This window comes from Prionailurus viverrinus, chromosome B4 (genome assembly GCF_022837055.1).
Source record: "Prionailurus viverrinus isolate Anna chromosome B4, UM_Priviv_1.0, whole genome shotgun sequence".
In the NCBI taxonomy this organism is placed as follows: Eukaryota; Metazoa; Chordata; class Mammalia; order Carnivora; family Felidae; genus Prionailurus; species Prionailurus viverrinus.
The window spans coordinates 35833824-35978002 of record NC_062567.1 but is presented as its reverse complement, the minus strand read 5'-3'; the positions used below and the strand labels follow the sequence as shown (position 1 = coordinate 35978002).

Here is a 144179-nt window from a genome sequence, read left to right as displayed (position 1 = left end):
AGCAGCATAACTCTGTCCATTCAGTAAAATATTTTGCTTATCTATGCTGATATTTTGTTGATTTCAGGGTCTATTCTGATATGAAGTAGGCTTAGACTATTTTTTTTAATTGGGAAAAAAAATGCATTCCCAAACCTGACAGTTTTTGTTTGTTTGTTTTTTAATTTACTGCTTTCATCTATACTGTTGCTTTGGATTCTTAATGAGGTCTGGGAGCCAACCATGGTTATTTCTACAGGAGAAAGATGCTGAAGCAGGGAAGCATTATCCATGGCAAGAGACTTTTCTGGATACTTTTCCCTTAGTTGTGATCTAAAAGCTGACTCTGCCATCCGATCCCCACCCCCAACAGACACGCACGCATGCTTGCACACGTGTGTGCCACGGCCACCACCACCACAAAGAGGCCGAGTCAAACTACATACAGGAGAAGGGAGATAATACTCAGGACTAAGTCCCAGCTCCTCTTGGTAGCCAAGCCATGTGATCTCTAGCAAGTCACTGCTATTCCAAGCCCCAAGCTCCTCAGCTGGCCTGAATGCGTTCCAGCAAGAAAACATCTATGAAATGGACTGCTCCATTACTTCACTTATTCAGCATACATTTATTGATCATCTGATGTGCAGGCACTCTGTCCAACACTGGAACTACAGTAAAGAGCAAAACTAGCTGTGGTCTCTGTCCTCAGAGAGCTTAAGGACAGGTCCAATGGCACAAAGACAGATACAATCATCAATTGGTCCAATTAAACAGTTACTGATCAAACAATCACGCACATAATTACCAACTGAACTGGGTACTAAAGCATGGTCACATCAGCGTGCAAAAATCCTGTGGCAGGAAGCTCCCGCACAAATGTTCAAGGAAGCAGAGATAGCCAGCATGGACGCAGGAGAGAGGAGAAAGGGCAGGAGGGCCAAGATGCTGCGGGGGTTTCAGCCGTGATCTGAGAGCTATGGGTAGCCACTGGAGGACTTTAGGATGAGGATTATATGTTTCAGTTTTTATTTAAAAAGTATTACACGGTGAGGCAAGGGGAGAGGAAGAGACAGAGCGGAAGTAAGGGACAGGCTAGGAAGTGAGAGACGATGGGGACTTGGGTTAAGGTGAAGACAGTCGAGAAGAGAGAGGCTGACAAACTGAAGAGAATTCATCAACATTCATCTGTCTTTAAAGCCCAGTTTCTCATTTTTCCCCCCTAGTTTCTCCCAGAAAAGCCCACACGCCAGATTGTAAAATCCAGCCCTTTCTGTACCTAACACTGGCAGCAGACTTGGTCTCTATTTGCTTGTACTCTTTGTCATTCATGCCGGCCTAGGGGCAGCCACATGGGTCTGGGAGGGGGTGGGGGGGTGGGGGGGGGGGTAAGTCGTGTAGGGTCTGCCCATTTGGTCTGTCACTCTCCCATCCTATCAATCATAAGTCATCATAAGTCCTCTTCTCTGGGTGCCATCTTTGGGAGGGTGTCTTAGCTTTTCCCTTAACCTGGCTGGCAGGACACGGACTGGTCACCCTTGTGGCTGACACAATGGAAGTTTGGAGCCTGCAGTGTGGACTCCTGGAAGGCAGAGTTGGTGGGGAAGGGTGTGGTGAACAGGGCATTTTCCATTTCACACTAGGCCCCTTTGGACACAGACCCATTTCACAGAAATCCTGCCAGTCACAGCCCGGGGGCCCCCAGCCAACCTTGCCCCCTCCTGCTGGTTGTTCCTGGGAGCCTCAGGCTGTGGTGTTTCCACTGAAGAAGGAATGCCTGATTTGCTCCTTGTGGTTAACCCCATTCGATATAAGCAATGTCTACAGGAGAGAATGTGTTCTTGAATATCTTGCAAGCTGTCCTCCTTTATGAGATCCAGCATTTTCTTTCTTTCTTTCTTTCTTTCTTTCTTTCTTTCTTTCTTTCTTTTTAAAAGTTTATTTATTTATTTTGAGAGAGAACGTGCATGTGCACACAAGCGGGGGTGGGGCTGAGAGACAGGGAGAGAAAGAATCCCAAGCAGGCTCCATGCGTCAGCCCACAGCCCGACCCTGGGCTCCATCCCAGGAACTGTGAGATCATGATCCAAGCCGAAATCAAAAGTTGGACGCCCAACTGACTAAGCCATCCAGGAGCCCCGCTATCCAGCATTTTCATTGAACCCTTCCACTGACCTCTGAAGGAAGATGTCTCCACCTGAAAAGGCAGATCTTTAGGGAGCCAGCTCTGAGTCACAGAGCTTTTGGCTGCCTCTCCACGGTAGAAATCCCAGTGATTCCTTAGTGGACTGCCCTGGGGACCAGTTAGCTTCACACCAGAGAAATTCCCAGTTTCCCCCAGCTTCCACCATCCCTGGCCCCTGGCCCTTGGCAGTCCTCAGCCCCAGGACGATCTAGGTGAGAGGATATAAACAGCTCTGGGTATCCAGTCATCTCTCTTGGAAGCTCTCTGCGTGGAGTGTGTATGGTATGGCAGAGTGGTGCGGCCCCTTATCTGTAAAGACAGTACTTGCTCAGAGCTTTGAGCTGGGTACTGCAGCCACTTACCAGAGCTCAATGTGGCCAAGTCCACTGGCATGGCTCGGGTCTGATGCCCAAGAGAAAGCAGGGTATCTCAGAGGTCTATCCCTGGGCTCTCTACCAGTTCATAAAGCAATTAGCAGAGTGGCCAGTTTCCATTCATTCTTCCTTTCTTTTATTCATTCACCAGACTAAGACAAGTGACCCAAGGGCGGGGATCATACACTCATTCGCGTATTCCCACTGCTTAGCACAGAGCCTGGCACTAGGGACACTCTTCAGTGAATGAACCCATTCAATGACCGCCCAGAGTGCTGTGCAAGCCCCTGGAGGCTATGAAAAAGAATGGGGCACAAATCCTTGCCTTCCAGGAACTTATAGTCTGGATGGGGAGACAGTTGTCCCACAGTGTTTTATTCAGCTTTAACTGTGGGCCAGGATTCGAGTAGGCACTGTTGGGAAATGAGTGAACAGGCCCCCAAACAAAAACAAGTGTCCCAGCCCTCCTAGTATTGATTTTTTTTTTCTACCACCATCATTCAAGGCCCCCAGGGTTCTTCCTTTGCATGGGCTGTTAGCTTTGACAGCTCTTTCGACTCTCTGGGATCCCAGGGCCCCCCCTTAGGATTCTGTTTTCATGCCACCACCAGGACAGGCAGGTAGTACAGCCTCCGTGACTGACTCAGGACTGACAGATCCAAGTCAGAATCCCGTTCCTACCTCTCCCCTGTTGTCTGGGGTTTGCACACACATTAGTAAACCCTCCTGAGCCTCAGTTCTTAATCTACAATGAGGGCAGCAAAAACCTGCAAGCATTTACCCTGTGCCAGTCTCTGCTTTAACTTTTCTCCAGTCTTCCAGCTCCAGCCAGCGCCACTTTATAGATATCAAAGTGAGGCAGAGAGGAAGGGCTCTCAGAGGCAACCCACGGAAGCAGCTTTTGCAAGCCTGGCTTTGTCCCCGTCACCCCGCTCGCAGCCCCTTTTCAAGCGCCCGCATGGAGTGCTTCCCATGCCAGTTGAACCCAAGCAGAGCACGTCTCCTGGCCTCACTGCCTTTACAGAAACACGGATCCCTCTGTCTGCTTCTCCAGGCCTTGACCTCAAGTCCAAGCCTCGGGACTCCAGGCTTGTCCTGACTCTCCAACCCCGCTGGGCTGCCGCTCAGAGAAATTTCCCTGAACTCACCCTCCTCTTTCCTGGGCACGCAGCCTCAGGTCAGCGGTCAGCGGCAGGTCCTCTGACCCGTCCTCTGTAGCACTCCCCTATTCCAGGCTTGCCCCCGCGGTCATTCAGCCTCAATTGACTCCTGCTGTTTTCTCATCTCCAGGCTCTCTCACACGGCTTCCTTTACCCCTTTCATCCCTGCCCCCCACTCGGCTCCCACATCCTGCCCTGGGGCCCTCTCCCTGGCCCCGAGAAGTCTGTCTCGGTATTGTTCTCCACTTCCAGCATTAGCATTCTCAAGGCCCACATTTGCATTTTGATGGCTCCTGTCCCAGCTAGACAGGGGTACACTTTGATGCATATATATTTTGGAGAGGACAGCTTTCTCCTGCACAGCGTCTAATTTTCCACTTTGATTCAAGTGCATTCTTTGGTTTGGGCCTGATTTACTCTGGGCCAAGACAGACTTGAGCCAGCACCTTGAGGCTATGCTCAGGCCTATAAGATAACGGAAGGGTTTTGCCTTGTGGGAGCTCCAGGGAACAGAAGTCTCACTTCCCACGCCTCCCGATTCTGCTCGGAACATCAAAGCTTCTCGCAAGCTAGCATCTGCAACCAGTCTTCTTCCCTCCCAGGCTCAGGGGCCTTGGCCTGGAGCATTCCCTAGCACAACCCGCAAAGGCCAGAGATTGGGGTTCACTGTGGTCACCCCTAGCTGAGATACGGGCAGTCTCCGGCCTTGATTTCAGGAAAAGCCACCAGAAGCAGGCGAGGAGGATGGGATAACGAAGCCACCCAGAGAGTCTAGTCACCCTCTCTTTCTCTATTTATCACCTAAAGACCCACAGGGTTTTAATGCAGGGACAAAGTGACACGGGGCCCAGAAGGCATTCTCATCTAGGACATGGGTGGTGAGGCTTTTTGTTTTTACATGCCTGTGGGCTGCTGGGGTTCAGCCAGAATTAAAACAGCCAAGTGCCAAGCAACAGAGAGAAAGGAATGTCTTCCCAGGTCTCCAGGGGTTTCAAGGCCACTTTGTACAGAGGTTTAGGGAATTGTGGTTTGCATGGCACGGCTTCCTAGGGTTTCATCCCAACTTTGGAGTGATTTATGATTCCTGTTCCATTGAGAAGCTCTCAACATTCATTTCCACCTACAGCTGAGTTCTTACAAATGGCATCTTATGTGTACGGCATGTGGGTGGATAACGAGGCACTTTGGGGTGGGGAAATGGAGGCAGAGGTTGGGAAGGGCTGGGTTTGTGGTCTCGGAGGATTCTGACTCCAGGGTGGCAGGGCTCAGACAGACCGGGCAGCAGTAAAGGAGACAGAGAAAGTCTTGATTTCTCCCGTTCAGTCAGCATTCAGCTAACATTGCTTCAGAGAGCTCTATATTCCTGGCTCTGTGCTGATGACCAAGGTTGATATAAAAACAAATAGAAGTTGGTCAGCTGAATCTTGAGGGATTTATGTTCTAGTGGGAAAGAAATAAACACATCATGCTAACAAGTACTGCCTCTTGTTTGACCACTTGCTCATGTGGGGTGTTTTCATGTGTGTTATTTCTAACTTTCACAGCACGGTTATATTCTGTTGCCCATTTTACAGATGGGAGAAAGAAGAGTTCCTAATAAAGGGTCCAACGTCATACAGCTAGGAAGTTGCTGAGCCAGAATTCACACTCATTTGAGTTTCACAGCCCAAACTCCTTCCCCAGCACCAAAATGCAAGGCAAAGCAAAGCCCCCAAACCCAAGGACATGAAATAACCAAGTGCGATGGGAATTCAGGGAGAGAGGGCCCGCATCCAGCTGTGGGCACCAGGATGAGCTGCATAAAAGACACCTGCTCTAGCTGTAGCCTGAAGGTAGGTAAGAGTCCAGAGGAAGTGATGGCCAGGAGGGCACAGGGAGCAGAAGCACTGAGATGCACTGGGGGGATGGTGAGGCATCCTGGGGTGCAGGATCTGAGAAGAGGAAGGTAGAGAAGAGGGTAGCATCAGAACACAGAGTGCCCCGTGGGCATCTAGAAATATTCTTTAAGTGTTAGGGGGCCACGGAAGATTTTTGAATGAAGATAGTGATGTGACTGACAAAAGAAATATAGAGGAAGAGGACTCAAGAAGACTTAGGTATAGAAGAGAATAGAATGTCACGGTGGATTCTGGCCATTAAAATCCAAGCACGGGGCAAAGAGATCCTGAACACAGTAGCCCGAGAATGGCAAGGTGGCATTAAGTATCTGAAATGACCTGGGGATTGGAGGGGGATTGGAGCATGAAGTGAAGGCTGAGCTAGAGATACAGGTTTGGAAATTCCAAGCCAATAGGTGGTGACTGAAACCCTAGGAACAAATTTAAGCTGTGGGGGCAACAGAAGACAAGAGAGGTAGGGATCAGATCCAGATTCCAAGGTCAGAGTAAGGGACGGTGAGAAGCAAAAAGGATGGCAAAGAAGTGTGGTGGGCCGAAAGGAGAAGCAAACTAGGACACCAGGTGTGGTGAAAGGGAAGTTGCCAGGTGCTCAAAGGTGTCAAGTGCATGTTCTCCTTCCTACCCAAGTCATGCCTGCCAGTTTCGGGGGTGGCTCCCAGCCCTGCCACCTGACACTCATTGAGCAGCAGCATCTTCTTTTGTCAAGGTGGGCGACAGTGCTACCCTACATGATTGCGGTGAGAAGCAGAGCATTCGGCAGGTGCTCAGTAAATGGCAGCTCTCGTCGTTATAATTATTGTTTACATACGTTATTCTTTCCCAAGTGTAGGAACTCCTGGAGATCAGGGGCCAGGTCTTTGTATTTACCCCAATCTCCCACCAGAGCCTGGCACACGAGAGTCACTGTTTCCTGACGGCTGAGAAATTGGAATGGATGAAATCTCTTGCTTCTTTTCTTTCTTGTTGCCCTGACCATTTATCCCTCGCTGGTGTTTCGCTGCCATTAGCTAATATTCAAGAAGGCACTTGAGAGTCCAGAACAAGGACTTTTGGAAGTTCTGAATGCTAACGCTTTCCTACCATGCTTCAGTGTCTCCATGTAGGATTTTTCCAATTTCCTTTTATGGGGCAGTGGACAAAGACGAGCAGAGTGACATGGTTGGTTCCAGGGCTGGGCTGGGAGTGGGGTAGTGGAGAATTATGGTGGCCAACTGCATTATTTCAGGGAATGTTTCTAGACTTGTATGATCTCCATTGGTGAGGGATGAGTGGGAGAAGCTTGGAGAAGTAGGGTAGTCATGGTCACATGAGCACCTACTCACAGCCCCTTAGTGAGAGGAGGGTTAGGGAGGCAGAGGCCAGGTAGGACTAAGGCCTCCAAATGGCTTGGGTACACTTGAACCTGAATCCAAGGTGCTTTTTTTCTCAGACTTGAGGTAAGGATAGAGCCGTCCCTTCCATGGGTCTGGTCAAAGGACTTTCAGGAGGAGTCTTTCCCTTTTATCAACACATCTTGGCATGTCCTTGCCAAAGCTGGCTCAAGGAGTCTTTGCCCTGAGAGCCAATTGTTAAAGTCCCCTATCCCCTAATTGCGGATTTTGTGGCTTGTGTTTGTTTGGGTGAGGGGGACAGAGGGAGGGGGGACATGAAAGGTGCAGAAGTATTTGAAAGCCGAGCCTCCCCTCCGTCTTGGCTGTCCCAGGCTTTGCTAATGCCAGTGACTGAGACGGCTACCGAACTATCAGGCCACCCCTCCCAGAGCTGGCGGCCGGGCTTTCATCTCTGTTTGTGGCCAAGGACAGGGACGTGGGGGCCAACACCAGGCTGGCTAATGAGTAATTGGGAGCCTTGTCTGTGCGCGGTCCTGGGACATGCACTGCGGTGACCTTGAGATTGCCAGGGCAGGCCCAATCCTTTGGGCTATTTCCTCTTTGTCACTGCTGCTACTGTCCCCAGTGGAGTACAGGGTTCTGTCTCCCCCTGCACCCACTATCTTCAACTGAATGCCCTATTCCAAAGGCTTTCATCCTCCATTCTGCTTTGGTTACAAAGCAGAGAACTATGGTGCCACTCTGGCCTCCATTTCAACCTCCAATTGTGCTCCCTCTAGTTACTAGCACCCCTGCAGACCCTAAGGGCCGTACAAGCCCCCCCAGGATGATGAGAGATCAGGAGCACACCTGTGAGAATGGCTCCATCATCGCCATCCTCCTTCGTCTGGTAGGAGAACTTCCTTCCTTTCTCGACAGGAGCTTTGACTGGCTTTCCAGTAGGAGTTTAACAGATTTTCCAGCCACCCAGCACCTTTGCTTCCTCCTCTTCCTCTGTTCACATACCTGCTTTGTGTGGGAATCTCTTTGGGTATGTCTGTCGCTGGCTTGCAGCTATGGGGTCCTGGGGCACTTACCTAAATTCTCAGAGCCTCTTTTTTTTTTTTTCTCCTCTCTACAAAGGGGCCCCCAGCACTCCCTCATCGGGTTGCAGGGGAACTGTAACAAGATGGCAGATGTCAAGTGCTAGACAACAAAAAGATATTAATTCTCTGTTTCGGAGCCACATGTCTGTCCTCCTCCCGTTAGTAACTCTGCTCTCCCCACCAGAGTGAACTCAGTAGCATGAAATACTTGAAAAATGTTTTCCAAATGAATGAATGAATAAATGAATAAATGCATTGCTAATAGCAGCAAATATATGTGGACATCTGTTCTCTGAGAATAAATCAGTTCAATGATTATGGAATGTCACAGTGTTGGAAGGAGTGGTACCCGGCACATGAAAACCAGGCTGTAAAACAATTAAACTGGGCCTAGAAAGAACCAAGACTTTCTTATTTTACCTTGGGTTAGTGTTTAAGGAGATTAGTGTTTGTGAAAGAGCTCTGACAAAACTTAATTTTATTGCAGCATCTGGATTATGTTAGGTGTCCGATAAATTTCTATGGAATGAAGCAATGGCTGAATGGTTGAGAAAAGTCAGCAATGGGAACAATGCTCATATTTGCTGCTGGGGCTTGGGTACTTTTCAGGGGTCCGGGTACCAGCTTGCTGTGTGGTCTTTGCTCTGCCTCTTACCTTGTCTGCCTCCATCCTCCGGATCTGAGCCACAAGGCCACCTAATTCCCAATCCCTGTGCCTTTTTACAGGAGTGCTAGAAGGCAAACAGAGACCTAAGCCTTCCAGCAACCTCCCTGGCAATCTCATGCGAATATAATCACATATCTTTCTGGGGCCTTTAGAGCAAGCAGAGTTGAGGGAGGGGACAAGGAGGCGAGGAGGGGGAAAAATTAACTGGCCAAGTCACCCCAGGGCAGTGAGGCCCAAGAAAGCTCCTTTATTTCCATTCCTGCTATGCTTCATTGACTTCATTATTGTCCTGTCTCCAGGACAGGGTCCATTCTCCTTTACTGCACAGCTAGGCTGTCTCCGAGGGGCTGGGCCTGGCAACGCAGAGAAGAGGCAGGCAAAATATCAGTGGATTAACTTGCAAAGCTATCCACCGCCCCCAGCTCTGCTTTAAAGCAGCTGTTCCTTCAGGAAATTCTGACAGGCCCCTCAGGACCATCACTGGGGACTATGGCTGGCAGGGCTCTGGGCTGGCTCAACCCAAGGGTGTTGCTTCTCAGCTGGAAGCTGGAATTTTGAGATGGATCCTATAAGGAGTTGCAGGGGGGCTCAGTGACTGGCACTAGAGCTTGGAGCAGCTGCTTGGTGATGGCAGAGGCTCAAATCCGCCCTCCCCCTTCTTCCAGGAAGCCTTCTGGGATTACCTCAACCAGATGTTCCCTTCCCAAGTCCTATAAAGCTTTCTTGTTCCTCTTGGAACACTTGATACTCTTTTATCTTCCCATTATTGAGTAGCTGTTTTACTTTCTGTTAGCTGCTAATGGGAAGGATCTTCATCTCATTTACTTTGGTCAGGTGAGTGCCTAGCCATTCCAGTCGTACGGGAGGCACTTATAAAATATTTCTTGACTCAGTGAAGGGAAACATGGCCATGTCACATGTGCTGGCCTTCTCACCTCTCCAAGGTATTTCTTTGTACCTACCATGGTTAGAAGGAATGGAGAATGGAGGTAAAGGTTAAGGCCCTCTATACCTATTTTGGCCAAGTGTGTGTGAGATCTCAGGTAGGGTGAGGGTGTGGTGCCCTAGGGGAAGGAAGTCCAGGAAATAAAACAGGGTACTATTCAGCTGAGTGGAATTCATGAGGGTGCCAAACCTTGGGCCCCAACTTTCTGATTTCTTGGCCTGTCTTGTTTGGAAGGTCACATTTGCCTCACTCTGTGAAATACTAGCTTGCATGAACCTACTTTTTACAGCTCCATTTTGGATTTCAAAGAGTGAGCCCCTTATTAACTTTAGAGAGGCAGTCTAGGAAGGTGGATAGAATCACAGATTCTGGAACCAGACTCCTAGATCCAGTCCAGTCATCACTAAATTGCTGTGGACATTTAAACAAGTTACTTAACCTCTCTGTGCATTGGCAATAGAGGAAAATAATAGAAACTAACTCACAGAATAGTGAGGATTGGAGAACTTACAACATGTGTGAGGTTCTTGGAGTAGTAGTACCTGACACTATTAGCTGGTTTTTGATGAAAGCATCAAAATCCTCGAGTTAGGAATCAAAATCTTAGGATCCTACATAACAGAGGTGCTCAGGTTCCCCACACCCATGCTGCTAAGCCTGTTAAGAGAGTAACTTTTTCTGAGTCTTCAACGAATACAAAATGCCCTGGAAATCCAGCCCCTACTGCCATCGGCAACCTCTGACCTTTATTTCTAGTGATCCCTGACCCTGGCTGGGTCAAAACGTGTGTGCTCAGCCTGGGGAAAAGACTGGTTGTATTTAGCCTAGGTATGCCTGACCCTGGGTCAACCTAGACAAACACCTGCCTTCCGGTGAGCAAAGGTAATAACATTCCTGAGGCTTGAGTGGGCTATACCGCGTGTTGGCGGTGATCTATTCTGCTTGCTGCCTAAAACCATCCGTCAGGTGGCCAGAGTCATCCCAGCACACCTCCGATGCTCCTTACCTTGGTTAAAAGAGCCTCAGGGGCTTTGTGCACAAATTCTCAAGCCTGTTGTTAAACCACCTACCTGGCTGTTTTGAGTGCCAGGTCGGGTTATAATATCTCCCTGCTAGAGAAAGGGTGGAGAAGGAAAAAGAGCTCAAAGCCTGGGGCGGGGCAAGCCAGTGGTCATGGCTGTATCAAAACTCTTCTTAAAAGTCACGCAGTTTAAGGGCAGATGCACAGGACTATTTCAGGAGGAAATCCCATGGAACTGTTAATGAAGGCCTGCGAGGGAAATAAGACATTGAACGCCAGACAGCAAGAATGCCAAGTTCTCGTAGGATTTAGACGTTTATTTCATTTGAGTCATGTGTTCAGCACTGTGTAACCTCCACTATGACCCGATGGGGTGCATTTGAGGAAACTGAGGCTCAGATAGGTGGGACGATGTGACTAATACCGCCCCACAACTTGTAAGTGGAAGAGTTTTGAACCCAAGTCTTCTGACTTCTGGCCCAGTGCTTAGTCTACTATTTATATCTCTTCTTTCTGGAAGGGACTCCAGAGCTGATCCTGCCCAGCCTCTGGCCAAGTGAGTTTTCCAGAACATTAGCCTCATGGGGTGCCTTCCAAATAAGGGTTCTGGACAAGTCATCCCCCTAGTGCAGGTTCATGATGCTTGTTAAAGTCTCTGAGACATCTTGCAGTAGAAATCCATTTAACCTAGTGCTTCTGAGACATTTAACAACAGAGTGACTTTTTTTAAAGTTTATTTACTTATTTTGAGAGAGAGAGAGAACACGCACCAGCCAGGGATGGGCAGAGAGAGGGAGAGAGAGAATCCCAAGCAGGCTCCATGCTGTCAGCACAGAGCCCATGTGGGGCTTGATCTCATGAGTCATGAGATCATGACCTGAACCAAAATCAAGAGTCAGACACTTAACCAACTGAGCTACCCTTTTTTCTTACAACATTCACCTCCTGAGGAACTGGCCTTTAGAATATGTCTTGGGAAATATTAATCTAGTCTGATGTATTCACTTTTTGGGTGGGAGATTGAAGCACAACGTGAGGAAGTGACTTGCCTGAGGACAGCCAGCAAGCTAGTGGCAGAACTGGAATGAGAACCTAGTCTTCCTGACTCTCAGCCAGAGTATTTTCTTCTACAGCTGATGGACAATGTCCATTAACTTGGTATAGACCCAGTGGGACCCAGAGTGAGGAGAAGACATAGATTTTACTGTAAGAAGCCTGGGCACAAGTCAGGAAAAGGTCTTAAGAACATTTATAGCCAAGGGGCACTTGGGTGGCTCAGTCGGTTAAGCGTCTGACTTCAGCTCAGGTCATGATTTCATGGTTTGTGAGTTCGAGCCCCACATCGAACTGTTAGCACAGACCCCACTTTGGATCCTCGGTCTCCTTCTCTCACTCTGCCCCTGCCTTACTCGTGCTCTCTTTCTCTCTCTCAAAAATAAATAGACATTAGAAAAAAGAACATTTATAGCCAACAAATCAGCAAAAAAGCACATCTTCAAGGGCAACAGGATATACAGCTGCTGAAGAGGGATGAGATCAAAGAGGTCAGGTGGGATAATTCTAGGAAGGGTCTTTGAAAGCTGTAAGCATGAAGACAGATTTTGGTAGGCCAGGTCACTTTTAAAGGAAAAATAATTAAAAATAAGTATTAAAATAAATAAATGTGAGAATCTTCATTCATTTAGGAAGACCATTTTGGTCTGCCTCCTGATGCCATTATGAGGGATATTAAACAGAAAGATGTGGCTCCCACACACTTGGTGAAGACAGCTGACCCTTCAAAGTAACTTTTCCACTTGCCTCCAGATGTACTTACTGAATATTGTATATGGACCTCCATGAACCACCATGATCCTTCATGACCCCCTTGGCCCCAATGTCAGGCCTCAGGATTTAGAGGCAATAGCAGTGCACTGAATGAGAAAAATTCATGTTTGAGTCCTGGCTTTATGGTTTGGGTTCCTTCCATTTGTCTTTCTAGTTCTTCATTTTCTCAGTTAAAAAAGAGAGGATTAGATCCAAACATGGGTCCATAGACAGGCAACATCAGAATCACCTAGGTCAATTACAAGCACAGATACTTAGGCTGTGCCCCAAAACTACAGAAGCAGAGTTTCTGGGGATCTGCGATTTTAGCAAGGGCACTAAGTGTTTCTGATGTGGAATCAGGCTTAGGAAATACTAGACTAGATTATTTCTGAGCCTCTTCCAGTTCTCAAATGAGTGGCATAAGCTTACTGAATGTCAATATTCTTGTCCTAAAACGAACATATTAGTATTCACTAATATTATGATTCTAACATTCAGTATTATATTGTATCAACATATTGAAGACTTTGTAAACTCCAAAACTTTCTGCAAGTGCTTGATATCAATATTCTGATAAGGAAGCAATTTTGATGTATAAAAACTCACTTCATAGGGAAAATATAGGAAGCTTGAACCCTAGTCTTGGATTTTTCTACATAGTATCGCATAAAACCTCAAAATGAGCTGGTCCCAAGCAGATGAAGTTTTTACTTGGTAACGTTTTTTAACCTTCTTGAACTTTTTCAGCTCCCTTAATCTTCCCTTACCTTTCCAGCTACCTAGAGAGAAAGCTGCTGAAATGGTTTACACAAATCAGCATTTCCCAAAATGTGTCCTTTGGAACACTAACAGGTGTTAAGAGAAGAAAGAAAAAAAAAAGTGGATCAACTATATTTGTGAAACTTTGTGCCAATCAGGTTTTATTAAGAATTGAGATCCTTTCCAAAAAAATGAGGTGCCTGAATGACTCCATACAGCATGAGACTCCTGATCTCAGGGTCGTGGATCTGAGCCCCATGTTGCATGTAGAGGAGGCTTTTCTGTGCTGCTGTGAACTTTGAATCTGCAAGAAGGCAAAAAGTGTGATTAAGCATGAGTGTGATTAAGCTGAGTGTATATGCTCAGGGTATTGAGGGCCATCTCTCAGATCTAGGAAAATTTTGCATTAGGTTTCCAGCCATTCTGTGACTTATTCTTCCCCAGTGTCCTTCCTTTTCAAAATATGAGAGCTTTTTTGAGCTTGGATGCAAGACTCGATTTAAAGTAGTGCTTCTTAAAACCGGCTATGTATCACCTGGGGAGCTTTTTCACAAATATGAATCTTTGGGTTCCACCCCAGGCATACTGACTCAGGATGTAACCAGCCCCAGATCATCTTTGGACCTGTAATTGGGAATCCTCCAAGGAATGAATCACTTCAGGCATCTAAGTGGGAGGAATTCTTTTAGCTGAAGGGGGTAGAGAGAGAAGAAGGATGGTTCTCTGGCATTCCTTAAATTGCATGAGGCTATCAGGGCATAAGCTATTTCTTGTGAGACTGGACCCTCTCCCAAATGACAGGAGGGGGCTTCTTAAGTGTTCTCAAAAGCACCCGTAATCTGGAGACTTGGATTATGGTTGGAATCTGACTATAGCTTTTCTGTGTGACTATGGATCAGTTTCCTAACCTCTCTGAGCTTCAGTTCTCTCCTTGCAAATTGGTAGTCTTCCTATATGTCTTGGGTATGTCTTGGGCCCTTTATGGAGTTATGGTAAAATCAAATGAGGCAACAGATAGTGCTGTGTTTCTGGCTTTTCTTTTCTTTTTACATTTATTTGTTTATTCTTGAATGGGGGCAGAGAGAGGGAGAGAGAGAGAGAATCCCAAGCAGGATCTGCACTGTCAACTCAGAGCCCAATGCGGGCCTCAATGTCACGCACTGAGATCATAACCTGAGTTGAAATCAAGAGTTGGATGCTAACCCAGGCGCCCCTCTGGCTTTTCTAAAGACTAGTGAGCTAGTGAGGCTAATATGATTATTGCTCTGGATTTTACTTCTCTGAAAAATTAGCATTTGAGGTGGTGACCCAACCATTCATTTTCCTTCAAAGGACCTTTGAGCTACCTTTGTGCAGTCTGCAATGAAAAGAGAGTCAACATTATATATATATTTTTAAAAATATGAACCAAAGGATCTGTGGGGCCAGTAGGTCTGCAGCGGGCAAGATGAGGCAGAGAATGGAGACAAGTGTCCCGATCAATCAGACCAGGCGTTCCCCGATTTGAGGTGGGGATTATCTGGAAAGCTGCCTCAGCTGTCCATTTCATTTTCAGCGCTTGCTCAATGAGCCATTGTTATGAACGTTTTTAAAAACCTGCTAGCCTGCCACTAAGATTGGGGGTTGGGATGGTCCACAGACTTGGAAGTGTGGAAAGAATGCCATTAAAAAAAAAAAGAAAGCATGAAGTCCACTGGATTAAACTAATTATGGTAAGACAATGCCTCTCTCAAAGAAAATAAACAGGTTATGAAACCACTCCTGCCAAACACCCAGTGTGTGCCTGGTGTCAGGCTAGCTCCATCTATGAGTGTCATCTCATGTAATCCTCAGAACTTTGTGAGATCAGTTTAGTTACTTGGAAGCAGACAGGTAAAGGAACTGAGGCCTGGAGATGCTAAAAAACAAAAACAAAACACACCCGCCCTCACACATCACCCCTCAAAAAATCCTGCTCCCAAACCACAGTTAGTGAGTAGAAGAGCCAGGATTTGAAGACCAGGCTCTTCGCATTTTACATTGCTGCTCTAATTACTAGCTCTTTCCTTACACAATTTGAAGTTTTAAATATCTTTTTTTTTAATGTTTATTTATTTTTGAGAGACAGATACAGAGCATGATCAGGAGAGAGGCAGAGAGGCAGACACAGAATCCAGCTGACACAGAGTCCACGGACTCATGGACTGTGAGATTATGACCTGAGCCAAAGTCAGATGCTCAACTGACTGAGCCACCCAGGCACCCCTTTTAATTTTTTTTTAAATGTCTTTAAAATTTTTTTTTTTTACATTTATTTATTTTTGAGAGACAGAGAGAGACAGAGCACAAGTGGGGGAGGGGCAGAGGGGGAAGGAGACACAGAATCCGAAGCAGGTTCCAGGCTCCAAGCTGTCAGCACAGAGCCCGATGTGGAGCTAGAACCCACAAACTGTGAGATCATGACCTGAGCCAAAGCTGGTTGCTTAACCAACCGAGCCACCCAGGCACCCCGAAATATCTTTTTTTTAAAAATACAATTTGAGGGGCGCCTGGGTGGCGCAGTCGGTTAAGCCTCCGACTTCAGCCAGGTCCCGATCTCACGGTCCGTGAGTTCGAGCCCCACGTCAGGCTCTGGGCTGATGGCTCAGAGCCTGGAGCCTGTTTCCGATTCTGTGTCTCCCTCTCTCTCTGCTCCTCCCCCGTTCATGCTCTGTCTCTCTCTGTCCCAAAAATAAATAAAAAACGTTGAAAAAAAATTAAAAAAAAAAATACAATTTGAATTTTTAAAACTTAGAGATCTCAGGGAGGAGTAAGGTATATTCTCCATTCATCTTTCATATGGAGACAACAAAAAAACATAGAATGTTCTTAATCAAGGTCTAACTGTGCAAAGAGAACAGAACCCAGGCATCCTAATGGTCACAATGGATGGTCTTTCTATTGTAGTTCGTTTTCCTAAAACCAAAAGAGGAAACTCAGTCATACAGTGTTCCAGAGCAAGCTGTTTCTCTGTGGAATTCTGGCAAGGGCTTACTTGTACGGGAGTCGGGATGTCCTCAGGCAGGTCTATTTCTCTAATTCTGAGTTTGACCGTCTGGAAAGCAAGGTCATGAGGCCATTTTCCAGCCTTGGACAACTTCTCCAAAGCAGGCTGGGAACATTCTGATGATGCCTGTTCCCTGGATATTATTTTGCAGGAGTTCAGGCATCTGTGGCTCTATACCACACCCTGGAAAAGGCCTCCTCCCCAGCTGCTGAGTGAATACCCACTTATTCTCCTTGCTGGGGCAGCCTTTCCCTGGCTCCCTCTTGGTTTGGGGTGTGAAGAGGGTAGAGTAAGAGGGAACTCACAGTACAGTGGGGCAGGGTTTCAGGGAGCCTGTTCTTGGAGGATTCTCTGAGGAGAGAAAGGAGAGGAAAAAAACAGGAAAAAACTGGTTTATAAAGAAAAAAAGATGGGCATGGTAAACAGGGTGCCCTCGAACCCTTCTTTTTCTCCAGCCCCGTTGCTTTGTAGGGAAAGAGGTCCGTATGTACATGCGTGGGCCAGGACAACACATCCCACACTGGCCCTGGTGTTTCCTTTGGGGAGGAGAGTGAGAAGCAGGACTCGAGCAAGGAATCAGAGAAGATTTTAGTCTCAAAAATGAATATTTTATTTTTAATTTTTTTAATGTTTATCACTTTTGAGAGGGAGAGAGAGAGCATGCGTGCGTGCGAGCAAGCGGGCATGGGGCATAGAGAGAAGGAGACACAGAATCCAAAGCAGGCTCCAGGCTCTGAGCTGTCAGCACAGAGCCTGACGTGGGGTTCAAACCCATGATCCGGAGGTCATGACTTGAGCCGAAGTCGAATGCTTAATCGACTGAGCTCCCCAGGCACCCCAAGATTTTATTTTTAAAAGAGGAGGAGGACAAGGAGAAAGGAGACTTATCTGATAATAAAATTTTGCTTCACTGCCCTAAAGGTTAATTCGCTGACACGAGGCTTTTCAAAAGAAAGGAGATTCCAATGTTGCAGATCTTGCCCTAGGGCTGAACTAGATAGTGGCCCTAGAACCCATTTAGAGAGGGTATACGACCTGTACAAGAATATATAGATTAAATGAGAAATTACACCCCATACTCATGGTTAGGCCTCAGTGGTCTCAACTGTGAAAGGGGATTAAGAAAAACTTGTCTAAAGATAGGAGGTGATCATCCCACCCATGGAAGGGAGACTACATTTCTGAAGGACGGAGGCCTGGAGAGCTTCCATTTGCCCCATTGGAAAAGTCCCTCAGGAGGGACAGTGTCTTTCTTCCCTGTGGGTCCATTTAACCCTGCATCACGCCCAGAATCCCTGCCTTTCCAGCCCAAGATAGTCCCATACCTGGCACATCCCAGTCTCCCCAGGACACTGCAACCTTATGTGTACAAAATGTTCCCAAACTGGAACCATCACCCCCACAGTCTGTGGGATGTTCAGAGGACCCGGCCCCTGGGGAGAGGGGGCGGGCAAACCGCCAGGCCAAATACCTTTCCCGAGGCCCCATGGAGAAGAAAGCATCAGTGGGAGGGCAGGTCCCACTCAGGTAGGGAACAGCAGGGCTGGAGGGGCTGGGCCAGATTCAGGACGATAACAGGAAAGCCTGCATGTAGCCACCAGCCCGGGCAGGGATTTATTTGCCTGAAGACTCAGGGCCCCCCAAAATAGGTGCAGCCATGTGGCTTGCCTTTCATGGTCCCAAGCTACCTACCAGGTGGCAGGGGACAGCCATACTGTGTGAAGAGGATGGGCTGGTCTGGCAAGTGTAGTTCTTGCCCTGGCAGGAGGGTTATGTGCTACTGGGCAGGATGGCACCAGGGAGGCCTGCCTCGGTCCATGTGCTGCTCCTGGAATGAGCGTGCTGGAACCCAATGCCACCGGGCACAGATTTCTTATCTACAGCTTCCTGAGGTTGCTTTTGGCCAGGATGCACATGCCTCTCCCGATCGCGGCATTCATTGGCACCCATTGCTGGGTGCAGTGACAGTCTCTGCTCCTGGCTCAGACCCAGCTGAGCCTCCGAAAGAGGTGATGCCTGGGGGGGTCGGGACCATGGCATATCGCTCCTGTCTTGGCTCTAATTTACTGTATGTTTTGAGGAAGTCACCTGACCTTCCCTACCGTGGATGCCCCCAGCCCCACTTAAACTCCTGGTTTATGAAGATCAAGGGTGGACATAGCAATTCTGCCAATCCTGACCATGTTGAGCAATGAGAAAACTAGTCTCTCGAAGATGGACAGTGAATTGTTCAGGACAGAAAGTGAAGCTGGGCCTGCTAGTTTTCCCTGGGAGCGATTAGCCTCTTCTTTAGATGCAGAATCCTGGAGCGCCTGGCTGGCTCAGTCGGTTTAGTGTCTGACTTCGGCTCAGGTCATGATCTCACGGTTTGTGAGTTTGAGCCCTACATCAGGCTCAGCGAAGCCTGGAGTCTGCTTGGATTCTCTCTGCCCCTCTCTGTTTACCCTCTGTCTCTGTCTCTCAAAAATAAATAAACATTAAAAAAAAACAAGGAAATAAATAGAATCCTAAGTAGTAGGATTTGTAATAACCTAAGCAGAAAAAAGATGATATTTATCAACCTCTTTGTGGCCAGTAGAATTTAGGGGAAGTTCCAGAAAGTGCCTTTAAGGGAAAGAAGCATGTCCTTCACTTCTTGTTACTGCTGGTGGGCTGCTGCCAGGAAAGTTGGAGCTCAACAGTCATCTTGGACCACAAGGCAGGAGGCAAGTTCTGAGAACAGCAGACCAGATGGGAAGATCTTGGGTCCCTCATGACCTTAGGAAGCTCCCCCCAGCACCCCTGTACTGTCTCCTCCAGACTTCTTCTAGGAGATGGAGAAATAAGTTTCCATCTTGTTGAAGCCAATAATATTTTGGGTTTCTGTTACTTGCCACCAAAGATACAATCAATTGTTGCAAGAAGAGAGTATACAGTGCATTTAGAAGGGATAGCCTGCTCTAGAGATACCTAGATGAGGGTATATTACACTTTAATTCGTGTAGAAGAAAGGATCAAGTAATCTTGGAAAGGGAGGTCTCTCGCCTGCAGCTTAAGGATAGATTCTGGAGCCCTAAGCAAAGATCTCAAAAGGGATTTCTGTTTTTATTGATTGAATAAAATAAATGCCTTTTTTGGGAAAGTCACCTCCCCAAAGGAGCTGTTTGGGTAGAGTTAATCTACCCAGTCTACCCAATTTATCAAGGATTGAAAGGTGGAAGGGGAGACTTTGAGCACATCAACCATCAAGTGGTATGAAACAGCACCTTTGTGTGGCAGGCAGAGAGGAGAGCCCTTTAAGAAGTGAAAGGAGAAGGATGGTGAAAATAGTCCAGATAAGGAAGTCATGGGGCCCATTGCATTATAGTTGTTTATTTGTTTAGTTTATTAAGCAGCTATTATTTTCAAGGCAAAAGAGGTTACAATGATGAGACACAGATCCTGTCCTTATGGGCCTTATAGAAATTAGTAGGGAAGGTAAGACATAGTTTACCCGTGAACACATATAATGATACACAGCTGGAGAGAGGTTTGGATCATGTGGTGGGTCTGCAGAGGGACGAGAGGTCCCTGCCAGGTGTGTGTGTTTCAGGGAAGTTTGTGGAGGAGCGGGACTTTGTCTGTGGTCTTGCAGGATAGGTAAGATTAAGATTTGGATATGCAGGACTGGTGGGGACACAGAATGCCTTCTACAGGGTCGCTCTTTCTCCAAACCACTGTTAAGGTGTTTACCTCCTTGCAGTGTGATGACTAACCATGCCCTCCTAAGAACATGGATACTACAGTTGCTTGCTAAAGGCAAGAGTGTATATTGTATGCAATGTGGGTGGTTTGGGAAATGTTATAGTTCACAACTGAAGGAAGAAAGACTGGGTAAGCCCTTAGTTTCTGAGTTAGACACACTGAGATTTGTATGTTAGCTCAGTTCCTTGAACTCCTCAAGACTAAGGGCTCAGGAGGCCCGTTGAGAATGCCCAGTCAGCTGTGGCCATGCCCTAGAAGCAGGACTTAGGCGAAGCTAAGGGCAGGTGGTTGTAAGGGGGATTAGGGGAGGGCTTGAACTGGTCACGTCTATTTCTTTGAGCTCCATTACTCCATTTCCAGGGCCTTAGAACAATGTCATGGTATAGGAGGTGTCAAGGGGAACGTCAAAAGCAGGTGAAGTTACCTGGGGGAGAGATTGGATGAGGGCCTGATCCACTGATGGCCAGTAGTTGTAGGAAGCTGGTGGTCAGACTGTCAGGGATACTGGAGCCAAACTATGAGAAGGCCCCTGGCATTCCAGGCTTCATGGTAAGCAGATGTGCTAACTGGTGGAGACATGGCTTTCCAAAGGTCTAGTTTTTCTTCTTCTCCTTTGAGGATGACTCCATATAGACCCATGATGGTCCATCACCACCATGACCTAAATGCACATTTAAATGCCTAGGGTCCAGGATGAGGCAACGATCATGCCAAGGGAAGCTGGGTTTCCTTCTCTGTCTTTAGTTTATGAGTAAATTAGAGGCAGAGGGATGGGGAAGAAGGGTGGCAATCAGGAAGGAAAATGCTTTTGCCTCCTTTTGCAAGAATACTGCGGAAAAAAACCCGAAACCTAATCTTAATTTGTGAGGTATTTGTTGCTCCAGAGAAGAGCATGTCTGGGGGGCTGGGGGAGTGAGGGAACATTTTACTGTTCTTCTTTTAGATCTTTGCCTGGAAACAGGAAGTTTGTTTGGCCCACTTTACCTGCTGGGGCCACTTGCTATCTACCTCAAGGCACAATCTGCTGTTTGTAATATCACAGTCAGTTGCCGTGGAGACCGTGACGTGAGCACATCAGCCTTCTGGCTGTAGGAAAGGAACAGTCTGCTGAGATGGGGCCCCGTGTACAAATAAATACATTCCAAAGCAACAGGTGAGCCTCAGAGAAGCCAGGTCTCTGGTTTCTACTGAAATGTTTCTACCATTAAACAAACATTGGAGGAAACACAAACATCTGTCTAGAAGCAAAGCCTGGAACTCATGAATTCCAGGGCTGTGCCATGGCCCCTGCATCTGATTTCCTGTGTGGGCTGAGACAATTGGCTTACCCTCTCTGTGTCTTAGGTGAATTGGCTCTCTCTCCTTCCTGGCTTCTGTCCTCAAGCCCAGCCTCATGGTGGGATTAAGAGGACAGATACAATTGGAAAGCAGGGGGAATTGTCTCATTCCACGATGACACTAGGCAGAATCCGGCAAGAGAGATGTTTATCCTGCCAGGGCTCATAAAATCATCTCTACCAGCAAACTACCACCATGTATTAATCCCTTCTCATCTCCAGTCATTTTGCTACACTAATGCAGGAAAAAGCTCAGATAACATGGTATCTCTTAGAATGATCTGTCTCTTAAGGGCAAAGTTGCTCTTGGAGAATTTGGCATGTGAAATAGTTCATTGAGCCTATACATTTGGTTTCATTATGTTTTCATGTGTCCCTAGATATCTGGTTGAGCTAATGTACAAGATATACTCCGTTAGCTTACATTAATGTTAATTACATTAACTGCTAGCATCAATGGGGGACTTGGCATTCCTATAAGCCCCTATCCTAAATTTCCAACCCTCTTCTTCATATACACACAGACTGATATACCAACATATGCAGTTTGACTTTACATTGAAAGTCAAATATGCATCTGGCCCATGCTTGCCTTTAAATCATAATTGAGCACTAATGTTGCTCTGCACATAACAGGCATTGATAACTATTTCATGAATTAGTGTTAACATTCATAATTTGTGTGTAATGCTCTGTGTGTGCGTGCATGCAGGTAAGCGTGGATAAATATTTAATCCTAACATTTTAGAGCTGGAAGGGACTTAAGAATCATGTGCTCTAATACCTCATTCTACATGGTAAACCTGACTCTGAGAGATGAAGTGACTTGCCCCAAGCTACAGCTGAAAGCGCGGTCTGGGCTGGTCTTGAAGACCATAGATTCCCAGTCTATTGCTTTTTCTGTGTTTTCTGTCCACATTTCCCCAACCCCCACCACCCACCAATTCCTTCCCTCTTCCTCACGTCACAGGGGCAAGAGGCCCAGCCAGCTCCTGCAGTCGTGTAGGTTGCCCTGGCCTGTATACAGACAGTTCTGTACTACCTGTCCCTGCAACTGGACCCAGTAAGATGCCCCAACCAGCTGGGAGGCCTGTGCTGTCAATCTGGCTCCTCTTCTTCCCAATGATACTCACCTGGAACTGAAAACTGGGCCTCGATGGTGTCTGAAGTCCTATGTTTGGGTTCCAGCCTGATGATGTTCCGGCTGTGTAACTTTGGCCAAATCACTTCAATTTTCTGGGGCTCAGTTTTCTCATCTGTAAAAGAACAGTAATGGTTCCTGCCTTGAATGTATCCCAGGTTTAGGAGGAGCAAGTGAGGTAACATGTGCAGGAAAACTCTTAGGGGTGAAATGTGGTACCTATATCGGGTCATAATGATGTAACCATTATTGTTATTATCATGATTTTCAGTAATTTCTTATGCAAAAGTAGTGATATACCCAGTAAAATGTGTCCAAAAGTGTTTCTAGAACATATTTAGGACAGGGATTGGCACTGGCCACCCACAATTGTATTGACTCCACTTAGAGTTACATGGCTTCCCCTCCCCACCGCATCTCTCCTTGCAGCCTTCCCAAGTCCCCAAGAAGCCTGTGCTTCCAGCAGTAATCCTGTAGGCTCCTAATAATTACTGCTGGTGAAACCAACGTAGCCTCAGGAAGAGGGAAGGCATTCTTCATTATTGGGGGATAGGAGGGCTAATGATACTTGCTTTGAACCCTCTCCCCCTTTATATAGTTTCTTTTGGGCTCAGCACGTTTAAGGTTGAAGTTTTTTTGCAATATTTGAGTAAATGAACCCTAAACACCAAACATCCATTAGTCTGTACCTCTAAGAAGCAAGACTGATGGCTTATTCCTCCTCTGCCTCTTCCTTTGAGCTCTGTAGCAGCACAAGCTTATAGCCAGAGAGCACTTGCCCCCTCACAATGCTCATGGTGGTTTAGGGTGCTTATGGGGGCTCTCACCCCTAACAGTCCTACCCTAATCCTCCAAGCTGAGTTTTCTGTCTTCTCTATGTGAAACATAGGAACCTTGTTTGTTTCTGCGAGTTCCTTCTATCCATCATTGCTTCTAGAAAGGATGGATCTGGGAGGATTGGCTGTGAAGTCAGGGAATCGTATCATGGGGAGATCGCTTAACTTATGTTTGTACCAATCTCACCTTTAAAATGGGGCTGTTTTTGCACTGGCTTATGTCACAATGATGTCTGTGGCCCAGCACTTTGTAAGTAGTTGCACAAACATAAAGACGGTTATTATTTGAACCCTGGAATCATTCTCCTTTTCCTTTCTGATACCCCTTCATGTCCCTATTGTATTCCATACTACACTTTTGTTCCTGATTTTTGTCTTCATCGGTACCTTTTGCATTTTGCTAGGCACCCATGGCTTTTCAGTTTGTTGATCTGTGATCACACAGAGCTGCGTGCTACAGTCACTTATGTGTACGCTTATGTATGCAGGGGCCTTGCATACACATTGTCGGGTTTGGAAGTGGTGAATTAGTGAATCTAGTTCTCCCATTTATCAGAAAAAGCAACCGAAGTCCAGAAAAACCCAGGGTCCAAGGACTTCCCCCAGGTCTATGGAGCATCAGTTATCACTCTGTAGTAGAAAGTCTGCTTTCCCAGTCTTTGAAGAAAGGCATGCAGGGGAAACAGCCTCATCTGGATCTGACTGAATGCAGTAGGTTGGGTCCAAGGGGCCCCAGGGGGATGAGAAGTCCTCATGGCAAGAACCCGGTGCAGGCTAATTATCAGTCTGACTCGCTTCTCCCTCCCTGAGTGCACAAGTGCCCGACAGCTGCTTCTTTGTGCCCTTAAATATTTGAGCAGCCTACAATCGTGGCCCAGCCCTTGTTGCTGCCTGCTCCCTCCACCCGGAAAGAGCCCAGGTCTTGCAGAGGCTACCCCTCATTCCCATGATTAGATATGGTGCCTGTCAGGAGATAAAGAGGGGTCAGAGGCCCCGAGGGGAAGAGGGAAGGAGGCGGTATCTTCTTTTCCCAGAAAACAATCCCCACAGTTTCTGAATGTTATTAAGAAGGTATTAATGTAGAATTCAAGTTCATTCCAGCACACAGTGGGTTTGCCAAGTCTAGCCAAGGGGGTTTTGTGGGTCAAGGACTGTGACCCCAACTGTCCATCACAGAGGTGTATGTATTGAGAGAAGGCAGGTCATTCTGTCTTGACAGAAACAGCAGGGAGAAGCTAACTTTGGAGAGAAGGAACGGAGAAGTGTGTGCACTCTAAGGCACACACGTGCACACAGGCACTCTTTTATTAATTGATAAACGCACCACTGCCCTCTACTGGCCACCGCCTCATTTTTTTCCCTCCCGCATTAGAAACTGCCTGGAGACGTGGTTGCTTCAGAAAATAATTTAAATAGTTACTGCAAAAGCTTTTTTTTTCCAAATAACTTGCAAATAAAGTGCATGTCATAGGTTCCAGACAATTCACTAATTTGTTCGTTTGTTCAATAAGCAGTAACCCCAAGGTAGGATGTGTATGTCCCTGATCTCAAGAAAGTTGTAATACTGTATTTCTAAAAGGTGGGCAGGAAAGCTAATTTAATGAGAACAATTTATTTCACCTTGTGCACGTTTGGTACCCAAGTCGCAAACCCCCTGAATCACAGAGCACAGCTTAGACCTACCAGTTTGTACCCTTGACTAGGATATCACTAGAGAAGGGAGCTCTTTCTCACTGTCCAGAAACATCTGGACTGGTATAACTGTCATGGAATCACAGGTCTGGAAGGTCAGTCAAAATTCACAGAAGTCAGGGTGTGAGATTTCCAAGTCTGTATGGAAATGCTGTCTAACCATTTCTCACAATCCAACATCTCCTTCAGGTTCTGGAAGCCTGTTTGTTCTACTTTTGCTTCAGGCATCATCTTTGCTTTGGATTCTCCGGAAACTGTGATGAAGCATCCCTTTCACCTAGGTTCCTTCCTCAGATTTTCAAGCTCTTTGTTCATACTGGAGTTATTCCAGGCAACCTAAATAGGCATGGTTCCATCCAAAGCTTCTGATCCTGGTTTTTCTTTTTGTGCTTGTCTTTAATCAAATCAGGCAAAGTACGTATCCCTTTTTCCTCCAACATTTTTTTGGATTAGGTAATGCAATTCACATGGTCCAAAATCAAAACAATAAAAATGCTTATGGTAAATTTCAACTCACCATGTTGCCAACCTACCCTTTCTCCTCTCCTTCCTCTCTCCTCTGCCAGGGGCAACCATTGTTATTAATTTCATGTGTATTCTTTCAGTATTTCTTTATTCAAATGCAAACACATGTAAATATACATTGTTGTCATCCTTCCTTTTAAACAAAGAGGAAGCACGCTCTGTACACATTTCGAACCTTTTTCCACATAACAACATACATTGCATAACTTTCTATATCAATATGTTTTTAAAATGTCCTCATTCCTTTTTATAGATGTTAATAAATTCCATTATGTGATAATATAGTGGTTTACATAGCCAGTCTGCTGTTCATGAAAATTGTATTTGTTGAGAATAAGTACTCCTGAGCGCATGCAAGTGAAATATTTCTGCTCCCATTTTCTCCCCAGCTTTAGTCACTATTTAGTGCTGTTGAAAATAGTGTTACCGAACCATTGGAGGGTTTCCTGCCAGATACCTGCCCCAGCCATTCCTGGGGACTCACTGCTGAGCATTGGCCACACATGCAGAGCTCTGTGAATGCTCCCAGGGTTGCAGAACGCAGGGCTGAGCTCTCCGTGGCCATGGGCACAACGCTGCACCTTATTACGAGAACTGCTCAGACTCTGGCAGCTATGGCATGGTGAGAGGGCCTTCACTCTTGATCTCTTGGGAGAAATGATGGGACTTTCTGGTGGAATAGATGAAGAGGATGACCCTGGTGGTGGGCTAGAAATCAACTGCTGTTAATCGAAACTGGGTGGTTGTTGGATGGGCACACCGACCTAAGTAGGGAAGGAACAAAAGAATGAGTTGAATGAAACAACACCACACAGTGGGCTTATAAAATGTAATAGGCACACTCATCCTTTCCAGAACTGCAGCATAGCATCCTAACACCATCCTGACCCTCTCCACACAGCTCAAGACAACCGGCTGATTCCCCCCAATGACTGAGGTGCTTTCTTGGTGGTTTGCTGTCTTGGCAGCAGTCAGGTCACAGATTGTCTTTTTTTAAATGTTTATTTATTTTTGAAAGAGACAGAGAGGGGCAGAGAGAGAGGGAGACAGAATCTGAACCAGGCTCCAGGCTCCAAGCTGGCAGCACAGAGCCTGATGCAAGGCTCGAACTCATGAACCGTGAGATCATGACCTGAGCCGAAGTTGGATGCTTAACTGACTGAGCCACCCAGGTGCCCCACCACAGACTGGCTTTGTTTTTTTTCAACGTTTATTTATTTATTTTTGGGACAGAGAGAGACAGAGCATGAACAGGGGAGGGGCAGAGAGAGAGGGAGACACAGAATTGGAAACAGGCTCCAGGCTCTGAGCCATCAGCCCAGAGCCTAACGTGGGGCTCAAACTCACGGACCTCGAGATCGTGACCTGGCTGAAGTCGGACGCTTAACCGACTGCGCCACCCAGGCGCCCCTAGACTGGCTTTTAAAACAAGTTGTGACTACTTAAGGACTCAGCTTACACCTGTGCACTTTCTGCTGTAGTCAGTCCCCTGCTTGTCACCCAAAGAAGTGATACCTTCCATTAGCATTGGGCCATATCCACGATCCCAAAAGATAGGTTTCATGCACAGTGGGTGTAACAAACCACCCTATAACTTTGTGGCTTAAACAACAATTTATTATTTTTCACAGTTCTGAGATTCAGGAATCTGGGCAGCACTTAGCTGAGCAGCTCTTCTGACCATAGGTGTCATTTGGGTTGGGGTCTTTCACTTGATTGCATCCTGCCGGAGACCGGGCTGGGCTGAAGAATCTATGCAGATGTCAGCACGTGTCTGGCGCCTCAGAGCTCTTCCACGAGGCCTCTCGGTGTGGCTGCCTTCAGCTTCCTTATAGTGTGTGGGCTGATGCTAGCCTGGCCTCTTCCATCTCCACTGGGATGAGCAAGGGAGAGGAAGTGGAAGCTACCAGGCCCCTGAAGACCTGGGCTTGGACGTCCCAGAAATCTTCCTATTAGCAAATTCTATGGGTCAAAGCAAGTCCCATGCCAGCCCAGATCCAGGGCAAGGGCAAGAGACTCCAGCTCCACTTCTTGATGGGAATCACATATGCAAGGACAGGGAGGGGAAGGATTATCAAGGGGCCAACCTTGGACGCTTGACAGTGAACCACAGACTGTGAACAGAGGGCTGTGGGCAGAAGACGCCGCAGAATTTGGGAACATTTTGAATAAGACCCATGGGCTGTCAGTACCTCTGTTATTGGTTTTTATTTGCATATTAGGGATTGAAGGGTTCAGAAGCTTTTTCTCTCCACCAGAAAACCACTCCTTTCTGTGGCCATGCAAAGGCTGGGGAAATCCCAAGTCTCTATGCCACAGGCTATAGCAAGAGAGGGAGGGGGGCCCTTAGAAGGAAATAGGGTGGAGCTGGTGATATGGGTGGAGGTGGTGTGGGTTTGGGGACACACATTCTTCCAGGGGCACACCAGCTTGCCTCTCTCTGTGCCAAGTTCAGAGGTTACAGTCTGAGTGTGGCCATTCTCCCTCATGGCAGACATTTCAACCAGTGCCAACTTCCCTGGTGAGCCCAGATTTTGACTTGGAGTTCTTGTTAACATGGCACCTACGACACAGATCTGAATTGGCTTGACGTATGCAGGGAAATCCTTTGAGTGATGCAGGTTATCTGCTCTGCAAGGCATCAAGGGGCCACTCTGAGATAAAGTCTGGCAAATCTTGGACTGGCCATTCTCTCCTCCATCTGGGTTTGTACTCAGAGCAAGACAGGACAGAAGAGAAAAATGCCCTCCTGGCAGGTACTTTCCTGGGTTATCAGAAAAACAACACACCATTTGTGGTTTGTTCTTGGAGCCAGTGGGCAGAAGAGAAAAGAAAGAACACTGCACCTTGCTCTATTTTAAGCTCTCCCCAACTACCAAGAGGGCTGGTCATTTAATAGGTGCAATCATGGGCACTTTGAAGCGACGCTGGGGCCCCAGGGCTCTTGATTTCATCGTCTGTAAAGTCATGGAGTTGTTTGTATGATCTTTTGCAGCTCTAAGATGTTATGGCCATATAACCAGATGAACTTTGGAGGTCTTTCATGCATCAGAAGATTGGTGGCTTTTCAAAGCAGATGAGGGAATGTGACCACTAACCTCCCTGCTTCATACACAGTGAAAATGAGAGAGAAAAAAAGGTAGCTTGACCAGAGGTGTACTTTGGCAGAATCAGAGTGAGAAACTTCTCTGGGAGGGCATGAAGGCGTGGAGGTGTGTTTATTTGTTTGTTTCCTGTAAGAGTCACATAAGAATCAGAGGGAGGTCGGGGGATGACCGGCTTCAGGCCTCTGCCCGGGATCCAGGGGTCCATACTCTGGCCATCAGCTTCCATCACCACCAATCTCCTGGAAAAAAGAGCTCCTTTCACAATGGGTGGGTTTAGGAATGCCCATAAAATCCATTTCCTTCCCCACAACTTCTTCTTCTCATCATTTTCCCCCCTTTTTAGACTTGCACCTGCGTTATTGCTTTTGCCAGAAAGGCTTAAACCTTGTCAACTTTTCAGCAATGATGAATCCCACCCACCCTCCCGCTCCCTCCAGCCCCAGTTGCCTGATTAGGCTTCAGGAAGAAGCTTCAAAATCCTCAAAGATGTTAATCAGTACCTCCAAATCCCTGAAAAAGAGGAAAACACAAGTTGAATTGGGCTCTTGAACAAATCCAGATGGAGTGGAATCCTGCTGAATGAACCAGACTGTGAGAGAGAGAGAGAGAGAGAAGAGCAGAGACAGAGACAAAGAGAAGACGAAGAAAGATCTCGGGAGACAGCAGTTCAGGTCCCAGAGACTTTAAAGACTGGGCTTCTCACTCCTCAGCAGTGCAGGCCACTGCTGGGAGGCCAAGGGCACAGGAGCCCTGTGAATAGGGGCCAGGCCGCCTCTGCTTTCCCTGAGAATGCTCCCAAGACCAAGACGCAGTGGGGTGGGGAAGACTACGGGGCCTGGTGGTGGGGGAGCCTCCAGGGCTGTGACATTGAGGCTGTCTCCAAGGCCTGCTGGGGCAGGGACAGGCATCCCCACACGGTCTCCTCAGCGGTGCCTCGGCAGCCTGGCCCCACAGCAACCTGGGCCCCAGCCCCAACCGTGCAGCCCTGCTCCGAATTTCACACCATGTCTAATCCAATCACCAGCAGATTGCAAGCTCTCTGCCTACCTCCCAGATCGAGAATTCTTGGCTGGCTCCGGTGATAGGCCCCTTCCCAGCCTAGCCGGCTGTCCTTTTGCCCATCCATGTAAACCATTCTGCAGCTCTCCCCCAGCCCCCTACCTCCCCTTCTGGGCCCACAGAGTTAATCCTGTTTGCCTGGTCTGTCAATTTAAACAGCTTTAAATATGCCTCACCAGGTCCGGGTGGCAGAACCCTGGTGCTTATAAAACAGAGGCCTTGCATCAAAGGGAGCTGGGGTAACAGGGGCCACAAGGCTGTCATTCAGAGACACAAAAACAACCCCTTGTTAAAAAAACAAAAAAAGCAATTCAAATGAATCACACACGCTTAAAGGGGGAGGGGGAACACCACCCAACAAAATGGAGTTCCTTGTACTAAGTGCGAAGACAGTGCCAACGTGGGGTGATATTAGGGGTACAGCCGGAAGGGCCAGGGCTACAGGTGTAGGGAGGGCTTCTGTTGTGTGAGCAAAGGCCGACAGATTGATCCCCCTGGAGGAATACTCCCACCTTCCTTCAAAGTCACAGGATTGGGGCTGGATGGCTGGGACCCGCTCAGGGAAGTGTGTGTGGAGTAGGAACAGATTCAGACACTTTGAGACGTGATCTTGCTCTGGGTTGAGGGTCCTGCCTCAAAGCTTGCAGTGAGTAATGGAGAATAAGCCCTAGTCCAGTGCCTTTCAGACTTTAATGTACAAATGGACATCCTGATAAAAATGCAGAAGCGGATTCATTAGATCTGGGGTGGGCCTGATGATTTTGCATTTCTACTGAGCTCCCAGGTGAAGCTGATGCCTCCACTGGTCTGTGGACCACACTTTGAGCAGTAAGAGTTTAGACGGAGCCAAGTGCTCTCAGCCTTGGACACTTCCATCTTGGTTTCGACTTCTATTCCTTCTTCGGGTCCTCCTCCAGCCTTTTCCATTCCTGTCTCCACAAGTAATAAGACAAGGGAGGGGCGCCTGGGTGGCTCAGTCGGTTAAGCGTCTGACTTTGGCTCAGGTCATGATCTCACGGTTTGTGAGTTTGAGCCCCGCGTCGGGCTCTGTGCTGACAGCTCAGAGCCTGGAGCCTGTTTCAGATTCTGTGTCTCCCTCTCTCTCTCTGACCCTCCCCCATTCATGCTCTGTCTCTGTCTCAAAAGTAAATAAACGTTAAAAAAAAAATAAAAAAAAAAAAGAAATAAGACAAGGGAAACCGATCTTGCGTTAGAGCATATGAAACATCTAATCCAGATCTCAAAAAGGTGCTCGCAGTCTGTCACATATCCGTGGAAATGCTCATCGCTGGAAACAAGCACGGATAAGCAGGGGCTACTTCAGGGCACATAGCCAAGGGGCTATCTGTTGAGGAGTACATTAAGACTTAGCTGGAGGCAGGGGAATGCATGAAATGACCCCTTAGGGGGCCTTCCTAACCCGAGATTCTGTTATTGTAAGTCATGTCCTTGGTTTTGATAAGGGAAAGGCATCTGTCCTCTCTCCATCTGTGCAGAGGGTGACCCAGGGTGCTGGCTGGAAACTGGTATCTGCAGAGGACTTGAGCTCCAAGCAAAGCAAGGGGGGGGGGGGGAGGGGGGGCGCCTGGCAAGTATGGGACAGAAAGGCTATTTGCGCTGGGTTTTCAAAGTTTTGTTTTGACTTCTAGAGAGAGGGACAGTCCCGCTGTCCCACAACTGCTAGAAAACAGAGTCTCTAACCACAGTGGGGTCCACTCCACCACACCTTTCCCAAACTCCACCTTGTCACCCCACATTATCTCCAAAAAAGGCAACAGGACAGTCCAGTCCACTCTGCTAGAAATGTCCCTATACTTGGAGTATTTGCTGCAGAAGGGGGAAAGGCAAGGTGACAGAGACCATGAGTACAAAGTCATGGTCTGTGCCGGGGTACGGGGTGGGGGTGGTGGCAAGGATAGATTCTAGGAAGGGCCAGGTGGCCAATGCTCCAGGAAGACAGGAAAGTGAGCTTCACAGGACACCGTTGGGGGAGGTGCCCCAACCTCAGCGTGGCACCCGCAGCCACCACACTGGGGCATCCGAATGATGGCAGCCTAGGGGCTGGGAATGGGGGGCAACGGCAGAGGAGGAGGCTTAGGTGGAAGAGGCAGGGAGGCTGGTTTGAATGTAGATTTCTGTCAAAGGTAGAGTCCATAACCAAAACCACATGCAGGAGGAAGTAGATGAGAAGTGAAGCTCAGAGCGTCCCATTAAGATCTTTGCCTGGAACTTCGTGTCAACCCCATGTTAGCATCCCCTCAGGCAAGCAGGGCACCAAGGCTGTGAGATGTAAGGAGGTATTTGCCCTCAGAGCCAGGCAGATGTGCCTGACTGCCTCACTCTGGCCCCAACCCTGCTTTCACTCTTGAGCTGGTTTCCAGAGGAGAGAGGCCAGTGTGGATCCTGAAGGACTGTTTTGTCTGCTTTAAGTGAAATGGTAAACAGGACCTCACTACTCCATTTTGGCCAGAAGTGGAAGCTTCACATTATTTTCTTAGACCTTGGTGTCTTCATCTGTAGAATAAAACTATTTTTTAAATACATCTTTTAAGATTAAAAAAAATTTTTTTTCATGTTTATTTAATTTTGACAGAGAGAGAGAGAGAGACAGGGCATGAGTGGGGGAGGGGCAGAGTTAGAGGGAGACACAGAATCCGAAGCAGGCTCCAGGCTCTGAGCTGTCAGCACAGAGCCTGACATGGGGCTCGAACCCACAAATCGTGAGATTGTGACCTGAGCAGAAGTCAGATGCTCAACCAACTGAGCCACCCAGGTGCCCCAACTTTTAAGATTTTTATTTATTTTTGAGAAAGAGTGAGACTGAGAGAATGCAGGAATGAGTGAGGAGTAGAGAGAGAGGAGGACAGAGAATCTGAAGCAGACTCTGTGCTGACAGCAGAGAGCTCAATGCGGGGCTCAAACTCACAAACCATGAGAACATGACCTGAGGCAAAGTCAGATGCTTAACAGACTGAGCCACCCAGGTGCCACATGTAGAATAAAATTATTAGATTAGGAGTGGCTTATAAATTCTCATTACTCCATGCCTTTCCCTCAAAATGGCTAGCCCTTCAATAATTAGCTTAAAAAATTTTTTTAATGTTTATTTATTTTCGAGAGACAGAGTGCAAATGGGGGAGGGGCAGAGAGAGAAGGATCTGAAGCAGACTCCAGGCTCTGAGCTGTCAGCACAGAGCCTGACATGGGGCTTGAACTCATGAGCCATGAAATCATGACCTGAGCTGAAGTTGGATGCTTAACTGACTGAACCACCAGGTGCCCCAATAATTAGCTCCTTTGAATAAATCACAGATAGTGGAAGACTCTCAGAATATGCTCTACTTTATACCTGACTAAACCTCACACTCTTCTGCTAATCAGAGGGAGATTCCTTAATAATTCCTGCCTTTCTTCCCTCAAGTATTTTCCTAGATCTCTCTATATGATTGCTGGTCAGGGAAGATCATATCTGAGTGAGATGTGTGATTCATCTGTAATCTAAACACTGATGAGTCAAGGGAAAGCCTCCTGGCCCCTTTCTCCTCCTCTCCTTTCCTTTCCACCCTTCCCTGCTTACTCCCAAGACACACTGAGCCACTGCTGTGTCTGATACTGTGCTAGACTTAGTGATGAGATCTCCCTGTGTCCTGGGGAAACAGCTGCATGAAATATAATTTCTAACATCCAAGAAGTGTCAGAAGACTATGCTGTGTGAGCCTTGGCTCACCTAGCACCCACAAGCAATGAATAGAAACTCCATTCCCTGGTCATTCTCTTGGTCTTACCCTCTGTAGGATAACTCGACTCAAAAGGCAAAGGGAAAAGGGCAGAAAAAAAAAAGCAGAGAAAGTCTAATTTTAATTTGTTTACTGTCTCAAAAAGGTATTTTGCTATTTTATTCTCTAGAAAGCTATGATGTGAAACTTCCCAGTTAGAAGACATTGCTTTTCTCTTCTATGTCCTCCTCCCCCTCTCCCTCCCCTCCTCCTTCTCCTCCTTTTCCTTTAAGAATGAAACTTTTTTAGATTAGTAGAGCTTCATCATGCTAGTTTTAAATGTTTTAAGTGTTTTACTTATTTTTGAGACAGTGCAAGTGGGGGAGGGGCAGAGAGGGGGACAGAGGATGTGAAGTGGGCTCTGTGTTGATAGCAGCAAGCCCCATGAAGGGCTTGAACTCATGAACCACATGACCTGGCTGAAGTCAGATGTTCAACCAACTGAGCCACCTAGGTGCCCCACATCATGCTAATTTTAAAATGCCATTTCCTTTGGTGACCCAGAGGTGTGATGTGACTCTTACCAAGGTGTTTGCTACTCCCTTTGCACCAGAGTGTTGTCTGAGTCCATTGTTCATATATATTTTTTGACTAGGTGGGGAAAGGAAGGCTTCCTCTTGGCAAATTATTTCCCATGGTTTTGTCTATGTGTATGCATGTGAATGTGTGCATGTCTCAACATGCATTTCCCCTTCCTTATGGGATTTCACCACCACTGCAATTTTGGTGGGACCATTCCTGCCGAGTGTGAAGTGGTGGGTACAATGAACTCAACTACACCAATTAGATGTTGTTTCCCAATACTTAAGATCTTGAGCAGAGAGCTGAAAGGGTGAAAAACCACAGCAACAAAAGATTAGAGTACATTAATTCCCAGGGCAATGGTCAGGAGAAGTGTTCGAAAGCAGTAGTGATGCCAATTCTAAGTCCCTCTTCTGGACCCATGCCTCGTTCTGTAGCTTCCTATCCATTTGTGATCTCCTTCTTTCCCCCTCAGTAGATCAAGAAAACCAGAATTGGAGTCCGTGGCTTGCTGGCAAGGAATGCAAGATGAAACAGCTACCGTCAGTGTTTGGTACTCAAATAACGAATATCTTCCCTCCTCCAAACTTCCAGGGAAACCCCACTGTGCTGAGTGCTGTGATTTACTGCCCAGAATCCACCCTAAGGGTGAGGCACTCTTTCTCCCAGCTGCCGGAAGTGTAGGTGGCTGGTCCATCTCCAGGAATTGCCCTCTGCAGAACACAGCTACCTTACCCAAGGTCACGTACTCCACAGGGGGCGGCTCACATCCAATGACAGGCATATATGTAAATGTGCATAAAGGCCTGGTCCCCTTTCCACAGGGCAGGACAACTCTTAGAAGCCATCTCAGCTCCAGAAACCCCCATCGGGTCATCTGAGGCTTGGGGACTGTTCTACCTTCCTTACTCCCCCCAGTCACTGCCCCATAGACTTTCTGTAGATCTCCAGTGTCTCCTTAAGAACTGACCTCAGACACCTGCCCAGGGCACTGATACACAAGAAAGAGCAGTCCCTGTTGGCACCTGCCTCTCTTCTGTGTGACTTGGGCTTTCGGCAAGCCTCAGGTACACTTTGAGATGGCTTCCTGGATTTCAGCATCATTCATTTTAGTCAACAAATTGACAGAGTGTCTACTGTGTAGCAGACTCTATTCTGAGTACTTGGGTAATATCAACGAACACAAAGATAAAGAAAAAACAAATGCCTGCCCTTATGGAGCGCATAGAATAAGGATGGGGTTTAAAGGTGTTTTCAAGGGTGGGAAGTCCAGAACTTAAAAGAGGTTGGTCCTGTATAGAGCTGCCAATACTCACCTTTCTGGAAATAATCCCTTCTCCTCAAGGATGCAGGTACCACTTCACGGGTTCATTTCTTTTATGAAACAATAATTTACCTTAAAAGTCTGATTTGCCTCCCAATTACTCCCACCCTGTCTAGTTGTTGCCCCAATGCACAATTTGGGAGGGAGTGATCCTCATCCCAGGAGTAGGGTCTTCTCTGAGGACAGTTGTTATTTTTCTTTCTTTTCTTTCAAAATAGGGGTGTGATCGGCCCCAAGTCTGAGAAGTGAAGCTCCAGCAGGGCAGTGGTAAATGCCTCCCCACAGGCACTTCTTTGTTATTGTCCTTTTTAAGCAATGGAACTGCAACCTGCAGCCAGTCTTCCTCACGTCCCCTGCAGGGCAGAGTGTCACATCCTAATGCCTAAGAAATAGTCTGACCCTCAGGAAGGTCAAGGAGAGTAGCAGATTTGCTTGACTGAAGTTAAAAGGCAGGTAGGCAAGTAAGAAGAGAGAAAGGTGGGGAAAGAAATGGGGCATACTGGGTGTCTGGGTGGCTCAGTCGGTTAAGTGTCCAACTCTTGATTTCAGCTCAGGTCATGATTTCATGGTTCGTGCAGGGTATGGAGCCTGCTTGGGATTCTCTTTCTCTCTCTCTCTCTCTCTCTTTCTCTCTCTCAAAATAAATAAACTTTAAAATTTTTTTTAAAAATGGGGCATGCCAACTTATGGTTCCCCCCAAAATTATAAATACCATAGATGGTATAAAGGGATTTTCATGGATGACCCAGGTTCTCTCTCTTTCCTTCCTAGCCATTGTGCAATCAATTAATACAGAAAGCTGCCATGGACACAATTCTAAGCAGTTCTTCCATCGTGGACCATGTCAGCCCATGACAGATGTTTAATAGAAGGTGGAAAGGTCAAACCAAAGCCAATCCTCTCGGTTTCTTATGAGTTTCTTTCACAGAAAGAGAAAATACAGTTTTAGAATATCTGTAAATTGCGTTTGTCATCTTACTCATGCTGTTTCTCTGCACCTGCCCCTACTACCCACCCTCAAGAGTTGACCAAATACAGTAGCAGGGATGATAAGAGTTATGTTGCTAGTTTGCAACTTAAAAGGTCATGGCATCTAATAATTCAGAGGAAGCCCAAAGTTCAACCAGTTGGCTCACCTCTTTTGTCAGATGAGAAAACAGGCCAGAGAGGTAAATGGCTTGTCGAAGGTCACAGAGCCACTGGTGAGAGGGCTGGTGTTTGTGACACAGTCACCACTCTCTTTGTCACACTGTGATGTTGATCATTACTCAGAAGGATGGGGGCTACCAGGCAAGCCTTGCAGAAGGTGACAGTTTCTTCTTCCTAGCCATATCTGTGTATTTGGGAGAACTGCCATCTCAAAGAACATAGATGCCTGCCCATGGGTCTACAGGCTTCAAGTGTTTCCTGCAGGTGAAGAGAAGTTGAAAAAGTGGAATTGGCTCTTCAGTAAACTTTCTACCAAAATGTAATTCTTTATTACATTCTTAACTCCCACTTAAATTACTCATCAATTTTTATTTGTACAAATCAAAGTTCAAAATAATATAATGCATGGGAAAATACCAAGTATCTTGGTGTTTAGCTTCATATTTATTAAACGGTTCTGAGTAAAATTTTCACCCACTGTGGGTGTCCAGATTTATTTATTGTTCTTTTTTAATGTATTTATTTTTTGTCCAGATTTATTTTTAGCAGTTGCTAACTAGCTTTTCTAGTGTGTTATGGGTGTCTATCAGGGTTAACATGTCTTTAACTCTCTGCTCTATATTTTGCTGCCACAAGAAAGTTCTTTTAATGTTCAACAGAAAAACACATCCTGCTTCTCTTGCTGGGTTTGGCTCTCAGCTGGCCCCTGTCTGTGTCTACATAGTAGGAAATGAACTTATGTCAGGTCTTTGTGATGGTTTTTCTCTAGAGAGATTTCAGCTTAATTTTACAACTAGTTAAGTTCCCTTTAGCTTATTGCCAAAGTTTGTTTTAAAATAAGCAAACTAGGGACGCCTGGGTGGTTCAGTCGGTTAAGTGTCAGACTCTTGGTTTCAGCTCAGGTCATGATCTCACTGTTCATGGGTTCGAGTCCCGCATCAGGTTCTGCCCTGTCAGCTTGGGATTCTTTCTCTCCCTCTCTCTCTGCTCCTTCCTCCCCTACTTTCTCTTTCTCAAAAATAAATAAAAATTAAAAAATATTAAAAATAAAACAAACAAGCAAACTAAATTCATTATTAGAGCAACGTAAAAATTAGCCAGCATCACTAATCACTAAATAATAATGTGCAAGTATGTAAGCTTTACAAAATTCAAGAGTTGTGACATTTCTCACTAATAATGCTGGCTAATGCTAATAATAATGGGCCCGCTATTAAGTGCTTTCAATCTTTAACTAACCAATCTTTTTGGAAAACGCTGTTAAGTAAATATTTTTATTATGTCCAATTTATAGATCATGAAACTGAGGCAGAGTGAAGGGAAACAGCTTGCCTGAGGTCACACTTTTGTTAGTGGTGGGGCTTGGATTTGAACCCATGCAGTGTCTGAGTGTCACTCAGGGTGCTCTACCACAGCCAGCACCTGGCACTTCACCCCAAACTTACTCTCATTGCACTTCAGAACCTTTTTAAAAAATGTTTATTTATTTACTTTTGAGAGAGTGAGAGAGAGTGCTGTGCAAGCGGGGCAGGAGCAGAGAGAGAGGGAAATAGAGGATCCTAAGTAGGCTCCACGCTGCCAGCACAGAGCCCAATGTGGGACTCGAACTCACGAACCATGGGATCATGACCTGAGCCGAAGTCAGCCGCTTAACTGACCGAGCCCGCCAAGTGCCCCTCACTTCAGAACTTTTTTAGGGGAGTCTGAGTCCTTCCCTTCACCTCCACAGAATATTAAGAACCCAACAGAAACAGCAGAGGAGCAGGTAAACTGGTGATGAAGTCATTTGTTAGAAGTAATAGAGTATGTGAGAAAGCTTAGATAGCATGAGATTTTTTTTCTTAGCTTTGGAAATGGACTCATTACCCTTGGTGCAACAGCTGTTGGGAACATAACCCTAGTCCAGGGGTCAGCAACCTGTCCCTGGCAAGGGCCAGAGAGTAAATATTTTAGGTTTTGCGGGTTGGATGGTGTCTGATGCAGCTACTTAGCCCTGCCTCTGTGGGGCAAAAGCAGCCATGGACAGTAACTGCGTTCCGATAATGCTTCATCTCTGGATGTTGAGATTTGAATTTCATAATTTTAATATGTCACAATGTATGATTCCTTTTTTGATTAAAAATAACAGGTATAAAAGTGAGAATCATGCTTAGCTTGTGGGCTCTCCAAAACCAGGCACTGGGCCACATTGGCCTGGGAGTCACGTGTGCCAAGCCCTGCTCTAGCTAGGAGCCTCCCCCACCGCAGGTGGGGCACAGCCATGCCCCTTCGCTCACCCTCAGAGTCATTACAGACACTTAGTACAAGTTTGCTGGGTTGAACTGAACTGAACCTGGAAAGAAGGATAAGGAGGGGGCACTTTCAGAAACCCCATCCGTCCTGCCTCAAGCCCAGGCAGGATCTCAACTCAAACAAGTATGGGACATTCTTGCTTTCCTGCATACCTCCCTTGCTTTTCGTAATTGTTTTGTTCACTTTTGATTGCACTGGTACCTGGCTTATCCAGGTCTCCCCATGGGCTCTTTCTCCCCATCACTGTCTGGCAGGTCTCATACTGCAATTTGTAGATAGAGATCTTGACGGAGAGAAGAAGAGGCTAACAGCCTCCTCAGCTGGGCTCCCCGCCAAGCTGCCCCAGCTGGCACTGCAAGCGAGGGGGACCTTCCAGGGGATTTAGTGGTTCCTCATTTGGCTGAATAGCAAAGCAGAATGCCTCTTTCTGATTTCTGCTCCTGATAGCATGGCACACAGATCAAAGAAAGAAGTGTTCCAGATAATACTGAAACCTTCTGCCTCCAGCTGCACCATAACTATTTGGGAAATATGTGAGTCTAGAAGTTTTGCAGCTTAGAGGAGTAGAGGGCACTTCACCTGGGTCCTCCGAAAATGCACACATTAGAGATCCCTGTGACCCTGGGGCTCGTTAAGATCGGGAAAATTCCAGTTGTCCTGTGATAGAGACAGACTGTGACCCCTGAAGTTTTATCCTGGTTGGGAGACTTGGTTACTAGAGACAAAAGCCTCATCCTCATCTACAGGAAGTGACAGGTGACTCTGAAGACCTGTAGTCAATCAGGTTATTGAGCGTAAAGCTGATTCTGGGCTGCTTTAAGGGTTCGGGACATCTAGTGGGTGCCTCTCTCTTTCAAGTGCCCAGAATTGGTTCTTGACAGGCAAAGTGAAGAAGGTGGAGTCTTTAGTTTTTAGGTGGTACATTTCCCAGCTGAGCATGAGTTGTCTCTCCCCCTCTATACCCCCTCCCACCTATATTCCCCAATAACACCTGCCCTGAACAATGAACTCCACAAGACAGCTTACACACTGTGGGTTTCCCCTCCTCTCTGTTCAGGTCTGCTTTCAAAGTGCTACTTGATTAAGGAGGGGATTTCCCCACCCATGTTGCAATGTGTTTCTGTCTTTGGGAGATGCACTTCCAGTTTCTTGGCTTTTTTCAACTGAAATAATTGGCACTCCTTTTCACTTTTCCTGCCCACTCTTACTGTATTTTCTTTTTCTCAGAGCTTGTCCCCGACTAGAATTATGCACACACAGAGTAGGGGGTTGCCCAGTCTGGAGACCTGAAGGGATCCCAGAGGTTTTCCCCAGAACTGCCTGATATCCTACTATCAGTGAGTCACTTGTTTGGGTTAAGCATTGACCCTTTACTGTAATTCTTAAAACTCAAAACAAAAACAAATAAAAACCCAACAAACACCCATGGCTATGTCTGAAAGGGTAGAACTTAAACTTGGAATGCTTAATAATTTATTTACTTATTGACTTTAAAAGTTTATGTATTTAGAGAGAGAGGGAGAGAGAGAGAGAGAGAACAAGAAAGAGAGGGGCAGAGAGAGAGAAAGAGAGAGAATCTCAAGCAGGCACCACAGTGTCAGTGCAGAGCCTGGCATGGGTATCCATCTCACAAACCATGAGATCATGACCTGAGGCAAAATCAAGAGTCAGATGCTTAACCGACTGAGCTACCCTGGTGCCCCTGAACTCTTAATGATTATAATCTCACTTTTCTATTTGACAAGAGTGACAATCCCATTATGAGAACAGTGAATACCAAGGGAATGGACCAGTGTTCTTCATGATATATTCCAAAAAAGGGTTCAAGCTAGATGGAGTACAGTCTAGGGACAAGAACACCAAAGTCCCAGGGCACCTGGGTGGCTCAGTCGGTTAAGCATCTGACTTCAGCTCAGGTCATGATCTAGCAATTCATGAGTTCAAAGCCCATGTCGGGCTCTGTGCTGACAGCTCAGAGCCAGGAGCCTGCTTCAGATTCTGTGTCTCCCTCTCTCTCTGCCCCTCCCCCACTCACGCTCTGTCTCTCTTTCAAAAATAAATAAACATTAAAAAAAAAAAAAGAACACCAAAGTTCCAGGATTCCCAGTCAAGATAGCAACCAATGGCTTCCCGTTGGACTTTGACCCAAACTCCAAATTCCTCACCACAGCCCACAAGACCCTATGTGGTTTGGCCCTGGCCAAACTAATTTCAGCCCCCATTATGGTCCCCTCTTTCACTGTGTTTCAGCCACAGCATCCTTATTTTCCTTTCTCAAACACATCAAGCTCATTCCCACTTCAGGCCCTTTGCAATGGCATTCCTTTTGCCCAGAGCACTCTTCCTCTAGATGTTTGCATGGCTACTTTCTTCTCACTCAAGTTTCCATTTATATTTTATTTTATTTTGAGAGAGAGAGAGAGAGAGAGAGAGAGAGAACACAAGTTGAGGAGCAGCAGAGGGAGACGGAGAGAAAGAATCCCAAACAGGTTCCACACCCAGAGCAGTCTGGCATGGGGCTCAATCCCATGAAACATGACATCGTGACCTGAGCTGAAATCAAGAGATGGGTACATAACTGACTGAGCAACCCAGGCACCCCTCATTCAAGACTGCATTTAAATTCCACTTCCTGGTACTCAGGCTAAAGTTGCCCATAGATATTCTCGATCACATTGCCTTCTATCATTTTTAGAGTGGTTATTAGTCTCTGAAATGATCTTGTTTTTCACATGTGCTTCTTTCTTATTAAACTTATTAAAACTTATTTAAATAACTTATTAAAATAAATGAATGGCAGAATGAGAGTCTGATCTTCCAGCAAAGACCAAAAGCAGAGATAGGAAGTTCAAGTGGAATCTTGAGGGGAAGCAGGGCTGTGGCCTAGAGGCCATAGACAGGTAGCCAAGCCAATGCTGGGAGCCCCAGAGGGTGGTGTTCCTTAGGAGGAATAGTGGAAGCATTGATGTAGAGGTCTCTGAGAGGGTTCCATAAATAAAGCTCCTCTTTTCCATCTCAATTCAGAACCATCAAAGAAAGAAGACAAAGGAGGAAGTGACAGGAGCTAAACTATCACTTTAGTATTGATAAATTGGAGGATGTGGTTTATATCTAGGGGCAAGAGGGCTAACTAATATGAAACATCAGCACTGGGCAGACTGCCCACTTAGTCACAGCAGAGTTGAGCCATGCTGCCTTCCCTGGGGATGGGCCTTGTATAAATCTGAGGGCACGGAGGAGCAGGGCAGAAAGCATGATTTGTGGGCAGTGGCTGTCCAGTTTTTCTTTCCAGACTCACCAATCAAGTCCACCACTCTGCCTCCCCTGTGACAAAGTGAGTGGGGGGGTGTGCAGAGAGGCAGGGGTCAGGGATGCCCCATGACAGACAGTTCTGGATGGAGGTGCTTTCCACACAGAAGGAAACAACAGAGGTGGGGAACTTTGGCTCTCTGATGCCAACCACTGCTAGTCTTAGAGGCAGGAATGGATATATCTTAGAGGGGGTCACTTAGGACAGAACACCTGAGGACTTTGACCACCTGAGTGCACGTGGCACTGGCTTCTCTGCCTAACCATGGTCTGTTCATTCATTTTTAAAAATTTTTTCAAATATTTATTTTTGAGAGAGAGAGACAGAGAGACAGAGCATGAGCGGGGGAGGAGCAGAGAAAGAGGGAGACACAGAATCGGAAGCAGTCTCCAGATTCTGAGCTGTCAGCACAGAGGCTGATGAGGGGCTCAAACCCATGAACCATGAGATCATGACCTGAGCCAAAGTCAGACACGTAACCAACTGAGCCGCCCAGGTGCCCCTCATTCATTCTTTATATATTCATTTGTGCGTTTGTTTTGCAGACACTAGAGACCAAGGCTAGAGATGAACAGGACCTACTCACTGCCTCCTTTGGTGGTCCACTGCTGGCTAGTGGAGGAGGAGACCTGGTCTGGCTTCTACTTTTCTGGCGTCTCTCCCAGCATCTTCTCTCTCCTCCCCAGGGCTCCAGTCACTTTGGCTTCCTTCAGCCCCTGCGTGTGGTGCTCCCTCCAGCATAAGCTCTACTCTCTTGCTGTCCCCTCTGGTGTCCCTCCCGCTGTCCTGCAGCTTCTTAGTAACTGCTCGTTCTTTTTGAATTCAGTTCACTCATTGGTTCATCTGAGAAAATCTCCCCTACCTACAGGGATCTCCTCATTATGTGCTCTTATTGCACCATCTATGTCTCCTTCGGGACACTTGCCATAGAGGCAACTTTGCTTTCAGTTGTGTGATTCTTTTATTCATTTAAAAAAACCCTTTTTTTTTTAATGAAAAATTCTGAGCATTTACAAAAATAGAGAGAACAGTAAAAATAACCAAATATTCATTTCCCAGTTTTAACAATGATCAAACCATGACTTTTCTTATTGATTCTTCTATTGCCTTCTCATTAGTGAGCCTTCTAATATCCAACTGTATTTCTTCAAGTTTCTTGAATAGAATTTAAGCTTCAAGAAGGCAAAGAGGTGTTTTTCTCACCCCTGTATCCCTAGTACCTAGCACCGTGTCTTTCTCATGTAAGGCATGCCATTTTGAATGAATAATGGCTTGAAAGAATGAATGATATAAATTATGTAAAAGCACAACCCAGTTTACTATGAGGGCACAGTGGAACAGCATCTAGCCTCAACTGAGGAGTTTGAACATGTCTAGGCTACCAGCTTGTTCTGACACTGAAAGCTCTGGGACAGCACAGAAGAAGGCATGCAGGATGGATAGGGGGTCTGAAAAGGAGAGTCCATGGGTCACCTGGATGGTTCAGTCCATAAGTGTCCAACTTCAGCTTAGTTCATGATCTCACAGTTTGTGAGTTCGAGCCCCACATTGGGCTCTGTGCTGACAGCTCAGAGCCTGGAGCCTGCTTTGGATTCTGTGTCTCCCTCTCTCTACTTCTCTCTCTCTCTCAAAAATAAAGATTAAAAAATTTAAAAAATAAGAAAGAAAGAAAGAAAGAAAGAAAAGGAGGGTCCACAAGGCACAGGGGAGGGCAATACACCTGGTCAGATGTCCCATCTAGCAGCAATTCAGTCCAACTGTCTTGCCTAACCAACTTGTCATTCTTTTTTGTTTTTAGTGTTTATTTTTTGTATTCCTGAGGGAGAGAGAGAGAGAGAGAGAGAGCAAGCACAAGCAAGGAAGGGGCAGAGAAAGAGGCTCCAACCCATGAATGGCAAGATCATGACCTAAGCCGCAAACACTTAACCAACTAAGCCACCCAGGAACCCCCCAACTTATTGTTCTTTATGCCAGAATTGATATTTGGGCAATGTTGGCCTCGAACAACAATTCCAAAGGAGTGCTACTCTGGAAAGCTACTTCTTGAAGAAGGGATCATGGGTGTGGTATGGTTGGAAACATTGCTTATACTCTGCTCTCTTCTTGCCTATTCACTCTTGAAGTTTTTTCTTTCTTTTTTCTTTTCTTTTCATTTCTTTTCTTTTCTCTTATTTTTTTTTCTTTTAAAGAAAGTTTTAGTTTGGTCTAAGACAGATAAAATTAAGTTTTAATTTGCTCTAAGACAGATCTTCCCAGATTGATTCATCACAGAACCCATCACCACTACCAGGCAACTATTAATAGCATGGGAACCAGTGTCTGAAGAATACACTTTGGGATGCATTATAAACATGGTTGCTCCATGACTAATCATTTCTAGAAACAAACATTTTTTTAAAAATGTGTGCTTGTTTATTTTTGAGAGGGAAAGCACAAGTGAGGGAGCGGCAGAGAGCAAGAGGGAGAGAATCCCAAGCAGGCTCCGCGCTTTCAGCACCAAGCTCAATGCAGGGCTTGAACTCACGAACCGTGATCTGAAATCAAGAGTCAACACTTAACTGAGCCACTCAGGGACTCTAGAAACAAACATTTTTAAGTTTGTTCCTTTTTTTTTTTAAACCTTTTTTCCTTTTTATTATATCATTAATATGGGGTCAACACAGGAGAAACAGAAAGTAAAAATGAAATAAAGGAGAAATAAAAACTGCTTTTGATTCCACTACACGGAAATAATCCCCTGACTGTGTTGGTGCATCCATTTCTGGGCTTTTGAAAAAAACGCATCATTACTACACATATTTCTTAAAAGATATTTTTAAAAAGTGATCATTGACATTAATTTCCAGTGACAATGACAAAACACTCTTGAAAGTAGAATGCGTCCCCTGACAACTTAAATAAGGGGTTCTTCCTCAAAAATTCCACTGTGCTATTTTACCTTTTGTTCCTTTGTTTTATTGTGAGTGCATTCCACTTGCTTTCCTCTGTCTATCTGACATTCCCCCAGGCTAGAATTAGTCCAATTTAACAGACAGATTGCTAGCTCCAATACAGGTAGGTCACCAAACTTTTAATCCCAGTACGGGTTCAGGGAAAGAATGCAGTCTGCCTCACTTTTTGATATCAAATGACTTGGAAAGTTCCTTAGCCATCTTTTATGGTGGAGAATTGGGGGCGCTCCTCTACGGTTATTTAAAATGAGACCAGGACACCTGGGAATGAGCTTGAGTTATTTCCCCAAGATTTACCTTTGTAGTACCCTAGGAGTAGATTTCAGTTTGCATGGCCTCCCTTCCCTTGGCAGCTGGGTAACCCAGCATTTCTGATCTTTCAGTGATTTCCCTATTCTCCCTTCTCTTCTCTGACAATGTTACATAGCATGTATTTGTTTGTACTGGAATTTAAAGTGGATAATTCTGAAGAGAATATCATTATACCCTGAATTGACGGGAAGCTTATTTTGAGAGTTTTAAGATGAGTGGTGGGCATTTTTGTCTTCGACTTTACACTGTGGTAGGTTGATTGCTAGTCTCAGCCATTCACCCCTGGTAATGATGTCAGGACCTCTCCCTTACTGTGGCCTCATTGTGGGCAGGGTGGAGTCCCCGGCTATGGACTTTGAGCTTGGCCATATGACTTTTTGGTCAATATGTTAGAAAATGTGACATGGGCAAAGGCTCAAATGTGCTTCGATGGTTGGCCTTATCCTCTTGTGCACCTCTCTTTGTCCTGAGATGAATTTACCCTGCAAAACCACTGCCCCAGGGAGGATGAAAGACCCAAGGAGCAGGTCAGAAACCAAGCCAAGCCCAGCTGAGCCCACCCTTTATCAGCCAAGTCCCTCCTGAGCTGCAGATGCATAAGAATAAATGCTCATAGTTGCATGCCATTGAATTTCAGGGTGATTTTTCCCCCCACAGGATCATTGTAGTATTGCTAACTGATACACATGGGCTGGGTCAATGTATGTGAAAAGCAGAACTAGGATGCCAATTAACAACCATTAAATAGGAAACATTTAGGAAGCCTAGTATTTTTCTAATACCAAGTTGTGAATATTTGGCCCCCATTTTCATCCAGGTATCAGGTGTCTGGCACTATGCTTTGAAGGGGACATTACAGAGAACACAGAAAAGAATAGAAGCAGTTTGATGTAAGTAGGTAAAAGAATGTAGACTTTGCAGTCAGAAAAATGCAATTTTTAAGTTATGCTATTTTTTTTTTTTTGCTACTTGCTTGCTATGGGTCAGTGGCAAGACACTTAACATCTCTGAGATGTAACACAAAACACGAATATAATAGCGTTTAATAGATCACTATCTTGCAGGATGTAAGCATCTGGTACAATGTTGACATAGTGGGGGCACCCAGTAAAATAGTCACTGTAAAAATTATTATTGTTAATTGTAGCATCTCAAGTTGATGGTCATGTTACATACAGACTTATGTCACAGAAGCATAAGTAAGAATGTCAAACAGGATATGGGAGATGCCCACTGAGTAGAAATGTTGGCTGGAATGGAGGGATCCATGTTGGTTGGAGTCAGGAGAGAAAAGCCTTAAAAAGGTAAGTGTGCGAAAAAGTGGGTGTTTTCATAGTGTTATAAAGTTTAGGCTTCAGGACCCCTCACTGCCATGAACCCCTTCCAAGACTGCGGGAAAATACCCTAGGTATTTTGCTTTCTTTTTCTTAAAGAGGGTCTCACAAATTGAGTAAGCTCTGGAGACCCTCTCTTCTATAGCCCTGGGCATGTCACGTTGCAGTGAGTCTCATGGCCGGGCTGAGGAGTTCAGATTTCTCATGTAAACCCTGGAGGGCTATCCAGTGGGAAGGAAGGGGCAATGCTGGTGCTCCTGGAAACCGCTCAATTGCCTGGCATCCAGGGAATTTGCTCAGCCCCCCTGTGTTGGTAAAGACGCCTCACAGAGCATGCCCAGAACAGCAGACTGAGAGAAAACCCTGAACTCAACTCCCCTCCCTCGGGCAAGCCAACGCAGGTCCCTCTGTTCATGTGGGATCTGCTGTGGCTCACCCTCGGCCTCTAACAATTTGGGGAATCTAAAGCATGGTGCTGCTTTCCTGCCGGCTCCCAGCCGGCTGACACTACCATCCGGCTAAGGAGATTAAGCAGGCTTTATTTACAGAAGCCTTCTGGTGACAGCAGCGCCCACCACACCCAGGTAGAGCCTGGGAAGAATGAAAGCAACATTCCTTTCTTGTTGCCGCTGAATGCCAGGGCAAAGGCTATATCTGCCACAGAGATGGTCTACACAGGTACCAGAGAGATCTGGCCAGAGGCTGCCCTGACAAGGCATCATGGGAAGATCAACTCCGATGGAGTCTTGAACATGATGGTGGCCAGTGCAGACAGGGTGTCTCATCCAGGGGAGTCTGCATTGCCTGTGCCGTGCTTAGCACAGGAAAGGAGCTCAATGAACATTTGCAGAATAAATGGAGGAATGGATAGGGATGGCAATGACCAACCCCATTGCCTCTGTGTCATATCTTCCCCCAGTCTTCATTTTTGGAAGAAAGAGTTTTTCAATAGTATTTTATAAGCACAAGCATTAACACAAAATACATTATTTTATTAATAAGCAATAGCAATCCACCCCTCAGGTGTGGAACTCTCACTCAAAGAGTTTGAACAGACAAACAATTTATTCCCCTGTCCTTCTGCCACATGCCTTCCAGTTGTGCACACGTGTACACACACACGCGCACGAACATGCCTGGAGAGACAATGTGTAGCGTTGAGCATCCAGTCTCTGGAGTTAGATGTCTTGGGCTGGGGTCCCAGTTCTTCTGTGTAGTAATGGGGTGACCTTGGGCGAGTTACTTAACTTTTGTGAGCCTCAATGTTCTTATCTTTAAGATGGGCTGATGATACCAACCACTTCACAGGGTTTGTTAGGAGAGTCAATGAAGGCACAATAAAGTGTCATAAACTACATGAAGGGTTTTTGCTACCTAGAGGGTGGCCTGGAATGAGATGAAAATGAAGACTCTCTACTTTGGCTCTTCCTGTCATTCAGTGTGGACAAGGAAAGAATATGCATCCTTACCTACCCTGCTCAGATGGGTCTTGGTAGACCCTACTGTCACCGGAAATATTTCTGTGGAGTACGTTCCTAAACCTGCAGGGAAAGAGTCAGGGAAGACTTCCCAAAAGAAGTGCTTTTGAAAAGGATCTGAGATGCCTGATCTCTCAGTACTTCAGCTCACTTTTTAAAAACCCAAATATGTCAGGTATCTCTGACCTCTATAAAGATGCTAGTGCTGGGGCGCCTGGGTGGCTCAGTCGGTTAAGCGTCCGACTTCGGTTCAGGTCATGATCTCGAGGTCCGTGAGTTCGAGCCCTGCGTCCGGCTCTGTGCTGACAGCTCAGAGCCTGGAGCCTGTTTCAGATTCTGTGTCTCCCTCTCTCTGACCCTCCCTTGTTCGTGCCCTGTCTCTCCCTCTCTCTCAAAAATAAATAAAACGTTTAAAAAAAAATTAAAAAAAAAGATGCTAGTGCTAAGTTAGGTCTTGTGTTTCTGATTTCTATCCTGAGATGCATGCATTTTTTTTTTGTTTTAATTTCTGCCTATCCATGTCATTTGCAGATTTGTCTGCTGCAAGTTGTGTAGCTAGTGTTTTCTTTGTGAAGGGTCCCAGCCCTTTTGGTTGTTGTATTAGTCTGCTTGGGCTGCTGTAACAAAATGCCACCAATGGGGTGGCTTAAACAGCAAACATTTATTTCTTGTAGTTCTGGAGTCCAGCAGTCCAAGATCTAGGTGCTGGAAGATTTAGTTCCTGGTGTGAGTCCTTTTCCTGGTTTATTGACATTGATCTCCTTGCTGAGTCCACATGTGGCAGAAAAGGAGGGAGGGAAGGAGGGAGAGAGAGAAAGATCTTTTCTCTTATAATCATACTAACCCTATCATGGGGGCTTTACATTCATGGCCTCATCTAAGCCTAATTACCTTCCAAAAGCCCATCTCCAAATACTATCATATTGGGGGTTAGAACTTCAATATACACATTTTAGAGGAGATACAGTTCAGTCCAGAGAATTCTGCCCCTTGCCCCCCTCCAAATATGTCCTTGTTGTGTACCAAATACATACAGTACATCCCAATAGCCCCCAGTGTCTTAACTCATTACGGCATCATTTCTAACATCTAAAGTCCAGTCTCATCTAAATGAAATCTGAATGAGATTTGAGGTGCTATTTATCCTGAGGCAAAAATTCCCCTCTAGCTGTAAATCTATAAAACCAAGCAAGGTATGTGCTTTCAAGATACAATGGTGGGACAAGCACAAGACAGACATTCTCATTCCAAAAGAGAGAAGTTGGAAAGAAGGCAAAGGTAACAGGTCCCAAGCAAGTCCAAAACCCAGCAAGGTGAATTCCATGAGCTCTTACGGCTCGAGAATACTTGTCTTTGGCTCGATGCTCTGCCCTCCAGGCTCACTGCCATGACAGTGTCACCCCCATGGCTGTGCAAGGTACTGAGGCTCTCTGTGGGGGTAAGGAAGGACAGCGCAGGCTGTGGATCTCTGCAGGGGTCCTGTCCTTTGACACAGCGGTAGAGACAGCTTTGCCCCTTCCTGTTCCTTCCAGACCGCTGGCCTGTGCACTCTGGACCTGGGGTGGAGTGGCAACCCCGCTGACCTCTAAATTGCCTTCGGGATTCTCCTTCCCTTTTCTGGAAGGATAGCACACATTTGTAGCTAAATACCCCTACAGTCCCATCTTGTAGAATCTAAAAAGTCCAACAGCTTTCATTCTTTCCCTTCCAGCTTTCCCTGTTCCCTTTAGTTAAAACCTGTAAGGGTTTTGCCAATATAATCCCATCTCTCCTGGTCTCTGCTGATTAAACTCATGAGTCGGACCCATGACCCTTCTGGTTGCTCAGCGCACACCCTCCGTGATCTCTTCAGAGCAAACTTTACTTTTTGCAATATGTATAGCCTGCAAATTATCCAGGTCTCAAGTTCTGGTTCTTTTTTGTTGAACAGTTCTGTCTTCAATTGATCTCTCTCCTTCATTTTACAGTAAGCCCTTAGGAGGGACCAAGTCGATCTTCTAACACTTTGCATACGAAGCTCCTCAGCTAAATTGAGAATTTCATTGTTTGCGAGTCCTACAAGGCACAAGAACACTAGAACACAAAACACTAGAAATCAGCCAAGCTCTGCCACTTTTTAACAAGGATCCCCTTTCTTCCAGTTTCCTATAACGTGTTCCTCATTTCTGTCTGAAACTAAACCGCATTTTTACCATCCGTATTTCTACCAACAGGCTGCTCATGATTATCTTACGTGCTCTCTTACAAGGTGGAAACTTCCCACACAGCTGTCCCCAGATTGATAGTCACTATGGAGATGAGATCCAGGGGACGGGTCAAGACTGAGCCAAAGGACATTTTTAGGACTCCTTTTCCTACAGTTAATTTACCTTCTATTCTCCCCAACTTCTTCTTTTTTTTTTTTAATGTTTATTTATTTATTTTGGGAGTGTGTGTGAGTGTGTGTGTGTATGTGTGTGTGTGTGTGTGTGCAGGGGAGAGGCAGAGAGTGAGGGAGAGAGAGAATCCCACGGAGGTTCTGTGCTTTAAGCACAGAGCCCAACATGGAGCTCCAACTCATGAACCGTGAGATCGTGACCTGAGCTGAGATCAAGAGTTGGATGCTTAACCGACCGGCCAACCAGTGGCCCCCTCCCCAACTCCTTCTGTACTGTAGCCGTAATCCCTGCTGCACTTGGCTTAATGTTTTGATCTTGGGTTCCTAGTGTTCCAGGGCTGCAAGCCGTTATTTTTTCTTATCATATAGAAACTTAATATCTTTGCCTGACATTTTTTCAGTATTTGTGCAGTCTCCTGAATTACTCCATGCTGCAAGGCAGAAAGAGACTACAACAGAGAGAAGCAGTACAGAGTGGTCTGGCCTCTCAGGGATTGGTTTGGCTCACTCTGGGACACCCTTGAAAGCCTGATATGCGGAAGGAGAAAAAGGCCTACACTTTAATCTTGTTTTTGCTACCAAATAGCTGTGTGACCTTGCATGAGTTGACTCATCTTGCTGGTCCTCAATTTGTTTATCTGTGAAATAAAATTTGGGGGTTAGGTACATTCATTCTCGCTTTAAATTTCCATGATTCACATGTTTTGAAACAGCGAGGGGTAAAAAAGAATCCTTGACCTTTGAATTTCTCCAAGGTACCATCCTTCCTGCAGCCCAAAGAGCTGTGGCTTGTGCTCTATAAAAAGTTATTTAAAATATTGTTTGTTTGTGATTTAGCATTAATTAGCCTTACATCTAAGAGCAATACCAGATAACATTTATATATTTTCCACATGATATAGAGGTTCATTTTTATGCCAAACTAAGTAAATAGAAGCATAATCAAAGGATGTGAATAGGCCACTGTTGTGTTTAAAAAATATTTATGCACGTCGCAATCATTGCATGTATATATTATACATTATATATACACCTGTTTATATATATATAGCACACACACACTTACATATATATGTATACATATACATATACATATACATGTACATATACACATATATGTAAAGAGAGAGAGAGTGTTCTGGAAAAGTATGCCACAGATTATCAGTTCTACATGTGTTGTAATACAACATAAATGACGTTGAACATAAAAAAAAATTCTCAAATACAGACTCAAGCAACTGAAAATTTCCACTAAGAGATTGAAACACTGATTTCAGTAGTTAGATGTAGAATGAAATTTCCAAGCTCTGTTTTAACTTTGCATCATTGTACACATACAGTCAAAGAACCAGCCCCAGAACACATGGTAGTCAATGCAATTTTTTTACATACCAATTCACCATCCAGAAATACTTAGGATTATCTTTACCCACCGAGCATTTTGGATCATTGATTTTATGTTGATTTGTGACATCACTTGGATAGAGGGGGGAAAAACCAACCTACATTAAGTCTAGGTTTGAATTTGTATTTACATTAGAAAGAAAGTTAAATGAGAAGACAAGAACATTTTGTGAAAACTTAAGAAGCAGTAGTTTTCTCACTGGGGGATTAGACCCACTGCTTCCTCCTCTTGCTGTTTCCTAAAGATGAAAAGATTTGACCCTTCTAAAACTCAAAAATCAACCAAGAAATACAATGATTTTGGCAGATTTGGGAAATTTGGGACATGTTTCAAATAAACTACACTTTGAATCCTATCGTGACTATGAGTCTTTGTCAAACTAAAATCGTGTTTGTGATGCTGCTTTTGTTCCCTTTGTTTTTCACTTACTTGCTCTTTCCTTTTTCATTTGGCTGTGTTATTTATTTATTTTTTGAGAGAGAGAGAGTGGGGGAAGGACAAAGAGAGAGGGAGAATCGCAAGCAGGCTCCATGCTGTCAGTGCAGAGCCCAGCATGGGGCTTGAACTCATCAGCTGTGAGATCATGACCTGAGCCAAAGTCAGACACTTAACTGACTGAGCCACCCAGGTACTCCTCATTTGGTTACTTTGTTGGCTTTGTTCACTGGTAACACTAAGAGGAAAATGCATTACAGGGTTCAAATATGAATCTAGTTATACCTTGAATTCATGCTCCAATTCCCTTTTGATACCAAGTCCCTGGGCTCTTAAATCACATTTGAGTATGCTCAGTACCAAGGAGCCTGAAATATGCTCTACTGTTAAATGATTGATTAACATGTTTATGGAGCATTTATAATGAATGCTGTACAATTATCCCAACATACAAAAATTGCTTTTGCTGGAGTTAAACTAAATAATCCACATTATGTGTACAAAACCCCTTTGTTGAAAAATAAGGGACTTTCTCAACTAATTAAAAAGGATGTTTACAGAACTTATAGTTCACTAAAATGACCCTTTTTTAGGCAAAGTTACTTCAGATGAGAAAGTTTTCTTAAATGAATCTTTTCTTAAATTAAAAAACAAGTCATGTGCCAGTGTATAGTACTGTTATAGAATCTTATCTTAGAAGCTTTTATAGCATCCTGTCAATGTCCACTGAAACAATGAAAACCCAAAAGGTACAGTCAATAACCATGGCCAAATATCATAATTGAATTACCAAGTGAAGCATATATTGAGAAATAAAAATTTTTAAGAGTTAATTTCTTGCTCATAATCAGCACATGGGGTTTGCATGGGGTCATATAGAGACACAGGCACCTTTCCACTCATGTTCCATCTTCTCTAGGTCCTCTTGAGCCAACAAACTGAGGATGGTCTCTTGTAGGTTTCTGTTTGCCAGGCTGGGAAGAAGTACACATCCTTTTGTTCCTAGTCTGTTGGCCATAATTTAGTCTCATGATGACATCTGATTGGAAAGGAGGCAAGAACATGTGACTGTTATGTATCCAGGAAAAGGAAGAGAACATGACCATGGGTGAATGCCAGCAGAGTGGGGAAACTGAGGCACCAGCTTGCCTTGATGCAGTCTGAAGTGGATAGCTTTCTGGGAAGCTTCTGGATCTCTTTCTTTCTGCATAGAGGCTCATGCATACTAGTATGGGCCTGCAGTGAAAAATATGTGTCTGAATCGTGGCCATGCTCATTCTTTCACTCATATGTTCATTCAACAAATAGTTATGAATATCACATTTGGACTGGGAACTGTACACCTAAATAAATAATAAATAAATATTTCACAGTCCAAGACCTCAAGGAGCTCACAGTCTAGTAGATGAGCCAGGACAACTACAAAAACAATGGTCATACGCAGGGGTGTGTGGTAACTAGCCTAGGAGAGGGGCATTGTCTTATAGGATATCTGGAGGTATCTTATATGGAGAATATTGATTTATTTATGGTATTTTATGCAGGTGTCAGAGAATGGTGAGGGTCTTGCAGATGGGTTTGCAATGCGGAAAGAGAGTGGAGAGTGAGCAGAGATGGGTAGAGAGGACAGAATGATTTGATGAAGAAATCAGGGAAGCCAACCTCAGGAGGCCTTGGAAGAGTCTGGACTGTATTTCTCAGAAAATGAAGGCTACTGACAATCTTGAACACTTGAGCAGGTTGATTTTAGAGGAGAAAGGGATCTCTAGTGTACCACACTCTCCATCCTTGGCCCAGAGCTTTGCCTTGCCAATGCTGCCTGGTCACAGAAGGGGTGAGGGAACAATTGTGCATGGTGGGAGTTCTGGGAAAGCAGACCAAACCCAGATCTACCAAGGGAAGGTGGTGGTGGTGGTACCCTGGCTCATCTTGCTGTGGACACTACCTCTCCTCAGGAACCCACACTCCATTGTTAGCAAACATTCCACTGACCTCTAGTGGTCAAATGGTGCCCAAACGGTCCCACTTAGTCCTGTTCCACAAGTTTCCCCCTAGTGATATCTGTTGAGGAAGAACTTGCTTAGAATAGAGCTTCTCCTCTTCTAGAGTCATCTTTTTGGTCCTGCATGGGCTTTTCCCTTTCATTCAACTCTCTCAGCCTGGCCCAAGCTTCTGGGCTGGAGGAAACGTGACACTTCACTTGTGTCCAAGTTGGTCACAGGCAGCTGAAGCTCTTTTCACCTCATGAAGCATCTTGGTTGCGGTGAAGGATGTGCACATACTAAAAGTCAGTATCTTACAGTTACATTATACTACACTGTGAAGTGGGGTCAACTTCCTGTAATAATCACCAATGCTTGAAAAACACTGTATGTCAAATGCCATTCTAAGCACTTTAGATATAAAAATTTACTTAATCTCCACAAAATCCCCTGGAAGTAGCACTGTTTTCCTTCATTTTAAGGATGAGGGAATTGAAGGGTGGCTCAGTCGGTTAAGTGTCGGACTCTTGATTTTGGCTCAGGTCATGATCTCGCAGTTTGTCGGATCGAGCCCCACATTGGGCTCGAGCTGACAGTGAAGAGCCTGCTTGGGATGCCCTCTCTCCCTCTCTCTCTGCCCCTCTCTGGGTCTCTCTCTCTCTCAAAATAAATAAATAAACTTAAAAAAAGATGAGGAAATTGAGGCTTGGTGAGGGGGGTGGGAGGGGAGGAACTGGTTTAAGGTTACATAGCTAGGCAGGGATGGAAAAGACACCAGACTTGAACAGCATAATTGCAGAACCTGTGTTTTCAGACACCACAGGATAATGACTCCCAGCATCATTTTGGAATAGCCCTGTGACATTTCTATGGTCCCTGGGCCTTTGCTTCCTCATCTGCTATATGAAAGGATTGAACTAGAGCAAGATTTCAGACTTTCCTTAGAAGGGGAACAGACATGGACAACAGATAACAGAACATTTGCTTTAGCTAAAGCAGAAGGCCAATAACCCCCCTCATGTCTCCTTTCCTCCCTGCACCCTTTCCCACCCAAGGGGCTCTTAAACTCCTGGGAAGGATCTCAGGACTTCAAGGAACTGGAGGGCACCAAAGAATTGTTTAGCTAGTACTTATTTAGTACTTATTGTGTTTCTGGTGTTGCATTAGGTGTTTTAGAAATATTTGACACTTAATCCTCACAAAAATCTCATGACGTAGCTGTTACTATTCCCATTTGGCAGATGAGTAAACCAAAGAGACAATTAAATAACTAGTTCTAAGTCACACAGCTAGTAAGCAGCAAAACTGGGTGCAGGTCTAGGTCTGTCTGATCCCAAAGCCCATGCCTTTCACAGCAAACTTGGTGGTCTCTCTAACAATGAGACTGTGTCCTGGGGTCTGGTTTCAAGCCTATCTATCCTTGATTCATTGTGGAAGCTAAGGAGAAGGTGAAGTCCATCCTACCTGCAGGGCAATGGGGGAAGCTGAAGGTAGAGATGAGCTTACAGGAAGAACCCAAATGGGGGACTTCCCCATACCAGCTCTGGTCGCCTCAAGCAGACAGCTAGCCACCAGGGCCACTGTCAGTGGCCACTGACAGTGGCCACTGTCAATAAGAATGGAGGCCATCTCTGCCTTTACAGAATGTTTATGTCAAAGGAAACTGCTCTGATTGAAGTTCCTACTTTCAAGGCCCCTCTCTAGACTCTGGCTTCCACACTAGGAGGTAGTAGAAGCAGATGCCGTTGTCAGCAGCCCAGACACCAACCAGCTGCCTCTAGGAGGAAATGGCAAATCCTGGCTGAGCAGGGCTGTCAGATCAGCCCACATCGCCTCGCCCACTTGGTGGTTGCCTATCTCCACTTGGCAGGTAAGGAGACGTTGGTTAGAGGCCCGCTGGGAGGCCCCCTTTCTTGAAGGCATGTGTTGTTCCTCAAGCTTATGGTTGCTCTAAATCTGGGGTCTGGATAGTGATTATCAGTGGTCTTTGATGCCCTCTCCTAATTTAAGACCTGATTTCTAAGCAGTGCATCTGTATAGAAGAGAATCAAGAAGATCTGCATTCTAGCCCTAGCTCTGCACTTACTAGTTGTATGAACTTGGGTAAATCTTGTTTCCTCTTTGGCCTTACAGAGGGGAAGCTACTGACCAAGTTCGCCCAGCAAGCTAATGACACAGTCAGGACTTAAAACTAGGCTCCTATTCCCTCTTCAGTATCATGCGACTGATGGACTCACTACATTATTGGATTAATTCACTAATGCAATAAATGTTTGTTAAGCTTTCCCTCTGTGCCAGGGACTGTGCCAGGAAACAGGAATACTGTGATGAACAGAAAAACACACTCCAAACTGGAGGGAAATTCTGAAATCATCAAGTTGCTTGTTTTCCATTAAAATTGAAGAAAGGGATTTCCAAAGGGGTAGCATAGTGACTTGATCAAGGTCACAGAGAAAGTGAAGTGCTAGAAATAACCTTGATGTATGGTGAGCATAAAAAGGGACCATGTAAATTTGTTTAGTATATTTAACTGAATTTTGTGTATGAAGGGGATAAAAGAGCTGATTAAAAAAAAATGAGAAGGGTGGGTGGTGGTGGGGGGGGGAGCCTTATTTGGAGGCCCAGAAGTCATAGACTGAGAGGTCAAGACTGCCAAATGAACCCAAGCAAGTTTTTATTCCCCACTGTGGCTTTTTGTTCTCTAAGAATAGTAGGAATTTCTGTGTTCAGAGGAGTTTCCAGTATAGAGTGTTATTTCCCTAATATGAACTATGGCTGGGAGTGGAAGCAGAGAAAAATGATACCGAAACAAAGTTTAAAGAAGTTGTTCTCCTTAAGGTCCTTGCTCAAATGCTGGACGTGTGATAAAGACTGAAATGCCCTTGGGTGGTTTTCTGACTGTCTGAACTTGGCAAACCCAAGGATGCATCTGAGAATGGTGGACAATAAGCTCCTAGGAGACACACAATCTGTGCGTTAGAGCCAAGACTTTGTGCTTTGTGATCACAAGAAACATGTTGCCAGCTGATTTCTGGCGACAATCATTTCTCCCCACTTGTAACCTGAGCATTATAGTTCAAGACTGGGAGCAAGCTGGCTTTATCCGAACGGTACCAAAAGCAGTTTTGAAGCTCACCATTTTAAATTAATCTATTGTAAATCAAAACATCACACCTTAATTTATCTTTTCAGTAAATGTTGATTTTAATTGTTTTTTTAAATTATTGTTTTATGTTTATTTTTGAGAGATAGAGACAGAGAGAGAGAGAGAGAGAGAGAGCGCACGAGCAGGGGACGGGTAGAGAGAGACACACAGAATACGAAGCAGGGTCCAGGCTCTGAACTGTCAGCACAAAGCCCGATGCGGGGCTTGAACTCACAGACCATGAGATCATGACCTAAGATGAAGTTGGAAGCTTAATCATCTGAGCCACCCAGGCACCCCTGATTTTAATTGTTTTACACCAAATTATTTTTAGTGTCTGAATTATTGGATATGACTGTAGTTGAAAGAAAATGATGTAGTGGAGATAAATCCAGATAAATCCAGAAAGAGGCAGAATAAAAGTTAAATTCACTCTGTATGGGCTATCTACATAGCTATCGCTTTCATCATTTACTTGCTTAAAAAAATGATCAAGAAAGGACCCTCATCTTTGAAGAGTTCACAGTCTAATGGAGGAAATAAATGCGTGAATAGTTCAGTATGAAGTGATATATGCTCTCAGAGAAGCATACTCAAAGAATGATGATTAAAGCCATATTTTTTAGAAAAGATGAAGTACCTTCATTGCCCTGTATCATTAGCCCTTACAAAAAAGAATGCATTTTATGCCAATTTGTATGGCAGCCATATGAAAGCACAAAGTAATTATGTCCATTAGAGCAAGAATTCAGTGCTCCCGATGCGCTAACCACAACCCCACTCACTCTCCAACAGACTGTCCAGCTGCAATCCAGAGGGCCAGTGTTCCTTCATGGTTTGGCTCTCTCCTGAGAGTGATGGGCCTTGGCCCAAGGAACTATGGGCTGAGATTTCTTGACCAAGACCCTGCAATGTTGCCCAGTGTTGTACTCTCACCAGTATTTGCCCAAGGTCATGTATGGAGCTCATTTCTCCCTTGAGCACTAACCTCAGAGAAGTGATAATGGTGTCTTGAAGGGCAAGAGTGCCTGAAGAACAAACAGGACTGGGAAGTGAGGAAATTGGGGGTACGGAAGGAAACAAGGTGAAGAAAAGGGGGAGTCAAGCCAAGGAATGTGATTTTATAGTTTCTGGGTCTAGTCATGTCCTACCTGGTTGAGGCCCAGACCTCATTTGGCTTAGTGATGATCCACCATGATGAAGGAGTATGCCTTGGTCCTGAGCACTCATGGTTGAGCTGGACCACAGATGCGGTCTCAGGCTGAATCCATCTGTGGAGGTCGGCCCCAGGGTGACCTTGGCCTCTTCCAAAAACCTGTTCAGTCAGACTAGGCTAAAGGATGGGGGGAATGGCAGGAGGCCAGATGGCAAGCCAAAGGGGCTAAAGCCAGGGTGGATGCTGTGGCTGATGGGTTCAGGGCCCCTGGCTGGACTTCTGTCCCTGTCCCCGCCAAACTCTCTTGCTTGTGGCTGGCAGGAGGAACCGCATGGCTGTGGGGAATTAGTAATGAGATATGGAGTCATTCACCTCCAGGTCACTAGTTCAAAACCAGGTCAACACTGAGTCAAAGTTCCCAACAAGGGGGGACATGGTAAGTGGCTTGAAGGCAGATATTTGCCCTCCCCAAAGACAGCTCAGGCAGGTCACCCTGGGCCACAGGGCAAGAAGCTCTGTCCCTAGTGACATGTCATGCAGGCCAGAGAGGCCTCCGTGTGGGGCTTGTCCTTCTGGCTCCATTCTCTCTAAGACCCAGATTCTCTGCCTCCAGGTCAGGTCACACTCGTATATGCTCCCATAGGGCTTTGCATGTCAAGAGAATCCAGGTAGCCAGCACTCAGATCATCTGGCGACAGCTCTGCTTCCTTAGAAATCTTTGACTGTCTGAGGTCAGAGACCACATAGATTATATGTGGTAATCCCAATTTTACTGTTATTTTGCCTTATCATTTAAACTAAATTAATTATTTGTTTATTTGTGTCTTGCCTGAACCTTACCACTATTATCACGTAAGCTTTTTGAAAGCAGAGGCCCTATCTATGCCCGGCACTTATTAAGTGCTTAAGAATTATTCGTTGAATGGATGAATACATAAAAGAAGGAATTAATCTCTGATGCTTCACACAGCATCTGGCAGAGAGGATATGCTCAAAGGTAATTTGCTAAATAAACGAATGAATAAATTCATGGATCACAGAATGAGTTTTCAGAAACATTAGCTTCCAGCATACTAATGGTACTATGTCTTCCTCAATACCAAACTAAAATTTCCAAATCAAAAGCACAGTGCTTGGTTCATAGCAGATGCTTAGGAAATGTTTCTTGAGTGAATGAATGATAAATGGATAGATGGAAGGATGGATGGATGGATGGACAAGAGGATCAAACAAGTAAGGCTAGCATACATGAATGAAGCAAAACCCAAAAGATTTATGAAAGTTAATTTTTCCTTTTTAGTCAAAATGCTGGCCTTTTGGTTTCCCTCTTTCCATAACTCTAGATTTGGAATGTTCTCATGTGTTCAGGCTCAACCTAATTAAGTTTTTTCCATCATTTATTCATTCATTTGTTTTTACAATATTCTCTGTATGCCAGGCATATACAAAGATGAGTAAGACACAATATAAGCAGTGGAGTCAGACAAGTCTTGTAACTTTCTTTGCCTGCCATTTGCCTAAAATATCTTTTCTTCATCATATAACTTCTAGCTTACTCATCCATATGTTCACTGGGGCCTTGCTCCATGCCAGTCCTACACAATGGAGTTATAACAATGAGTAAGATAGTCTGGTTGTGTTTTGTGTGATTATCTCTATGTCCTGCAGCTGTACTGTTTTTCCTATGTTATAAGTGACTACTCATTCAGACACAGAAGTGGGAATTAGTCATAAATCAGAACTAAGTTCTAATAAAAATTACAAGCAGGAGCTATATTGAGCATATTCACTGTGTATCATGACTAACCTAGCACCACTATGTACAGATTTTCAATGATTAAGACTGCTTATAACACATAAAAGCATTATAATTTCCAGTTATATTTCTCCATGCAAGAATTGAGTAGTCTCATAATTCAAGAAAATTGCTGTAACATTTAGGAGTGTCTGCAATACGGCATATACCATGCTATGTGTTGAGAATGATGGATAAAATCTTACTCTGGCTCTCTAAAACATCTAAATGTAGTTAAAGATGTAAAAACATCTCGGTCAATATAATAAGGATTATAAACGAGATACGTTCGAATGCAGTGGGAGCAGAGGAGAGGACTTGACTCATTATGTTTTGGGAAATTGGAGTGGGTGTTACAGAGGAGCCAATATTTGAGGTTTGCTTTGGCTAAGGAATAGAAGTTTGTGAAATGAGCAGCTCCTGGGTGGCTTGGTCAGTTAAGGGTCCGACTTCAGCTCAGGTCATGACAACATGGTTCATGGGGTCGAGCCCTGCATCGGGTTCTGCACTGACAGCTCGGAGCCTGAAGCCTGCTTCGGATTCTGTGTCTCCCTCTTTCTCTCTCTGCTCCTCCCCCACTTGTGTGGTATCTGTCTCCATCAAAAATAAATAAATAAACATGAAAAGAAAAAGAAGTTTATGAAATGAGAAAAGGGTCCTTCAGGAGAAGGGTACAGCATAGCCTAAAAGTCTGATGGCTGTAGTGTGAAAGTTTGGAGAACCATATGTAACCATGAATTGTCTGTGTGGCTAGAATGTAGGGCATTCTCTTCAGAAGAGAATGGAACTGGAAAAGCATTTATGAGCCAGACTAAAGGTCTCCTAAAAGTTATACTACAGAGCTTGATGTTTAATGTCTAGGTAATAGGGAGTAATCAAATTAGTGCTCTTGACTATTAAATCTTGGGTCAGGGCTTCACCACTTCCAACAACATGACAAATTAGATGACCTGAAAACTCTCCTACTCCAAAATTTCTAGAAATGCTAAACAATGTATTTTAGAAAACATTTTTCCTACTACCCCAAGCTGAGCTCACAAGAGAATAAGGAGGATTCCCCCAAGGGGAAAACAAGTAAGAATTGGGAATGAGTACAGCCAGGAGGTGAACAGATGTGAGACAACCCTGGCCATCGAGGCAGGCAGGTATAGAGAGGACTGGGTTTTTAGGCTTTTAGGATTTTACAGTCTAAAATTTAGATTGGGTTTTTTAGATGCACAGATATATTGCATATGAGACCTTGGGTTGATGCCAGGTAGAGAGTTAAAAGGACTTCTGGTAATGTTAAGAAAAGGTTTATAAGAAAACATTCTGCTCACATACAAAGGGAGATGCCACACAAGCTTGTCTGTTGAGCCTGGGCTAGGAGTAGAAGGAAAAGAAGTGTCCCTTATGATCTCACCCCCCACTTGCTCACCTCCATGTGGATCAGGGCTTTGCATTTTCATTATTTGACTGGTCCAGGAGTCCTCAGGTCAATGAAGTAATACTTCTCATCTTGGGTGGATGATACTGCTGGGACTCCATAGTACACAAAATGGCTCTTGCAGGATACAAACTCAGTGTAGGTCATTCAGAATTCTCATGGCCAATGTAGCAAATTCTCAGCTCTGAAGTTATAGTCACGATTGGCAAACATCAGCAGACACACGAACAATAGGTGTAGAACTCTAAGATCATCGTTCAGAAAATAGAGCTGTTGGTGAAAAACTGTAAATTAATGTGTTTTAAAAATAATTAAAGATGAGTGAAGGGAAAAAATGGAAAAAATTAAAAATCATAAGACACTATGCAAAAAACCCAGACTTATTTGAAAAAGCAAATAGAACTTAAAAAAACAAAAGTGTAGTAGTTGACATGGATTAGACATAGCAAAAGCAAGAGTTTAAGAACTGACAGCTTTCAGAAAACTGCCTCAAACATAACAGAGACATAAAGAGATAGAAAATGTAAAAACAAGATTAAGAGACATGGAGGATAGAATGAAAGTAAATGTATGACTAATAGGAATTTCAGGAGAATATTAAGAAAATGAGAAAATAACCAAGGAGAAACAGTCTATGAATTTTCTAGAACCTATGAAAGAAATGAATCTTCAGAGGCAGGAAATGAGTTCTAAGAAAGATAAAATGAAATCTGTAGCAAGTAACATCATAGAAAAAATTTTAAAAAACAAAATATAGGGCCCCTATCTGGCTTAGTAAGTAAAGCATGCAACTCTTGATCTCAGGGCCATGAGTTCGAGCTCCATGTTGGGTGTAGAGATTACTTAAAAATGACATATTTAAGGGTGCCTAGGTGCCTCAGTCAGTTAAGCATCTGACTCTTGATTTCAGCTCAGGTCATGATCTCCTAGTTGTAGAATCGAGCCCCACATCAGGCTCTTTGCCGGGTGTGGACCCTGTTTGGGATTCTCTCTCTCTGCCCCTCCACTTCTTGTGGTCTCTCTCTTTCTCTCTTAAAGTGAAAAAAAAATATATATGTGTTTATATATTATAAATTATATATAATATAATATATATTTATAATATATATTATATAATATATTTATATATTATAAATTATATATAATATATAAATACATGTATTATATGAATATATATATTTTAATGTTTATTTTTGAGAGAGAGAGAGCAAGTGGCAGGGGGGCAGAGAAGGGGAAACAGAGGATCTGAAGCAGGTGCTGCACTGACAGTAGAGACCCTCACGTGGGGCTTGAACTCATGAACAGCGAGATCATGACCTGAGCCAAAGTTGGATGCTTAACTGACTGAGCCACCCAGGTGCCCCCCAACAATTTAAAAAAAAATAAACTTTTTAAAAAAACAACCAAAAATAAATTAGTTTTTAACAGCATCCAGAGAGAAATCTGGACTTCTCACAAAGGAATGATAAGGAGACATCATGATGATTGACTTCTCAAAAGCAGCAATGAAAGCCAGAAGTCAGTGAAATAACATTTTTGAAGTGTTGAGAGAAAAAAACTGTTAGCCTTCATTTTTACCTCCTTCAGCTATCATTTAAGAACAAAAGAAAATAAAGATATTTTTAGGCAATAACCAGGAGAATTTACTAATTAAAGATCCTTGTGGAGAGTATTTCTAGAGTATGCACTTTAGGAAAGAAGAAATTGAACCTAGAGGTAAAAATTCAGAGGCAAGAAACAATGGTAAGTAAAGAGGTTGGTAAGCATCTCAGCAAAGCCAAAAGTGCATTCATTGTTCAAAAACAGCAACAATAATAATTAATAATAAGGATAATAATGAAATTTAGATGTATAGAAGTCAGGTGGAAATACCTAAAATGCTGGATGGTGGTAACATGTAAGTTTAAGAACAACTGTTCTTAATTCCTTACCTCATTTTGGAAGAGGTAGTAATATTAAGTTTAGACTTTCGGGCTAATATGCTTGACCAAAGTTTAAGGTTCACCATAAAAAGGGCATAAATAGAACGTGTAATTTCAAAATTAATGGAGGAAAAGGGAGAAATACAAAAAACTTGACCCAAAAGAAGACAGGAAAAGAGCAGGAAAAGGGTTGCATAAAAGCAAAGTAAGAGATAGTACAGAAAGAAATAGTGAAAATAAATCCAAATCGCTTATGAAACACAACACATTTAGGTGCATTAGACTCACTGGTTAAAAGATAATTGTTAGGTTTGATGTAAAAAAAAAAAAAAAGATGAAAAAGAGAACTTGCTACTTCTGTTTTCCAAATATATACCTTCACTGGAAGGATTCAAAGGTGGAAAGATAGAGGATAACAGGAGGTATATCAGGCAGGGACTAATGAAGACAAAACTGTACCTATTATAACTGCTGCACAGTAAAAGTCTCTAAGGCAAAAAAAAAAAAAAAAAAAGAAAAGAAAATCATTATATAATGACAGAAAGGAACAATTCATCAGAAGATATAACAAATACAAATTTGTGTTTATTATAGACTCTCAAAATGTATAAAAACAAAAGTCAACTGAAGTATAAGGAGGAGCTGAAAAATCTTTATAGGATATTAAAATTTTTTTTTCCTTTATAGGCTCATTTATAGGATCTTTTATTTTTTTCAATTTGTTTTATTTTTTTTCATGTTTTTATTTATTTTGGAGAAACAGAGCATGAGTGGGGGAGGGTCAGAGAGAGAGGGAGACAGAATCTGAAGGAGGCTCCAGGCACTGAGCTGTCAGCACAGAGCCCGACGTGGGGCTTGAGCCCATGAACCATGAGATCATGACCTGAGTCGGAGTCGGATGCTCAACTGAGTGAGCCACCCAGGCGCCCCTCTTTTATAGGATATTTTAAAATACCCTTTTCTGGTAATTGATTGTTAAAGCGACATAAAAATTGATTTTAATTTATAAGATTTGAATGACACCGTGAACAAGATTGATCTAACATATCTAGAATCTCGCACCCAACAACTGAAGAACATATACATTTTCAAACACCCAAGCAATGTTTGCAGAAATTAAGAAGGTTCTAAGCCATAAAGCAAGTCTCAACAGAAGGCCAAAGAATAAATATCATATAACCTACTTTTTCTGACTAAAATCAAAGTAAGTTCTAGAGCACCTGGCTGGCTCAGTCAGTAGAGCATGTGTCTGTTGATCTAGGGGCTGTGAGTTCAAGCCCCATGTTGGGTGTAAAGATTACTTCAAAAAGAAATTTTTAAAAAGAAAAAAACACAAAAAAAACAAAGTAAGTTCTAAATGAACAGCAATAAGGTAACTAAAGCCACAACAACCAATGCTCAACATTTAAAGCATTTCTAGGGGTGCCTGGGTGGCTCAGCTGGTGAAGCGTCCAACTTTGGCTCAGGCCATCATCTCACAATTTGTGGGCTTGATCCACACTTCAGGCTCTGTGCTTACAGCTCGGAGCCTGAAGCCTGCTTCAGATTCTGTGTCTCCCCCTTTCTCTGCCCCTCCCATGCTCATGCTCTGTCTCTCTCTGTATCTCAATAATAAATAAGCATTAAAAATTTTAAAAAGTAAAGCATTTCTACATGATCTACAGATCAAGGACAAATTGTAATAGAGATGAACAAGTACTTAGAACAAAATTTGAAATTCTACTTAATAAAACTTGAGGGATATAGTTAAGAAGTACCGAGAGCAGTGGACACTTCTGATCCCTCAGGAGACATTTGTTAACGTCAGGAGACATTTTTGTTCGTCACAAGTGGGGGCAGATACTACTAGCATTGAGTGGGTTGAGGCCAGACATGCTGCTACCCTACCATGCAAAGGCCAGCCACCCACAGTAAAGAATTATCTGGCCCCAAATATCAATAGGGCCAATGTTGAGAAGTTATGGTCTTAAAGCTTAATCAGGAAGAAAAGAATAATAACTGTGTGGGCAAAGTGAGGATCGATTAGAAAACAGAGCCAGATGGCAGAGAAAGTAGGTTATTATCATAGTTAAGGTGGACAATAATGGGGACTTAACCCGAGGCAGTGGCAACAGGAAGGACCAGAGAAAGAATTTTTAGGGTGAATCAACAGGACCTAGAGATGGGTAAAGGAGAGGCGTGAAGAAATGAGATGGCTCAGTAGGGACATTCCAGGGTAGACACAAACTGCAAAACTTCACAAATTTCTTAGTCAACTGTGATAGTCTCGTGGGGCCAGTATTGATTGGACATCCACAAACGTCCAGCCCAGGGAACAGGATCAAAGATTTGTGGCTGAGTGCCATGGGTCCCCAATGAGGAAATGAGGTCGAGGACACGCCCTTGGAGGTGGGAAGCTGGTGGACACCGGCTCCCAGAGAAAGGAGACAGCGGGGAGACCATGTGCTTTCTGAATTATCAGATATAAGAGCACCTGAGGCAGGAGTGTGAGTGGTGAAATTCACTAGCTCCCAAGACCTCGTCTTGTTCACGTGGACATGATGCAAGCCACTGAAGAAGTTTCCAATTCCACCATGGTAGAGAGAAAGAAAGAGTCCTGCCCACACATACCACAGCTCAGAGTTTCAAAGACCACATTTAAGGTGCACTTCAAACAGCCGTTGTGCAGTCAGAGCACGCCCCAGACTGGAGTCAGTGTAAACAGAGTTATATTTACTAGCAGGAGGCCTAAAATAGAAATCTTATATGCAGCAAGCTCTTCTTCATTAACACTCTGTTTAAAAAAATTTTTTTTTGATGTTTATTTATTCCAGAGAGACAAAGTAGGAGCAGGGGAGGGGCAGAGAGAGAGGGTGGGGGAAAGAGACAGAATCTGAAGCAGGCTCCAGGCTCCCAGCTGCCAGCACAGAGCCTGACGCGGGTCTCAAACTCACAAACTGCAAAATCATGACCTGAGCCAAAATCAAATGCTCAAATGACTGACCCACCCAGGTGCCCCAACACTGTCTCTTTAATACCTAAGTGGATACCCGGGCAAGACCTGGTGTCCGTTGTTAATACCAGAAAGTGGCTGATGGGCAATTATTTCTCATATTTTATGGGGAAATTTGAATGGCACCAGCCATAGTCTGGCAACAGCATTTGGAGCACATGCTCAGAGATTTTTCTCTTTGGACCTAGCTGGTTTCCATGGGTTGATGTTTGGTATCTGAAGAGCCTCAAACAGGTGGCTGAGGGAACTTGTAGGTTCATTGTTCAAAAGAATGTTTAAGATAGTCATGAAATTAACTTCTCTGAGCCTCTTTCAGGGTCCAATGATGTTTCTGACCTAATGAGGTTTTGGGTTTTGGGTTTTTTTTTTCCATCTAGATAAAAGACAGTCTACTGGTCAAAGTAGTTGGTAATTTTTATTTGTTTGTTTCCCACCAGACTGTCTCTCTGACATACACGCAGACCTAGACTCAGTCTGTCAGTGTGTGGGAGGGATAGACACACAGACATAGAGTAGCAGACACAAAGAAAGGCAAAGAGACAAGGGACTCATCTGTTTGTGTTGCCTCCTCTGTTCAGTTGTCTGTCCTGTTGAACTGTCTGTCTCTTTGAACCTTAGAATAAATAGAACTTCCTAAGTAAATGGTGGTGGTGGTGAGGAGGTGGGAGTGCAGAGAGAAAGATCAGCACACGTAGAGGGAGAGAAGCTGATGAAGGGGGATGGATAGCAGGAAGGTGAGCGTGTGTGGCTATTATTTTCTGCTCTTAGCCAGCAGAAAGACATGGTCAAGTCCCTGAGGATGAACCCACCTGGATGTCTGGGGCTATACTTATTTGGGGTCTAGGGTTTTAAGGGAGGAGCTGAAAGAAAAGATGTAGCAGCTTCAGCCCTAATTGGAGTGGAAGTGGGGGTCTGGGAGGAGCAGGAAAGCCAGGGGACCCAGGATGTCTTGCATCATGTCATTGACTGCCTGGCACTGGGCTATCTCCTTCCTCTAGTAAGGGTCAGGAAAGGACACTGTGGAACTTGTACAGACTGGTTGACATTTTTGTGGGATGAAGTGATTGTTGGATTTCAACATCAAGATTTAGCCTATTTGAAAGCTTCTTTGCCTACAAAAGTGAATTTATTCAGCCCATTTCCAGGAAAAATGAAAATGTTACAACGAAATTTTTTCTGTTATGCTGTGAAAGAATCCTAACACTAATACCTCTCTGCACATCATAATACCTTATGTTTCTTTATTTTCACAGCTGCAATCTCATTTGGTTCCATAAAGAAGTATGATCTATTACTCTATCACTTTTAATCCTTAGGACATGGGTATGCTTCCTCCTTTCTGATAATAAGAATTGTATGATTGATCATCTCTTATTTTTTGCTTTGGCTACCGGGAGGCTCAGAACTAAATTTGTAGCTTGAATATAACTAATTTTACTTTTGATTCTGGTTTTGATTTTTTGCTTGTATCCTTATTTTCCCTCGGTCTATTTTTTTCATTTCTGATTGTGTTTGCCATTTTATTCTCCTTTGAATTTTGGTTAGAAGTTCACTACATTCATGCAACAAATATTTATTATCCCTTACATTTCCTGTTCCTCTTCCCTGTTTTTATTTATCTCCACAGCACTTAACGTCTTCCCATGCACCACGTACTTTACTTCTCTATCACTTGTTATATATCTCCTCTAACTTCCTAACACTGTCAATAGAAATTAAGCTCTATGAGGGTAGGGGCTTTGTCTCTTCTGTTTTGTACTGTATTTTCAGAGTCTAGAGCAGTGCCTGGCATGTTGAAGGCCCTCAATGAATACCTACTGAGTGAAAGAATTGTTTTACTACATGCCAAGTTCTGTGCTAGGAGATCGGAATCAGAATTGTCTTAATGGTATATGACCTGTGCAGGCTCACAGGACCCCACAATTAGACAGCTTCCCTACTTGGTTTAGTGCTCTGTTGTCACCATCTTGAAATTCTTAATACATTTTGAACAGGGAGCCCCACATTTTCATTTTACACTGGGCTCTGTGAATTCTGTGATCAGTCATGATGGAAATGTACCAATGTCATTACCTGCATAGGTCATGATCTACTGGAGGAAGGAATTATAAAAAGCATATATATATACATAATCAAAAATGTTTATTTATAAAATTTATTTATTTACCTTGAGAGAAAGAGAGAAGAGCATGTGAGTGTGTGCATGGGGGAGGGGCAGAGAGAGAGGGACAGAGAATCTCAGGCAGGCTCCACTCTGTCAGCACAGAGCCCAATGAGGGGCTTGAACTCACGAGCCGCCAGATCATGACCCAAACCAAAATCAAGAGTTGGACATTCAGCTGACTGAGCCACCCAGGCACACCTGAAGAATTCTTCTGTAGTTTTATAATCCTCTCTCTAATATTTTATAATCGTTTTACTCACTCCTAAGCAAGTTTTGGTGTCTTACCTTTATCAAGTCTTTCTAAATTATTTGACTTAGTTTTCATATAAATGAATACTTTTTTGTTTTCACATTTCATTGGCTTGTGTAATATCAATTACATAAATATCAATATTGGCTTGTGTAATATTCAATTACATAAATTACAATAGCATGTACAACTAGCATGAGTCAATTTGGGAACAAATACAAATGACAATAAAAAAAAACTAAACAAAAGAGAAGTAGAAGTATCCAACCATATTGAAGAGTGACCTACCAGCTTCCAGCATTCAGTGCATTGTGGGCATCAATCAGGATGCTTCCCAGAGAGCTGGAAAGAGTTGGTGAATCTGGGAATTTGGTTAAGTGGAGGTTGGTTAAGAGAGTTTCTACTGTCATTAATGCTATGACAACATATGATAAGGAGATTCAATTAGGTGACAGAGATCACAGAAGTCTTCCCTGAGGACTTTATGACTGGGAAGAACTCTTAAGAAATAAAAATAGAGTAGGAGTTGCTTTGATGAAGCGAGAGGAGTATTCCAGGCTGTAGGAACAACATGTATAAAGACCCTGTGAAGGGTAGGGACAAGGCATACTTAGAGACCCGAAAGAAGGCTGGTGTAGCTGGAACCTATAGATTGAGGAGAACAGGGCATATAATGAGCTACAGCTATAGGAGAAAAGGTATGGACTAAAGGTAAAAAGAAATTACAATGATCTTTCTATGAGAGAAATACGATTTCTTTCTATGAGGAAAAAAGATTAAACCACCTAAGGTGAGAATACAGAATGAGAAATTTCTTATGAAGTCCAATATTTAATTGCTGGATAAAAAATAAAGAGCCCATAGGAGAGAAAGAAAAAAAGCTGCCAAAGAAGTTGGAAGAGAGCTAAGAGGTTTTGGGTGGTGAGAATCATGGAAAGAGAGTAATCTTAGAAGGAAAGAGGTCAAATGCGCCAGAGAGTTTAAGTAAAATAAGGACTGTAACAACAACAAACAAAAAAACAAACAAAAGTCCAGGACCAGATGGCTTCATTGGTGAATTGTATTAAATATTTAAAGAAGAATTAATACCAATCCTTCTCAAACTCTTCCCAAAATAGAAGAGGAGGGAATGCTTCCAAACTCATCTTATGAGGCCAGTATAACTCTGATACCAAAACAAGACAAAGACACTAAAAAAAAAAAAAAAGAAAGAAATTATAGGCTAATATACCTGATGAACATAGGTGCAAAAATCTTTAGTGAAATATTAGCAAACAGAATTCAACAATACATAAAAAGGATTGTATACCATGATCATGTGCTATTTATTCCCAGGATGTGAGGATAGTTCAACACCTGCAAATCAAGAAGCATGATACACCACATTAACAAAAGAAGGATACAAATCTTATGATCATTATAATAGATGGAGAAAAAGCATTTGACAAAATTCAACATTCATTTGCTATAAAATCTCTCAACAAACTGGGTATAAAGGAAATGTACCGCAATGTAATAAAAGCCATATATGACAAACTCACAGCCAATATCACACTCAATAGTGAAAAGCTAAGAGCTCTTTCTCTAGGATCAGGAACAAGACAAGGATGCCCACTCTTCCCACTTTTATTCATTATAGTATTGGGAGTCTTATTCAGAACAATTTGGCAAGAATAAGAAATAGAAGCCATCCAAATCAGAAAAGAAAAAGTAAAATTGTCACTATTTGTAGAAGGCATGATATTATATATAGAAAAGTCTAATGACTCCACCAAAAAACTGTTAGAATTAATAAACAAATTGAGTAAAGTTTCAGGATACAAAATCAATATATCAAAATCTGTTGCATTTCTATACACTGATAACAAACAATTAGGAATAGAAATTAAGAAAATCCCATTATAATTGCATCAAAAAGAATATAATGCCTAGGAATAAATTTAATCAAGGAGGTGGAAGATCTGTACACTAAAAATTATAAAACATTGATAAAAGAAATTAAAGAAGACACAAATAAATGTAAGGATGTACTGTGCTTATGGATTGAAATAATTAATATTGTTAACACGTCCATACTACCCAAAGCAATCTATAGATTCAAGCAATCCTTATCAAAATTTCAACAAAATTTTCCACAGAAATAGAACATTTTTCACAGAAATAAACTTTCACATTTGTTTGGAACCACAAAGGACGCTGAATAGACAAAATAATCTTGAGAAAGAAGAACAAAGCTGGAGGCATCACACTTCCTGATTTCAAACAATATTACAAAACCTATAGTAATCAAAGCAGTGTGATATTAGCATAAAAACAGACACATAGATCAGTGGAATACAATAATAAGCCCAGAAACAAACATATATGCTCAATTAATTTATGACAAAGGAGTCAAGAATATACAATGGAGAAAGGACAGTCTTGTCCATAAATGGTGGTGGGAAAACTGGACAGCCACATGCAAAAGAATGAAACTAGTCTATTATCTTAAAGCATATACAAAAACTAACTCAAAATGGATCAAAAACTTGAATGTGAAACCTGAAAACATGAAACTTCTAGAAAAAAAACATAGGCAGTAAGCTCCTTGACATAAGTCTTAGTGATAATTTTTTGAATTTGACACCAAAAGCAAAATAAACAAGAGGGACTACATCAAACTAAAGAGCTCTGCACAGCAGGAAGCCATCAACAAAATGAGAAGGAAATCCTAAATGGGAGAAATTATTTGCAAATCATATATCTGATAAAGGGTTAATATTCAAAATATATAAAGAACTCCCACAACTCAATTGCTCAAAATTAATCTGATTAAAAATTGGTCAGAGTATCTGAATAGATATTTTTTCAAAGAAAGCATACAGATGGCCAACCGGTACATGAAAAGGTGCTCAACATCACTAATCAGGGAAATGCAAATCAAAACCACAATGAGATATTACCTCACATCTGTTTGAATGGCCAGTACCAAAAAGAAAAGAAATAACAAGTATTGGTGGGAGGTGAGAGACGGGAATGCTTGTGCACTGCTGGTGGGAATGTAAATTGGTGCAGCCACTATGGAAAACAGTATGGAATTTTCTCAATTAAAAATAGAACTATCATATGATCCAGCAATCCTACTTCTGGGTATATATCCAAAGGACACGAAGACATTAACTTGAAAAGATATATGCAACCTCCCAGTGTTCATTGCAGCATTATGTACAATAGCCAAGACATGGAAACAGCCGATGTGTATACTGATGGATGAATGGATAAAGAAAATGTGGTGTGTGTGTGTGTGTGTGTGTGTGTGTGTGTATACACACACAATGGAATGTTAGCCATAAAAAGAAGAAAATCTTGCCATTTGTGACAACATGGATGGATCTTAAGGGCATCAGGCTAAGTGATGTAAGTCAGAGAAAGATAAATACCATGTGATCTCACTTATATGTGGGATATAAAAACAAAACAGGAGAAAACAACAACAGCAACAACAAACAAACTCATAGATACAGAGAACTGATTGGAAGTTGCCAGAGGTAGGGGCTGGGGATTGGATAAAATAGGTGAAGGGGGTCAAAAGGTACAAGCTTCCAGTTACAAAATAAATAAGTCCTGGGGATATCATGTACAGCATGGTGACTATAGTTAGTAATACTCTATTGTATATTTGAAAGTTGCTAAGAGAGTACATTTTTTTAAAAAATATAATTAATTGTCAAGTTGTCTAACATACAGTATATACAGTGTACTCTTAGTTTTGGGGGTAGATTCCCATGATTCATCACTTACATACAACATCCAGTACTCATCCCAACAAGTGCCCTTCTCAATGCCCATCACCCGTTTCCCCCTCTCTCCTGCCCTCCCCATCAACGCTCAGTTTGTTCTCTATGTTTAAGAGTCGCTACAAGAGTACATCTTAAAAGCTCTCGTTACAAGGGAAAAATTTTGTAACTATATGTGGTGATGGATGTTAACTAGACTCACTGTGGTGATCATTTCACAATATATACAAATATTGAATCATTATGTTGTACACCTGAAAATAATATAATGAAATAAGTAAGGGCTGTAAATACCCATTGGAAGCAGCAATATGGACGTCACTGATAACTTTAGTAAAAGCTGTTTCCTGGAGAGATGAGATAGATGGCAAACTGAAGAATATATATATATATTCTATCTCCTTATCTCTCCCAGAAGGATTTTCTGGTTTTTTTCTTTTTTTTCTTTTTTGATGTTTATTTATTTTGGCGCGTGAGAGAGAGAGACAGAACATGAGCATGGGCGGGCAGAGAGAGAAGGAGACAGAGAATCTGAAGCAGGCTCCAGGCTCTGAGCTGTCAGCACAGAGCCTGACGTGCGGCTTTAACTCACAAACCATGAGATCATGACCTGAGCCGAAGTCGGACGCCTAACCAACTGAGCCACCCAGGTGCCCCTAAGAAGGATTTCCTGTATGACTTTCAGCAAATCATATAATTTCTCTGAACCTGTTTTTTCAGCAATAAGATGGGGATGTGTGTGTGTGTATGTGTGTGTGTGTGTAAACAAATATATATGGATATGTATGTATATTCATATGGTAGTCATATCCATCTCTCTCTATGTATACACCTGTATACAAATCCACAAATCCCTATTTTATTATTGCTAAAATGGTTCAAAGAAATTATTTTATTTGTTAAAAGTCATACAGAAAACTTGTAGTAAACCTCTGACTATAGACTCATCAGAGATGGTTCAGAACAGGGAAAGAAAATTGGATTTCAGAGAGCTCTGGCAAATTACTCATTTTCTCCAAACCTCGTTCTACCTCATTTGTCATGAGGCTCAAATGCAATAACTGTGTAAAGAACATGACAGTAGGAGCATTCTGTGTCAATTTCCTTACCCCAGAATTGCCTCCTTACCCCATAATTGCCTTCTCACCTTTTCTCCTTAGTCTAAGAAGAGAAGGGTCACATGAAAGGAGAGAGGGCAATTGGATATGTGTTTTGAGAAGGATGATGAGCTGGAAATTATGCTTAAATCAGCTGGAGAGATGTAGGTTAGATGAAAGAAACAAGGTATTTGCTGCCAAACAACCGAGAGCGCAGAAAGTGGCATCAAGGAGAGCTAGAAACTGTCTTTCCCTGGAAGTCTTTCAACTAAGGCAATAATTCCTTTTTGGGTTCTTCAAGCCATTTGTTTAGTGCTACTGTCTCTGGCCTTCAGAGGCAGTGATACATTAACAAGTCTGAGAACTTTGTTAGCAATTCTGAAATCAACTCTTCATTAGCATTTCAGAGGAATATCTAAATGCCATCACTAAAGTGCAGGCTTCCTTGGCCTCCTCAAAACACATGCACAGATTCCTGTGGAGCCAGGCCACTAAGCTGAGTCTCCAAGGGTGACCGGAAGGAATGAGGCTGCTCCCTCCCATGTGCCCCACCTCTTCATTCTGTCCAGAGTCCAGAAAACTCAAGTTACCCAGGGGCTTATGACCAGTTGTCTTCTGTCTCAGCCCAAAGATGTTAAACCAATTTAGATGACTAGGTTTGGGCAGAGGCATTAATTTGTTCCAAGTCATTTTCAGACATGTTATTATTTCCCAAGTGTAGCCCATTTTAAGAAGAGAATAGTTTCTTATCACCCTGAACCAATAAATATATAGATTTATCTAAAGGTTGGAATTCAGTTGAGGATGGCCACTGAATGACCCAACACAAGGGGCATATATATTGCAGCCCTGTACATTAACATTTGGGTTCTCCTACTCAGTTGCGGTTTTGTTTTGTTTTTCATGAGAACAAGCCCCAGAAGTTGCAAATTCCATTCAACATGCTTGAATAAACTATTTCCAAATAATTCATTCAGCGTCACAAGTCATAGCCAGGGGCTCTATTTCCTCCTAGTTGGGGGAAGGTATGGAGGGAGAATTGGAGGGGAAAAAAACCCAACTGGATGTAGTTAGAATAAATTTGAGAATGGAAGAGATGCATGGCTGATCAGACTCTGCTTGTAGAAAAGGTTAAGTAAATAACCTTCAGCTACAACCTGAGTGAAACAGGAAACTCAAACCTCCTGTATCAGAGAAGTTTCTACAGTTCATGGACTTAGCTGTCCTTAAGCACCCCCCCCCCCACATGGATGTTTTGTTTCTATCCCACAAACACTTAGGTTCAAAGCATTCAATCTTTTTTTCAGGGCTTGGACACTCAACCATGGCGTCTCCTTCTCTGGTGAATTTTAGGGAGTGGTTCACCATCTGGTTTATAATTTAAACATCACCCTTAAAAAATATTGTGAGTGTTTACAATCAGGTAATGCTTAGCCTTCTCATAGAATGTTAGACATAAAGAAGGTCTTAGAAAATCTAGGGCAATTTGAACATAAAAATAAATAATAATAATAAAGAAATATAACCCATTAATAAGTAAGAATCCATGAGTCTTCCGTGATAGAAATAAATGTAGAAGAAATGATGGAGAATCACCATTTGGCAATCATCATAACTGACTTAGCCAAGTCAATAACATCATCATAACTGACTTAGCCAAGAAATCTCAATGGGTGTTGAAACGAATGGGTGAAAGTTTGAGGAGTATCAGAATTTTATACAATCTGTGTCTTCTCATAAGACATTAATATCAAGGGGGAAATGGTCATTTACAGTGGAGAAACCTGACAGACACCACGTTAATGGAGCAATCAAAATTAACATCACAGTAATGGGACAAATTGATGTCATGTGCCTCCTGAAATAATGCACTAAGAAGAACATAACATAACTTCTGTGGTGTTTTTGCCAAATATGTTAAGTCTAATCACCAGGAAGCAGTAGACAAATCCAACTCCAAGGGCATTCTACAAAAGAATTGAGCTATATTCTTCAGAAATGTCTATGACATGAAACACAAAGCCAATTGAAGAACTATTCTAGATTAAGGGAGACTAAATTAGAGACGTGATAAATGAATGCAGTACAAGTCTGGATTTTCTTTTGAAATAAAGAACATCATTGGGGTGATTGGTGGAATCTTTATAAAGTCTCTAGTTTAGGTAGTAGTGTTGTTATCAATGTTTTTTTATTTTTATAATTATACTATGGTAATATCAAAGTATTCTTGTTTTTAGGAAAGATATTCTGAAGTATATAGTGACGTAGGGGCATTATGTCTGCAGTTTACTCTCACACAGTTTACAGTCTTGTGCACACACACATACACACACACACAGAAGGAAAATGATAAATCAAATAGGGTAAAATGTTAACCTTTGAGGAATCTGGATGAAGGGCATATATGAATTCTTTGTATCATTTTTCACAACTTTTCTGTATATCCAAAGTTACATTTTAAAAGCTTTTAAAGAACATCTTACAGACCAGCTGTCAAATCTTATTTGATGATAGAAGTCATCCCTAAGGACAACCAAGAGGCTGGTGGTGGAGTTAGGCTCAGAGCCTAATTCGGTCTCACGTCATACATCCAGAGAGATAGAGACACAACCCTTTATGGTTTTCATTGTCAATCACTTATGGGCTCTCTTTTGAGACCTTTCTGGATCTCTATGGCCTGGTTTAATGTTGGATAAGGTAGCCTATGACAAAAGAAGACATGCAGAGCAGTGCTGGGGACTGGCGTTGAGAGCAAGGCTTCTCTGATGATTTCTCCTCAGAACTGTTCTTGATTCAACAATTTCTAAGTGTACCTTGGGGCTGTGAATAAATCTACTGTTGAAAGAAAGGATGTTTGAATCCTCTCCCTGGCATTATTCTAGGCAGATCTGTGACCTTGGGTAAGAAATTGAATCTGTGCTCCTCAATTTCAACTCTGCAAAATGAGCACTTTCCTTTTTGCCCCCTCTCAGTTATTCAGGAATGCCTTGATGTGACATTGCTAAGATTTAAATATGTTCAGGTTCTTAGAGAAGGACACCTTTTAAAACAAAGTGTAAATGAATGTGGCCTTTGTATTCAGTGTCCTTAAGGAACTATCCACATATGGTTTTTCTCCCACCACAAAACATCCTGGTAATGTCTATATATTATCTTCATTTGATTTTGGGTAGAAGAGTTAGAGAGAGGGGAAGTGATGGAAATCCAATTTCCAGCTGGACTGTGAAATCCACAACACATGGCTCTTCCTCCTCAGACCCTCCTACCATCCATTAGCAAAGCCAAACTCCTTACCCAGGGTCCATAACCTGTTGCCAACTGTTTTCTTCTTTCAGCACTTGGGATGGGGGAAAAATGAGAATGGAAACAGCCCACCCCCTTTATAGCAGCCTTTCCTATTCCACCCACCATTCCTTTCCCAGTTTGTCACCTTTAAATCCTTGGGTGAAGTATACTTTTTCTATGGAGTCTTCCCACGTTAAGACCACTCCATAACAGCAGCTCACATTGATTGCCTTCCAATTTGTGACAGATTTTTGTGCATCCAGTGAGCAAACGTAGGCAAAGGGTGAAGCACCATGTTGAGAGAATAGCAAGTATTTCATACATTTTAGCATTTACAGGTCCTTAGTCCTTATCCAAAACCCTCAGGACCAATTGAGTTTGGGAATTAATTAGTTAATTTATATTTATTTTGCATATATTAGGAAGGTAATGAGGTGCCTGTACTAGATATTAATAAAATATATAGTACAGTTGGGTCTGGGGCAGCATGCTCCAATCAAATGCATTCATATTGCTATGGTGAAATGTATGAATATTCATATTCAGTGGAATAAATAGTGTAAGTAGCTTTATTTCGGATCACTCAGGTTGTGCAACCAACGAGTTGCCACCAAACTTATGTAGAATTTACATAAGAGCTTTTGGGGTTTGGGCATAGGATTGTAGTATATTGGTACTCCTATTTTACAAGTGGAGAGTCGCTGCTCAGAGAGAGGAAGAGATTCTTGTAGCTAGGAACAGGGCTGTAAGGCAAACGCAGATTCTTTTTGAACCGGGAGTCCTCACTGTTCAGGGAGTTACTCTTTTTCCCTCCAGCTATTTTGGCCTTCTCTGGAAATTTGCGTGCTTGTGTCTCCAGTGTCCTAACTCCATCTGGCACACTTACTCGCCCTTTCCTTTGCAAGTGGGTTTGGAAGTCCTGAGATTGTGAGCCAGAAGTTCTGCCTTGAATGTGCATTCTCTCATGAGGCATGGAAGATTTTCAAAACTGTTGTGTGTACTTCCCCAGGGAAACAAAGGGCCCAAAGAGGCTCAGCTCCACAGCTTCCCTTTGTTTTTTAACATATTATGGAGAATTTTAAAGTTTTTATTGGAAATTCACAGAACACAAAATTAGCCATTTTATTTTATTTTTTTAAGTTTACTTATTTTTGAGAGAGAGAGGGTGAGAGAATGCAAGCCAGGGAGGCATAGAGAGAGAAGGAGACAGAGAATCTGAAGTAGGCTCCATGCTGACAGCAGAGAGCCTGAGGCAGGGCTCAAGCTCAGGAACCGTGAGATCATGACCGGAGCTGAAGTCAGATGTTTAACTGACTGAGCCACCCAGCTGCTCCTAAAATTGACCACTTTACAATTTTTTAAAGTGTATTTCTTTTATTTTCAGGAGGGGCAGAGATAGAGGGAGAGGGCGAGAATCGCAGGCAAGCTCCAAACTGTCAGCGCAGAACTCGATGTGGGGTCCAAACCCGTGAACCCTGAGATCACAACCCGAGCCTAAATCGAGAGTCACTTAACCAACTGAGCCACCCAGGTGCCCTTAAAATTCACCCTTTTAAAGTGAACAGTTCAGTGGCATTTAGTACATTCACAATGCTGTGCGACCAGTAACTCTAGTTTCTTTTTATTTTTTTTTTTAACATTTATTTATTTTTGAGACAGAGAGAGACAGAGCATGAACGGGGGAGGGGCAGAGAGAGAGGGAGACACAGAATCGGAAGCAGGCTCCAGGCTCCGAGCCATCAGCCCAGAGCCCGACGCGGGGCTCAAACTCATGGACCGTGAGATCGTGAGATCGTGACCTGCGCTGAAGTCGGTCGCTCAACCGACTGAGCCACCCAGGCGCCCCTCTAACTAGTTTCAAAATATTTTCTTCACTTCAAAAGGAAACCTCACACCCATTAAATAGTTACTACTCACTTCTCCCTCCCTCTACCATTTGGCAACCACCAATCTGCTTTCTGACGTATGGATTTATCTATTTTGGATATTTCACATAAATGGAACCATACATTATGTGATCTATAGTGACTGGCTTTTTCACTTAGCGTGATGTTTTCAAGGTTCATCCATGTTGTAGCCTGTGTCAAAACTTCATTCCTTTTTATGGCTGAGTAGTATTCCATTGTATGTATACACCACAACTTGTTTATCCATTCATCTGTTCATGGATGTTATAGTAATGCTGCGATGATGAGCATAGGTGTTAAGAAATTACACAACGCTTGGGGCACCTGGGTGGCTCAGTTGGTTAAGTGTCTGACTCTTGATTTTGGCTCAGGTCATGATCTTACGGTTCGTGAGATCAAACCTTTTATTGGGCTCCATGTTGACAGCACAGAACCTGCTTGAGATTCTCTCTCTCTCTTTCTCTCTCTCTCTCTGTCTCTGTCCCTTCCCCACTCACTTTCTCTATCTCAAAATAAACTTAAAAATAAACAAAGAAATTACACAATTCTTTTTTTAAAAAATAAACAAACTATTCCAGCCAAGTGTCACCTTTCCCTTTTACCATCTCACTCCAGGCTCCTCTGCTAGGGTTTGGTATGGACTGGAGCTGGTACTTTTGTCTACACCCAGGCAGAGTGTGGGAAGGTCTGAGAAGGAGTGAGCGGGTAGAGGAGAGAGACAAAAGGGGGTTAGTTTGTGTTTGCCTTGGCTTTAAATTGTATTTTTTTTAATGCACCAAGTAATGCATGTTCATTATGAAAACTTTTAAATATGCAGAGAACACAAAAAAGAGATACTTGAAAATTCTTTTTAAGTCCATCATTCAGGGAGAGCTTTCTGGTCTTTGGCAACTTGTATTGTTTATACTGTTTGTTTATTTGTTCTTAAAATAGATTTTACTTTTTAAGACAGTTTTAAACTTACAGAAAAAAAAAACACAAGAGGATAGTACAGAGAGTTTCCATTTACTACATCACCCAATTTCCCCTATTATTAATATCTTACATTAATATCATACATTTGTTACAATTCATGACTTGTTGATGCATTATTATTAACCAAGGCCACAGTTTATTTATTTTTTTCATGTTTATTTATTTTTGAGAGAGACAGAGCATGAGTGGGGGAGGGGCAAAGAGAGAGAGGGAGAGACAGAATCTGAAGCAGGCTCCAGGCTCTGAGCTGCCGGCACAGATCCTGATGCGGAACTCAAACTCACAAACTGCGAGATCATGACCTGAACCAAAGTTGGATGCTTAACCAATTGAGCCACCAGGCGCCCCATAGTTTATTTACATTTCCTTGGTTTTTACCTATTATCCTTTTATTTTTCCAGGATTCTATTTGGAGACCACATTACATTTAGTTATCACATCACTAGAGGCTTTCCTTGGCTATGACAATTTTTCATAGTTCCCTTGTTTTTGATGACTTGGCAATTTGGGGAGGGGGTCTAATCAGGTATATTGTAGAATTTCCCTCTATTGGAATTTGTCTGATGTTTTTCTCATGACTTAACTAGGGTTATAAGTTAGGGGAGGAAAGTCACAGGGGTAAAGTGCCATTCTCGTCACATAATATGGATACATATTATCAATATAACTTATGACTGTCAATGTTGACTTGTGTCACCTGGCTGTGGTAGTGTTTTTCTGGTTTCTCCATTGGAAAGCTATTATTTTCTCCCCTCTTCCCATGTGTACTCTTTGGAAGCAAGTCACTATGCATAGCCTACACCAAAGGAATGAGAAACTCCCATGGTGTTTTAGACACTATGATTTTGAACAGTAGGAATTTACTAAAGGAAGCTACACTAATATGATTAACCTACCCTCTTATTCTACCAAGTATACTAAGTATATCACACATTGAATACTCACTGATTGCAGCTACTGTGTAGGACATCCTCATTATTCTGCTCCTACTCATTGAGCCATATACCTACTAGCCATTTCTATTTGTTCCCAAACCTACAAATGCTAATTGTATTTGACATTGTAACCATATTATTTAATTATTAGGCAATTCAATAAACTGCAAGTGATAAAAACTATTAACCAACCAGTGAACAAGCCTAACTGAAATTCATTAAGAAGCCTCTATGGTAGCGGCACCTGGGTGGCTCAATTGGTTAAGTGTCTGACTCTTGATTTCAGCTCTGGTCATATTCTCACTGTGAGATCAAACCCCGTTTTGGGCTCTGTGCTGACACAGTGGAGCCTGCTTGGGATTCTCTCTCTCCCTCTGTTCCTTCCCTGCTCTCTCTCTCTCTAAATATAAATAAACTTTAAAAAAAGGGCTCTATTGTAATATTGTTTTATGTCCAAAAAGTCTTGCCTATATTCATTTATTTTCCCTGCTAGATTAGAATCAGTTTGTGAGTCTAAAGATACTTTAAAAATCTTGTTGTGATTTTCAGTTTTGTTTCTATGAGGATGAACTTGGATGATTTGGAAAGAGCCAATAAAAAAGTCATTTTAAAATCACTACTTAATTAGAAATGGTTGGGACAATCATTTCTGTTTACATTCTCATTCTTAAAACAAAAGCTCCTGAAACTGAAAATTGTGTGTTGTATTATGTGTACAGATTTTGCAAGGAAGATTATGCAGAATTCCAACCAGCAGACCTACACTCTAAGATGTTGTCCTCACAGCAAGTTTGGTGAGTAAATATGCACATATATGTTTTAAGTTAAAGTAAAATATTTGAAGTAGATATGAATTATATTTTATTATTTCCCACTTTATTAATAGTGCTTATTAACCTACCAGTTAGTAGGCCTAACCAAAATTCATTATGCAGTTTCTATTGTATGTCATATTGTTCTATGTCAAAAATGTCTTGCCAAATTTATTTATTTTCTCTGCTAGATCAATTTTAGAAGCAACTTGTCAAGATACATTAAAAACTTCTGTTGCAATTTACATTGGGATTTTTAAAATTTATTCATTAATTTGAGAAAATTGGCTTTATAATACACATTTTTATGATGGCACAAATCTCTCTCCTTTTATTCAAATCTTTTTTATATTCTTTAGTAAAGTGTCATAGTTTCACCACATAGCTGTTCTATGTTTTTTTTTAAGTTTATTTATTTTAAGAGAGAAAGAAAGTGTGAGCAGGGAGGGGCAGAAAGAGAGGGAGAGAGAGGATCCCAAGCAGGCTCTGCACTGACAGTGCAGAGCCCGATGCCTGGCTTGAACTCACAAAACACAAGATCATGACCTGAGTTGAAACCAAGAGTCAGATGCTTAACCGGCTCAGCGACCCAGGTGTCCCACTTTCTGTGTTTTTTATTAAGTATATGCCTAGGTATTATAAGGACTTTGTTGTTATAGTTAATATTATATTTTCAAATTGGTTATTGTTGGATTTACAGGGAAACAATTATTGTGTGTCGATCTTGTATTTAGCACTGACATCTATTGATTTTAATAATTAAAAAAATATATTATCCTGAATTTTTAAAGTGATCATGTATAGGCTGCATGTAATGACAGTTTTATTTTTTCCTTTTGAATATTTGTATCACTTACTTTGTGTGTACTGAATTGGTCTGGATCTCTGGTAAAGTGTTGAATAACAGCAATAATCAAGGCGTCCTTCTTTGTTCCTCATTTTAATGGGCAAACTTCTGTTTTCACCATTCCTGGTAGATTAACCTACCTTCTTATTCTACCAAGAGTTTCCTTGTATCTCTATTTTGAAAAATAAGATTTTTATTTATAATGTTAACATATAAATTATATCCCTAGTGTTAACCACTTTTGCATTCCTGAAATAAATCCTATTTGGTCATAAGATATTATTCCTGTATTACATGGCTGTATTTAAGAATTTTACATCTAGTTTATACATACGATTGGCTTATAATTTGTCAGGTTTTGTTATTAGGATTACTATAGACTTTTTAAATGAGTTTTGTATTTTTCCATCTTTTTTCTCTGCTCTGGAACAATTTATATGTCATAAGGATTATCTGCAACTTTTAGGCTAGGTAGAGTTTACCCATGCATACACCTGGGTTTCATGACAAAAAATTTTCTAAACATTTCAATTCAGGAATATCATACACAGAGATAATTACTCAGTTTATAAGTGTGTGGCTTGATGAATTATCCCAAAGTTAGCATACTCTAATGACCACCAATAGACCAAGAAATAGACCATCACTTATACCCCCAAAGCCCTCTCCTGTCTTTTCTCATTTGCTATCCCTACTTTCCTCCCCAAAGACAATTTCTGCTCTGACTTCTACCACTTTAGTTTTGCTTTATTTTGCAATATAAATGAAAACATACAATATATATGATTTTGTGTGTTATTTTGCTTGGTGAGATTCATCTTGTCGTGTGAAGCAAGAGTTTTCTCATTTCAGTTGTCACATGGTATTTCATTATATAAAATTTGCCACAATTAATTTATCCACTATGCTCTTGAGGGATATTTGAACTTTTCAATGTTAGACTATTATGAATAATCCAGCTTTGAACATTTTTGTACATGTCTTTTGAGCATACACATGCATAATTCTAGTAAAAATGAAAAAATAGGATCAATGGGTATGCATGTGTTAATCTTTAGTAGGTCCTAACAACCACTTTCCAAAATGATTGTATAGGGGCGCCTGGGTGGCGCAGTCGGTTAAGCGTCCGACTTCAGCCAGGTCACGATCTCGCAGTACGTGAGTTCGAGCCCCGCGTCCAGCTCTGGGCTGATGGCTCGGAGCCTGTTTCTGATTCTGTGTTTCCCTCTCTCTCTGCCCCTCCCCTGTTCATGCTCTGTCTCTCTCTGTCCCCAAAATAAATAAATGCTGAAAAAAAAAATTCAAAATAATTGTATAAATTTATACTCCTAAAACTAATGAATGAGAATTTTAGTTGTTTGATATGCTCACCAACACTTGGTATTATGAGCCTTTTTTTAATTAATATTTTAGCCATTCTTGTGGGTGTTTGGTTGTATTTCAGTCAGTTTAAGTTTGCCACACCTGATAACTGAGTTGAGCATGTGTTCTCACATGCTTTGGCAGCTTGGCTATACATTTTTCTGAATGTCTATTGGTGTCATTTGCCCATTTTTTTCCCACTTGGTTGTTTATCTTCTTCTTAGTGATGTATACGATCATTGATTTTCAAATTAACTTCCTTTTCCCCCAAATATATGCACTTAAGGCCATTTACTTTCCCCTATTAGCTGGATCTTACATATGTTTATATGTCATATTTTCATAATAACAATGTTTAAAATATCTACTACTTCTTCTTTGTCCTAGGGGTTATTTAGAAGCATATTACTTAATTTCAATTTTATGCAGATTTTCTCATTATCTTTGTTATTGACTTCTAGTTTAATCTACTGTGGTCAGGACATAATCTGCATGATTTGAAAATGTTTTGAGGCTTGTTCTACAAAATAGCATACAGTCAATTTGGACATATATATCTTGTCAAGTCCATATACACTTAAATGAATTCTATAGTTATTGGGCACTGTACTGTATATATGTAAATTAAGTCATTTGCTAATTATGCTGCTCAAATCTTTTATATCATCACTGGTTTTGTCTGCTTATTTTATATTTTTTAAAAAACATGTCTAAATTTCCCACTATGGAGCTTTATACTTATAATTTGTATACTTTTCTGCATATGATGTGTTTTGATAAAAAATTTACTAAATATCTCTCATTGTAGTTATGGGTTTGTCTATTCCTCCTTTAAGTTTTGTCAACGGTTGCTTCATATATTTTGAGATTGTGATTTTCTTTTGGTAAATGCAAATTTGCAATTTTTATATCTTTCTGGCAAAATGAGTTTCTTGATCATACTAAAATATCTTCCTTTTTCTCTGCTAAAGAGATATCTCTATATTTCTCACTTTAAAATTTACTTTGTCTGATATTAGCACACCTGAAAGTTTTGTTTTGGTTAGTGTTTTTATGGTATTTTTTTCATCCATTTATTCTTAACTCTTCTGTATTGTGATATTTATGGTATTTATTATGTAAGGAATATAGAGTTCAATTTTGTTTTTCATCTAGTCTGAGCATAGTAGTTTTGTCAGCTGGACATTTTAGTTAATTACAGACGCATTTATGTTTAAATATATCATCTTACTACTTGACAGCAGATTAGACACAGCGGAGAAGAAGATAACTGAATGGGAAAATAGCTCAGAAAATAATTAAAGGTGCAAACAACGAGAAACAAAAGGGTACACAATATATAGGGAGAGTATATAGCAAGAGTATAGGTGAAAGACATAATATACGTGCAACTGGAGTCCCAGAAACAAAACAAATTCCATGTTTTTCTTTTTTTAACTTTTTGGGAAGTATTTGTTTTAATCAATTTCTATTAGCTTGTAAAAAATATATATTTAACTTTATATATGTTATATGTTCATATGTTATTTGTTAATACATATATATGTTAATATGTATGTATATTTAACAAATTAATAGAATACACACACACACACACGTATATATTACTGCTTACCTTAGAGATTTTAACCTGCAATCTTTATCTTATTACGGTCTAATATAAATGAGTACTTTTTCTACTTTATAGAAAATTGCAGGTCCTTAGAACACTTTAACTCCATTTATCCCCTTGTAACTTTGTACTATTGTTGTTTGTAAATTAATTTCATATCGATTTGAACTTAAAAAAATTATATTTTTATGTAGTTAATATTTATTTCCATTTACCCATATACTTTTCCTTTCTATGGTTCTCATTTCTTTTTGAATCTCTGTGCTTCCATTTAGAAACATTCTCCTTCCACCTGAAAAATTCCCTTTTCTGTTTCTTTTAGCATAGGTTTGTTAATAAAGTTTCTCCAATTACTGCTTGCCTGAAATTTCTTTATTTCACCTTTATTGTTTTTTAAAACAGTTGTTTATTTTTTTAATGTTCATTGTTGAAAGAGAGAGAGAGAGAGAGAGGCTCTGAAAGTCAGCACAAAGCCCATCGCAAGCCTCCAACTCATGAACCATGAGATCATGACCTGAGCTGAAGTCAGGTGCTTACCCAACTGAGCCACCAGGCGCCCTTATTTTTGAATTTTTGAATTCAAAAATTTTATTTTTGAATTTTTGAATTCAAAAATTTTATTTTTGAAGTATATTTTGCTGGATATAGAATTCTAGATTGCCAATTATTCTTTTCAGCCCTTTGAAGACATCATTGAACTGTCTTCTAGCTTTTACAATTTATGTTGAGAATTAAGGTATCAGTGTTGTTTTTCCTCTTTTGAAGGTGATTTTTTTCCTCTGCTGCTTTAAGATTTTTATGCTTTTTTTAAAAAAAGATTTCCTGCAGTGGCCCTAGGTGTGGATTTCTTTGGTTTATTCTGTTTAATGTTCAAAGGGTTTCTTAAACATGTGGGTTGATGTTTTATTTCACTGGGAAATTCTCATCCAGTATCTCCTCGAATACTATTTTTGTCTCATTTTTTCTCTCCTGGGATTTCAGTTAAATGTATACTAGTTCTTTTCACCCATTCCAGTAGTCTTATATTTTCTTTTATGTATTGTCAATCTTTTTTTCACACTTCTTCAGTTTGGATTTTTTTGGCCTATATTTCCATTAATCAAATTTCCCTTTGGCTGTGTTCATCTAATCTAATCTGCTGTCCAATCTGTTGCATTTTTAATTTCAATTATTGAATTTCTCAATTCTAAATTGCCACTCTCTATATAAAATCTTTTTTTTTTTGTATATAGTTTTCAGGTCTCTACCAAAGTTGTCATCTTTTCATTTGATTTATTTAACATATTTATGTTTTTTTTAAAATAGGTTCAACCCTGAGATCAAGGGTTTCATGCTCTACCGACAGAGCCAGCCAGGCACCACTAATTTATTTTACATATTATTCATCTTTTTAAAAAAGTGTCTGTCTGATAAATACACTATATGAATGCTTTGTGGGTCCATTCATATTGTCTGCTATGTCTCTTTCTGTTATTTTGAATGCTTGTTTATTTGACAGGAGAGGGGGAAGTAGAGTACTAGACAGATTTTTTGTATAAAACATTGGAGAGATAATTTGACTTCCTAGATGGTATCTTCCTGCATAGAATTTATTGTTGTTGTTTCTTGTAGACATTTAGATTAGGGCTGATCAACTAGTCCAATAAAATACTTGAAGATGGGCTAGTGTTTGTGAGGGCTGGTCTAATTCTGGTTCACTGCTATTCCTAGGGTATAGCCTTTTGATATCTCAACTAAAAACCTGGGAGGCTAATTAGCACCTTTCTCTTGGGGAACTCTGAACCTCAAATACCGTTCTCCAAAACTTGAGAGGCTGCTGAAAGTTCTTTACTTGACTTCTTCGCCACAATTTTTGATCAAATGTCTCTAGGGGAAGAGCCATATAAAATGTTGGACTCCTCAATCTGAACTTCCTTTTTCTCTAGGTCCTTATTCTTATAAATATTTGCTTCCCTGGTAGCCCTCCAGTCCCTTGAGTATATTATTTATTTTTGTGACATTTAACTTAGCTCTTCTAGTTGTTCTCGGGGACAGATTTGGTCTAAAACAGGCTGGAAGAAGCTTCCATTGCTGAAAGTAGGAAAGTTATAGCATTCCCTGATGCCGTTAAAAAAATTTTTTTTAATGTTTTTATTTTATTTTATTTTGAGAGAGACTGAGCACGAGAGGAGGAGGGGCAGAGAGAGAGGGAGACAGAATCTGAAGTAGTGTCCAAGCTCTGAGCTGTTAGCACAGAACCCATCACAGGGCTTAAACTCAGGAACTGTGAAATCATGACCTGACCCAAAGTCTGATGTTCGACCAATTGAGCCACCCAGGCACCCCATCCACCACTCCTGATGCTATTTTAAAATTTATCTGTCAGTACCTTTTCACTTTTTGATGTAATTATTGCTCTCAGTCAGGTTTTCTACACCTTTTGAGTAAGTCTTCTAGAAAATCATCCATTTTATTTAAGTTAAAGTTTATTGTTATAAAATTATATATGGTATTTATTCTCTTATAATTTAAAAAATGTATTGTATCTTTTGCCATGTTTCCTTTCTCATTCTTGAGTTTCTAAAAATATGTGTTTTTTTTCTTTATCAGAGTTGGCAAATATTTATCTACTTTATTGTTCTGTTCAATAACCTGGTTTCTTGTTATATCAGTTAAGTTTATGGTTTAAAATATTTTTTTAGTGTTTATTTATTTATTTTCAGAGTGAGAGAGCATGAGGAGGGGAGGAGCAGAGAGAGAGGGAGAGAGAGAATCCCAAGCAGGCTCCACACTGTGAGTGCAGAGCCCCACTTGGGGCTCAAACCCACGAACCGTGAGATCATGACCTGAGCTGAAATCAAGAGTCAGATGCTTAACCAACTGAGCCACCCAGGCACACCTAAGTTTATGGTTTTAATTTTTTTAAAAAAAAATTTGTTCTCTAGAGGATCTCAGTTTTGTTTTTTCATTTTCTTTCTTTCTTTCTTTCTTTTTTTTTCTTTCTTTCTTTCTTTTAGAGACAGAGAGAAAGTGAGCATGAGTGGGGTAGACGGGCAGAGGGGGAGAGAGAGAGAAAGAGAGAGGGGAAAAAAATCTTAAGCAGGCTCCATGCCCAGCATGGAGACTGAGCAGGGCTGGTCCCATGACCCTGGGATCATGACATGAGCCAAAATCAAAAGTTGGCTCAACCAAACTGAACCACCCAAGCACTAAGGATCTCAGTTTTAGGCCAAGTCAAGATGGTAACTTGGGAAATAATATTTAAAAAAATAAATAAATAAGCCTTCCCTTTGGTGTAAAAGAGTCAAGTTTCAATCCTGACACTATCATTGGCTATCTGTCTCATCTTAGGCAACTTTCTCCAAGTCTCTGAGCTTCACCTGTGAAAGGGCAATAATATGTATTCTATAGGATATTGTGAGATAGCATATTAAAGAATTTAGTACAGTGCAAGGCACATGGTTAAATACATAGTGGTTGTTATTATTTTGATGTGTGAACAACCGAGTAACAATATAATTAGAATTGTCATAACACAACTGCTGACAAATATTTAGGATGTCATGTAAAGTGATTACTCTGACAATAATGGAACATGGAAGATAAGAGCTAAGATTTAATTAGACAGACTTGGGTTTGGATCCTGGCTGTACCACTTACTTAGCTGTGTGAACTTGCACATGGTACTTAACATCTCTGAGCCTCAGTTTTCTCATCTGTAAAATGTGAATCATAATAAGATCATTTCAAGGGCTAGTCGATATAACACAAACAAAGTTCTTAATACAGGGCTTGGCACATAGTCTTTAATACATTTTAGCTATTGTTATTAAATTGCTAATTCCAGAAGGCAGGGCTAGAAACAACAAGTAGAGATCTCAATATAAGAAGGATGTTTCCAAAGATTAAAGTTCTCCAAAAAGGGAAAGATCTAGCATTGCAAGTAGTAAGTTACACATGAGTTAAACACTCAGTCTCCAAGGTGTTTTCAGCTCTGAGATTCTATGATTCCATGACAGTATCAGTGTTCCAGATCTTTCCCCCTTTCTAGATTCCTAAGCCATTTGCCTTTGCTATCTCACTTGGCAACTACTTTGTTACGCTATGTGTTCTTTTTGGCTTGTCTCTTCATTCATTTAATCACAGTGCAGGAAGCCCCATGCCAGATGTTGAGAATAAAGTGAGGAACAACGCTAGACACCCCCCGCCTCCCCTGAGGCTACAGTCCAGCAGGCAAGAGAGACATTAATCAACCAACCTTACTGACTACTGAGTGTGTGACTACAGCCTGAGATAAGAACCCTGAATATGAGAGAACATGGAGAACCTGACCCAAACCCTCAGCTCAGGATTTCCCTGAGTAAGTGACATGTGAAGTGAGATTCACATTTGACTAAGAGAGACATTAATCAATCAACCTTACTACTGAGTGTGTGACTACAGCCTGAGATAAGAACCCTGAATATGAGAGAGCATGGAGAACCTGACCCAGACCCCCAGCTCAGGATTTCCCTTGAGTAAGTGACATGTGAAGTGAGATTCACATTTGACTAGGATGGCTGAAGTAAAACAGGGAAATGAGCAAGTCTTGTCTTAGATGTCCATCCACTTCTCCTAAACCTCACATCTCTCGACTGGGGCTCATGCTACACGGCAGCCATTGCTTAGGCAATTCCTTATGTGGGGCATGTTGCCTGAAACCAATCCTCCCTGACTTGCTCGTACTAATCAGAACCTACCCATCTGGTGTCGCATTTCCTTATGCTTGGTTCAGCACTAAGTCAAGTTTAAGATGACACTTCTTTTCAATTAAATCGGTGCATTTTATCAAAGGCTTTAATGTGTTAAAGAAGAAGGATGAGTAATGAGGTCATTTCAGCCATTCTCTCAGGCTGGTAGAAGGGATATTTTTGGGCAGAGAGCCTTTCTCTTCCTCGAAACTACCTCAAGCCACGGTTGTATACTTGACCTACCTACGCTGGAGTTCCGCTCCGCCTCTCTACACCCCATCCCCCACCTCAAAGCCCCTCCATCTTCCCACACCCACAGATTCACCACAAAGAGCCCTGGGTCTCCCCTACACAAGCATTCACAGCCACAATGTGCTTTCTGCAGAGTTCCAGGGGAAAACAGCAGACAAAGGAATGTCTTCCACATGACCCAAAGAAGGAGACATTGTTGAGGAAGGGACACTTGCTCTGTTCAGCCTTTTCTCTTGGGTAGCAATTATTATCAGCTGCTGTCAGCTCCTCCTTCAAGGAAGAGAGAGCGTAAGGGGAACCGAAGGGTGCCTGCCTTGTCACCTCTGTGTCTGGCTCGGTCAGCTTCAGTTATCTGCCTCAAACTTCTCTCTTAGGCATGGGAATGCATAGAAGTGTTTTGTTTTTGGAGCAAATTGACTATGAAATGATAAATCAGAAAGGTTCTACTGAAATAGATATGAAAGACTTCTGTCTGCTTTAAAACGCTGCATGATATTAACTGTTTACCTTTTTTTCTCTTCCTCCTCATAAAAAAGAAATGCAGGCAGTACCATTTGGTGGTGGTGTTATTGTCACTACTATTTTTATAAAGTGTCACGTTGGCAATGATTATCTGTGTGCCTGCATGGTCTGCCTGGAGTCATGGAAGATTTATTTTGTGTCACCAATCACAAATTCACTGATGGGTGTGAGGGAGAGGAGCAGGGCTTGCAGTCTCAGAGAAGAAGTCAACCAGGGCTATTAAATGTAAAAAAATAGGGGCGCCTGGCTGGCTCAGTTGGAAGAACCTGCACCTCTTGATCTCGGGGTTGTAGGTGTGAGTCCCATGTTAGGTGTAAAGATTACTTACATAAATAAAAATCTTAAAAAAATGAATACAAATTTAAAGTTTAAAAAGTATATTCGCGGGGTGGATAATCTACTTCTTCGGAGGATTTCAATAGGTTATCAATATAGGAATCAAGAGAAGTAGTGGGCAGTGTGGTGGACTAATGGTTTGGAGTGCTGGTTTGTAAGGCAGTAGAAGGCACTGCACTTATATGCAGGATGAAGGCCTACAGGAGTTCTAAAAGAAAGCTCCAGAATTGATCAAATATGCAGAACATGGGATTTTGGAAGCAAGACATCAAAATCACTCAGTTCAGAGAAGAGATAATTGAGAAGTGTTCAAGGATGTGAATGAGCCTGTAATCACTGATGTACTACTGTTGTTCTGGAATCCAAGGTTGTTTTGATATTCCATCAGTAGACATTTAACTAAGACATTTATGACCAGAATTGGTGCTTGGACCCTAACCTGCACTGATAAGGCAACTAACAGCAAGACAATCAGCATCTTAATGGTTAGTCACATCTTTGCTTAGAAGAAGGAATATGGAGAGGCGCCTGGATGGCTCTGTTGGTTGAGCGTCTGACTCTTGATCTCCACTCAGGTCATGATCTCACAGCTTCATGAGTTCAAGCTCTGTGTCGGGCTCTGTGCTGGCAGTGCAGATCTTGCTTGGGATTCTCCCTCTCTCTCTGCCCCTATCCCAGTCTGTCTGACTTTGTTGCTCTCAAATAAATAAATAAACTTTCAAAAAAAAGTATAGAAAATGAGAAATTACCTTTGGCTTTGAAAAGTAGGAGAGGATCACAAAGGAGACATTTGGGATGGGTTTTGAAGGATGACTAAGAGTTTGCCAGGCAGTAAAGGAAAGAGAGGGGAAAGATCATATGCAAAATACAGCTGTTCTGAAGAACATTATTTGTTTGGAGACTAAGGAAGCAGTTCTGTGGGCCTGTGTCAAAGGCTGATGTAAAAAATTAATAGAGACTTTATTGTACATTTACTGTGAACCAGGCAACATCCAAGCGCTTGAAGCATATTAACTAAACTAATTCCTACAACAGTCATGTGAGCTTTATTATTCCCTAACTGATAAGGAAAAGAAGATATATTAGAGAATAAAATGATTGTACCTTTTCATGTAGTTTTATCAGGAGCAGGATTAGGTGGGGGACAGAGGGCAATGAATCGGCTTCATCTTAAAGAAAGAAAAAGCGGGGCGCCTGGGTGGCGCAGTCGGTTAAGCGTCCGACTTCAGCCAGGTCACGATCTCGCGGTCCATGAGTTCGAGCCCCGCGTCGGGCTCTGGGCTGATGGCTCAGAGCCTGGAGCCTGCTTCCGATTCTGTGTCTCCCTCTCTCTCTGCCCCTCCCCCATTCATGCTCTGTCTCTCTCTGTCCCAAAAATAAATAAACGTTGGAAAAAAAATTAAAAAAAAAAAAGAAAGAAAAAGCATGCTGTTTAGTATGCAGGAAGCCCCTCTTATCAGATATTTGCCAATCGTTCTTAATTGCCTTCAACTTACAGGATAGGTGTCGTAGTGTTCATGATCCAGGCTTCTTAACTCTGATAAGTCCAAAACATGTGCATTTAGGAAGAGCAGCTATTCATCTCTGTTTGAAATAAAAATGGGACAATTTGTGTCCTAAGTAAGATATTTACAAAAGCCAAGACTTGTTTTTCTTTAAGTACATGGCTCTCTCCCTTATTCAGAATTACTTATTCTACAACTTCCACTGCCTAGAATCAGGAATACTTCGGACAGTCAAAATAGACATTGTATTGACTATGTACTAAAAATGCGTGGATGTTATTCAGACCCATTTCTTCTTGCCGACGTACAATTCTTATAAGCTATGATGCTTTATAAACTGCTTTCAAGTACATTATTTCATTTTAATTTTCACTCTAATTTTTGTACTTCCTTACTTTCTGGAAATAAAAGGTGCACAAGGCTCATTTTGGATATTTCCTGACCCAATGCTAAAATCGGCTATGTCTTCAAGAAGCCTGGTTCCTTTTCAGGGCGCCTGGGTGGCTCAGTAGGTTAGGTGTCCAGCTTCAGCTCAGGTCATGATCTCACGGTTCATGGGTTCAAGCTCTGTGTCAGGCTGTGTGCTGACAGCTCAGAGCCTGGAGCCTGCTTCAGAGTCTGTGTCTCCCTCTCTATCTGCCCCTCTCCCACTTGCACTCTGTGTCTCTTTCTCTATCAAAAATAAATAAACATTAAAAAAAATTGTTTAAAAAGTAGGTTTAAAAAGAGAGTGCTGTTAGAAGCCAAGGTCTGGGTATAAGGTGTGTCAATTTCTCCTGGAGTACCATTACTTTTAGGCAGACCAAGGAGATACATGTGCGTATGCTAGTCCATGCATGAATACATGTCTATAAGTGCTTCTGTGTATAACCATGCATGAACGTGAGTCCATACTAATGTCTCCAATTCTAATCCATTACTATGTGGTTTGTTTTGGCCCCCTCTTCTTGCTTATCTGTAATCTCCCACTCCGATAATAAAAACCTGGCCCCCACAACTCACTTTCCATTTACTTAGTTGTTCATTACCAGGATACATGTATAGCAGAGTCAGAATACAGTGTTCAGGTAGTTTCTTTTGCCTTGAGTCTTATAGGCTCCATTTATTTCCCAAGTTATTGAAAGTTGTACATTACCTACTCCCTTCAGTAAGGTTGTTCGATTCATTTGTTACCGTTATGTTATTTTGATCACATAGGGCATTCTGAAACCTCTTAAATGATTTTTTAAAATTTACATACATTAAAAATTTATTCCTTGTTCTATGAAGATCTATGGGTTTTGACAAATACCTAGTGTCATGCATCCACAATTAGTGTCATACAGAATAGTTTTACTGCCTTAAACCAAACCAAATCAAACCTGGGCTTTATCTATTCAACCTCCTCCTTTTTCCCCCAAACCCCTGGTAGCCACTGATTTTTTATTTTTACCATTGCTATAGTTTTGTCTTTTCAAACTGGCTTTCATTTATCCACATGCCTTTAAATATTTTTTTTAATGTTTATTTTTGAGAGAGAGAGCATCAACAGGGGAAGGGCAGAGAGAGAGGGAGACACAGAATCTGAAACAGCCTCCAGGCTCTGAGCTGTCAGCACAGAGCCGGATGCAGGGCTCAAACTCACAAACCACAAGATCATGATCTGAGTTGAAGTCAGATGCTTAACCGACTGAGCCACCCAGGTGCCCCTATCCATATGTCTTTAAATTAAGGTTCATCCATGTATTTTTGCCACTTTTTGTCTCATTTCTTTTTCTTTTTCTTTTTCTTTTTTTTTTGTCACTGATTAATATTCCATTGCATGGATGTACCACAGTTTGTTTAAATCAATCATCTATTAAAGGATAACCTTGACATTGCCAGTTTTTGGTGATTATAAGTAAAGCTTCTATAAATATTTGTGTGCGAGTTTTGGTGTGGGCATAAATTTCAAATCACTTGAGTAAATACCTAGTAGCATGAATGTTTCATTTTGTAAGAAGCTGCCAAACCGTCTTCCAAAGTATTTGTACCATTTTGCATCCCTACCAGCCATGAAAGAAAGTTATTGCCCCACTTACTCACCAGCAACTGCTATTGTCAGAGTTCAGAGTTTCAGGCTTTCAAGTACGTGTGCAGCGGCTTTTCATTATTCTTTTAGCTGGAATTCTCTAATAATAAATAATGTGCAGCATTTTTAATATGCTTATTTGCCATCTGTATGTGTTCTTTAATGAGGTGTCTGTACAAATCTTTTGCCTATTTTTAATTGGGTAGTTTGTTTTCTTATTGTTGAGTTTTAAGTGCTCTTTGTACATTTTGCCTATGAGGTTTTTTTTTTATCAGTTACATGTTTTGCAAATATATTCTCTCTTGTCTGTGGCTTTTTAAAATTTGAGCATAGTTGACACACAATGTGACATTGCAGGCGTACAACATAGTGATCTGACAAGTTTTTACATTATGCTATATGCACCACCGAGTGTAGCTACCATCTGTCCTGACACATTACTATTATAATAACATTGACGATATTCCTTATGCTGTGCTGTCGCCTGTCTTTTGATTCAGCAATGTCCTCTATGGAGCAGATTTTAATTTCAGTCAAGTCCAACTTACCAAAGCTTTTGGTGTTGTACTGACTTATATATATTAAAGGATTTTCTACATCAAGCAAATATGTCTTCTGCAAAGACAAAAAATTTTTCTTTTGGCCAAATTTTATACCCTTTATTTCTTTTTCTTGCTTCTTTGTACGGGGTAAGACTTCTGGTACAATGTTGAATAGAAGGGGTGAGAGATGTTAATCCCATCCAGTAAATTAAAAAATTAATATATATTTATGAAATATATATTTCAATTTGGTTATTTTATTTTATCTTTTTTTAAAACTTTTTTTTAAACATTTATTCATTTTTGAGAGGCAGAGCACAAGGGGGGGAGGGGCAGGGAGAGAGAGGGAGACACAGAATCTGAAGCAGGCTCTAGGCTCTGAGCTGTCAGCACAGAGCCCGATGCGGGGCTTGAACCCACGAACCGTGGGATCATGACTTGAGCCGAAGTCAGACATTCAACTGACTGAGCCACCCAGGCACCCCTATTTTTTATTTTATCTTTTAAAAAATGTTTATGTATTTATTTTTGATGGGGTGAGGAGCAGAGGGAGAGAGAGAGAATCTCAGGCAAGCTCCACACTGTCAGTGCAAAACTCGATCCCACAAACCATGAGATCATGCATGACCTGAGCAGAAATCAAGGGTCGGACACTCAACTGAGTGAGCTACCCAGGAGCCCCAGAGTTTGGCTATTTTATATAGTTTCTACTTCTCTGTCAAGATTTTCTATTTGTTAATGTATTATTAGCATATTTTCCTTTATATATTTGAACATTGTGACTTTAAAATTCCTCATACTTGCCAAATACAATGTCTATATTCTTTTGCGGTTGATCTCCCTTGATTGCCTTTTCTTTGGAAAATGAGTCACATTTTTATGTTTCTTTGTATGTCTACTTATTTTGTATTATACCCTAGACACTGTATGTGGTAGAGATTCTGTATTCCTTTGAAGAAGGTTTAGTATTTAGTTTTAGTGGACAGTTAACTTACGTGGACCATGCTCCATGCTATGTGCCCTCTGAGTGTTGGCAAGAGCCACTGATAAATTATTTCAAGTTTAGCAGGAGTCTTTGGACCCTGCTACATAGATTTGTAATTCAGGAACCAGCCAGCATTTATATACAGATTTGGGGGCTTTTTCTTTGTGGCTGTCTCCAGTCTTGGATTTCTCCCTTCAATTCCCAGATGATTGGGATTCCCCAAATTATATCTTCTGGTACTGTAAGCTAGTTAGACTATTGATCCTATTTTTAATCACCATGGTTGGGTGCTGACTGAGACTTGCCCTAAGACAAAAATCTGGAAAAAAGGAAAAAAAATCCATAGGAATCAAAAGCGAAAGTAGACAAATGAGACTACATAGAAATTAAAAGCTTTTGTGCACAATCAACAGAGTGAAAAGGCAATCTATGGAATGGGAAAAAATACTTGCACACACACACACACATATATATATATATACACATATATATTTTTTTTTGATAGAGAGAGAGAGACCATGTATGCATGGGGAAGAGGTAGAGGGGGAGACAGATGGAGAGAGAGAGAGAGAGAGAGAGAGAGAGAGAGAGAAAATTGCAGTCAGGCTCCATGTACATCATGGAGCCCAATACAGGGCTCAATCCCACGACCCTGGGATCATGACCTGAGCTGGAATTAAGGGTCAGATGCTCCAGGCACCTGGGTGGCTCAGTCTCTTAAGGGTTGGGCTTCAGCCCAGGTCATGATCACACAGCCCGTGGGTTCAAACCCTACATTGGGCTCTGTGTTGATAGCTCAGAGCCTGGAGCCTGCTTTGGATACTGTGTCTCCCTCTCTCTGTCCCTCCCCCTGCTCATGCTCTGTGTGTGTCTCTCTCAATCTCTTTCTCTCACAAAAATAAATAAACATTAAAAAAATTTTTTTAAAGTCATATGATCAACCAACTGAGCCACCCAGGTGCCCCTGCAAATAAAATATTTTATAAGTAGTTAATATACAGAATACATAAAGAACTCGTAGAACTAACAAGCCAAAAAAAAAAAAAAATCAAATAACCTGATTAAAAAATGGGCAAACTGGAATAAGCATTTCTCTAACAGTAGTATTGAATAGAAATATTATGCTATCTTTTCTTTTGGGGGGATGTTAATGTAAATGGTATTGTGTTTTTAACTTCACATTCTACTTGTTCATTGCTGGTATATAGAAAAGCAATTGGCTTTTGTATATTAACCTTATATGCTACCACCTTGCTAGAATCACTCTTCTAGTCCCCTCCTCCAGTAGTTTTTGGTGTATTCTTTCAGACTTCCTACATAGGTAACTTATCATTTGCAAACAAAGACAATTTTATTTCTTCCTTCCCAATTCATATACCTTTTATTTCCTTTCTGTTTTTTTGTTTTAGCTAAGACTTCCAGTATGGTGTTGTAAGGAGCAAAGAGAAGAGACATTCTTTCCTTTTTCCTGATTTTAGGAGGAAAATTTCCTCTTTCTCACCATTAAATACGATGTCAACTGTAGGGCTTTCATAGGTGTTCTTTATCAAGTTGAGGAAGTTCTTCTCTATTCCTGGCTTATTGGTAGTTTAAATCATAAATGGGTGTTGGATTTTCCCAAATGCTTTTTCTTATCTATTGATGTAATCATGTGCCTGTTGATGTGAAGGATTACATTAATTGGTTTTCTGATGTTGAGTCAGCCTGCACACCTGGGATAAATCACATTCGGTCATGGTGAATAATTTTTTTAATGTATTGGATTAAATTTGCTAATATTTTGTTGACATTTTACATCTGTGTTCATGAGATATATTGGTCTATAGGTTTGTTTTTCTATAGTGTGTTTGTCTGGTTTTTTGTATTAGAGTAATGCTGGACTCATGGACAGAATTAGGAAGTACTTCATCTTCTTTTTTCTTCTGAAGAGATTGTACAAATATATAATTTCTTCCTTAGATATTTGGAAGAATTTACCAATGACCCCATCTGAGTCTAGTGCTTTCAGTTTGAGAAGGTTATTAATTATTGATTTAATTTCTTTAATAGGTGTAGGTCTATTCAGATTGTCTATTTCTTCCTGTATGAGTTTTGGCAGATTGTGTCTTTCAAGGAATTGGCCCATTTCATCTAGGTTATCACATGTGTGGTCATGGAGTGGTTCATGATATTCCTTTATTGTCTTAATGTACATAGGGCTTGTAGTGATGTCTTCTCTTTCATTTCTGATATTAATATTGTGAGTCCTTTTTCTCTCAACTAGCCTGGCTAAAAAAGATCAACTTTATTGATCTTTTTCAAAGAACTAACATTTGATTTTATTGATTTTCTCTATTGATATTCTGTTTTAATTTCAGTGATTTCTGCTCTGATTTTTATTATTTCTTTTCTTGTGTTTACTTTGGGTTTAGTTTGTTCTTTTTTCTAGTTTTCTAAAGTGGAAGCTTAGTTACTGATTTTAGATATTTCTTCTTTTTCTTCTCCTCCTCCTCCTTCCCCTCCCCCTCCCCCTCCCCTCCTCCTACTCCTCCTTCTTCTTCTCTGTCTAATATATGCCTTCGCTGCTATAAATCTCCCTTTAGGCACTGCACTGTTTTTTCAGCATCCCCAAAATTTTGACTAGTTATATTTTCACTTTTATTTAGCTCAAAAAATTTTTTAAATATATCTTTAGATTTCTTCTTTGACCCTTGCATTGTTTAGAAGTGTTTTGTTTGATCTTCAAGTATTCAAATATTTGGGGATTTTCCACCTATCTGCTATCAATTTCTAGCCTAATTCCATTGTAGTCTAAGAATAGATATTGTGTTAATTCTATTCTTTTAAATTTCTCAAAGTGTATTTTATGGCCGAGAGTGTGGCTTATCTTGGTGAATATTGCATGTGAGCTTGAAAAGAATGTGTATTCAGTGTTGTTGGATGTAGTAATCTATAGATGTTCATTCTATTCAGTCAGTTGATAGTGCTGTTGAGTTCAATTATGTCTTTACTGATTTTGTCTTCTGGATCTGTCCATTTCCAAAAAAAGGGTACTGAGGTCTCCAACTCTGATGGTGAATTTATCTATTTCTCTTTGCAGTCTATCAGTTCTGGCTTCATGAATTTTGATGCTCTATTGTTAAATGCATACACTTTAAGAATTGTTATGCATTCTTGGAGTATTGACACCTTTTTCATTATGTAATGCCCCTCTTTATTTCTGATAACTGTCTTTGTTCTGAAATCTGCTCTCTCTGAAATTAATATAACTATTCCTGCTTTATTTTGTTTAGTGCTAGCATGATGTACTTTTCTCCATCTATTCTCAAAAACTCAGGTTTAAAATGATTATTGATATAGTTGGATTAATATCTACTACATATGTTACTGCTTTCTTTACATTGGTCTTGGTCTTTATTCCTATTTTTGTTTTCCTATTTTTTCTGCCCTTTTTTGCCTATTCCTATTTTTTCTGCCTTTTTTGTGGTAAAAAAACATGCAACGTGAAATCTATCTTCTTACACATTTGTAAGTGTACAATACTGTTAACTATATGCACGTTGTTGAGCAGAGGATCTCTAGAAATTTTTCATCTTGCATGATTAAAAGCATAGACCCACTGAACAGCAAAGCCCTCTTCCCCCTCCCCTACACCCTGGCAACCACCATTCTATTTTCTGCTCCTATGGGTTTAACTACCTTAGACACCTCATATAAGTGGGATCATGCGTATTTTTCTTCTATGACTAGTATACATCACTAAGCAAATATCTCAATATTCACTCATGTCTAGCATATGACAGAACTTTCTGCTTTTATAAGACTGACTAATATTACATTGTATGTGTATACCACATTTTCTTTGTCCATCCACCTCTTGCCTACTGTGAATAATGCTACAATCAACATTGCAAATATCTCTTCAGACTCTGTTTTCAATTCTTTTGGATGGATACACAGAAGTAGGATTCCTGAGTCATGTGATGTTCTATTTTTAATTTTTTGAGGATCCTCTAGTTTTCAATAGCAATTGCACTATTTTACTATCCCATCAACAGTGCAAGAGATTTCCCATTTCTCACATTCTTAGCCACAGTAGTTCTTTTCTTTTTATCATAGCAATCCTAATGGGTATGAGGTAATATCTCATTGTGGTTCTGATTTCCATTTCTCTGATAGTGATGTTGAGCATCTTTTCATATACCTATTGGTCATTTGTATGCTTTCTTTGGATAAATGCCTATTCAAGTTTTTTGCCCGTTTTTAAATCAGTTTATTTTGTTTTGTTTTGTATTGTCTCCTACTTAGTTGTGAGAGTTCCCTTGGATATTAATACCTTATCATATAAATGGTTTGAAACTATTTTCTCCTATTCCATAAATTGTCTTTTAAGTTTGTTAATTATTTTCTTTGCTGCAGTTTTTTTTTAATTCTGATATAGTCCACTTGTCTAATTTTGTTTTTTCATATTCTTTCCCTTTTGCGGTTTCTATTATTCCATTTTCTGCCCTTTCTTAGCATATCAACAATACTTGTTTTTTGCTTGTTTAGTGGTTGTCTTAGAGTTTGCAATATGCATTTACAATTAACCCAGTCTACTTTCAAATAAAACTATAGTTCAAGTACCTCACCCATAGTGCAAGTACCCTATAATAGCAAAATAATCCTAATTCCTACTTCCCATTTCTTTTTTTATTCCTGTCATTCATTTCATATTTATATATATTATAATATTATATATACTTATATATTAATAATACATTAATATTATATATAATTCAGTGTTGCTATTATTATTTTGAAAAAACTGTTATCTTTTGGGTGAATTAAGACTAAGAAGAATAAAAGCACTTATTTTATCTTTACTTATTTCTTCTCTAATGTACTTCCTTTCTTTATGTGATTCTAAGTTTCTGATCTGCATAATTTTCCTTCTCTCTGAAGAACTTTTAACATTTCTTCCAAGGTCGATCTACTGGCAATGAATTCCCTTAATGATTGTCTAAGAACATTTTTATTTATTCTTTACTTTTGAAGGATAATTTTGTAGTATACAGAATTCTAGTTTGGGGTTTTCTCTCTCAACACTTCGAATATTTTACTCCTCTTTCTTCTTGCTTATATGGTTTCTAAGATGTAATTCTTATCTTTGTTTCTTTATAGATAAAGTGTTTTCCTCCCTCTGGCTACTGTGAAGAGCTTTGTCTCTATTTTTGATTTTCTGCAGTTTGAATATGATATGCCTAGTTGTAGTTTTTGTGGCATCTATCCTGCTTGGGATTCCTTGAGTTTCCTGGATCTGTGGTTTGATGTTTGATATTAATTTGGAGAAATTCTCAGTCACTATTTTTCAAATATTTCTTTTGTTCCTTCTTTCTTTTTCTTCTCCTATTGGTATTTCCATTGCACATACGTTATACCTTTTGTGGTTGTCCTGCAGGTCTTGAATAATTTTTTTACACTCTTTTTTCTTCTTCCTTTTCTGTTTTGGAAATGATTTCTATTGAGATATCCTCAAGCTCAGAGATTGTTTCCTCAGCTGTGTCCAATCTACTAATGAGCCTATCAAAGGCATTATTCATTTCTGTTACAGTGTTTTCAATCTCTAGCCTTTCTTTTTTATTCTTTCTTAAAATTTGCATTTCTCTGCATACATTGCTGATCTACTTTATTCATTAGAGTCATTAGAATATTAATTGTAGTTGTTTTAAATTCCCAGTCTGATCACTCTAACATCCCTGCCACATCTGAGTCTGGTTCTGATGCTTGACCCATCTCTTTAAACTTTGTTTTTTGCTTCTTGGTGTGATTTGTTAAGTTTTTTCTTGCTAGTTGGACATGATATCCTGGGTAAAAGGAATTGTAGTAAACAAGTTTTTAATAATGTGGTGGTGAGTGGTGAGGTGTGGGGGGAGGGGAAGACTTTTATAGTCCTATGATTAGGTCTGTTTTTTAGTGAGCCTGTGCCCCAGACTGTGAATTCATAAGTGCCATTCACTCCCCCACTCCCATGCCTTAGGAGGGACAAGATGTCTAGAGTGGCTGGAGTTTAGTATTTTCCCTCCCCCATGAGGAAGGTTAGTGTAAGTGGAGTTGGCTATTTCCCTTCCCTACATGGATAGCCAGAACAGGTTGTAGTTAGCTATTTCCCTTTGCCTATTGGATCATCTCTGATAAGACCTCAGTAGGCTAGATTCTGGTAAATTTTTTTTCTTACAGACAGGCCTGGAAGAACAGAGTTCTCTGGTACATCTCAAAATGACCCCTTTCCTTTCCCCTGGCCAGATGCATGAGGGGATTTTTCTCTGATACTCACTGTGAGTACCTGGTCAAGATCCTGGAGGTAAAACTGACAAAAAGGAGAGGGCCCCCTCTGAGTTTTTACCTCGCAGACTTGTCCATCCTGAGCCTTTAGCAACTTGTCCATCCTGAGACTTTGTTGGTTACAGTTTAACATGTCCAACTGCAGTACTGGCTCCCATGTAGGTTTCTACTCCAGTAAGTTGTGATTTTCTATATTTGCCTTCAGTTTTTCTGTATTTCCCTCCAATTTTGGGGGCGGTAGCTTGCCTTGTGACTTCACTTCTCTGATGGATCTAAGAAGACATGTTGATTTTTTTAGTTTGTTCGGCTTTTTCTAGTTGTAGGGATGGAGTAATGACTTCTAAGCTCTTTATGTGCCAGATCACAAACCAGAAGTCTATGATACCCTTTCCATTCTTTATATGCACAAAGATCTGACTCTTAAGTAGTCCTTAAGCAAGGAATTGCTATTCTGCTAGAGTGTTAGGTAGCAGATGAAATGTGAGTATCACATGCCCACAGTGCATGGAGCTCACCAGGTTATTAATCTGCTTGCCTGGAGGAAATTATCTTAGATCAGTGATAGTTCTCAATCAAGAGAGATTTTATTCTCCATGGAATATTTGGTAATGTCACGTTTTTGATTGTCACAACGGGGGAAGCTGCTATAGGCAACTATTAGGTGGAGGATGCCACTAACCATTCCTCATTGAGCAGAACAGCCCCCCACACCCCAGCAAAAAATTATCCAGTCCCAGATGTCAATAAGTGAGACTGAGAAACCTTGTCCTGAGTTAAACTTGAAGTTTTCTTCTCCTCCATCTTCAATAAAACCAGTGTTGAACCAACTTGTTGCCTTGAATGCTATTTTACAACTTTGAAATTCAACTATTCTCTTGATTATTTTTAGGTCTTGCCACCATTATTAGGGTATGAGTCAAGATTCAGCCAACAATGCACTGAGTATCTATGACCCACCAGGCAGCATGCCTATTACTTTCTCTTGTTATCTTGCTTCATTCATCTTCATTAAATATTAATTGAGCCCTTCATACATGCCAGGTACACTACTTCAACGTGAAAGAGGGATTGTTTTCCCTGCTTTTACAGATGAGGAAGCTGAAGCTCAGAGAGGTTACCTGATGTAACCCAAATCATATAGCTCAGAATTGGCTTGTCAGTCAGATACATATGCTGAGAGAAGCCACCATAGCCTTCTCTCTGCTGAGAGTTGTGGGTGCCCATATGCTCTGGCTAACTGAGGCTAGCTAGCATCAGCATCTGTCAAAGTTTGGGAAACTGAGGCAGGGTTGAGGAAGCGACACCATGAGTGGCAAAGAGAGGAATAGAACCCAATGTTCCAAGTCCCCACCCAGGTGCTCTGCAGGCCTCCCAGAGAGCATGAATGGGTTTTGATGGGGATAATAGTCTCTCTCCAAATACACTCACTGCTAGCCTTTCTTATTGAGCAATTCAGCTTTCAAATGCTCAGTACATTAGACCAAAGGATGGGTGTTTTGTCTTCTTTTTCCCCCTGGCTTTTTCTTTTTTAGGGAAAGCAATTTGCTCCTTTCTGATTTAAAATGAGATCTGGCAAGTAAGTGCTTGTTCTCCCTCCTTCCCTTGTTTCCCCACTCCCTCCCCACCCTTCAGTTTAAAAACAAGTTGTGGGGAGAGGGAGGGGGAAAAAGAACACAGGATCCATGCTAAGCAAAACTATTTGCATAAGCTGTACACTTGGTTCTCAGAGCCTGAGCTGATCTAACCTATGACAAATTCCTCCGTCTCGGCCACCTGCCAGCTGCGTTTTCATCGGGGCTGGCAGGACAACTGAAGTCTACATTCTGTACTAATTAACGACCTTCGGGGAGAAGACCACCAATTGCAATGCCAGCACACTTTGCTTGTTAAAGGGGACAGGGGGCCGTGTTGGACAAGGCCCAGGCTTTTTTCTTTAGGGTGGTGGGCGGGTAAGCAGGCCAGGAGGAGTGAGGGGTGGACAGGGTTGGGGGGTGCAGTAAACATACCAGAAAGACAAACTCAAAGTTGTAGTAACAGTTGAGAAGACATCTGCACATGCCAGAACATTGTCGTGAACTCTGGCTTCTTCAAGGTAACTCTTTAGCAAGTAGGAAAGGGGCCTAGGAATGTGGGGCTATCTTTTGGGGAAAAGACTTTGGTCCTGAGAGTGGCAGGCACAGCCCATGCTACACAGGGCAGCCAGGTCTGAAAACATTAGGGTTGCTTTATCTGTGCCTGCCAGTCACCCCCACAGAGCAAACAGTCATCAGCTTTTGGTAGCATCACCTTGTGGTACAAGGATCAGAGATATGGGTCTACAAGCCATGCTTCAAGAAAAATCTTCTCCCCCAAGATCCCATCCATTTCATTTTTCTTTACTATTGGGGCTTGGGGACATGATAAGAGGACATTCTCAAGGAAAGTGGGGACAAGGAGAAGACTCATCCATGAATCTCCCCATCTAACTCAGTTGCTCATTTATGTACTGGCGAACGTCACACTGCCTTTGCCACTTTGTGTGTATTCTTGTAGCCATCCTTCATTTTCTTCTCCTGGATGCAGGAGGCCTCCAACTATGACACATGAGGGCTGAGGAGACTCTATGAGATCATTTCACATACCCTTCTGGCTCCAAGAATTACTCTTTAGAAACTAACCCTAGGTGGGTGATGACACAGTAAGCTTTTAAAGAATGAAGAAGTGTCCCCCAGGGTCCTGCTTGTCCACTCGTATGTTGGGTGGTGTAGGGAATCTCTTTGTCCAACAGAAATGTTCCTGGCTGATGCTCCTTGGCCTAGGACCTCCTGCCCACCTGCCCAGCAGTGTCACTCCTTGAGGGAAAACAGAGCCTTTGGTCTTCCAACTCACCTCCTCACACCTCAATCTCCAAAGTCTGTGACGTGGAATTAGTTTCTTTCTTATAGGCACATCCATTCGAACTGTGGGAGGTAAAAGAAGGGCCAATTGTCCCTTCCCTCAGGAGGAGCCTGGAGTAGAAAGGTGGGGTGTCCCTCTGCTCACCCTTATTCCCTGTAGGCCCCCAACCACCCCCATAACACCAGCCCCATGCTTCATTAAGGGAGCACAATGTGTCCCCGTGGTCGCCTGCCAGCCGGGATGTCCTGTGTGACAGCAGATGCAAAGAGAATGAACAGGCGGCTGAAAGAGCTGGGGACAAAAAGAGCACATTGTCCAGAGCTCTGAAAGGGCTGCCTGAGAGGGGACATATGCATCTGAAAAAAATACCCCAGTGGGTCCCCCCCTTGCTGGCCTCAGCCCGCCCTCACCCAAACCTTCAACTGATGCTGCACAATGGCGTCTCTAGGCCCAGCAGGGCCAGGCCAGCTCCAGGCTAACAGCAGACACAGGGGTTACAGGGTGAGTGCGAGGCACAGGTTCCCTCCAGGAAACTCTCTACCCCTGTCCCCTATCACTGAACTGCAGAAGACCAGAGCTGGGAGTGTCTGTAGAAATTACCTGGCCTCCCTCCCTCACTTTGCAGGTGAAAGAGGCTGAGGTTCAAGATAGGTGAGGCCAGGATTCCTGGGCACCCAAGTCTCCTACTGCCTGCTCTGCTCTGCTTTGGGTGCCACAGATGCATCAGAGAATGAGGGTGGACTTTCCAAAGGGGTTAGGTATTCTCACTAATCCTCCCTCTGCTGCTCTGCCAGGGTATGGAGCCAAAACTCAGCTCAGGAAGTGATTGCATCATATCCGTAAGAATCCCAGGGCTTGGTTGGATTTCCGAGTTTGGAGCCCCAAGAAATGGGAGAAGAATTAAAAGAGCTTACAAACAAGCTGCTATTTTGTGAGAGACGACTTCATGGTTTTGCAAAAGGAAAAGTATACGGGTTTACAAGTCAAATGTAAGAGTCCAAGTCCTCTATTCTGTTTTGTGAACTCAGACAATCCATGGAACTGCCTCAACTTCAACTTCAAAGTTAGAAAATTAGGGCTAATGCCAGTGTCAGTACCTTTACTGATAACCAATTCTGGTACTAACAATCATACTAGCAATAGCTGCCCTGCCTCTCCCAGGGAGCCACTCGAAGATCAAATGTGATACCATGAGTGAAAGTTCTTTGTAGACAATACATCACTATATAAATTAGAATATTATTTTTAACACTAGAAAGCTTGGGGAAAGCTGTAATGCATGGCCCAGGACAATATTTCTTTGGAAGATACTTTCTAATCAGAAATTGCTTCTTGAGTTTTTGGAGGAGGGGAGAAGGACTTAGTGGAAGTCAAGGTTCTTTTTAAAATCAATTATAAATTGATAAATCCTTTTAACCATAATGGCAGAGAAACTTTCTGGAAAACCAACTCTCCTAGTCAAGGAAGGTGTCCGTAGAAGCACTCAACCTTTAGCCTGTCTCCAGTGAATTTTATGACATGAGAAAGTTCCCCTCCACCTGGGGCCACTTCCTCTTTCCTCCTCAGCCCCTCCCAAGGTGTACTTAAGTGGACCCCACAGACTCAGACTGCGTCCCCAGGAGAAATGAGCTCACCGGCTGTATGCTAGCAGATGTGGGGAAGTCTGTGTGGTCTCTCACAACAGCTGTTCAGAATTCTTTTCCCCTGAAAGTTTCCATTCTGTATATGGGGAGGTGGGCAGGGGGGAAGGGCAAGCCGGCAGGCAAGGAAAGAATGTCGGCTCTCCACCCTGTTTTGGAGCTGTTTTGTTTCTTTGAGATCTCAGTGTTTCAGAGACAGTGTACATGCTGGAAGATGTCATAAATGAGTTTGTTTTGTTCCAGATGTATGACACCAGGATCTCCGGCTTGGATTATACATATTGTGTTGCCATGCCAACATACACACACACACACACACACACACGCACACACATGCTAGTATCCCAAACCGTGCTCAACACTGGGGAGGGAATGAGGGGCCTCAGAGAAATATTTTTTTTTTGTCTCAAAGGAATTTCCCATGTGAAGTCAAGTAACATATTCCTGAATCAATTAGAGGCCTGGTAAATATCACACTGCCCGGAACCCAGAAGAAGGAGTGTTCTTTTTGGACAGGGCTAATCAGAAGAGAGTTAGGGTGAAGGTGGGACTTGAGCTGGCTGGAAAGGAGGGTATAGCTTGGGCAGAAAGACAAGGGCTGGACACCCAAACAGGGTAAAAGGGTATACAAGGTGGCAGAAGTGGGATGAGCCCCTTTCTCCTACCCACGGGCATCCTACATATGTCCAGAAGTCTACTTAAAGATTCCTAGAGCAGAGAAGACCAACTCGTCTATCCCTATCTCCAAATGGCTTCATGACCAAGTCATCCTCTCTCATTCATAAAGCTTATTCCAGAATCTCTAGCACGTTGTTCTAGAGTTTTACAACTGTAACTGTCAACAAATCTTTCCTCATACTTGCTTTTAATTCCTCTGGCAGCATGGTATTCACAACCTGAAAGCAAGTCTTAAATTTGTTTAAACCAATGGCTCCAGAGAGGTAATGTGTATAGGGTGAAAGGAACTCACTCAGCAAACACTAACAAACACCTATGGTGTGTCAGGCTATACATTAGGCTCTAAGCATTCAGAAGTTAGGATTTTCTTCCCTTTAAGATGTTCATAGTGTAGTAAGCAATTAAAGCATAATGTCAGAAAGCCCATTATAAAATATAAGCAAAAAGAATTCACATGAATGTTACTGTTTGGGGTTTGGGAGATGATAAGGAAGGTTGCATGGAAGAGGTTATAGTTGCGCTGGATTTTGAAGGATGAATAGCGGTTTGCCAGGTAGACATAGGAGAAACTGATGTTCTAGGCACAGGGATCAGTAGGTGTGAATATGTGAGGGATAGACAAGCATCCCCTCCTTATTTCCTCCTTTACTGTCATAAAGTCAATTTAGCATAAGCTAAAAGAACAAAAAATGAAAGACCAAACACATAAATAGCACAACACTTCACAGAAATAAACCTTAGAGGCACACAGGGTCTTTCATTAATTGGTTGGTGCCCAAGACAGTGTCTGAGACTGATGGTGAGGTCAAAGTTCTTAGCAGAGTGCCCAAGCATGTGAAGGCCACTTGATCATTCACTTATTTATAGACTACTCTGAGAAAAGGGATTCCAATGGAGGTAATGAAAGCCTTAGCTAAATCCATGAAAGATAGAATCATAACAAGAAGAGGGGTATAATGTTGGTGTAATGAAAGAAGACATGTTTGTGTACTGTGGCCCTTGGTCTCTTCTCAAATGTTTCTGTTACATAATATAAGTCTGGTTTCCTTCCTCATTGAGCTGGAAGAGACACACACTACAACAATAGTAAGTATGATGGCAATGGTGGCAATGGAAACTTACCATGGACCACGCTCTGCTCTACATGCTTTGTATTTATTAACTCACTTAATCCTCATGATCCTGTAAGGTAAGTGTGATTATTAGCCCCTTTTTATAGACAAGAAAACTGGAGAGTCAACTCAAGCAATTTACCCAGGATCACCTAGCTAATGGTTATCAGAGCCTGCAGGTGAGCTTAGGTGGCCTGGTCCCAGAGCCCAGATGCCAATCCATGACCTTCTGGGTCTTCTTCCAGTGATATAGGACAAACAAGAACCCTTTCCCTGCACCCTTGATGCCTATTTACTGAGTCTCAAATGATAAAAATCATTGTTGTTATTATAACTGCCTTCTAGAAGTCCTTTCCTCCCACCCTCACTTCTTCCAAATATCAGAATAGGGGTGGTGGCAGAGAAAAAGCGGACCCCCCAACTAAGATGTTGTTTGATGATTTGAAAGGGGTTCTGAGCATCTCTGTGTCCCTGCCTTTTTCTTTTGCTGGGGGGATTACAAGCCCCACTTTGACCTTTTGCTTTACTTCTCCAAAGCCTTGCAAGAAAGATGATCTCATTATAAAGATGAGAAACTGAGGCATGAGGGCAACAATTCATGTACCAGTCATAAGACCCTGAGAACATCAAGGCAAGATAAGACAGCAACTCCTATTATATAGTTCCCCTGACCACACAGCTCATGTCACTAGCATCACTAGCCCAGCGCCAGGTGAGAACAGATGGCAGCCATGTGACACATCTGCCTCTGTCTCCCGTTCCTGCTCCAAGACCGACTTCACACATCCATGAGGGCATTCTCTTCCACTGAGTTTGGATGCTGCCTCAGAAGACTTTTTTCTTTTTTTCTAAATTTTAAAAAAATGTTTATTTATTTTTGAGAGAGAGAGAGAGAGAGAGAGAGAGAGAGCATGAGTGGGGGAGGGGCAGAGAGAGAGGAAGACAGAATCTGAAGCAGACTCCAGGCTCTGGGCTCTCAGCACAGAGCCTGATATGGAGCTCGAACCCACAGACCACAAGATCATGACCTGAGCTGAAGTCGGACGCTCAACTGACTTAGCCACCCAGGTGCCCCAGAAGACTTCTTTCTCAGTTGAGTGCTTCAAGTGGTCACTACATCTCAATCTGATTTGACCCATGAGATAAAACCCTTTTGATATCCCTGGACCAGCCATTAGCCGTTTGAAGGCTAAGAAGTCCTTGGGGCCCCTCTTAGATCTAGAACCAATATACCACCTCTGAGGAGAGCTGGACATTTTCTCACTGCAAGGCTGTTGGGCTAGCTAGTGTTTCTCTCCTCTTTTATGGGACCTGAGCTAGAGGAACAAACATCTGAGTAGTGGCCTTACTTGAGGTTAGATAAATGAACTTTTATTGTGTGTCAGTCCCTGTTAAAAATGAGATATAACAATCCCCAAAGCTTAGGATTGTACAGAATATATTCAGACTACAATGTGAATGGCACCCCAGAGGGTTGAGCAGTGCACAGTCTGTACCACTGTCCCTTGATGCCCTCATTATTCCTCCCTTAGGGAGCTCATAGTTGAGTTGGGGTAATGATATCTAAATAAACAACCATAATTCAGTCTCATCAGCGCTATCACTGACGCACATCCAAAAAATACAGCAAAGGAGGAAACCAGTATCTCCCCATCTGAGAGCTGGGGAAGTCTTCATAGCATAAGTGCCTTTAAAGCTAAGCATTGAACAATGAATAGGAGCTCCTCCAAGACAGCAGGAAAGAAATGGCATTCTGGGTAGAGGAGCCGGAATGCAGAAAGGCATAAGTGCATGGCAAATGGTTTATCATGTGTGTAGAGAGGAGGGGGTTGTGGGGATGCGGGGAGTTCACTCACTCTGTTTTCAGACCACACGGGCTATGCCTGAGTGCCTGCAGTTAGATCAGGCCACTCCCAGGAATCTTCTTGTCTGTACTGCTCAAGGCTGTCTGGAGAGGAAAGGTCCTCAGAGACAAGCATGTCCAATCAGAGAGGAGATGGAGAGATTTATTTTTTTTAAGGCAACCCCCCCACACACACCTCAGTCCCACAGTACATCAGTGTGTGAAAGTCAGAGCACCGATTCACAGCTTTCTGGGAGTGAGGTGAGAGCAAGGCTATTCCCAGAGGCTCCAGTCTCTGTTTGTGCAGACAGCATGGAATCTTTTCAAGCCATGACCATGTGGCATCCGCTGTTTCCCTCCAGGAAAATTCATAACATGGTGAGGAATGGGCCAGGTTGGTCTGCCAGGGAAGGGGCAGACGTTCTGGGTCCCTGCCCGTTGTGGTGGTCAATCCACTTGAGAGACTGTAGCAGTTAAAGGCTCAGTCTCAAGCTGAACATAAAAGCAGTCCCCAGGTTGAGGAGAGGGAAGCAAGAAAGGGCTTTTAGGGACCAAACCTTCCTCAAGGAAAACGCTCCAAGGACAAATAAATCCACTCCTAAGCCAGATAAATCCCCAGGCACTCGGCCACTGAGCGAAGTGTCCATCATCTCTGGCAAGGGTTCGTTTTTCTCCTGCAGCCATGGGGGAAAAGTGCAGACAAAGTCCCAGTAGGCTCAAGCCACCGGGCAAATGCTGGCTGACCATCTGGGCCAGGACGATTCTGTCAAAACTAGATTTGGGGTACCTGTCGCTGTTCCAAACACTTCAGGGACTGTCCTTGTCTATGAGTAGAATCCAAAATCCTCACTGTGGCTTATTTAGATCCATCACTACCTCCCTCTGTCGTTCAGCTGCTGCACCATTGGCCTATTCTCACTCCCCACGGGTGGCTCTCCCTTCCCTGGGAAGTTCACTGTTCCCTGAGCTCATCACAGCCATAGTGCTGCACTGCCAGCCGGCAAAGCCCGTCCGTCCCTCCCTTCTGAGCTGTTGAAAATGCAGCCTACCCCCACCCCCCACACCCACAGCTGACTCACATGTTGCCCCTTCTATACTGCTAAGTCATGATCCCTCCTCTTGTTCCTCCACATGACTGCACTATGTTGGTCCCTACCTTATTTTGATCAAAGATAAATTCAATTTGTAAAAAAAAAGTATGCAAGGTTGTATCTCTTTCATTGGATTTCGAATTTCTTAAGGGCAGGGACCAATCTCCCACAGTGTTCATGTAAGTGTCTTACACTTAGTCACCATGTGCCTACTGGAAAAAAGGAGTGAGGGAAGGAAGGGAGGATGGAGAGGTAGAGAGAAGAAAGGAAAGAAGACTACTGTTTTTTTGAAGACTACTGTTTTTTTTAATTGTTTAATGTTCATTTATTTTAGAGAGAGAGAGAGAGAGTGTGTGTGTGTGTGTGTGTGTGTGAGCGGGGGAAAGGCAGAGAGAGTGGGAGACACAGAATCCGAAGCAGGCTCCAGGCTCTGAGCTGTCAGCATAGAGCCTGATGTGGGGCTTAAACTCACAAACCATGAGACCATGACCTGAGTTGAAGTCTGACGCTTAACTGAGTCACCCAGGCACCCCCAAAGACTACTGTTTAATGAGTTTTTTTTTATTTTTTTAAGTTTATTTATTTATTTTGAGAGAGAGAGATGAGAGCACAAGTGAAGGAGGGGCAGAAAGAGAGAGGGAGATAATCCCAAGCAGGCTCTACAGAGTGCAGAGCCAATGTGGGGCTCGAACCCACAAACCGTGAGATCAGGGCCTGAGCCAAAGTCGGATACTTAACCGACTAAGCCACCCAGATGCCCCTAATGAGGTGATTTCTTATTCTTGAAAGCAGACCTTACCAATATTGCCTTCTTGTATAGATATAATCAATTCTGTCTGAAAGAGAAACCCTGTAAGCCAGATGTTTTCACAAAGATATCTATGTGTGATGTGGCATCACATATTTGAATACATGAAAAATGATAGTTGCTTTTCATAAAATGTTTCCTTTTTTTTTTTTCAATAAAGATTTCACAGGCCCCTACACTGTGTCGGGCACTACACAAAAAGAGACTGAAACATGGGGGCAGATATGAGCTATGTCCTCTAGAAGCTCCGAGTCTATAGAAAAGGGAAAGGCATGAGCCAAAATATCAAATGCAAGGTGAAAATCCTTACACAAGGTGAGGGCTGGTGAAGAGGGAGGTTTACCTCCAGCCTGCAGAGATGGGAAAGCAGGGCTTTCTGCCTTGAAGGTCTGGGGAGGAATTGCAAATCTGTTTGTTTATTGCCAAAGAATGCTTGCCTTGGAAACTGGAGAGTGCCTCAGATTCAGTCCCAGTGATAGAGTGTCTCTAAACTGGGTCAGGGACAAAGACAAAGGACAGACGATACCATAAATAACAAACTTATAGGGCAGAAGGTGTCAGCTCAAGTATTTAGAGGCTCTCTGCGAGAGAGAGGGAACCAGGGGTGTAATCCTTGGATGAGAGAGGTTTAGGAAAACTTCAAAACCAAAAAGTCAATTAATTATTGAGCTCAGCACTTTTCTTTCTTTCCTGGCATGTTACACCTTCTTCCAAATTGATTTCCCCAACTTCAATCTCTCCCTGGTCTTACCTACCCTCCACAGTATTGCAAGGTTGATTTCCTCAGACAACGCTTTGACCATGTTATTTCTCTTGTTACAAATGTAATAGTTCCATTGAAAAAGAATAAAAGTAAAATTTTCATGGGCTAAGTCATTTTAGCTGCAGCCTGTTTTAACAATGTCCCCAAGTGATTCTGAGGCATGCTAAGATTTGCAAATTATTGCCATATGGCTTATCTCTTCTCCCAAGGAAGTATATGTATCTTCTGAGGCAAGAGCCCTCCCTAGTATATCTCAGAGTCCCTCAGCTCAGAGGCTGGCACATGGCAGATGTTCTAGAAATCATGGAAAGGTAACATATATATTCAAAAGTTGCTTGTCAAGTGGAGTGCTGGGTGCAGAGGGAAATGGAGCAGAATTAGATGTGTTCATTTTTTCTATCCCCCCCTTTTCTCCCATGACTTATTTACTCCATAACTGGAAGCCTGTACTTCCCACTTCTTTTCACTCGTTTTGCCCATCGTCCCACCACTCTGTCCTCTGGCAACCACAAGTTGTCTGTATTGATGGGTCTGTTTCTGTTTTATTGTTTGTTTCTTTGTACTTAAAAAAAAATCCACATGTAAGTGAAATCGTATGGTATTTGTCCCTCTCTGACTTATTTCGCTTAGCATAATACCCTCAAGATCCATCCGCGTTGTCACAAATGGCAAGATCTTAATCTTTTTTGTGACTGAGTAATATTTATTGTATATATACATACCATGCCTTCTCTACCCATTCATCTTCCGATGGATGGGCATTTAGTTTGCTTTTACATTTTTACTATTTTATTTATTTCTTAAAATGTTTATTTTTGAGAGAGAGTGCAAACAGGGAAGGGGTAGAGAGAGGGGGGGCAGATGGTCCAAAGTGGGCTCTGCCCTGACAACAGCAAATCCGATATGGGGCTTGAACTCACAAACCACAAGATCATGACCAAAGCCAAAGTTGGACGCTCAACCGACTGAGCCACCCAGGTGCCCCATATTTGACTGTTTTAAATAATGCTGTGATGAACATACAGGTGTATGTATCTTTTCAAGCTAGTATTTTCATTTCCTTTGGGTAAATACCCAGGAGTGGAAATCATCTGATTTCTATTTTTAGTTTTTGGAGGACCATCCATACTGTTTTCCATAGTAGCTGATCCAATTTGCATTCCCACCAACAGGGCACAAGGGTTCCCTTTTCTCCACACCTTCGCCGACACTTGTCATTTCTTGCCTTTTTGATGCTAGCCATTCTGACTGGTGTGAGGTGATATCTCATTGTGGTTTTGATTTGCGTGTCTCTGATGATCAGTGATGTTGAGCATCTTTTCATGTGTCTGTTGGCCATCTGGATGTCTACTGTGCATTTGTTTTGAGTCTATTGGAGGAGACAGAATTGACACATGCAGCAAGTGAGAATAACACAGTGCTAGTCTGTAGGGGGCAGTTCCTAAAAGCAACACAAGCATAGAAAAGGGGATGAGCCTGGGTGGCTTAATTTTATGTCTTTATACGACTGAACTCTTCTTTCACAGTGCTTGTTTTATTCCTTATATGTCTAGGAGTAGGTGGCCAGCAAACCAGAGGATGATGATGATGATGATGGCAACAGTAACAGTCCTATTACTACTTGTGATAATAATAGCTAACCTGTATGAGGTGCCACTAGCATTTTATATAGGTAGCTTATGCAACCCTCACAGCAACCCAACGGTAGATACCAAGGAGGGGTTGAAGTTGGGGAAATCAATTCAGAAGTTACTGCAACGTGCTAAGTAACTCAATGAGATAATGTTATTAACTGGTTTTACAGAGGTGGAAACTGAGGCACAGGGAAGTTAGGGGAGATTCTACTGATGTGAAGCAACAATCAGGTTGAACACTTCTGTGGACCGAAAGGGCTGAGAAGGGATAGCTAGGGTTCCAGCAAAGTGCAGGATGGGACTTTAGACTAAACGGAAATTCATGATGTCTTCAGCAGGAGTCTTTCTGGATGGCTGCAGCTCCATATTTGGGCTTCCATGAGCTTTCTGGCTCCGTGATTAGCTTGCTTTCCCACCTCCAGGGGAGACCTCCCTTTTTCTTTATCCATTCTGCTTTAACCCATTTCACCATCCTCCTGTCCCTTTAGAAACCCCCAGATACTTCTAGGAGTGATATACTGGCATCTCATCGCCCTTTTTCTTCCTTTGCCCCTGGCTTGGATAAGCTCACCATTAACACTGAGGATCTTTGAGGTCTCTCCTCCATCCTAGAACATTCTTTTCATTTCTTTTTTTCTATCCCATCAGGTATGGAACAACAAGTTCTTATGGCTCCCCTTACGTCTGGATTTTAAAAACAGATGCACAGAGAGTTAGAGTTCAGTGTGATCCCGCGGGGTGGATGCTTTAGGAGACTTGCAGCAGCTAAGTTTTATGCCATCTCTGACTTACTGTGTGACCTTGGGGCCAGCCACTTGCCCTCTCTGTGTCTCAGTCCCCCGCGGTGGGATCATAATATCTACCGCCAAGCAGTGCTCAGAGCATGAATGAATTATTATCCTGAACGCCCTCTGAGCTTCTGGGACAAAGGTGCTATGTTAATACACAGTATCCCTCTTCTTCTTCTTCTCATTAGTATTATTCAAACCCAGATGGCATTATTATTGTTGTTGATTGACAGCCCCGCATAGCCCCATTCACGGGTGTCAGAGAGCCAGGCGGTAGTTAACACAAGCAAAAACCATGTTTAAAACAAAGCCCAAGGAACACTCCAATAGTGTGTGCCTTGGGTTGCTATTAAAGCCAGAGCAGCTGCATGGCATCGCGGAGGGACAGGGCAAGGAAATGCATCCCGGAGCACAAAGAGGGGAAAGTGGGTCTTGACACTGATCATATAATCGTGCTGGGCTTTTATAGACACTGGGAGGCCTCAAACAGAATAAATGCTTGAACTTTATCCACGGTTTACAGGCAGCGGCTGTAAAGGTCTTTGTTGCTGTTGCTGCCATGTTAATGACCCAGCTTGGGGCGCTGCCGCGGCCGCCGGCCGCTTCTTCCAAAGAAAACAAATCAAAGTGAGTAACTCGATGTCCAGCAATGAGTTTTCCATTATATAAAAATAAGTATAAATCTTTCCCAGTTGGGCAGCCGTACTGCGACGTCGGAGGCTGGTAAAGGGGTCAAGGGAGCTAGACGCTTTGAACCCCTGAACCAGCACATCAAAAAGAGGCTCCTTCTCTTTGTTAATTGCAAAATAAACAGATAAAAATAAACTGTGGTGTTCTGGCTCTGTGGACAGTGTTTGCACCAAAGGAGAGAAGATCGGAGGCAGCCTGGGAGGGGCAACAGGGTCCCTTGATCTGATTCTCTGTTCCTTTTCCACCCTGCCTACACTGGTAAAACCCCAGGAGTAACTGACCCTCAACCAGCAGAGACATTAATCTTCAGCTACAGGGCCTGCCTTGCAACATTGGAAAAGTTCAGTCAAAGTGGTATCGTGGGCAGGTACAATTTAGTGCCTCGGAAGCTTTAAAAAATGATGGTCCATAAATATTCTGATCGTTTTAACAGAACTTGGGAGTCCTTGGTAGCGTGAGGAAGCTGAAAAGTGGAGGCAGCATGCCTTTGGTGGAGGTTTGGACAAGCGGGAGCTCCTAGCACATGAGAAAATGGATGAACTAGGGTAGCTGGGAAGAGGAGAGGCAAGCATGTGAAAGAAGGCAGGGTGGAAGTGGAGGGAGAAAGCAGGGGCAACGAAGCAAGAGAGAAGTCTGGGGGAGCTTGTCCCTGGTTGGCGGGGGGGGGGGGGGGGGGGGAGGGCGGTGAAGGGAGTGACAGGGACAGAGTTAGTATCAAGGGAAGGAAGTTACACATCTGTGGGCCCAGGGAGGGAAGCCTTGGATGGGGAGACAGATGATTCCTGAAGGGTGCTGTTTATAGGGTCTGGGACCCATCCTCTTCCCATACCTATTCTTCCTTCAGTCACAGCAGAAAGAACACAATATGCTGCTTGAATGTGGCAGTCTCCCAAAACAGAACTCATCACCCCCAACAAAAATAAATGTGTTCCTTTTACCCACACACTTACTGAGTTTTCATACTCTTCTTCCTCACCAAGTCTCTTTCCTTCCCTGGATCCTCCAGACTATCTCTTCTTCTCCACCAGGTGGGTATTCATCTATCCATCTTTTCACTCAGTCACCATGATGGAACCCATCCTGTGCTACCTTCCAGAAACCATACAAGCTGTTTTAGATGCTAATAAGGTAAGGTCTCTGTCCTGAAGCTGCTCTCTTCCCAGCGTCAGAGACAAACTGGTGCCATCATAAGTGCTTGAAGCATGGGGTGGGTCAGGAACAAGATCAGGTGAAAGGGAAATCACTGGATTATGAGATGAGGAGACTGGAGGGCAGGGTGTGGGGTGAGGAGTGGCTGGTTAGGAGGCCTTGTCATCTCTGAAGCAAAAGGCCACTTGGTCTGAGCTATGCCAGAGGGAGCAAAGAAGGCAGACTATCTAAAAAGGTGGAATCAGGAGCGCCTGGGTGGCTCAGTTGGTTAAGTGTCTGACTTCGGCTCAGGTCATGATCTCACAGCTTGTGGGTTGGAGTCCCGTATCGGGACAGCTCAGAGCCTGGAGCCTGCTACTGATTCTGTGTCTCTCTCTCCCTCTGCCCCTCCCCTGCTCATGCTCTCTCTCTCTCTCGGAAGTAAATAAACATTTAAAACATTAAAAATAATAATAAAATAAAAATGTAGAATCACCTAGAGAGGGAGGTGTGGGAAAGGCAATGAGAGGAAACCTTTCAGAATTCTAGCAAGTGTAATTAACTCCCTCCTCACCCCGAAGTGTGTCTAACACCCTCTGCGTGTCTCTGCTTTTGCTGCCTCCCCCCCTTACTTTCCTCCCCCAGGCATGTTCCCAGTGATTTCAAACTTTCCTCTCCATTCCCCAACATTCCTTCTCCTTCAGATCTCATTCTCACCTCCATATTCTCTCCTTTTTCCGCTTCCCTGCTCTTCCCAGGGGGCTCCGCAGTGACATCCTACTGCCCAGGGCTGCTGGAGGGAAGTGTGGAAGGATTCTCCTGGGAAGCACGACGAAGGAGATTGGGGCCCAGAGAGGAGACAGACCCAGAGAGATGAGGTCAAGGGTGCATTTGAGGCAGAAATTAAATTAAATTAAACTGGTCTTGTTTCTTCCCTGACATAGTCTGTTGGGAACAGATTTAATGTGGTCCCTGGAGATTTCACATTCCATGGTCCTAAATTTGAGATTTTGTTATAGTGTGGGAGAGAACCTAATTCCTAAAAGGGCACGAGGGAAGCTTCCCTTCCTGTACCCCCCACCTCCCAGGGAGCGGGAGCCTACATTCCTGATTCTAAACACCTCAGGAAAGACCAGCACAGCCTTCAGAGAGACGACAAGGAGTCGTTTCTGTGGTTTTCCACACTGGTGGGTCCAGAGTGGTTTACTAAACATCTGCTAGATGTTCTGCTTAGCTTATGCATATGTGTATTGCTCATACATTATGTGTCTTCTACTCCTGACATCAACCTTGTGAGGTAACTATGATTAGAATTCCACCTCAGAAATGGAAATACTGGGGCTGGCGGAATTAAGAGACTAAGCCATGTTCTCAGGAGGCCTCGGCCAGCAGCCTTTTCCACTCGGCCACGCACTCCTTCCATGGCCAGTGCTCTTCAAAAATAAAAGTAAAGCATTCCTAACCCATATTAGCCTGATGTACATTTAATCTGACATTTCTTCATTCTCTCTCCTAAAATGTTAGAAACAGATTCACTTTCTGGGTTTTGCCCGTAGCACATTTAAAATGTTTCCCTGGGGCGCCTGGGTGGCGCAGTCGGTTAGGCGTCCGACTTCAGCCAGGTCACGATCTCGCGGTCCGTGAGTTCGAGCCCCGCGTCGGGCTCTGGGTTGATGGCTCAGAGCCTGGAGCCTGTTTCCGATTCTGTGTCTCCCTCTCTCTCTGCCCCTCCCCCGTTCATGCTCTGTCTCTCTCTGTCCCAAAAATAAATAAACGTTGAAAAAAAAAAATTTAAAAAAAAAAAAATAATAAAATAAAATGTTTCCCATATAATTATGAAACTTTTCCCCAGATAAAACATTTGGTATCCTGGAAAGGGTTTGGTTGCTTGGTTGGTTGGTTTTTGAAGGATGACATCAAATAAAGTCTTTCACTCACCTCATCTTCCAGACCTTTCCCAAGAGAAGCTCCTCGGAGGAACTGATCTCTGGGCCGATATGTGAGAATTCTTTCCCAGGACTGCCCCAAGGGGCAGGCATTCTGGAAGAAAACTGTCTGCCTCCCCTGCATGGAAGGGGACCAGAAACAGGCTTGATGGGCAGTGGCTGGAGGTGTAAATGGGCAAGGGGGCTCAAAGTAGGGGTGCAGAAGGTGAGAGAGAAGTGGAACACTGCTGTAATTAAAAAAAAAAAAAAAGATAGAAACTATGAGAGTGGCTTTGGGAGAGTGGAGGACAGAAGCTGGAAGGCCCTTGATGAGGGTACTGGTAAAAATCCAGAAGATCTCCAAAACACTGTTAGCAGAAGCCTGATATCCTTCCAGAAAGCATCAAAGATTAAGGAAAAATGAGGCAGAGGTAACCGGAAATTAGAGACACCATTCAAGGTTCCCCTGGCTTCTTCCTTCTGCTTGTATTAAAATCTGACAGGAGAATGATAAGCTCAAGGAGGGAAATAAAGTTAAATATAAAGGAGGTGAATCTGCATTGTTGGACTATCCCCTGCCTCTTCGAGCTGAAAAGCAACGTTAAATTAAGAATGGCTTCTAGACAAAAATACAATTCAGGGAATACTCAGAATAACACGTTGGAAAGATGAAACTGAGATGGTGGTGATAAAGTCCTTTGTGAAGACCTTGGAAAGATTTAAACTAAGAAAACTATTTGGTCAAAACCAAAAACAAACAAAAACACAGGACTTTTAAGGACCCTTGGCAGCCTCAGCAGAAGCCCGAGGTACAGAATGGTTTATCATGAAAAGATTTGTGAATGTGGCCTTTTTCCTTCCCCTAATTGCATGAACCACAATAAGATTCACAGGAGGCTCCCAAAGATTTAAAGAGAATTATAAAAACAGAAACATCACCAGTTTGGACTAAAAGAGAGAAAGAAAAGTACCAAAAAAAAAAAAAAAAAAAGTCTTTGGATCTCCAAACTTCTATAGGGCCGAGAAAACTCAGTAGCAAATATGGGCTACCTTTTACAGAAAAAGAAGAATGTGACAGAGGGCAGAGCCAAGAACCACAGAGAATAATTCCCAGGGCTTTATCTCTCATGAGAGGACTGACCACATGTGCCCTGCCACAGAATTACTTTAGACCTTGCACTCCTATTTGCCTCCTGTTTTCCCCCTTTCTGGGTGGAGTGTCTATAGCGGCTATCCCACACTTGTGTGTAGGATTGAATGTTGGGTGTGGCAGAGGGGTACAGATAGCTGCTCCCTTTAATTCCCAGGTTTGCAGATAGAAACGAGCTGTGCTGGGGGAACGGTGTTCATCTCTCTATAGAATACACCTTCCTTGGCACTTTGCACACTCTGTTCCCCCTCCCTAGAGTTTCTTCCCTTTGTTTCTCTACCTGGATAACTCACTCTCATTCTCTAAGATTCAGTTCAAAAATCAGTTCCTCCATGAAGCCTTCCCAGCTTCACCAGTTAAAGTTAGTGGCTAGGTTTGCTGTCTTTCTACAGGACCTACCATGGCTTTACTTTCTGTCTTCTCCACTGGCCCATGAGTTCAAAAATGGCAGGGACGATGTTTTATCACTTTTGTTGTTTACAGAAACTCATTGCAAAATTAGTACAGATGTTCAGCACATACATGATGATAAACAAACATGAAACATATATATTTAAACAGATAGCATGCCATCTTTGAAGAGAGTTAAGAAAACCTAAATGGTGTGCTTAATAACTGAGGCATGGAGAAGAGGAAGTTTGATAAGCGTGGAGCTGCGGTCCTGTCTGGAGGTCAGTGTCTTTGATTTGGTGTTTGGAAAATCTGAATGTACTTGCCAGGTGGTAAGAGTATACAGGAAAGACACAGCTTCATTTCTTTGGGTGCAGGTGAGGAATTTTTTTCTCCTCAGCATACAATCAGTGACTTCTAACTCAATCTCAATCTCACAGAACATGAAGGGGGAACCAGGGGTTCTGGAGATGTGAACATCATCAAATTCCCAGAGACCACCTTAGACCTAAAATGTTCTGTTTGGAGAAACCAACTTGGAAACAAACTTGTGTTAAGCTCCATGTGACCAGAAACTTGCTGTGTCTTCCTTTGTCACCACTGGCACATAGTAGGCATAAGAACATTTCGTTAATGGTTGATTATTGGCATATGGGAAGGAGGAAGAAAGGAAGGGAGAAGGTTAAGGGATCTCTTTAGAAATTTTCTAATGTAGATTCCGTGAGCAGGATTTTTTTTTTAAACAAATGGTGTGGATTTCTGGAGTGAGGGTGATATTGTAAAGGAGGTTTTACACCACCACAATAGTGATCTCCAATACCCATGGTCTCAGACTTTTCTCCAGAAGGCCCCTTACATCTGGATGTGACTCTGCTCTCCCCTAATTCTTAGTTAAGGCTCATTTCTGACAAAGTAGGAGACAGAAGCCCATGCTTCCTGCTGTCATGGAAAACTCCATCTGAATGCCAGGGAACCAGAGTCTTGAGGGCAGATGATTCATGTTGGGCCCAAAATAAGATTTACTGAAATGATTGATATTTCTGTTCTTTTTCTGTCTCTCCTCGTGAGAATCTTATAGCTGAGATGTAAGAATTATCACAAATACACAAATATGTGTATCCCAGACTACATAGAACAACATAAGGAGCCACTTGCAAGATACATTTTAAGAGGGGCTGGTGAGGGCTCTTTCCTCCTCCACCTGCAGCACAAAGCTGCCACTGGCCAATACAGTGGCTTTGTAGAAGTTAGAAAAACCATTTTTTCCTTCGAGAAGATGGCAGCTCTGTGCCAGGGTACATGGCTTAGTGGATAGAGGGTAGAATGGGTTTATGGTGTCACCCACCCTGTTAGCTTCAAGTTCCTCAGTGAAAACAAGTCTACACATTCCCAGATGAAAGCCTGTTGTCATGGAGTCCAAAGTTCCACCATTTGGATTCCATTCTTTATGACTGGATGAAAGTAGTGTTCCCTCCATCAAGTGCAAGCGCCCCTGCATCGTGACCAGGGCTGCATCGACACCAGGCTCCTATCAGCCATCACTGCATTACTCTACCAGATGACAAGAATTCGGGGCAACAACATGGGAGGAGCCACCAGGCAGAGGCAGGAACTAGTGCAAGGCCCAAGGAGGAACAGACGGGCTTGTAGGAGGAACTTAGTGGCCCTGGGAGGCTGAAGTTCTGGGGCAGAGGGTGGGAATGGTAGGGTGAGACTGAAGGTCGGTCAGACCAGACCACATTCACCTATGTCCTTGTAATGGGTTTTAACGTGGCTTATAGCAACTTTAAAATTACACGTACAGCTTGCATTATATCTCTATTGGGCAGAAATAGAACTTACTCTCGACATTAACGCAGTGCCTAGCACCTAGCAGGTGCTCATATACAGGACTTGAAGTGAGATGAAACTAAATGTACCACAATTACATGTCTAAGAACTGTGGTTGATACCCTTTCCTTCAGCAGTACTTCTTTCTCTAATTTTTGTTATTTTATTTTTTTCCAGTTCTATTGAGATATAATTGACATGCATCCCTGGATAAGTATAATGGTTTGACTTACCTCTATCGTGAATCTTGTTCTCCTTTGCAAAAATTCATATGGATACTTAGCATGAAAAATTAAGACAATGAGCCAAAAGATACCCCTAGATACTTTTTCTGTAAATAAAAAATTCCCCACGTCCCTCTCCCTTATCTCCTTCTCTGGGATATGCCATAATTGCTCAAGTACAGTGAGATAGTTGGTTGTACAAGTAGAAAAGACAATTTATTAACTTTGGATCCTTTTTGTAGATGGTGAAATTGATTCAGAATTCCAAATTGTTTAGGGGCACCTGGCTGACTCAGTCAGCGGAACATGACTCTTGATCTCGGGACGGTGGGTTTGAGCTCGGTGTTGGGTGTAGAGACTACTTAAAAATAAAATGTTTAAAAAAAATTCTAAATTGTCCAAACTCTAAATCCTTTTTGAGGGCTTACCATGGATTCAAAGTCAGTATCTATAGGAAATACAGCACAGAGCAGAGGAAGTAGTTAATGCCTTTTTGTTAAGTGAAATTGAATGAATAAAGCCTTGAGCCTGAATTAAGAATGTGCTGGGAAATAGAGATTTGGAGAAAAATTTTAGGCTTTTTTCCCCCCTGAATTACCAGGGATATGAAATCTCGAATAAATTTCATCTGGAGTTTTCAGGAAGCTGGGACAACTAGTGGAATCAGGAATAAAGTTGTAACGTGACATGGGACAATCACTTCTCGTTCTCAGCTCTGTTACCCACAGTTCCCGCATGCAGCTTTGGTGTGACTCAGCCCTGTGTCCCAGAGTGAGCCCTCCGTGACAGTGGGCCAGGTGAGAGATGGCGCATGCAGAAGGAGGTGGCTCCCAAAGAAGCTCCAGGGGCGGAGGTGCAGGCAGGAAGCAGGCGTAGACAGGTAGGTGCCAGAGGAGACTGTGGTTTTAGGGGAGTTTTTGTTTGTTTGCTTAATTACTTGTTAGAATGGATTTAGTTTCTCTCCCCAGAAGAGATACAGATTCAAGATGAATTTTAGATGTTTTTAGAACAAAAATGCTACTCAGTTGAATTTCTGTTTTTGCCATAGCCGTGCAACTGAGCTGGAGGAAAAGAAAGCACAAGTATCCCGCACCCAGACTGAAACTGTTTTTTGTTTTTTCCGTGTCACAGAGCCTTCATTCTGTTCCTGAGGAAGAAATAGTATCCTGAAGGAGTCCAGAAAAGTTGGACAATTAAGTAAATATTTTTGCTCAAAAAACATGCCATTTGGTGCCATTTTCCTTGATAAATTATCTTCTCCTTGTCAAAAAGGGACCAAAAAAATGTAACCCTTCTCCTGAGATAGAATCATAATGAACAGAAAGATACAATTGGGCTTTTATAGATGTTAAAGCATTTAAACATACTAGACCTTGAAGTAATTAAGCTTTTTTCCATCATATTTTTAACATTCCTGAAATGGAAAAAAAAAAAAAAAACAACCAACCCAGCGCTCATGCTAACATCTCTTCTCTTTTTAAAAGAATGCTGTGAAATTGAGGAAGGAAATGAGACGGTTTGTCCCTAATCGTCTTGCCTTAATAGTTGTAAAGGCCACACTTTTACAGAAGTATATTAAGCTATCTAAACTGGCTTCATGCAGAATTAACTTAATGGCCATGATACAAGACAACCTTCATGGAAAAACTGTGTCCACTGCTTTCCCCCTACTTACACAGTCGCTCAGAGCAGACACTTAGCTAAACAACAATTGACCACCGAGGTAGCAATATGGCAGTAAGTCACACGTCTTGTGTGTTCACTCAGTCTTGCTTATCATATGATTCATCCATTCATTCATTCAGTTTATATGTATTGAGTGCATTGTGCAGAGAAGAAATAGAAATAGCTTAGCCTGTAGGATCTGGAGCCAGCTTCCCAGTTGAAATGAGTTTTGATCAAGGTCTTAGAGTTAAAGGTGTGGCAGGAGGGCCATGCTGACAGAAGGAACAGAGGTGTAAGGGCACAGGAGCATGAATGTTCAGGGAACAGCAGGAAACCCCATGTCAATGGAGTGTGGGACGCCTGGCAGTGGAAGTGGGGTGGACCTGAATTGCAAAAGATGTTGAAAGGCAGCCTAAGGAGTTTATGTTTCAATTTTTAGGGAGAAACTTGTCTGAAATGGATATCCTGTTAATTTGGCTTTCCTTAATCTTATATTTCCCTGCTCTCTAAGCATAAAGCAATAAACGACAGGTGTAAAAAGAAAAGCAAACATAATAAGATGTAGACAAACTCAAATACGAGAGAACAATATCTTTCTGTATCACTGCAGAGCAGTGAGAGTGGATGGAGCCATGGGCTTGTGGGGCTCCAAGTCCAAATCAGACAGCAGCAGGAAGAACCCTAACTCCTTTGGGGGCAACCAGGACTGAGCCTCTATGCACAAGATGAGAGTAGCAGGCTAACTCCCTGGAGACAGGGTCTGACTCTCTCAGAAGATCTGGGGCCAGGGAAGGAAGATCTAAGACCCAACCTCCTAACTAGGAACTGATCCAGGTTCTGCGACGGACTCTGTAATACTCTCATTGTCACCGTGGGGCAGGAGCCCCTCGACATCACTATAAACTGGTGAAGGACCGAGAGTGCAGGGTCCTGGGTGGAAGCATCCACAAAACTTCTCAATTGGGTGCAAGAGAGATCAAAACAAACAAAACAGAAATCCTCTCATGCAAAATGAGTCTGCAAACTTTCCAGAATGTATGTAGAAATGAGACAATCAACAAAATCAATCCGTAACTCCAGTGAAAAAACAATTTATGAAGCAATTTGACAAGAACTCACGTAAGATGATTAAAGATATTAAAAAGAAATTAGATACATTGACAATGAGCAAAAGTTGTGACAGATAACAGGGAGAAATTGAACTAGATAGATTTAGTATCAATAACCTTTGGTTACGTCACAAACCGCCCCAAAACTCAGTGGCTCAAAAATCAAACCTGTGTTGTATCTTACGGTTTTGTGTTGAGTAGGCAGTTCTGATCTGAACTGGCTTAGCTGGAGCTGCATGGTCCAGGATGGCCTTATTTGCACACTTGGGGCCTCAGCTGGAATCACTGGGACAGCTAGGTGGCCTCTTATTATGCTTTCTCATCTTTTAGGAAGCCAGTCCTGGCTTCTGCGCACGGCGATAGCATTTTCCTGCAGCCAGAAAAAAGGTCAAGCCCCAGTGTACAAGCTCTTCTCAAGCCCCTGTTTGAATTATATTTGCCAATGTCCCCTGGTCAAAGAGAGTCACGGAGCTAAACCCAGATTCAAGGATGGAGAAAGAGAATCCACTTTTTCATGAGGAGAAACTCAAAGTCACATTGCAAAGGGACATGCGTGTAGGAATGGGATGAATTTGAGGCCATTTTGCAAATCACCACATGTAGGTATGCAAAAATGATCTGCTGAAAATCTTGGAACCTAAAAATATATTATTGAATGGAATAAGAAACTGAATAGGCAGGATAAATCCTTTGGGCACAGTTTAAGAGATCATTAGTAAATGAGAAGATAGTGCTGACAAATTCACCCAGATTTAGTACAATAAAACAAAGAAATACAAAATTTTAAAGAGAATAGTTAAAGGAATGGAAGATTAAATGAGAGGTTGCAACACAAAGGAAAACTTGAAGGAGTGATGGAGAAGCCATTTTTTGAAAGAGAGTAGCTCAGAATTTTCCAGAATTAAAGGAAAGCATGATAATTCAAATCAAAAGTGTGCTTTGGGTATCTAGCAGGATAAAGATACATCTATATCACAGTGAAACTGTGTAACGAATTCAATAAAAGAAAAATCTTTAAAGTTACCAGAGAAGAAAAAATAGATTACTTCTGAAAGATTAACAATTAGACTGAAGTTGTGCCTTCAACTTTCCACCCGTAGCAATAGAAGCCAAGAAATATAGGAATCGTATCTTCAAAGTGCTAAGGGAAATTTATATTCAGCTAACTGAGTCAAAATGCAGTATAAAATTTTAAAAATACAGTATAAAATAGAAACATTTCAGAAATGAAAAGGCTAAAATCTTGCCACCAACTAATCCTCACCAGCAGAACTTATTGTAAGTTATATTTTGACAAGAAAATGGAAAAATAATCGAGTAAACAGAAATTAATTAAATATGTTACTAAATATAGTGAATTACTGACAATAAAAGTAATACTTTTTATTTATAAAGCAGTGAAAGTAGAGTTCAAGAGAATAATAAAATGGAAGAGGAAGAAGAAGATGAATTTTATGTATTATCAGAACGAGAATAAAAATATTGAAAAAAGTTTAAAAATATTGAAAAAGTTTAGATTTGTTAATTAAAATTTTTTTTAATGTTTATTTATTTTTGAGAGAGAGAGCGATAGAGCACAAGCAGGCGAGGGGCAGAGAGATAGAGGGAGACACAGAATCTGAAGCAGGCTCCAGGCTCTGAGCTGTCCCCACAGAGCCCAACACAGGGTTTGAACTCACAAACCGTGAGATCATGACCTGAGCCAAAGTTGGACGCTCAACTGACTGAGACATCCAGGCGCCCTTGAGATTTGTTATTTTTTTTAAAAAGTATATTATTGTTGACTGTTTAAGGATAAATATAATATTTTAAAGGATAGAAATGCATACCATAAGCAGAAGAAAACGTAGTGGTAAAAACTATCAATCTAAAAGCACGTAGAAAAAGAAAAAGCAAATTTAAAAAAGACAAAAGAAGGATAATAATAATTCACACTACTTACAAATGAATTATACATATTTTCTGATCACTGTGTGATTAAGTTAGACACCTGTAAGCCAGAGGGGAGGTTTTTTTTTTTTTTTATTGTTTATTTATTTTTGAGAGAGAGAGACAGAACATGAGAGCAGGGAGCGGGGGGCAGAGAGGGAGACCTAAAATCCAAAGCGGGCTCCAGGCTCTGAGCTGTCAGCACAGAGTCCGACGCAGGGGTCAAATCCACGAAACGGAAGATTATGACTTGAGCTGAAGCTAGCCACTTAACTGACTGAGCCACCCAGGTGTCCAGGTGTTTTGTTCTTTTTTGTTTTTTGTTTTTTTTATTTTCTTGAGTTTATTTATTTTGAGAGAGAGAGAGAGAGAGAGAGAGAGAACACAAGCAGGGGAGGAGCAGAGAGAAGGAGAGACAGAACCCCAAACAGGCTCTGCACCATCAGCAGAGCCCAATGAGGAGCTTCAATGCACAAACCCTGAAATCATGACCTGAGTTGAGATCAAGAGTCAGATGCTTAACTGACTGAGCCCCCTAGGAATCCCCCCAGGGTTTTTTTTTTTAAGTTAAAAACAAAGGAACAAACATGTTTGGGGGCTTAAAAATGCTCTCCTAAATAGTTTTTGGGTTCAAGAGGAAATCACAGTGGAAAGTCCAAAATATTTTAAACTAAATAAAAATGAAAGGGTCACATATAAACGTAAGATGCAGCTAGAGTGAAATTAAAAGGTATAATTTTGTACATAGAGCTACATAATGGTACATATTCAGTCCCTTCAAACCCATTGCCTATATCCTTTTTTTTCATAATCATTAAGGGATTTGTATTTAATTTTCATGAATTGTTTTGTGTGATATTCTTTATTCTGATTCTGAACTTTTCATCAGGGCTATGTAAAAAAAAAGGTACAATTAGAACCTACAATTAATTTATAAAAAGAAAGATGAAAATTACATGAATGTACAATCAATTCAACTCAGAAAAAGCCTAGAAACACTAGAAAGAAGGAGATAATAAAGCTAAAAGAGAGATCAATAAATTAGAAAACAAACTGTATCAAAAGATCAATGAGTAAGATTGGATTTTTTGAATAAAACAAAAATATTTAGCAAGGCTACCCAAGAAAAAAAGGCATAAATAAACAATATTGAGAAGCACAACAGAAAAGAACAAAAAAAGAACATACGCATACCACATTAAGATATGGAATAAACAAACCATGGGGAGAAAATAGATAAATGTATGCAAATAAACTTGACAATTCAGATGAAAATGTTGAAGTTTATTTTTACAATGGGAGAAGGGGAGAATAAATACTGGATGAAGTCAACAACCTTGGCCATATGTTCTAGTCCTAGTTTGTTAAGGTTTAAAACAAAAAATCACAAGTCTGTGACAAATTCTTTTTTTTAATTTTTTTAATGTTTGTTTAATTTTGAAGGAGAGAGAGACAGAGCATGAGCAGGGGAAGAGCAGAGAGAGGGCAAGACACAGAATCCAAAGCAGGATCCAGGCTCTGAGCTGTCAGCACAGAGCCTGACACGGGGCTCGAACTCACAAACCATGAGATCATGACCTGGCTGAAGTCAGACGCTTAATTGACTGAGCTACACAGGCGCCCCATGTCTGTGATAAATTCTATTAAATGCTTTTTCTTCACCTATTGGGAAAAGCTTTTCCACCTTTCCCATGAAGATGGTGGAATGTGAAAGTAGAAACCAGAATCTCTCAGACTGAGATGCACTCGCTGTGTGCCATTTGAATGGACTACCTCTGGACATCTTGAATGTGAGAAATACATCTCTATCTTGTTTAATCCACTGCTATTTAGACTTGTGTTACTTGCAGCCAAGCCTAATGCAAACTGATACAAAAAGGAATAACTTAACCAAATGAGGAATATTTATAAAAATGTATCACAAAATCACACATAATGGCAGAGTCATGTGATGGAGTCCCCTGGAGTCATGCCATACTGAGACCTAAGATATAAAACTTCATAAGGATTCCTATCAGAGTCAAGAGGAGCCAGGACTGCTTACTGTAACTGCTCCTTCTCAATACTTTACTGAAAGCCTAAGTAATACAATAAGATAAAGAAAATAAGTAATAGACACAAGAATTTAAAAGCAAAAGGAAAACTGTCCCTACTTGCAGATGATATGATAGTATGAGATTTTCTAGACAAACTTTTGGGAATTAATAAAAGTGATCACGAAGGCTGGATATAAGACCAACAAACAAATCAGTAGCCTACCTCATCATCAGTAGCAGATAATAAGAAATATAATTTTTAAAATGTTTTATTCACAAAAATGTAAGAAGTGTCTGTGGCAAAAATTAGGAAATAATACTGAAGGAAATGGGAAAAAAAAAAAAACAAACGCCTGTTACATTCATCAGGATGCTTTCACATGCTAGTAACAGATACCCAACCAAAAGTGTCTTAAATCAGAGAATGTTTATTATTTTGCATAAGAAGAAGTCCAGCATAAGCAGGTCCAGGGTTGTTTAATTCTGCCACTCAAAGATGTCATCAAACACTCAAGCTCTTTCCATCTTTATGCTGTGTACTCTCCAGCAAGGACTTTATCCTCAGATTTGTCTTCTCAGGGTTGCAGGTTAGATGTCCTAACTCTAGTCTGTGTGCAAAGTCTTCCTCACATAGCCTTGTTCTGAAGGACGTAGAAGTATCTACATCCATTATTATCAAACCTTTCTCATAAATCTTCACCTTATGCCCCACTGCCCAGGAGGACGTCCTGAGGTCATGCCTGCCAGTAAGGGAGCTGGGAGAGCATCTCCTGTCTGCAGCCTCTATCATGGGGCTTGTTATTCTACCAACAAGAAAGGCATGGGGTAGGGCATGTCGCTGATGAGTAGGTGACCAGCATACCCTGCCACACCTGAATAAATGGATGGAAGGACTCAATATCATTAGCTTGTCAGCTTTTCCCCCCAATTTAAATCCATGATTTCAGTGCAGTGACAACCAAAATTAAAATGAGGGTTTTTTTTTTCAAGGACCTTGAAAAGCTCATACTAAAATTAATATGGAAGAACAAAGGGCCAGAATAGCTAAGACAATTTTGGAGGGAAAAACATTAGAGGCGCTTGTCCTGTCAAAACATCCTATCAAGTCACAATAATTAAGCTGGAATTGCTTTGGGGTTCCTGGGTGTCTCAGTGGGTTAAGCGTCCGACTCTTGATTTCAGCTCGGGTCATGGTCTCACAGTTGTGGGATCAAGCCCTGCATCAGGCTCAATGAGGAGCATGGAGCCTGCTTGGGATTCTCTCTCTCTCTTTCCTTTCTCTCTCTATCCCTCTCCCACTCATACTCTCTCTGACTGTCTCAAAAATAAACTTTAAAACATTAATTTAAAAAAAGATGGAATTGCTTTGACATAGAAACCTAGACCAATAGAAGATAGAGAGCCCAGACATAAGCCTGACTGTATTTAAAAATACAGTGAAAAAGGTGGCATTATTTCATCAGTGTTTCTCAAACAGCAGCAGTAAAACTTTATTGCTCCCTTTGATAAAAATTAAAATCCCAAGCACTCATCTGCACTCTCAAAATAATATGCTCTCCCAAAAGGATTGAGGGTTATAGTATTGCCTATATATCACTACCAAGCAGGAAATGTATTTATGAGCCAAGAGCTTTAATTTTTCTTTTCAAATAATGTCTGATGCTTTGAACCATGCTTCATTTCCTGCTAAGATTCCAAAATGTCCCCTCCCAACTGGGTTAGGAGTCACTGTGGGAGACAACGGGAAACTAAAGAAATCTAAACAGGGGGCTGACATGGTCGGATCTGCATTCTAGAGACATCGTTGAGTAACAGGAGGATGGCATGGAAAAAGAAAAATAACATATAATCTTACCCGAATGGGTTTTTAAAATCTAGCAGCCTAGCTATGAAATACACTCGGTGTGAAGGACAAAAGACCCTCCTATGGGAGCCCATAAAAGACTGCCCAGGGACTCACACCAGAGGAGTGACATCTTATCGTGGAAAGTGCCAGGGAACAGGAGCTGGAGGATTGGGCTGTGTCACTTGAGCACTTCAGGCCTCAATTTTCTCGTTTTTAAATGTGGGAGAATGATAACACCTACTTCGCAAAGCTGTTACAAGAATGAAATTACAAGGTGTATATGAAAAACGCATTGTTGACTGTAAACTGCTATCTAGATGAGAACCAATACAGAGCACAAAGATGTATATTGTATCTCTGAGCTACAGTGCTCACCCTGGCAGTAAAATTAATGACATCGACTTCTGTCCTCCTTACCTGCCATAAATTCTTCATGCAAGCAAGGTCACCGAAGGGCAGTTTTGTTACTTAGAAAGCAACACCAAACCTTCCAGTTGGAAGAAATCTTTGAGGTTATTATTTCTGCCTCTCACACCATGGAGGAATCCGGTCCACAAATTCCTGCCCCGGGTGGCCATCCTGCCTCAGCTTGAGCATTTCCCATTGTGGCCATTGGTAGGCAGCAGGAATTGTGATAGATGGAGCTGTGATCAGACTCCCCCCAACCTCTTTCCACTCTCTTCATTCAACCTCTGGAACAACACAGCACTAATTCTCTCCCTCTCCCCTGTGACAGCTCTTCAAGGATTTGAAGACAACTTTCAGGGTTCTCTCAGTCTGCCCTTCCCTGGGACAAACATTCTCATTTTCTAACTGTCCCTCTCATGACAAGGTTTCCAAGAGCCTTCTCTTAATTTGCTGCCCACCCAGAGTTACTCACTGCTTTGTCGGTATCCCCTTTAAAATCTGGTGTCACCTCCCTGCCACACCTCTAAAAAGAAACAGCTTAAATGAGTCAATGTAAACAATGTAAACAACCTAAATGAGTCAATGTAAACAGATTAAGGCATATCCATATGATAATAGAATGTGTAACTACTAAAGCTGTGTTTTTAAAGGATGTATAATGAGTTGGGGAGATAATTCAGGATACGATGTTACTTTTTAAAACCATATAAAACTACATAAGCCACAGTTTTATTTATTTTGGGAGAGAGAGAGAGAGGTGGGGGCCGGAGGGGGGGGAGGGAGAATGCAATCCTGGGGGAAGGGGCAGAGGGAAAGAGAGAATCCCAAGCAGGCTCCATGCTGTCAGCTCAGAGGCTGACATGGGGCTCGAACTCACAAACCATGAGATCATGACTTGAGCCGAAATCAACAGTAGAACACTTAACCAACCGCCTGAGCCACCCTGGTGCCCGTACGTTTTCCCCTTTTTAAAACTTTCTCCCCTTTGCCTCCTTCTTACACTAAAAAAGATCTGAAGGATGCATACCAAAATGAAATCAGTAGTGATCCTCAACTGATGAGAGAACTAGATTGCTTTCATGTTCTTTTTTTACCTCTCTACATTTCTAAGTTTCTAATGATTATATTTTGATTTTATAACTAAAAAAAAACAATGACAAAGGCCCACAAAGCTTAATATGAAGGAGAAACCCAGTGCCTAGGGCAAACCCTGAGACCCTGAGGGAAGTGGCCCAATGGCATGCTCATGACTGGGGGGGGGGGGGGGGGGGCAGGGGGGCGCCCTATGCTTCCCTCTCTGTTGCCTGATGAACATTAGTCTTTTGTAGCCATGTCAGAACTTTTGGCTTATGTTGAGCTTTTTGAGCTCAAGTCCTCAAGACTTCTTTACATTAACTATTGTCAACAGTTTTAATAACTGAGTTGTTGTTTTCTTTAAATCAAAATGAAAAACTTTCATTCCCCTCCCCCCCCCCCCATTAAATTCCACTGTGTTTGTTTTGGCTCCTTGTTCAGGCAGACCATATCCTGTTTCTGTCATGCAGCATATTATTTATATTTCATTTTGTGTCAGCCCATATTTACATGTTGGCATATAGTGCATGTCACTGAAAGATTTTCAACGGAACCGGTCCCAAACAGGGACCAGAGGCATCTTGTTGTATCTACCTCTCCTTGGGTGACTTCGCTCAATCGTGCAATGCTTTCTGGATGCCCTGGTTTGCCTGGTTGTACCTTCACTCAACTGGAAAGCATCTGGTCCTTATCTATTCATCTTACCATGAGAAACTTTGTCAAAAGCCCTGCTGAAAGATTCGCTCCCTCTGGAACAATCCGGTGAGTTTTGGTAACCTTTCAAAAAAAATGTAAAAAATATGAAATGATGTCAGTATGATGTGGTTTATTCTGCATGAATTTGTACTGGCTTCTTGAGAATACCACTTCCTTTTTGATGTGATTATAATCTCACTCTTTAATAACCCAGGTTAGGGTTTGCTGGGATCAAAATTAAACTGAACAGTGCAAACTTTCCCGAACCTACGTAGTCTCCCTTTTGACAACTAGGACAGTTGCCCATCACTATTTCTTTGGCATCCCACCAGAGATTCCTGAAAGATTACTGACAATGGTTCTGTGATTAAATCTACAAGCTGTTTCAGTCCCCAGGCATGTAATTTGTCAGGGCCTGGAGACCTGAGCTTACTTAGAGAGGCCAGGTATTTATTTTCTAAGGAGCTTCGCACCTAGGGCTACAATTTCCTCTTCACCATGTTTATACTCTTTCCAGCTTAAAGATCCTTCTTGGAGATAGAGAGGATGGAAGCTAAGTAGGAGTTGAGTAACTCTGCTTCGTATCTCTCACCTGCTAGCATTACATCCTCTGCCCTAAGCACTGGGCCTGTCCTTCCCTAGTCTTCCTGAGCAGAACATATATGCATAAAGCCCTTTCTGCTGTTCCTGAGCACTTTTTGCAAGTGTCAGCTCCTTCTGAGCCCCTGACTTGCTAACGTGGTGGCTACAAGCGAGTGACACTCTGCTTTTCTGCTCTGATTCTGTGCCCCTCCCTCCCACTTTTGTAAAGGCTCTTTGAAAACCTAAGGAGTGCTGTGGAGTTTTCGCTTCTGGCTGTGCCAGGGTCCCCTTTGCGGCTGGACATCGTGTTTTCTGAATTTGATTTAATTTGGTGGAAAATGTTTCTTTAATACATCCTCTGTCCTCCTGTCCTTTAAAAATAAAACACAATAAAATAAAATGAAACAGAGTAACAACCAAAAAGTTCCTCTTCAGGTTTGCTTCCTATCACAGATGCAAATGAGGTCTGGTAAACAACTGGTGGACTTTTAGGCTCATCATGTTCAATTTGCCTAGAAAAATGTATGACAAATGATAAAAAATGTTGCTTAACTTGCTTCAAATAAGAATGTGGAGGAGCTGTTCTTTCCAGTTTATTGTGCAATGCGAAAGAGGGGAGAGGGCAGAGAATAAGAAAGAAGAAATTAACATTGAGTGCCAACAACACTATTTCATTTAATTTGTGTATCACTCCTGTAAGCACTGTCCTGAATTTGGAGATGGAAAACATGAAGCTTGGTTTAAGTAACTTGAAATAACATTGTCTGTGATCTAATAGATCGAGCCAAGAGTCTAACTCAATCTGTATGACCCTACTGCTTATTCTCTTTTTCCTGCATGATAGGTTGTAGGGAAAGAAGCTCACAGGACCAATTTAGCCCAGAGATGTGTTTTGTGAACCATATGGCATTTAAAAAAAATTGAATATATTGTCAACATTTACAATTTAGGAGATTTTCCATCATCAAATTCCAGATTTCCAGCTTCTTTTGAAAATTTGTGGACCCACATTTTTCCCCTGCCAACCACTGGCCAAGTTGAAGAGAGGTGGTCCCTTTAGGGAGATCATGCCCTCCCCAGGTCTTCATGATCTGTACTTCTTTCCTCATTTACATTCTCTACTTGGTTCTGCTAGGTATTTGGGTTTGCAAAGCCCAGGGCCATGCTGTGGCTCCATTGTTTTTCCTGGTTTCAGAGAGAAAGCCTTCTGCCACGTGGAAAAGGAGGGAGCAAAGGTTATGAAAATCATAGATATGTCTCTTACACTCAATTCAGCCTTGTTATTCTTCTGGAAGAGGGGCTCCCAGAAACTCCAGGAGTTCCAAAAAGAATGTACTTATGTTACTCAGCTTGTCCAAGCTCCTCCATTCCCAATAATGTACTCACTTTCTGTGCTGTGGTTTTTTAACCACAAAGTCTGACAAGAATATAATTTAAGACGTTAGAACCTCTAAGAATGGGGGCAAAAGTTTGTTCCTATGACTGCTTAAACAGGGTTCTCAAGCATAATCAAAGCTTATGTTCTCCATGAGTTTCTGGCTAAGCATGCCATCATAGATGGGCACTACTAACAGAACATTAAAAATATTTAGAGGCTGGAATGACCAGGCCGTGGAGGTAACCTAGGCTGAGAATCAGGAAACCTGTTTAATAGTCTTGGTTCTGTTACTAAAGGACACCAGGGCATAGGATATTATAGTAATACAGACTTGAGAAAACAAGTTCTAAACTAGGGCTGGTAGCTAAAATGGAGAATATAGGAGGAAATCTGAAAATCATCTTTAAAAAAATTATTTTAGAGGGAGAGAGACAGCAAGCATGGGAGAGGAGAAGGAGCGGTGGGGGTGGGGGTGGGGGGAGAGACAAACTTAAGCAGGCTCCATGCCCAGCACAGGACTTGATCCCATGACCCTGGGATCATGACCTGAGCTGAAATCAAGAGTCAGACACTCAATTGACTAGCCACCAAGGCACCTCTGAAAATCATCTTCAAGGGAGAAATCCATTCACTCATTCAGGTACTTGACACATATTTACTATGTGTCCACATTTTAGTCAATGAGGGTTCAGAAGTTAACAAGACAGACAAAAATCCCTGCCATCACGGAGCTTATATTTTAAAAGGGAAAGGTAGGCTATTAAAAGAAAAAGAAAAACAAGTAAATATACATAATGACAGTTGGTGATAAGGCTGTGGAAAAATCCAAGCAGGGTAAGGGAGTTAGGGAGCTTTGAGACTGGAAGAGGGCTATTTAAATAGAGTAAGTGGGACATCTTCAGCAGGAGATGAAATTGGAATACAAACCTGAAGAAGTAAGGAAGCAAATCATATAGATATTTGGAGAAGAGTATTGGGGTAGAGGAAAGACCAAGGGCAGATCCAGAGGTGGGGCCACACCCAGCATGTTTGAGATAAAAAAGAGGCCAGCATAGGTAGAGTGGAGAAGGCAAGGGGGAGAGAATTTAGAAACGGGGCACAACAGGCAACAGGGCTTCAGACCATGGAGGGACTCGCAGACCACTGTAGACACTTTGATCTTTGTTCAGGTCATCGTGGGAGGCAGGGAAGTGACAAACTCAGGCTACACGGGATTGCTCTGAGAGCTCTGTTGAGAATAGCATGTAGGCAACCAGGCACAAGCAGGGAGTTAGGAGGCCATTACATGGTGACTGGACTAAGGAAGTACCTTGGAAGTGGTGGGCTGCAGTTGTATTATGCACATTACATTGAAGGTAAAGAGAACAGGATTTGCAGAAGGATCACCATAGAATATGAGAGAAGAGAGAGGGAGCAGGGGGTGGGGGGAGGAAGGAGATTGGATTCTAAGATTTTAAGCCCCAGCAACCAGAAGAATGCCATTGACTAAGATGGAGAAGGTTGTGAGAAGACCAAGTTTTGGTATCAAGACCAGAGTTCAGTTTTGGATGCCTTCAGATGCCTCTTATACATCCAAATAGAGATTGTGAATGGGCAATTGGATACATGTACATGCAATTCCAAATGCAGGCATCATAGGCATATTGATAATATTTAAAACCATGGACTGGATGAGGTCACTCAGGGAGAGAGAGTAATTAGAAAGAGGTCTAGGGACTGGGTCCTGGACATTCAAACAGTAAGAAGTGGGGAATAAGGTGGAATCAACAAAGGAGACTGGAAAGCTGTATCCAGGAAGGAAGAAGGAAAATCCGAAGAGGGTGGCTTCCCAGAAGCCAAGTGAAGAGAGTGTATTAAAGAAGGATGGAGCGGGGCACCTGGGTGGCGCAGTCGGTTAGGCGTCCGACTTCAGCCAGGTCACGATCTCGCGGTCCGTGAGTTCGAGCCCCGCGTCGGGCTCTGGGCTGATGGCTCAGAGCCTGGAGCCTGCTTCCGATTCTGTGTCTCCCTCTCTCTCTGCCCCTCCCCCGTTCATGCTCTGTCTCTCTCTGTCCCAAAGATAAATAAACGTTGAAAAAAAAAAAAAAAAAAAAAAAAAAAAAGAAGGATGGAGTGATCAACTCAGCCAAATGCTGCCAAGGGGTCAGGCACAGTGATTACTTGGGATGACTGCAGACTGCAATGGTGAGGCAATTATTGGTGATTTTCATAGGAATGGTCTTGGCAGTGATGGCATGCGTGGGAGGGCATGAGAGGGTAGGATGCTGTGAAATCCTAATGAAACCGAGTTCAACAGAGAATATGGGAGAAGAAAGATTGGAGACTATGAGTATAAACAACTACTGAAAGGAGTTTTGCTGTGTAAAGAAGAGAAACGGGATGGCAGCTGGAGGAGGAAGTGGGGTTAGGGAGGTTTCCTGTGTGTGTGTGTGTGTGTGTGTGTGTGTGTGTGTGTGTTTAAGATAGAGCCATGTCTGAATGCTCATGGGACAGATCCAGTAGAGAGCAGAGAAGTGATTCTCCAGAACAGAGGGGAGAATTGCTAGGAAAATGTCTGAGTAAATTTGCAGGATGGGATCTGGTGTGTGCATGGAGAAAGTGGCCTTTGCAAGGACCAGGGCCAGCTCATCCATAGCAGTGGTATAAAGGTGAGATACAGGGGTGTCTGGGTGACTTAGTTAAGCATCTGACTCTTGATTTTGGCTCAGGTCATGATCTCAGGGATGTGAGATCAAGCCCCACATTGGGTTCCATGCTGACAGCACGGAGCCTGCTTGGGATTCTCTGCTCTCTCTCTCTCTCTCTCTCTGCCCCTCCCTCACTCACACGCACAAGTGCTCTCTCTCTCTCTCTCTCTCTCTCTGTCTCAAAAATAAGTAAGATAAAAATTTTAAAAGAGAAAAATAAAGTTGTAACACAGATATGTTGGTACATGGGGTGACAAAAACGTGTAGCTATAGCTGGTCTCGCCACCAAGTTGAAAATGTGTAGGACAGGGAGAAGTTAGAAAGCCAGACCGAAATACTCATGAAGAGGTTGGTAAGGGATAGATGTGTTTAACTCCACTAACTGAATCTGAGAAGACACCAAGTGGAGGCATCCTCTAAGTCATGAGACAGAGTAGACTTGAGGGTCACAATTAGCTGGTCTACTTCAGGCGCCATGACCATAGGTATTTCTCCTTTGTCACGCTTCTTTTTTTTCTTTTTTAAGTTTATTTATTTATCCTGGACACTGCCACTCATAGAGACTCATAACTGCAGTTCTCTTCAACTCCCACACCATCATAAAGGTCAGAGATTCATCTTCCAAGGCCAGGGACCCTTTAGGAACTAATGCCAGCACAATCTTCTTTAATCCTGACAGTTCCACCTTCTCAATGTCCTCTTGCTCCAAAGGCAAAAAGAATATTTGGGTCTTTGATGGCCAAGTGACCCCTTTTTGCCATGCAGAAAGTTTCTCTGTTGTTTTCTTTTTCCTACTCCAAGAATATTTCCATTTACCAGTTCATTAAAAGGTATGATAAGGATACAGATGACCATTCAGATGGAAGAGATGCATAGGGAAAGGTGTAGGGAAGGGGTATGGAGCTTCTGTTCTATATAGAGATACTCCATTCTCTTGAAATCTCCATGTGTTCACCAACCCAGAAGCTCTGAAAGTCACAATTAGAGATGAAGACTGTGGGCACTGCCATCTGAGATGATGGCTAAAAAGCATGAGATGGGATGAGTTCACTGAGAAAGACAAAAAAAGGAAGAACATAGCCCAAGGAGTAAGTGTTGCAGGACACCCACACTTAGGGAGCTGTGCATGCACGTGTGTGTGTGTGTGTGTGTGTGTGTGTGTGTGTGTTGGGGTGGGAAGGCAGAAAACACAGAAAAAAGGCATTGCTTAGTTTGTGAGTTCATACCTACTTTCTTGCTCAAGGGAGTGAAGATAACCAAGCATGCCAGAGAGAATGGAAGAGTATTTTCAGAAAGGAGTCTTTAGCTGGGTGACCAAACCCAGGGAGGCCCCAGGGCTGAGAAAGGGGGCAGGGAGGGTAGCTTAGGAAAGTCACCAGATTTGAGAAGAAGAAGGTCACTGGCTTTCAGGGGAACAGTGGAAGAAGTTGGGTAGATGCCCAGTCTCAGGGGCTTAAGATGTAATTAAAAAAAGAAATGGAGACACTAGGTGGGTATAAGGTTTTACACATTGAAACAATGTTCCCATGAAATGAAGAAACTTCTATGAGAAACCATATAGTGTCTCTAAAAACCAAGCAAAACACTTTGAGGGATATCCAGGACGACGTGAGGAAAGGGAATCATGGAGAGGGCAAGAGAACCCCGGAGGGAGTGTTGTGCCTGCACAGTCCTCAGACTGTTTCTGGCTGGGCTGTCCTGGTAGCATAGCCAGAAACTGCGGTGCAAGCGGAAGGACACAGCCTCCTGGTAAGATTGTACATAACAAGCAAATGGGAAAGCAACATGTGCTGTGCCCTAAAATCCCCCGGATCTGTCTTTCATGGCCTGGAGAAAATGATAGGAGGCAGAACATGTAGATACCGAGTCTTCTGTTGCTTTCCTTGTTCGTTTTCTGAATTACTTTTCCCACAGGCCTCTAAGTCTGGCTGTTAATGTGTGTCTTTGAGGGGTTTTTCTAACACGCTCCTATTCCACATGAGAAGTCCAGGAGTTTATTCTTGGGGATGGCGCCATCAGAGATGGACCCTACAACTTTTGGAGAATGACAAATATTGTGCTTTGGGTCCTAAAGCCTCCTCCTAGCTATGTCTTGTGGAGGCCTTTATTGACACTGATAGCCAAAAACTTCAGCCACAGTAGAATAAAACAGCTTCAGGCCCCCTGTGCTCCAGTTTGCTCTTTGACATTCTTACAGAAGGTCTCATGAAGCCTATAGGACTAAAGCACACTGAACATTTTTACTTTGGAAAGAACTCATGTTTTTCTTACATTTTAAAGATGTATGCATTTATTTATTAATCCATTAACACATTTCTTTTTTTATGTTTATTTTTGAGAAAGAGCACGAGTGGGGGAGGGGCAAAGAGCGAGAGGGAAACCCAGAATCCCAAGCAGGCTCCAGGGTCCCAGAGGTCAGCACAGAGTCCGAGTGGGGTTCGAACTCACGAACCGTGAGATCATGACCTGAGCTGAAGTTGGAGGCAAAAGGGACTGAGCCACCGGGCGCCCCCATTAACACATTACTTAATAAATACATTAAAGTGCAGAAAATGAAGTTAAAAAAAAATCACCTCTCCACCTAAGGCAAGTCATTTTCTCGAAATAAAACAGATTTCAAGTACTTGAAATAACCGCAGTCATGGGGCCACGTGCTTGACCTGCATCACCAGATTGAATCTTCAGAACAAATTGATGAGGTAGGTATTTACTGTAGCTATTTTATAGATGAGGAAAGGGAGCCTCGGGGACATTCATGGGCCCAAGACCAAGAGCTGGCAAATGGCAGAGCCAGAGTCCCATTTCCAATCTGCTCCACTGAACGTGTTTTTACACCACTGCAATCCCCCATGGTTTTTGGTCAACAGTTTTTCACATGGCGGCCTCTCTTTCACGGCTGTGGTGATGAGGGGTTTCCTTGTAGGAGGAAGTCCTCTGGGAAATCCATCGGGTCCCCTTTCCTCCTCCCCCAGTGATGCTACAATTCTCAGGGAGCTTGGACCACCACCCCCCCCCCCCGCCCCCGCCCTTCCTCCTCCATACTGAGAACCTCTGTGTGTAGAGGGAAGACAAGGCAGCAATGGAGCCCCCTGCTGGTGAAGGGCAGGATGTGCAGACAGCTCAGAGGCTTGCAAAACAGGCCAGGTCACAATTCCTGTTCAGGGTCCCCTGGGGCCCTTACTAGAAGTGTGACTTGAGACAAGTGGCAAAACTCCGTGGGCCTCCGTTTCCTCAGGTGGAAGGAAGAAGTGATCTCATCCTCCTCTCTGGGGAGGTACGGTGGGGGTGGGGGGAAAGAGCCCTGCCCAGTCATCTGAGACCAAGCTGGAAGAGAAAAGGAGAAAATGTGGGGAAGCCATGGTCCAGGCAATGGGCCGGCTTGGAATTTGCAACCCAGTGAAGGCTGGGGGGGGGGGGGGGGGGGAGGTCAGGGGTTCAGGCATGTGAGAGATAAGGTTGGCTTCACAGGGATGGGATTTGCCAGGGAAAGTACTTTCCTTGATTTGAAGTGACAAGTGCTCTTGACAGTGCTCTTTAAGGGAAGGAGATGTGGCTTCAGTGGTGTAATTTCTGGATGACTGTTACTGGTGAGCAGGAGTTTATGTTCCCACGGCTGATGATGCGTCCAGCAATGCATGTGGCTGGGCTGTTTCTTCACACACTTTTACTTTTGCTTTCCTGTAAAGAGTTCCAGTGTTATCATTATGTTTAACAGTTATAAACACTCCCATTTATTACGAGCTTACTAAGCACTGGCTTTACTTGTATTTGCCTGGGAAATTTGTGCTTATCACCCCCAACCAGGGCAATGAGTGAGCTGTACAAACACTGCTTTATAAGCCTCAGGCTGGCTTGTTAGTATGCAGCTCTCACTATAATAGTACATGGTTCAGCCTCCAAGTTCCCAACGGTTCCTGGTGTTGGAAGATGGCAGGGGTAGTGACTACCAGAGAACTTAGCTTCTTCTCAGGTGTGTGGGGAGGTTTCGGGAGGTTGGGAGTCCTACACAGGAACAAAGATGTTTGCTGCCTTCTACATTCTACCCAGGCCCCTGGCCCCAGTGGATTCACAAATCACCGACATAGCATTTTGCTTACCACACAGTCCTTATCTGTTTCTTTAATGCTCTCTCCCCCAAGAAGATGAGCTCCTCATGAGCAAAATCTAGATATCCTTTCTATTATCTCCTCGTGCCTAATGCCAATGTCCCCAGTAGGGTCTGGTACATAAGTGGATGTTCAGTGTGTGTTGAACATAAGAATGACTTCTTTTCTCAGCTCTGTTTCTGACATGCTTTGGGAGCAGCTCATTTTTGGAAAGAGTTTATTTTTCCTCTATCACAAACTCATTCCAAGGCTTGCCCACAACTACAGGACAAGTTGACCCTTGAACGACATGGGTTTGAACTGCACAGTTCCAGATACATGTAGATTTTTTTCCAGTACAATATTGTAAATGTATTCTCTTTCTTAGGATTTCATTAACATTTTCTTTTCTCTAGCTTACTTTTTTGTAAGAATACATGCATGTAATATGACATATTACATATGTGTATATACACATTACATATAACATATAACACACAAAATACATGTAAATCGACTGTGTTATGGGTATGGCTTCCGGTCCACAGGAAGGGATGAGTAGCTGAGGCTTGGAGGAGCCAAAAGTCATACATGATTTTTTCTTGTGCAGGAGGTTGGTGCCCCTAACTCCCAAACTGTTCAGGGGTCAGCTGTATTTTTATGACAGTGGTGTGATTCTGAAGTGTTCTGTTAAGATTACTCATGACAATTTATAATTTACTATCAAGAACTATTTCACAAACATTGAGGGGAGAAGCCAGTTCTCCCTGGGATGCACTTGATATTATGTAGGACACACAACAGTAGTTTCTCCATTGTTAAGAAATGTAACTATACCATTTATTTGGTGAAATATAAATGCGTTAGGCTGTTGGCCAATAGAAGAAGGGTTGGATTAGAATAGGATGGGCACCAATGATGCAAATTGATCCTGAAGCAATTAGTTGTCCATTCAACAACTTTTCTCAAATTTCATAGCATAGGGAAGAAAGTGAGCTAGTTTGGGCTTTGTTATCACTTGTGTACTAAAATCCTTTTCTTGCTTTAAAATGAAATGTGTTCTAGTATTGAGCTATGTGGGCTTACTTCCTATGACTCCTAAGATAAAAAAGAAATTTCTGCATATTATATTATTACCTAAATGTTCT

At 42.5% G+C, this 144179-nt stretch overlaps 1 long non-coding RNA gene across 1 annotated transcript; it reads left to right on the top strand.

The window, feature by feature from the left end:
- The first annotated feature begins 56060 nt into the window (after positions 1-56060).
- On the top strand, positions 56061-124727 carry LOC125170443 (uncharacterized). The gene is made up of 4 exons (XR_007154031.1): positions 56061-56173; positions 81848-81922; positions 124250-124416; positions 124668-124727. It is a non-coding gene; the product is annotated as an uncharacterized LOC125170443 (long non-coding RNA).
- The last annotated feature ends 19452 nt before the right edge of the window (positions 124728-144179 follow it).